The 142,909-nt window shown below is 50.4% G+C and overlaps 4 protein-coding genes across 4 annotated transcripts; all 4 read right to left on the minus strand.

Annotated features, from left to right (window-relative positions):
- Positions 1 to 24,789: 24,789 nt before the first annotated feature.
- On the minus strand, positions 24,790 to 31,523 carry KRT9 (keratin 9; the record flags this gene model as incomplete). Its single annotated transcript, XM_081271759.1, has 9 exons — positions 24,790 to 24,798; positions 26,298 to 26,656; positions 26,703 to 27,223; positions 27,808 to 28,031; positions 28,157 to 28,282; positions 29,026 to 29,187; positions 29,444 to 29,600; positions 29,723 to 29,805; positions 30,924 to 31,523. 9 exons carry the CDS (start codon positions 31,521 to 31,523, stop codon positions 24,790 to 24,792), a joined length of 2,241 nt encoding a protein of 746 aa, XP_081127885.1.
- Positions 31,524 to 39,890: 8,367 nt separating this feature from the next.
- Positions 39,891 to 64,334, minus strand: LOC308636345 (uncharacterized protein; the record flags this gene model as incomplete). Its single annotated transcript, XM_081271760.1, has 17 exons — positions 63,712 to 64,334; positions 63,182 to 63,264; positions 62,899 to 63,055; positions 62,625 to 62,786; positions 62,404 to 62,529; positions 61,887 to 62,107; positions 61,750 to 61,799; positions 61,540 to 61,626; positions 44,443 to 44,503; positions 43,500 to 44,088; positions 42,209 to 42,291; positions 41,524 to 41,680; positions 41,203 to 41,364; positions 40,994 to 41,119; positions 40,681 to 40,901; positions 40,543 to 40,589; positions 39,891 to 39,988 (listed from the first exon to the last, which is right to left on the minus strand). Exons 1-17 carry the CDS (start codon positions 64,207 to 64,209, stop codon positions 39,891 to 39,893), a joined length of 2,928 nt encoding a protein of 975 aa, XP_081127886.1. The 5' UTR covers positions 64,210 to 64,334.
- Positions 64,335 to 70,678: 6,344 nt separating this feature from the next.
- On the minus strand, positions 70,679 to 75,471 carry LOC308636561 (keratin, type I cytoskeletal 17; the record flags this gene model as incomplete). The annotated part of the gene is made up of 8 exons (XM_081272123.1): positions 70,679 to 70,773; positions 71,546 to 71,571; positions 71,668 to 71,888; positions 71,982 to 72,107; positions 72,664 to 72,825; positions 73,400 to 73,556; positions 73,955 to 74,037; positions 75,040 to 75,471. The coding sequence occupies 8 exons, from the start codon at positions 75,469 to 75,471 to the stop codon at positions 70,679 to 70,681; spliced, it is 1,302 nt and encodes a 433-aa protein (XP_081128249.1).
- Positions 75,472 to 77,569: 2,098 nt separating this feature from the next.
- Positions 77,570 to 84,188, minus strand: LOC308636569 (keratin, type I cytoskeletal 42; the record flags this gene model as incomplete). The annotated part of the gene is made up of 8 exons (XM_081272131.1): positions 83,721 to 84,188; positions 81,507 to 81,589; positions 81,221 to 81,377; positions 79,987 to 80,148; positions 79,290 to 79,415; positions 78,831 to 79,051; positions 77,837 to 77,886; positions 77,570 to 77,667 (listed from the first exon to the last, which is right to left on the minus strand). Exons 1-8 carry the CDS (start codon positions 84,183 to 84,185, stop codon positions 77,570 to 77,572), a joined length of 1,362 nt encoding a protein of 453 aa, XP_081128257.1. The 5' UTR covers positions 84,186 to 84,188.
- Between the last annotated feature and the right edge of the window lie 58,721 nt (positions 84,189 to 142,909).

Raw genomic sequence — 142,909 nt, forward strand, 5'->3', positions numbered from 1 at the left:
GTAGAGCACCCCTGGGTTCATTTCCCAGTACCCCCAAAATAAATAAATAAATAAATTCCTTGGGAGAGCTGATCGAAGGGCAGTAGTCCAGGGGAACCTCAGCTTGATCTGTATGGTATTACTTTTTGCAAGAATGTATTTATGCATTATTTGTTAATTAAAAGTAAATAACTTCTTATGAAACACTACATGATCAGCATTTAGAACTGGCCGAATCCAGGCACAGTGGTGCATGTCTATAATCCCAGCTGCTTGGGAGGCTGAGGCATCCCAAGAAGGATCATGTGTTTAAAGCCAGTCTCAGCAAAAAGTGAGGCGCTAAGCAACTCAGTGAGACCCTGTCTCTAATAAAATACAAAATAGGACTGGGAATGGAGCTCAGTGGCCCCTGAGTTCAATCCATGGCACCCCCCAAAAAAATAAATAATAAACTAGAACTGGCTGAATTCAATAGTAATACTCTCTACATGCACCCCTGACATCCCTGTCTCTGCTCATCCATGCCACGCTCCAACTCGACCTGGGAAAGGAGAAAGTCAGTTTTGGAAACAGGAGGAATAGCTGTAGGGAGAAGAGAGACCTTCCCAGCCCTGGGTTGTTGGGGCTGGTTTTAGCTGGGAAGAAAAAGTGGCAGAACTTTCCAAGAGCAATTTTAAGGAGAGCTCTCCAGGCCCAGGTGACTTAGATTCCCTCCTTCCCTGGCTTCTGGAGCATCTGCAGTGAGGCCCTCACCCCAGGTGTTCCCACCGTAGGCAGCACGGCCCTCCTGGGTGGTGCATCTGGACCTGTGGCCCAGAGCTGGTAGCAGGGAGAGCGAACCCATCTTGTTCACACCTGTGAACTGTTCCTTTGAGGACTTTCTGAAATAACTGGAGGATCCTCAGGGGTCTTCTGGAGCAGGTAGCCACTTCCTGGACCTTCAAGTAGAACCATTGAACTAGGAGCACTTTAGGCCCCAAACCACTAACATAATGGAGAGTGAGGATGTGGGGAATTCTGTTTGCTGATTCTTGCCTGAGCATGGGGAGCTGGTCTCAGGGAGGGTGCAGCCCTTGAGCAAGAAGGTAAAAGGCAGAGGGGCAAAGAGAACAGAGTTCTGGAGAACAGGACACCTAGGGGCCCACTTGGGGAAACAGGTGGACAACATGGGAGGGAGGCAGGGAGGTCAGTGGGCTCAGCCTAGAGTTGGACTTGGACCGGAAGACAATGGAAAGTCATTTTAATTAGGGAGGTGACATGGTTAAATCCACATTTTGGAAATTACCATGGATTTCCAACAGCTAGTGAATCGGTGAGACAAGGGAAACCAGCAGGACCAGGAACAAGGAGACCCGTTTAGTTGGTTTAGGTCCTTGGTGGCGCCAGGAGGGTCTGAAGGTAGCCACAGAGGAAGGGTGGAAAGTAAAGGGCAGTGACCAGAAATACCCCTTTGGCTTGAGGACAGATTGGAGTGATGAGAGGGACAAGGCAGAGCCCTGCTCCATGCCCCATCCTGAGGCCCCTCACATGAGCAAGATCTCTGTAACCCCACACTGACAGGGACCTTGGCCTCCCCTTAGGAGCCCCACTCACTCCCAAACTCAGAAAAATCCAATTTACTGGTTTGAAGAGACTGGAGGCTGGAGAGGGCCGCCTGGCCAGGGCAGAGCTGGCCAGGCTGTGAGCAGCTCAAGGCTGGACTCCTCAGTCCCTTCCCACAAGCCAAGCAGGAACCCTGGAGAGAGGGCAGGGCGGGCGGGCGGGCGGGCTGAGTCAGGATGGCCCCAGTGTTCCTCAGCACGTCCTCAGGGGAGGAAAAACCAGCCTGACCAGAATCAGGGTGAACTGTGGGGGAGGGGAGAGTGGACTCCTGTGGGGAACCGTCCCTGGGCAGGCCTGGGGGAGGAGCAGGAGCTGAGGCTCCCCTCCGGTGCCACATTCCACACCTTGGGAAGGCTCGGGCACCTCTCTGCCTGGCTGGCCCTAGCCAGGGTGTTCTCTACCTTTGCCCTCCCCTCGTCTATTTGGGGCCCATTTGGAGCCCCTGGCCTGCGGGAGGCCAAGCCCATGCTCCCTGGACTGGGATATAGAGAGTGCCAGACCTGGGACAGAGAGAAAGAGGAGTGTCCCCTGGCTGCCCTGATTGCCTGGAGCCCAGGAGAGGAACCTGAATGTTCCAGGATCCTGGGGTGACAGGTCTGCCACTGCCTCCCCAGGGGACTGTACCCTCAAGATCTTTGCATTTCAAAGCTTTATCTGATTCTATAAAACCTGAGCTGGAGATGAGGGCGTCAGTGTTCTTACTAACGTCACCTGGGAAGGTTCATCCTGTCCAGGAGATTCCATGGCCTTCCTCCAAAGCAGGGGTGGGTCTGACCACCTGGTACTTTAGCAGCACAATTTCTCAAAACACCTACTAGAGTTCGGAGGCAGCACCGCCGTCCTCAGGCAGGGCACGGCCTGCAGCACCCTCCTCACCCCCTGCCTCCTCCCTTACCTGGATGGCCATAGGAGCAGTTCCTTTCAACTCCCGGTTCCCCTCAGCTTGGGCATTCCCTTCCCTGTCCCTCTTAGCCTGGGACATACACACATATCACAGCTCGGTCCCCCAGATTGTCTCCCCAGATAGGCTCCTAACTTCGCTGCTCTATCCAGCCCCAGGGCTGACCCTGCTCTAGTGAAGGTCTATTTTCCTAAACAGAGGAAGAAAGGGGAGAAGCCCTTCTTAAAAATTAATATGAACAAATAATTACAGACCCATTTCTATGTGCCCAGGACCTTCTAGACCCATTTCCATGAAGCAGTGAGGGGACCAGGGATAATGCAAAGCAGGGAAGCCGGGAAGTGCCCAGTGGGGAGGCCTCTCTGAACAGGTGACCAGGGACAGAGACTGAATGAAGTAAGGGGCCTCTGGGTCCCTGGGGAGGAGTGTGGCAGGCTGAGGGTGCAGCAAAGGCAGAGTCCCTGAGGAGGAAGGAGCCTGAGTGTTGGAGGAACTCCTTGCCACAGGTCTCAGGATGGAGGGGTGACAGGCGCGGTACAGAGGGTGGGCCCAGAGAAGGGACACCAAAGTAGAAGCCCTACTAAGTCTCACTAAGGAGCTGGGGTTTATTCTGAGAGTAACGGAGCTTTGAGCAGAGAGCATGGGGACCCCCAGCTGCTCTCTGGGGAATGGACAAGGGTGGAAGCTGTCGAGGGAGACTGGAGTCTCATTCTGGCTTAGGGAGCAGCAGAGGCCGGGTCTCAGGGGCCTGCTGTGGATGACACGCTGGGGGCAGAGCCACTGGGTCCACAGCCAGATTCTTACAGGGTGCCAGGGAAGGAGGTTAATCTCTAGGGCCCCTACTTTGAGGCCTGGGTGGCATTCACACTGCAGGCGGGGGACTGGCCTGAGGTCCTGGCTTATCCAGTGACCTTCTAGGAGGACAGTGGTCACCACTGGGGTCCTCCAGGACCTGTTTTGAAAAGAGTCTTGGCAAAATTAAGTTCTGCTTTCCAAGTACCTTCTCTCTCCCAGCACCAATGCCCATGGAAAAAGAGAAAGGGCCGGGATAGTGGCTTTGTTCACCCAGGCCCTGAGGTCCTGGAGTCCACAGTCAGGGATAGGGAACAGGGAGGTGACTTCTGTCTAGAACTTGCATTTTCCAAATTTTCAACAAAGCAACAATGATTGGGTATCACCTCTGCAATCAGAGTGAGGGCAGTGTTTATATATTTTTTTTAATTCTGACTCACCCTGAGCTCCACTGGCTTTAAGATAACAAGCGGGGCCTTGTCCTGGGGGGGAGGGGTGGTCAACTTGGCTGATTTTCTATAGGAGTGGGGGGCAGGGGAGAAGGGCCATTACTAAAAGCAACTGGAGGGACCTTCAGAGCTTCTGAGGACAATGCCCAGCCCCAGAGCCTGCTGGCCTCTCCCGGCTGAAGCCGGCTGCAAGGTAAACACTCTCAGGTAGAAAAGTGGCCACCAGGAGCTGGGAACCTCAGGCATCCCCAGATCTGGGAGCTGAGGGAGGAGATACTTCTCCCAGACAAAAGGCAGCTGATGCCCAACGCTGTCTCAGGGGCCTAGCATCCAGGGGGGCACTTCCATCGGTGGACAGTCATCTGGAAGGAAAAACACCTGCACACAGAGCTTTAACAGAGGACAAAAGACGAAGTCTCACAGGCTCCCTGGGCACCCCACTTCCATTCCCGGCAGGACCTACCCGATGCCAACCCTAGCCCTCGTAGGGTGCCCAAGAAGCAGCCCAAGCTACCAGCCCCACCAGCACCAGCGATCAGCCAAGGTGTGTGGCAGGAAGCATCTTCTGCCTTCCCCTGTTCAGCCGACCCAGACCCTGACCCCGTTCAGTGGAATGCACTGGGGGTTGGGAGGGGGCCTCTGGGGCTTCCACTGGGATTAGGGGGCAGGAGAACAGGAGGGGGCAGGAGAACAGCCGCCAAAGATAAAGCACAGCTCAGCAACCCCCTTCCCCAAACACACACACACACACACACACACACACACACACACACACCAAACACACACCTTCCCACGGGGAGATCCACCCCTGGGGATTCAGAAGGCTGGGTTTGTGCTCAGAGAGAGGAAGCAGGGAGCTTCGGGTGAACACTGAACATTCCCCACCTGCCATGCTATTTTCCACGTCCTTATTTTGGACTTGGTGGTTGAGAAATGTATTAAGCATCTTTTATAAGCCCAGCAAGATGAGTTGGACGAGACCCCTACACTAGTAGGATGGGAGTGTAGGAACCTCCGTGTCCAGAGATGCCCAGCCTCACCCACACAGCCCTAAGCAGAGCAGTGGGCACTGAGCACCCCTATCTCGGGCCTGGCTCGCCAGAGCGCGCACACGCGCACATGCACACATACACACGTTCACACACATTGACACACATATGTTCACACACATATGTTCACACACATACCCACACATGCTCACATTTACACCCTGACACACAGTCCTTGTACACTCACACGTGACACATGTATACACACACGCTCACACACCTGCTAACATACACGCCCTCTCCCTCACTCACACATGTATACACACTCCTTCCCAGAAAGCAGCTCTCACTGGCTTTACATACCTAATTGTTTTGGGGGTTTTGTTGTTGTTGTTGTTGTTGTTGTTGTTTTGGTTTGGTTTTGTATTTTTATTTTTTTGTTTTTTGGTACCAGGGATTGAACTCAGGGGCACTCAACCACTGAGCCACATCCCCAGCCCTAGTTTGTATTTTATTTACAGACAGGGTCTCACTGAGTTGCTTAGCGCCTCGCTTGTTTTGCTGAGGCTGGCTTTGAACTTGCGTTTCTCCTGTCTCAACCTCCCAAGCCACTGGGATTACAGGCGCCCGGCTACATTCCCAGTTTTCTATACGGTTTTGCTTCACCCTAGTGTGTTAGCCCAATTCTGTTTACAGGCCAGAGACAGGAGACTCCGCCCCACAGGCCCCAGGCCAGCCGCTAGTTTCCTACTGAGCCCAGACCAGAGCAGGCTCTGGATCCAGGCTCCCTGCCCCCAGGGGATGATCGGAGATCAGGGAAGAGAAACAGACAAACACTCCAGGTTTCTGACCAGAGCAGGTGGCAGGCTAGGGTCAGAGAAGGAGCTGGAAAGAGGGCTGCCCCCTGAGCCTGGGTGAGCAGGGGGAACTGTTGAGAGCCACAGCCAAAGGGGCCCCAGCAAACTTCCAGCTGCCAGCAAACTTCCAGCTGCGGGCTGATGATTGGCTCACAGTGGCCCCAGCAACATCTAGCTGATTGGCTCCTCTGCGGTGATGTTCATTGGGCTGTTTCCCTGCCCTTCAGACTGCAAAGCTGATGATTGGCTCACAGCGGCCCCAGCAACATCTAGTTGATTGGCTCCTCTGCAGTGATGTTCATTGGGCTGTTTCCCTGCCCTTTCAGACCACGGAGCTGCTCATTGGGGGACGTCTTTGGCTCCGCCCACGCGACCCAGCCAATCGGCCTCAAGAGCAGGAGGATAGTGGGAGGTAGTGAGGTTTGTGTGGGTGAGAGGCTTGTGGGAAGCTGGTGGTGGCAGTTGGGCTCTGAAGGTTTTTTCCTGAGGAGCTGTTTTGTTTGGCGTTTGTAGTTCTAAAAATAAAGTTAGTTTCTTTTGACAAGTGGCTCCTGAATTGTGCCCAGCCAGACTGCGGCAGGGAACTTGCTGGAGAGGGGCCTCTGAGCAGTTCTGGTGAGCTTCAATAAGTGGTGTAGGGAGTGACAGCAGTGAGGTGACAGATGGTGGGACATTTCAGCAACCAAGAGGGATCCTGTAAACACAGGCCAGATGTGCTGCTCCCTCATTATCCTCCTGACTCCGCTCAAGGGTGTGGCCCACATGAGCTTGTTGAAACTGTCCAAGCTCCCCCATGCTGGGGACTGTCATCATTCCCATTTCACTGATGAAGAAACTAAGGGTGACTTGCTTAATTTAGTAAAGGGGCAGAACCGGAATTTGACCCCAGAAGGTCTGGCCCTGCACAGTGAGGCCCAACCACCATGCCAAAGGAGAACGGAGAGGGCAGGGGCTGCAGAGCTGGCTGGAATCAGACAGCAAAGGTCCACCCAGACCAGGACACCAGATTTGGAATTGTTTTTTTGTTTTTCTTGCAGAAGCCAAGGATTTTTTTAGCCAGGAGGTGACACATGCAAAGTGTCAGATGAGTTGATGGCCAGGTGTAGGGTGGCCTGAAGCTGGGAACACAAGGGCTGTGGCCCAGCTGTTGTCCCAGTGCCACTTTATTTCTTCTCTCTCTGCCAGCACCCCTCCACACACCCCACCCCTGAAATCCTAGTCTTATCACTTCAGGAACAAAGGACTATGGCCACTGGGCCTTCACAGCTGACTTGCTGCAGCACCAGGCTCATCAGCATTGTTCAAACCACTTCCTGCTCACAGACTCTCAGTAGCTAGCTGTTCCCTACAGCCTTGCTCCGTACACCCCCTGGCACAAATGCACCAAGGAGAGGAACTTGTTTTAAATGCTGATGCCTGGGTTCTACTCCAGAACTACAGAATCATAACTCTGTGGTGAGCTTATATATATATATATATATATATATATTTGTGTGTGTGTGTGTGTGTGTGTGGTGTTGGGGATTGAACCCAGGGCCTTGTGCATGCAAAGCAAGTACTCTATCAACAGAGCTATACCCCAGCCCCTGTTATATTTGTTTAAAGTACAAATATTTAATAAACTCCCAGGCAATTCTTGGCTCACTGTAGTTTGAGAACCACTGGCTTCCAAGGGCCTGAGGTCCACTGAATCCCTCTGTTCAAACCAGACAGGAGATATGAAAAAGACACAAGATCAAACAGCAGAGGAAGTCCCTGTTAGCATGGCCAAAACTTGGAGTGTGAAGCAAGAGACCCAGTTCCAGATCCAGTTTTGCTGCTTTCTATCTGGATGACCTTGGGCTCCATGGAAGCCATGTCATATTGTCAAGAACTGTAAGAATCTGAGATTTCACTCTTTTTGCATGCTAACAAATTGTTCTGGTTTGTTTTTTTGATGCTATAGATTGAACCCAGGTGACTGTGCATACTAGACAATGCTTTATCACTGAGCCATATTCCCAGCCCCCTGCCACAGTTGCTTGTGACAGAAGACACAAGACCCCTGGGTCAGAGACAAAGAACTCTATTACTCACTGCACAGAAGGCAGCTTAAGCTTCCTGATTGCATTGAGTCTTCTTGTCCTCCAAGTATCAAAACTTGGAGGACAAAACCAGGTAGAAGCTACATATACAATGAGTTTTACATCTCATCTGAGGATCCCTAAGCTTTGGAAAAATCCATCTTTTGTAATGGGCCTCAAATAAACCTTTCTGATCTTTGCTCCACAGAGAAATACCATCTTTATTATACAGTTCAGTTAAAGGAGGTGGGGGAGGGAACTGTCTCTTCTCCAGAAGGAAATACTATCTCTATCTTCCAAATCAGTTTGCTACTAAAACATCTTTGAAAAGATAGACCAGAACTGTCAGTGCCTCTGGTTGAAATATATGTGAACTGCAGGAGATCCATGGCAAATTGGCTCCCAACACAAATGGGGATGTCAATACTTATCTCACATGGAGATTGTAAGCTTTAGATCTGGAAATGTGAGTGAAAGTTCCTGGAAATATGAGGGATCATTAAAATGGAGATAAGACCAGGAGGCAAATAACTAGAGTCAAAGTTGGAAAGTGATAAACAGAGAGTCTCTTACAGCACAACTTGTGAGAACAACAAAGAGGAAAATACAACCCTTATCTTGACCAAAGGCTAAGATTCTTAAGACATATAAAGAGTTCCCACAAATAGTCCAGTTTAGTGGTGCACACCTGTAATCCCAGCAACTCAGGAGGCTGAGGGTGGCAAGTTCAAGGGCAGCCTGGGCAACTTAATGAGATCCCATCTCAAAAAAAAAAAAATAGAAAGGGTTAGGATTGTAGCTTGGTGGTAGAACACCTCTGTGTTCAATCCCCAGTACCAAAAGAAAAAAGAGTTCCTGTAAACAACCAAGAGACCAACAACCCTGGAGGAACAGGGCAAGAAATGCAAGCATATAGTTCCCCAGAACTTAAACATGAAATGTTTGATTTTACTCACAAGAAGAGAAATGCAAATTTAGATTACCATGAAACCTCGTTTTTCACACACCAGATTGGTAAAGATGAGAAGGATTGGTAATGGGTTGATTAATTGGTAATTTATTAATTTATATTTTTGCAAATGTGGAGACCTGTACATATGACCCATTGCCAGTCATGGTAAAATCAGCATGAATAGTAATTCCCACTAGGAATCAAGTTTTTGAATGTATTTCTTTGAACCGACAGCTTCTCTCGTGGGTGTTTATCTTTTAGACATACTTTTGCAGATGTGTAAAATGCGTGATGTACTAGGATGTTCACCATAGTGTTATTTATAACAGAAAAGACTGGAAATATCTAAATTCCTGTTATATGATACCCACATACAATAGGATACTTATTATGTGGTCATCAAAAAGAATGGGGCAGCTCTAAATGGCACTGATAGGAAAGATGGCAAAGTGTTTTATTAAGTAAAACAGCAGAGCAACTTATATAGCCAGCTACCATTTTTCTCTGTGCTCCAGGGAAGCACATACATGTCTGTAATTTTAAAGTGTCTTTAAGAGTCACCTAAAAGAAATAGCAAAGGATACTTCAGGGGGAGCGGGGAACCTAGATTCAAAGGACGTCCAAAGACTAATGATTTGCTTTGTACTCTGGACTTTTAAAATTCTGTTCTTCCTTATGCATGTAGTACCTCTAACATGTGTGTGTGCATTCGTGTGTGTGTGTGTGTGTTTGTGTGTGTGTTTGTGTGTCTGTGTGTGCGTATAAAATATAAAAATTTTGAATGTTCAGATCTGCCAAGAAGCTGGGGCAAGGCTGGGACCCCAGCCTGGGCTCAGAAGGACCTCACAGCCTCAGCCCCTCTGGATCTGGTGACGGCAGGTGGCTTCCCCAAGTAGTACCCTGAAGCCAGGTCAGGAACATCTTTAGTTCTCTCACTCACTCCCATGCCAGGCACGTACGCAGGGCCAGGCCCTGTGTGGGGTGCAGAACAGAGAAAAGAACTAGGCCCAGAGCCAGCCCCCAGCAAGCTTCCCACAAAGCAGGAGACAGGGGGTAGGGAGAAATCTGCACAAACAACTACAAAACTGAGGCTAAGCAGGGTAGCAAGCAGTTAAGATTAATAAGTGACCATGCGGCAAGGCAGTGACGAGCTTGGCCCTTGAAATGAGCCACACCTGCGCTTGAGAGCCACTCAGCCAGGCCCAATTATTTAACACCTCTGAGCCCCCATTCCCTCCCCTGTAGCAGGCGGGTGATAATCATACCAGGCATAGCATGGGCGCGGAGCATAGACTTTGGAACCAGGGTGTTCTGGGTGTGATTCACAGAGGCACCCTTGATTTTTAAAGCCCACGCAAGATCAGGACTTCAACTTGCAGAGCCTAGATTACCTTATCTCTGAAACAGGGCTAACAAAACCAACCTCAGAGAGTTTGTGGGAAATAAATGAAAAACCATGTATAAAGCACAATGCCCGGCACACTGTGAAGCTAGAGACCCATTTCCAGACCCAGTCTTGCTGCTTTCTATTCGGATGACCCTCAATAATTGATAGCTGTGGTTGACAACTTGAGGAGTGAATAGCATGTGCCCATCATCCCTACACAAGACGGCCAGTCAGCAGGCAGAGATTCTTATAAAAGCCCCGGCTGCTGCCCCCCCATGTGGCAGGGAGGAGAACAGGGGAAGTCATCCTTCCTAAGAGCTGGAAGCGGGAGGGGAGGGTATTCCTGGCATAAAGAAAGCAATCAGAAATGACCTAGCATCCAAAAAAAAAAAAAAAAAAATGGTGCTTGGCACGGTGGTGCACGCCTGTAATCCCAGCAGCTCTGGAGGCTGGAGCAGGAGGATCACGAGTTCAAGGCCAGCCTCAGCAATTTATCGAGGCCCTATACAACTTAACAAGACCCTATATCAAAATAAAATATTTTTAAAATGGGCCAGGGATGTGGTCCAGTGTTTAAGCACCCCTGGGTTCAATCCCTGCTACTCCCCCACAAAAAAAAAAAAAAAAAAAGAAAAGAAAGAAAGAAAACATGGGGAGTTTAGGAGCTCGGGGTGTCTGGGACGTAAAACTGAGGTGAGTCGGAGGCCTTGAGGTTGGGGAAGACCAAGGAGGAAAGTACTGCTGACTCTGAGACTGTCAGCACTGGGGCCCTAGGGTAGAGGGACATGGCAATTGAAGGACACATCCTGGGGGGACCTGACTAGTACCTGGGGAAGGAGGGATAGAGATAAGAGGAAGGAACACTGAATGGTGACACGAGCAGCCAGCAGGCCAGCCCCAGCCCCACCACCCTCAGGGCCTACATTGGCTGGCCAAGCTGGAAACCAGTTGTGCTAGAAACGGAGCAATCTCCTGGCTGTGGAGGTAGGCTTTCCAGCCCTGTTCCCCCAAACCACACCTTCCTTCAGCCACACTCAGGACCTGCCATGTCCCTATACCCCTTCCTCTACTTGGGCTGTCCCCTCCACCTGCCATGCGGCAAAGCTGCCTCATGTCCAGTACCACCTACACAATAAAGATCTGCCAGAGATAAGCAGGTCCTACTCCCTGAAATCTGTGAATATGTCATAAAGGGACTTTGCAGATGGGATTAAATTAAAGATCCCGAGACAGGAAGTCGATTATCCCAGGTTACCCAGTGGAGTCCAATGCAATCCCAGAGTCCTCACAAGAGGAAGGCAAGACGGTCAAGGTCAGAGGAAAGAGATGTGGCCATGGAAACGGAGGTTGGGTGTTGCACTTTGAAGCAGAAAGGGGGTCAAGGAATGCAAGAAGGTGGAAAAAGCAAGGAAGTAGATTCTCCCCTCAGAGTCTCCCAAAGGAACATATTTCTGTGGACCCCTTGATTTTAGCCCTAAGACCCATTTTGGATTTCTGGCCTCCTGCATTTTACAATAGTGTGTACTGTTTCAGGCCACTGAGTTTGTGGTGCCTTGTTACAGCAGCAACAGGAAACTAATACACAACCTCTTCCCTAAGGCCTCTTCATCCCTAGCCCCTTTCCCCATTCAATGGCCTTCCTCCTCTGAGCCCCTTTTGTGCATTACCTGAACCATTCCTGGGTGCTGTCCCCTCCCAGTGCCCACCCCTGTCCACACTTTCAGAAATAGTGCCTTCTCCATGGCCCAGATACCCCTGTGTGCCCTGACGGGCCAAGGGGTGGCTGAAAGTCTGTGTGGAAGAACAGCCGCAATGCGCCTGGTGCTCATGTGGACACTGCCTAGTCTGTGTGTGTTAGGAGGTGACCCCATGGGGGCTGGCTGGGAGCTTTCTCCTCCACCTCCAGCAGACAAGCAGAGAGAAAGGGCTTGGCACTTGGGTGGGGAGGAACAGGGGAGGAAAACAGCCAGACCTCGCCCCAGCTCCCCACATTGAGAGTTCCCAGCACACTTCTTCTATGTCCACCCCCCAACTCCTAGTTGCACAGAGCACGGCAGGGCCTAGCAGGTGGGTGGGGCTGGCAGGGTGCCACACCCTTTCACAACTGCCTCCCTGCCCTGTATGTACGCCTGTGCCTGGTGCTGCCAGGCCAGTGGCCTCCCCACTCCTTCCCATCCCACCAGGCTGAGCTGGTGAGTGAGTGATTCATCCCACATCCATCCTACCCTGCCCTGTCCCTGACCCCACCAGACCCTGGTCCCTCTCAACTCCATCTCAGCACAGCAGGGACTCCCTGTAGCCTGAGTAATGCCCACCCCCATACTTTGCATTCCAGGGTCTGATGTCCCAGCCACCTTCTCCAGGGAGCAGCTGTGCAGAGCACACATTGACAGCATGGCAACCTTAGATCAGACCTCCTGTGCACTCTTTACATCCATTAAATCCATCCTTACTGCAACCTTCCAAGGGAGATGATTGCCACCACCCATTTACCAAAGAGGAAACTGAGGCTCGGAGAGGTTAAGTAACATGCCTAAGGCCACGTGGACAAGTGAGTAACGGAGTTGACTCCAGAGCCTCCTGCCTTCCCCTACAGCACACCTGTGCCTCCTCCCTGAGCACTAAGGGAAGCTGCAAGTTATGCAGGGAAAGAGCTGGATAAAAAGTCCAGCTGACTGATCAGAAGCCCCACAGCTTCTCTGAAACAGAGAGGCCCAGCATCTGAGCCTGGGAGAGAAGCAGTGGTGTCCACTTTGGAGCTAGCCCTGTCTAGCCAGGGCAGGCTGCTGGCCACAAGCGGGATCTTTTTAAGCGCCCCAGGCCACTCATTGCCCTACCCAACCTGCAAGGCTTACACCAAACTAGGCTTTGTAAATGCTTCCTCTTTCCTCTGAGCCTCTGAAATTGGGTGAGGCGGGCAGGGCAGGATCATTGTCCCTGAGAAACAGCTGCAGAGAGGCTGAGAGTCTTGCCCAAGGCCAGCAGCTGATAATAAACAGGGCCCTTTGTCCCCTGCCTTGGCGCCCTCCCTAAGCCTGGGCAGGGCGAGACCGGGCCAAACAACTCAGCGCCACAGCGCCCCCTGGGGGCCACATGGCGACTCGCCACCCGGCCACTGGCGGACTCCTTCCTCCTAGCAGATTCCATTCTACACCCCGGGCCTAGCCCAATGCTGAAAGGAGAGGCACTGTCTGAGTGAGACTGTTTGGGCACAAAGCAGACCCTACACTCCAGACTGCTCCCTGGCCACCCGACAGCGGCAAAGGGGCATTGAGCTAAGAGTGGTACAAGAGGAAGAGCCCCGGGGAAGGCTAGTTGTCCTAAGATCTGGATTCTCCATGTGTAATCTGAGCATATATCTTCCCCTTTCCGGTCCACAAGGACGTAGAGGAAGTGATCAATTTGAGAGAAAAGAGCTCCCCTCCCAGCTGTGAAATTGTAGTTTATCTGACACTTAATTTTCTGACATGCAAAATGGCCACAAGGGGTCGCTGCAGCCACAGCTGTGCAGAAACCAGTGAGAACTGTAACTCCGCCACCGGGTCAGCCCAGCCTCCTGACTACGGGTGCCAGGCTGCTAGAATTACAAATGTTTAAACACCTCCCGAAATATACCTGTCCCATCACCTCGTGGTCCTACTGGGGGTGGAATTGAATGGGACCCTGGGGAGACAGCTATGGACACCCCGGCAAAATAGAAGCATATACCCAGTAAGATCTGGAAACATCCTTATATCCCCCACATGGGCTAGGATGGGGTGTCTGGAAGAAATCCCACCAGCCTTGAAATTCGGCACAAGGTGCTCAAATCCAGACTCTGTCCATCCTCCAACTGTCTGTACGCCCTTAGGTCCCAAACCTCTCTGAACCTGTCTTCTCCAGAACCAACTAATGGGAGACGGCATTCTGGAGTAAAGTTCTGGTCTGGGGGACCTCTTCCAAGCCCTCCCCTCTGCCAGCAACACCCTTCACACGTAGGAAATACGCACGTGGGCAGGAGGACCATAGCACCTCGGAGTAACCTCCAAGATCATTCCAGAAATTTGACATCAGAAGGCTCCACAGCCTGAACCCAGGAACCCTCATGGGTCCCACCTCCCCGACATGGCTTATAAGAGCTCTTATCTCCAGGCCTTTGCTTATACATCCCACCACCCATTCCCCCTGCACCAGCACTTTCCTTTTTCCCTACCCCTTGTGCTTGTGCTTCTTTTAAGCTTTTCTCTCTCTGGCCTTCCTGCAAGTCCAGACTGTGGCCCCTGCTTGAGCTCCCTAGCCTGTGGGAACCCCCGAGCTCACTGGAAGTGGTGTTTGTTCACCTGTGTGTCCCCAGGTAGGTGATTCAGCCCGTGGAGACAGGCACCATGAAATCAGTATTTGTCAACTGCATAAGTGACCTGGGAACAGGGTAAGGGCCCTGTGTGGGTCACACTGTGAGTCAGAGTATGGGTTCCATGGTGGGTGAGTGTGGGCTACTGGTGAGAGCAGCTTTGAAGACAGCCCCTCTCCTCTTCCTTCTCCCTAGCTCCACAAGACTGAATCCGTCTCATTTTATAGGCTCTGAATCTTCCCTGTTCCTTTCCCTAAAGACTTCCCGGGATTACCAAATTTTTCCTCTGAAAATCCACAGGTATCTCAAGTGCAAACCAAGAATAGAAAGGAAGAGAAGAGAGTCACAGGAAGAGCAAAGAGGAATTTGTTTTGTTTGCATGTGGACCTACGAGAAAACCAGAGTGGCTCTCCCCCGTGGCAGAGGGCAGCCATGACATCAGAGAGAGATTTGAGTGACCCACAAGGAGGAGAAAACTTGGAAAATAAAGTTTTGATGGTGTTGTTTAAGACTGATGAGTTTTAGAAATCAGGAGGGCCACAGGGTCCTCAGCCCTGTCCCTGTTCCTTTATCAGTCACACTTACACAGTGCATTCAACAGGCACTGACCTCTGCCTCTCCACAGAGAAGTGACTCATTGAGAAGTTCTTTCAGCTAGCTCCTGCTACCCACACCACTGTCACCTGAGAATAGAGGTTGGGTTAGTTCTTCTCAGTTAAGAGGACAAGGCTTTTCTAAACTTGGAGGTGCCTAGCCAGGTCAGGTATTGCAAAAAGCACGTGCTTTGAAGCTACACCAGTCTCAGTTATAAACTAAACCACTTATAAACTGTGTGACCTCAGACAAATTATTGAACCTAAGACTCGGGGTCCTGAGACAGTAAGATCTTCCTCCAATTGTTACTGCAAATGAAGTTATATATTCAATGTGCCTGGGATCTAGCAGAAGCTCAACCAATAGGAGTCATTATGTCCTGCATCTTGATGATTAGCAATACAGTCTTTGCTGCACACATTGGTAAGGAGAATGCACCCGCCTCAGAAGCACAATGTGCATGATTGTGAAGACATCAGAGAAAATGGGGTGATGAATGGACACAGGCATTTGTTGGGACAATGACAAGGCTCTGGCCTAATCAGTTACTGCGGGGAGAAGAGATGCTGGGATCTGGGAGGTGGGGATAGAGAGTGGAGCTCTCCCCACCATTCCCAGGCTCAGCTTCTGCAGTCACAACTAGGAGCACAACTGTGTCCCCTTGTCTTATTCTGCTCTCAGGAACTCTAAGAGCACATGTGTCCATCCTCAGTCGGGACCCTCACTGTCCTAGAAGTTCCCCGCCCAGCTGGAAGGTGGATCCGTGGAAGGGCAACCTGACCACCCTGGCAGCATCCATTAAAGATCTCCACATTTTCCACCCTGGATTCCACAGCACATCTCATGGTCAAATCAGTCTGGGAATTACTGGATACCATCAACTCCTCTTGGAAACTCATAATACACTTTAAGAAAACAAAGGCTTTTCAAAGTCCTGTAAATAAAAAAGCACGCTGGCTTGTTTACTTCCATAGTTTTCACTGGATTTGATGTCAAGAGTTTGTTTGTTTACTGTTATTTTCTATTTATTGACACCCCAGAGAACATGCACTGGAAAATCCAGAGGCCCCAAAAATTTCTGCAAGGGGTTTCAGCTAAGACTCTTAAGAAAGGGGCCCTTTGAGCTAATTCCCTCTCACCTGCTTTTTGTACCTTGAACATGAGTATTTGCTAAGGATTTTGAATTTTCTTTGTTTTCTTTGTATTTACCCAAGGTTTCCATTAGGAGTGACAAAAGTCCCTTTGGAAAATTCCTCTGTGTGTTAGTCATGCTGAGGGGAATGGAGAGAAGGAATTTGATTTTATTCATGTTTGGGCCTGAGAGAAGGGAGAACATCATGGCCCTGGGGCTAAGAGCGCTGGCAACAGCACAGATGATGGAGACCCCATAAACAGAAAATTCTGAGAGTCTATGCATCATGGATTTTCCATGACTGAGAGAGTCAGTGGAGACCACTCACCCAGTGCCCTCATTCCTTCATTACTCTGCCATTTTGTTCCACCCACACTGAGGATCTCCAATGAGAAAACTGAGGCCCAGAGACAAGAAATAACTGGGATGAGGACTCTCAGCTCATGTGTGACCACTTGCTTCTCAAGAGGAGAATTTCCAGAGCTTTCCTGCTCATGGGAGGCGTTCATCTCTGCACTCAGTGGGTGCTCTGTGATTTTTGGACAGCGTGCCATGGAGAGGGTGGGCTTGGGACACAGATCACACCAGACCCACCATTAGCTGTGTTGCATCAGGGCTCCAGGCCCAATTCCCATCTGCACAGTTGGTGACTGGGGGAAATAAAGTTGGTGATATCTGTATAGACTCACCACTGTCCTGGACAGAAGAGGCCTGGCTGCAGTGGTGAGGAGACTGGGGAGGGGGCAGAGGAAAGTGATGAAGACGAGAAGGGGAGGGAGGGGGAAGGAACTTGGTTGTCATCCAAAGAGAATGTTCTCTGGGAAGAATGGAGGCACTTTGGATTGGGCAAAGGGAAGGGTTACGAGGGGTGATGGGGGTAGGCAAGATGGTGGGATGAGATGGACATCATTACCCTAGGAACATGTATGACTGCACAAATGGTGCATCTCTACACCATGTACAACCAGAGAATTGAAATTTTGCACTCCATTTGTGTGCAATGAATTGAAATGCATTCTGCTGTCGTGTATGACTAAATAGAACAAATAAAAATAATAATCATTAAAAAGAGAGAGAGAGAGAGAGAGAGAGAGAGAGAAAGAGCAGGAAGGGGTCCCAGCTCAGGCATGGGGTACTCATGGCAATGGGGTGTGAAGGGTGTACCCGGAGCTGTTGAAGCAGTGGCATGACCCTGCCCTGGTGGTTCCTCAGAGAAAGTGGGGTGCTGGGAATTTAATACATGATGCCCCCAACTCCAGTGTGGCTTCTGTGTGTCAGGACAGAGACCCCTTGCCTCCTCTCTGGAGGCATCTTCCTCTAGGGGAGGATCCAGAGCCAAGATGGAGTTACACAAACTGTGGGAGCTCTTGCCCAGTAGGGCCCCGCTCCCCGACCCCAGGGCTAGACAGAGTGTAGGAAGGACTCGAGCTTGGCTGCAGCCCTCAGGTACCATTGAAGCTCCTCAGCATGGCTGCCTAACCAAGTCCTCCATGACTTTCCCTCCCCTGTCCCCCCACTTTGCCCTTGCCAGCCCCTCTTTCTCGGTATGATAGCCCCAGGTAACGAGTTCCAGTTCCCCTGTTGTGTTTCCTCATTGTCACCTCTAGGCCCCAGGGATGTGGTGCCTCCTGCCCAGATCGCTAACCTCACCCAACACTCACAAGCACACCAGCCCCACCAAATATCTCCTGGGTCAATCCACCCATCCTTCAGGTCTTGGTACTGCACTTCCTCGGTGGAATGTCACCTGCCCTCCAAGGCTGGGTTAGGCCTTCTTGCTCTGTGCTCCAAGACTCTGGACTTCCCCAGAAAGGAATTTCGCACACGGTACTGCAGTTGCTGTTACTCATTGGTGTCCCCCATAAGACTCTATGGGAGCAGAGCCTGAGTCTCTCTCTGCCAGGGTCATAGTCATGGCCTGGCACGGAGCAGGCCCTGCAGAAGCATATGTTCAGTGAAAGACCAACGACTTGATAAAAGTAGAAGGAGGCTCCACTTGAGGCTTCTGATGAGCAGGGAGGAGAAACCGACCTGCCTCCCACCCCCACCCCCCACCTTGGGACTTCAAATTTGACACTCTCTCATGGGTTTGGGGATTTCTTGCTTCACTTCCCTGAGGTCTCCCTGTCTTGACAAAAGCGCCTCTGACGACATCCACTGCGCCTCAGTCGCGCTGGGTGGAACAACAAAAGGGTTCGTATTTGGCTAGGTTTGGCCAGAGTTCAGGGGAGACTGGCATGTCCCTGAGACTGAGGTGCTACTGGGTTTATTTCCTTGAGCTCTCCTTGGGAAAAGAACGTCAGAGCCTGAGGCCAAGAGAGCAGCGCCTCAACAAGGGCGGAGACTCTGGAGATCAAAGCCCTCAAGATTTTCGAGTGACAGGATACTAGGATGTTGGAGCCAAGAGGATTTTCAGGGACCATCCAGCTGTCGCTCCCATTCCTCCGCTATTTGCCCATTCACCCACTCTTCCCCTCGGAAATGCAGATCCAGGGTCTTCTAGGGACGGGGGAAACGAAGGTCTCAGGAAATGATCCGTCTGTGCAAGGTCACCAGCCATATTCTCAGCACTCTGTACAGTCATTCCTTCCCACATAAGGTAATGTTGGCAAGCTTCTATTTCCAGGAGTTGCCTGTTTCCGTGTTCACTGGAGACTCAATAATTGCTTGAGACCACAAAGGGCAGGGAGAAGAGCATCAGCTCTGGAAATAGGCCAAATGCAACTGAGAATGGGCTTGATCACTTATAAGCTACATGACCTTGGACAAGTTACTTAACCTCTCAGAGCTACAGTTTCCTCATCTGTAAAATGAGCATAATAATCCCAGGTTTAGTGGGTCAGGCTTCCTAGATTCAAATCCTGGCTCCTTTGCTTAAGGGCTATGTGATTTTTTGGCAAGTCAAAAAGACACTGAACAAGTTTCCTCATGTACACAATGAAAATATGAACAGCACCATGAAGTTACTGTAAAGATTAAATAAAGGAATATATGTAGTTAGCACAGCACCTGGCACATAGTAAGTGCTCAATGAATGTAAAGATTTGTTAATTCTTGCCCCTTTCTCTTGTAGACTGTTGTTCTTAGTCACTCAGCTCCTCTGAAAAAAGAATCTCCATCTGGTATCTGTGCCTTCCTCATAAAGAAGCCATCAATGAACCTTCTAGAAGGAGCACAGGTGCATGGCAGGCTCCCCCAGCCAAACACAACACATAAGCCTGCAAGCTGGGAGCTAACGTTCTGAAGAAGTAGGCGCCCCATGCAAAACATTCCAGCAGGAATGACCATAGAGACATCCAGCTTCTAGAAGCAGCAATGCTGGAAGTGATAGCATCAAGTGGGACTTGTTCCTGCAGATGGCACCGAGGGTGGGCCTCCCGCCATGCTGTGCAGCCTTCAAGCCTTGTCCTCCGGGAGAGTGTCCCAAAGAACCTAAGATATGCCTAACAATTTGTAGTAAACCGGCTTCAGAGCCTGGATGCTAATCTTTCTTTGCAAGTAAAACTCCAAATGGTTAAAGGATTTGGCAGCAGGAGTGATTGTTGATGAGACCTTGAAGGCATCTCTGCTTGAGTGTCTAACAGAGGTAAGTTCATCACATCCAAAGCTGATGAATTATTAGACACACAACCACCTCCACTCCCAGCCTTCCAATATCAGTGATGACATCTCTTCTCCTCCAGTTGCTCAGACAAGACTCGGAGACCTCCTTGACCCTCTCTGTCTTCTACAATGTGCAGTCCTCCAAGAAGTCTTGATGGTACTTCCTTCAGATTATGTCCAGAATCAAACCACCTCTGATCCTCGCCACTCTGAACACCCAGGTCTCACCCTGGACTTTCTCCCTCTGATTACAATTGGGGCTTCTACATGTAGTCCCTGGCCTCTTCTCAAACAGTGTGTCACTCCTCTGCTCCAAACCCCATTTGTTGGTCATGATCATCAATGCCACATGCTGTAACAACCTCAAAATCTCAGAATGCCTTGTGTAATCTAGCCCACCCCTTCCTCCCTGACCTCATCTTCCAGACTGAGTTTTTCTCTCACTGTGCTCTGGCAACATTGGCCTCACTCTTTACTCTTCTTTGAACATGCCAAATGATTCTCACCTTACACACCTTCCTGAGTCTGGAGTGATCGACCACATACCTGCTTAACTGCCTCCCTCACTGGGTCAACTCAATGCTTATGTGACTTAGTGATCCTGACCTTGGCCAACCCATTGAGTCAAATTCAAATTTGACTCTCCTCTCTCATGGGTTTGGGGATTTCTTGCTTCACCCCCATCCCACCACAGCACTCATGTCCCCTTTCTACTCCTAACACATATCACATATCACCTTCAAAGACATTATTTATTTATTTACTACATTTATTGTTTTTTTTCCCTCCTCTTACCTACAGTGCAAGTTCTATACACGCAAGATCTTTTCCTCTTCTGTTCATTGATGTCTCCCAAACACCTAGAACAGTATCTGACATTAAAGGCACTTAATAAATAATTATCCAATAAAGTTTGTTGAATGACTTATATGAGAATCAGATTGGTTATCTGGCCTGATGGAAGGCAAAATATGGGATGGAGGTGCCTAACTAGAAGAATAAATAGACCCAATTCTTCATCAAGTCAGCTTAGGAATCAAAGTCCTCAAAATACGGGATAAGAATTCCAAAGGGCAAGAAGTAAACTCAATAATTAATAAATAGGATGTATTAAACTAAAAAGCTTCTTCATAGCAAAGGAAATAATCAAGAACGTGAAGAGAGAGTCTACAGAATGGGAGAAAATCTTTACCACCTGCATCTCAGAGCATTAATCTCCAGGATATATAAAGAACTCAAAAAAAAAAAAAAAAACTAACACAGAAAAACCAAGTAACTCAATTAATAAGTGGGAAAGGGAACTGAACAGACACTTCACAGAAGAAATACAAACGGTCAACAAATGTATAAAAACATGTTCAATATCTCTAGCAATTAGAGAAATGCAATTTAAAACTACACTGAGGGGCTGGGGCTGTAGCTCAGTGGTAAAGTGCTTGCCTCACATGTATGAGGCACTGGTTTAATCCTCAGCACCACATAAAAATAAATAAAGATACTGTGTGTTCATCTACAACTAAAAAAAATTTTTTAAAAAACTACACTGAGATTTCATCTCACGCCAGGCAGAATGGCAATCATCAAGAATACAAATAACAAAAAATGTGGGCAAGGATCTGGGGATAAAGGTACACTCATACGTTGCTGGTGGGACTGCAAATTGGTGTAACCACTCTGGAAAGCACTGTAGAGATTGCTCAGAAAACTTGGAATTGAGGAGTTATCTCACTCCTCGGCATATACCCAAAGGACTTAAAATGAGAACACTATAGTGATGCAGCCACATCAAATGTTTATAACAGCTCAATTCACAACAGCTAAGCTGTGGAACCAACCTAGATGCCCTTCAACAGATGAATGGACAAAGAAAAAGTGGTACATATACAGAATGGAATATTACTAAGCCATAAAAAGAATAAAATTATGGCATTTGCCAGTAAATGGATGGAACTGGAGACCATGCTAAGTGAAAGAAGCCAATCCCTAAAAAGGAAAGACTGAATGTTCTTTCTGATATGCAGATGCTAACACACAATAAGGGAGGGGGAGAATAGAAGTTCATTGGATTAGACAAAAGGGAAAGAGAGAAAGGGAGGAGGGATAGGAATAGGAAAGACAATAAAATGAACTGGACATAACTTTCCTAAGTTTATGTATGAACACATGACCAGTTTAACTCCACATCATGTACAACCACAAGAATGGAAAGTTATACTCCATGTATGTATAATATGTCAAAATACATTCTACTGTCATGTATAACTAAAAAGAACAAATAATTTTTTTAAATGGGAGGGGTTTTTTTTGGCAGGGAGAAGTATTAGGAATTGAACCCAGAGCCTCACACATGGTAGGCAAGCACTCTCCCAGTGATTCACATACCTAACCTTTTTGCTTTTTTTATTTTATTTTGAGGCAGTGTCTTGCTAAGTTACTCAGACTGGACTTGAACTTGTGATACTCCTCCCTCAGCCTCCCAAGTAGCTGGGATTATGAACATGTTCCACTACTGTCTAGATTGAATGCCTTATAATAAATGCACACACACACACACACACACACACACACACACACACACATATATATTAATAGGATTCTAGAAACCCATGATATACTAATAAAATAGGAGTTGGCTAGTTTCTTCTAACTATTGGAGACCTTGGAGAAAGACTAATATGCTTTGAAGTCTAATTTTTGACTCTGTGGGCAGTCAGAAGACCAGGGACTTTCAACAATTATGACAAGAAGATCTATTTCTTGCAGTTGCAAAGCTGAAGCAGCTTATACACTCAGAATTCAGTTCTCTGAGTTACATCATCAATTGAAACCCCAATCTTGCCAAGTGTCTCATATAAAATTTAGGCCATCAATCAGGAAAGAGGGGCCCCTACAGAATTGGAACAAGAATATATTAGAGAGTTTAATTCATAGTATCCACAGCTCCAAATTATCTCCATGTGCTCCTCTACCTCCCTTTATTGCCTCCAAAATGATAAATAAGCTAGATACTATATACCTGGGAGAGTGGTCAATTACAAAGTCAAAGCTTGGAGAAAAAGGCTTCCACACCAGAGAAAATTCAAGATGTTGCTAATCTATATCAGTGGAAATGTGAAGGTTGGGTTTGGGAATTAATGCGAATTTTTTTTTAACCCAGCTAAATTAACCAAGATGGAGGCCTTCAGCAGACACTGGAAGTTCAACTGCTGGCTTGTTATCTAGGAGTAGATCTCAATGTTGACTCCATTGGGTAACAGAAATTGAACTCAATGGTGTGCTATTCAAAATAAAGCTGTTTCCAGAAAATGCTTGTAATAAAGAGGAAGGAATCGGACCACTTAGGAGGACCAGCATGTTGGAGTGGAATTGTCACGTGGAATCCATTCTCTCATCCCCCAACCGTGAGTCCAAAGGACACAGTCTAGATTCTGTGTATTTAGAAATACACAAACAAGGAGAAATGGAACATCTTTCAGAAGCTGAGGTGGAGCACTAGAGAAAGGGTCACAAACTCACTGCTGAAGCATCTTGCTGGAGCTGCCTTAGGCCCAGAGACGCCATTCTCCTCCCACTTCCATAAACCTCAGGATCTTACATCTTCTGGGCTTCTGTGCCCTTAGTGCCTTAAGGGTTCCCTCCCAATACCCACCCCCAAAGATCTGAGCCACCCTGTGGCAAGTTGTGTTTCCCAAAGACGGCCACATCAGCGTGTTCCATTGCACATGCTGTTCTTCCATGTGACATTGACATGCCTTCATCTGTATATGTCTACGTATGTTTTCTCCTCAAGATAGTGTCTGTATGTGAGGGAAATGGGGTCTGTATTGGTTTTCTATTTTTGCCTAACAAATCACTGTGAACTCAGCAATTTTAAACAGTTCTTCTATTATTATCTGACATGTCAGGAGGTGTGACTGGGTTCTCTACACAGAGTATCAAAAAGCTTAAGTCAAGGTAAGGTCCCATCTGGAGACTCTGAGGGACAATCTGTTCCAAACGCTAGTTCTTGAACAACTTTGGTTCCTTGTAGCTGCAGAACTGTGGTGGCCTTTTTGTTGTGGTCAGCAAGAGACCATCCCCATTCCTTGCCACACGGCCCCCTGCCTCTTCGATCAGCATTGAAATTTCATGCTTCAAAATTCTCACTTCTTCTATGATCATCCTGAGAAAATTCCCTGCTGTTAAAGGGCCCATATGTTAAGTCAGGCCCACTGATAGTTTCTTTCTTAAGGTCAACACATTTGAGATCTTAATTACCAAAATACCTTCACAGTAGCAAATAGGTTAGTGTTTAATAACTGTATATACCTGAGCCAGGAGTTTGGGGGGATTATCTGAGAATTCACCTACCATAAGGTTTATGTTCCCTGGCCCTGAATCTAGTCAGGCCTGTGACTACACCAAAAGTAACATGGGTGGCTGCCAAGTCCAGGTGATAAAGCAAAACAGCTTCTTTTTCACTCTTTCTCATTTAGGACATATATCTTGGGACCATAGATCCATCATGGAAGGAGTTCAGCTACTGTGAAGCTGCCCTCCTGGAGGGATCGCATTGAGAGACTCTGCAGAGAGCGAGAATGAGGCCTGAGGAGCCTCACGGGGGACCTGAGAATAAGCAGGTGCACCAACTCTGCTCACAGACTCTTGACTCTGGTCCCAGCCTGTGAGCCACAGGGACACCAAGGGGAGCCGAGACCAGCTGTCTCTGCCAAGCCCTGTGAAGATTGCAGATACTTATGCAAAATTTTGTCCCTCTCTATGAAAAGGAGTTTTGACTATCAGGCCCAATCAGAATCCTTGGACAATCTTACAGGAGGTTTTTTAACTAGGAGCTTATATTTTTTCACCATCAGTGAAATCTTCCCAAGCATAAGCCAAATTTTTTTTGTCTTGTTTCCCTCCACAACCAACACATGACCTTCTAATGGACCATGGTAGATTGTTTGCCAAAAATGGCCTTAATCATTACCCTCCCTACATCCATGCCCTTCTCCGTGTGACCTTGTAGAGACCTCAAGAGAAGTCTATGGCCCCTGCTCTTCTTGAATCTGGACTAGGTGATAGCTTGCTTTGGTCAACATCATGCAACAGCAGTGACTACCGTACCCTAAGCCTCAAGAAGTCTTGCATGCTTCTTCTCATTGTCTAGTAACACTGGCTCAGGTTACCTGCATGGAGGATGACAGTCACATGGCTCATTCATCCCCATTGCCCCTATCAGCTTCCAGCAACCCTAGAGGTAGAGTCACTTAGCGGCCTGACCGTTGATCACAGATGCATAAAGGAAAATGGGACAGCCCAGTTGAAATCTCCAAAAGCAAAATCATGAGCCAAATAGATGGTTATTTTAAGCCACTAAAATGCATGTTGCCTGGTAGTAAACAAAAGTCAACCTACACTTTTTAAGAATGGATTGAAATGCACCTCCATTCCTATCTAATCCTCATGCACCAACGAGTCAAAGTCCAAGTTTGATTTGCAGTAGGAAAGCTTTATTTGGAAGTCAGGATCAGGAAGGGAGTGGGGTCACCCCCAGGCTACCACAGAGGAAGGGAGGTGTCCTCAACCCTGAGGTCATCAAAGCCCAGCAGGGGAGAGAGAGAATGGAGAGCCAGAGGCACAATGAACAGTCCCAAATGGACACTGGGGCTTGTTGCCAACGAGTCCTGAGGTCAAGATGTAGTGAGCAGGCTTCTTCCAGGGTCTGTCCCTCTGAAGGACCGTCTGCTGTGGCTAGGCAGAGGAAGTTGACTAGGGCTCTAGTATCGCATCTGGTGTTCTGTGGAGAGATGGAAACAAGAAGAGAGGACTTCGAACAGGGGCTTGGAGGAAGTTGAGGGAATTGCAAGCAAGGAGCCTGTAGCTCAAAAAGCTAGAGAACCCTGAGGTGGAAGGACCAAGGGGTCACCCAATATAATTCTGAATCTCTGCTGCAGCAACCCTGGCAGATGCTCTTCAGTTCTGAGGCTGGGCACCACCCCACACCTCTCTTAGCAAACTCTGGATATTGAAGCAAAAATCACTCTGGCCTCACTCCTAGATGTCCATCCATGGCCCTGCAGTGCCGCTGGACACACAAAAAACACCAGATACACTACAGGGGACAGTGGCCAGGTACTGTAAGGCTTCTCTGAGCTAAACATTCCAAGTCATGTTGGCCAGTCTTTTATGACAATTTCATATTAAATCTTTACTTGAAAAAAATTCAATGTGTACGTAGAGAAATTTTTCCCGACTTGACACCACCTCACCTGCATGACATTCTTAAATTTAGATTATCGCTGAGTCACTCACTTACCAATTATATGACCTTGAGTAAATTACTTGCTCTCTCTAAGCCTCATTTTCCTTACAATAAGGATAATAATAGGGAATACTGGAAAATATGTATGATAATGCACAACTTTCAACCCATCTCCTTACTCCCATCTCTATTACTGAGACTCTGGCCATAAGTAGATTTGATCCTAACCTAGTTCAATGATAAATTCAGAACCAAGGATAGGTACATGGCACCTCAATAAAGACCCCCCTAAAATCTAATTCTGTTCAGAACATGCACTCCCCAGAGAGGTTCAAAGGTACACAAAAAGGAGTGATTGCCTAGCACACACAAGGCCCCGAGTTCAATCCCCAGCACCGCCCACAACCTAGAATTATCACTTACCTTGTGTGTCATCACAGTCACCAGATTTTGAGGAGGAAGACTGGGACTGGGATGGTCTTCCACTTCCTCCCCTGGATCCACTTCCTCCTCCAGAACTACTTCCTCCTCCATAGCTACCTCCAATTCCTCCTCCAGAGCTACTTCCTCCTCCATAGCTGCCCCCACTTCCTCCCTTGGACCCACTTCCTCCACCATAACCACCCCCAATTCCTCCTCCAGAACTACTTCCTCCACCATGGCTGCCTCCACTTCCTCCTCCATGGCTGCCTCCACTGCCTCCTCCGTAGCTGCCTCCACTGCCTCCTCCATAGCTGCCTCCACTGCCTCCTCCATAGCTGCCTCCACTTCCTCCTCCAGAACTACTTCCTCCTCCATAGCTACCTCCAATTCCTCCTCCAAAGCTACTTCCTCCTCCATAGCTTCCCCCACTTCCTCCCTTGGACCCACTTCCTCCACCATAGCCACCCCCAATTCCTCCTCCAGAACTACTTCCTCCACCATGGCTGCCTCCACTTCCTCCACCATGGCTGCCTCCACTTCCTCCACCATGGCTGCCTCCACTTCCTCCTCCATGGCTGCCTCCACTTCCTCCTCCATAGCTGCCTCCACTGCCTCCTCCGTAGCTGCCTCCACTGCCTCCTCCGTAGCTGCCTCCACTGCCTCCTCCGTAGCTGCCTCCACTGCCTCCTCCGTAGCTGCCTCCACTTCCTCCACCATGGCTGCCTCCACTTCCTCCTCCATGGCTGCCTCCACTTCCTCCTCCATGGCTGCCTCCACTTCCTCCTCCATAGCTGCCTCCACTGCCTCCTCCGTAGCTGCCTCCACTGCCTCCTCCGTAGCTGCCTCCACTGCCTCCTCCGTAGCTGCCTCCACTTCCTCTACCTTTACCACTTCCAAAGCCAATTCGTCCAGCTCCAGATGATTCACTGAGAAAGAAAAGAGAGATCAAATGAGTGGGCCCCACATACTTATGGAAAGATAGACCTGGCCAGCAACTCAAGAGGCTGAAGCAAGAGGATTGCAAGTTCAAAGTTAGCCTCAACAATTTAGCGAGGCCCTAAGCAACTTAGTGAGACCCTCCCTCAAAATAAAAAAAAATTAAAAGGGCTAAGGATGTGTCTCAGTGTTTAAGTGTCTCTGAGTTCAATCCCCAGTACAAAAAAAAAAAAAAATACACCTGGACAGTCAACACCCAAATGTGAATCCTATTAATTTTTCCTTTCTGTGAGACAGAGATGGAGCTGGCACAACAGCTGGGAGGAAAGATCCTCCAAATAGGATAATAGTACTGTCCCCCTCCTCAGAGCATAAGGCAACCCCTTCTTTCATTGTCACCATCCTTGTTCCTAAAGCCCAAGTATCCTGAGGTTGCCCCCACAGGATGAAGAAACCCTCAACCCCTCAGATCTTTGCATACAAGAACTTCCCTAGCCGCCTCTATCCAGTGGAATGGAAGTAGTATCAGAGGCCCAGAGAGTCCTGGGGCTTCTACAGAATCCTGGGGACCTACAATTCTTCCTGGCCGCCTTCAAGGAGATTGCGGTAGGTTGAAATTTCCTGCTCCAGCCTCATCTTGACGCTGAGCAGAACGCTGTATTCCTGATTCTGACACTCAAGTTCTGCCCGGATCTCAGCAAGCTGGTTCTCCATGTTACTGATTTGCTCCTGGATCTGCTGCAGCTGGCCACAGTAGCGGTTCTTAGTGTTTTCCAAGGACTTCTCCAGGGCAGATTTCTAGGAAGCAAGAGGAGGCTCGAGGAGAGTGCACAAATCATATCTCCTCTCCATCCCACTCCTGGGGATCATGCAAAACTGTCCTGTGCCCCAGCCTGGCACAGAGTTTACAGCAGGACACCAACCATGCTAAGCTGAGCCTGCAGCTCGATCTCCAACTCCTGGACACTGTGCCGGAGCTGATTCACCTCCTTTGTGTTGGTCTCAATCTCTTGGCTACTATTTGTCACCTCCTGTTCAAGATGGCTCATCTGCAAACCCAAAGACTCAGTTAGGACCAGGCAGGGCTAAGAGCCTCAGTAGTCAAGATTCTGCCTCACCTCGTAGGATCTTCACATCCAAGACCAAGGCTGAGCCAAAGGGAAAGATAAGTTGTTCTGAGTTCTGGGTCCCTCTAGTCAGAGTTGTCCAGTTCCTTCTCAGCAAGGCTTCAACGTCCTTCATATTATGTCCCCAAGTCACCTTTCTAATCTTATTTCCTTCTACCTTTCGAACACACACACACACACACACACACACACACACACACACACACACCCCAGACCATGGCTACGTATGCTAATTCCTATGCTAAGCTTTGGAGACCCAGGGAGGAAGCGAGCCATCAGAGAACTCAGTGCCATATGGGAGACAAGCTGTATCCCTCTAATAGAATCTGTGTCCCGCAGCAATACTGTCCATTGTCTATGCTCTGCTTTCATTCATGCACACTAATAAACTCTGAGTTTCTCAGAAACAATCTTATTTGGTTCGTCTCTGAGACATCAGCACTTCCTGTAAAACTTGGCACCAAGAAGCTACTCTGCAATTGGGTCTGTGTGCAGTGATTGAAGATGATGAGTGACATCCACTGGAAGGTGGATGGATGACAGCAGCACCGAGAGTTGGAAAACTAGGAGGATGGGGGGATGGGAGAAGGGAGCCATGGGTCGGGGAGTGGAGGGGTCTATGGATGGTGGGGTAGAAGTTTGAACATCTAACCCACTCTGCTCACCTGGGTCTCATATTGTTGCTCAATTTCCTTACGGTTCTTTGAAATGAGCTGCTCATATTCCTGGCGCATGTTGTTGAGGGTTTGGGTGAGATCTATGCCAGGAGCAACATTTATTTCCACGTTGACGTCCCCACCATTCTGCCCGGTCAGCTGTGACATCTCCTGCCAGGGAAGAAGGAGATATGAGGTCAGCAGGTGGGATTCCTTCCACCACTTTTCAGCTCTCTCCTGCTGTTCTCCTTGGAGTCCCCAAAAGGGACATGATGGTGAAGTCAAAGCCCAGCCACTACCATGGGTAGTGCTAAGGAGGGAGTTGGGTGTGTCCTCATCAAGAGTGAGGGAGGCAATATCTCTCAGACAATCCTCCAAAGCACCCCCCCCGCGTTGTCCCAATTAAGCCATAGCATCAGGAACCTACATCCTGATGATTATTCTTGAGGGAGGACAGCTCCTCCTGCAGAGAGTCGAGCTGCATCTCCAGGTCAGACTTTTCCATGTTCAGACCTTCCAGCACCTTCTGCAGGCCATTGATGTCAGCATCCACCCCTTGCCGCACGGTCTGCTCCATCTCAAACCTGCAGACCAGTCAGGAGTATGGAGTGATCAAGAGGACACCAGGCCCGAGAGGGACCTCCAGAGTACCAGAGAGGGAGGAAGAATTGATGACAAGGAGAGGGGAAAAGAGGACAGGACTCACTTCATCCTGTAGTCATCCAGTGTCATGCGCGTGTTGTCAATGTCCAGGAGAGTTTTGTTGGTGCCCACTGTCAGGTGCACAATCTGAAAAAGAGAAGATGGCATGAAACCTTGCTGCCTTGCTCTGACTCACTAGTGGAAGAGAAAGCGGCCCGACAAAGCCACAGGCGGGGAGAATCCCATCCTAGAAGATGTTCAAGAGGCAAGGGAGTTTCCAACAGCTGGTACATAGCACAGACCCCTCACGCCCTTCGGCAAACGTGTTCAGCATGGCATTCATTCATTCATTCATTCAGCAAACATTGAAAGATCTACTGCACCGGCTGCAGGTTGGCTTTAGAAATCAATGACTCTCCCTAAGGAGCCCACCACCAACTACAAAGTCCAAAGTGTCCTAAAAGAGTTCAAGGAAAGGAAGCATGGCTGTGGCTAAGGGAACCCAAGAAAGACTTTAGAAGGCAACTGAGTTAGACCCTGAAGAATGGGTAAGACTGCACATGAATAAATAGATGGAAGAGGTTTGGGATAGAAAAAAAACAGCACGTGCAGATGCATGAAGGTATAAAAGTAAGCAGATAAAAGTAAGGTATAAAAGGTTAAAAGGAATGGGTAAGAACAGTGGAGAACCAAACTGTGATCTCCCAGGGGCAAAGGCTGTCTGATATGTTACTATATCAGCCCATTGCTACACTGAGAGTAGTTGCTCACTGAATTGAGAGGATGAATAAATATGGGCATAGTATATGGACATGTGGATGGGTGAATGGATGGATGGTTGGAGAGATGGGTTCCATCCCCAGAATTCAAGATCCTTTCTATCACTTGAACAACTAGCATGTGTAGCTGAGTTCCATAAAACCTGAGAACATCGAGAGAGACGGAAGGGAGGGATAGTAACGACTCAAGACTAGGCCAGAAGAAGACTCCACATCCAGTCTCAGCCTTGCCTGTGAATCCAGGCCTCCCTCTTGCTCTGCCCAAATTCTGAAACTTGAAGAAGTGGAGACAAGAATCCAGAGCACAGGCCAGCATCCCAGCCTGAGGGCCCTTCAGGAACCAAACACAAGTTTGTTTCTGATGTAAGTTTAATGTTTCCAAAAGATGGGTGCCTGGCTATGGGTCTAAGCTTCAAGTCTAGCATCTTAACCTTTTGAGAAGATCAAGTGAGGAAAGAGGGATCAGAGATTGTTTCCTGCTCCTACCTGGTTCTTGAGATCGTTGATGGTGTCATAGTAAGGGGAGTAGTCCTTCTGGAAGACCCTAGGCCCCTGATTCCTGTACCATTCCTGGATCTTCTTTTCCAGGGCAGCATTTTCATCCTCTAGTGACCGCACCTTATCCAAATAGGAGGCCAGCCGTGAATTGAGGTACTGCATGGTGGTCTTCTCATCCGTAGTCAGAATGCCACCATCGCCGCCTCCAGCACCGCCACCAAAGCTACCGCCAAAGCCCCCAGACCCACCATAGCCACCTCCAAAGCCCCCAGAGCCACCAAAGCCTCCTCCGGCACCGCCACCAAAACCTCTGGAACCTCCTCCAAAGCTACTGATAGAGCTCCCAGCGCTGAAGCCACCCCCGGATACTCCACCATAGCCGGAGCCAAACCCAACACCACCTCCTCTCCCACAGGCCCCCGAGATCCCCCCAGCATAGCTACTGGAAGAGCTGAATCGGCCCCCTCCTCCACCGCCCCCCGAGGAGCTGAAGCGACTGAAGGAGGACCGCATGCTGCCCCCGCTGCCCCCGCCGCCCCTGCAGCTGCCCCGGCTCCGGAAGGACGAAGAGAACTGTCTGCAACTCATGGCACTGCCTGGAGCTCGTGGGGCGGAAGCCGCCGTCGCAGGAGTGCGGCTGGTACAGAGCTGTCCCCAGGGCCGCTTACTTATACCACCAACCGAAGGTGGCACCCCTGGGTGTGCCCTTGGTCTGTGCCAGCCTCCCCCCCACAGACTCAGAGGAGGTCTGGGATTCGGGAGCAGCCCCGCTGCCCCAGGCTCAGCGTCCCTCGGTGACTGCCTGTCGGCGACCCAGCCTCTCTCCATTGTGTGGGGTAATTTGGTGATATTAGGCTGTCAAGGACACCATAAATCAGCTCTGCTGCCGAGGGGGTGACCTATTTCCTAGAGTCGTGTCTGGCTGACCCTGACAGCGGGTCTGAGACTTAGCCCCTCTGGGGTAGAAGCTCCTGGGTGTGGAGTCATCTCCCCCGTGGATGATTGCCGTGGTCTGCAGTCCTCCCCCACTTCCACCTAGTGCCTATGGGGACTGAGCTGGGAATGGGGTACAAGAAGTGATCATAGAGGCTGGGGGAGGCATGGCCCTGTCCACGGGGGAGTTGCCAATGTCAACCTTGAGGTTGACAGGAAAGACAGAGCTCTGACCTCAGGAGACTCCAGTTTGCTGAAGGGACGAGTGGCTAACAGATGGAGAGAAGCACTGAGCAATGTGTCTGCCGGGGCCCTCCCGAAGAAAGTGCAGCCTTCACATTGAGGCCTGGGAGAGGAGAGTGTTGCTCACGCTCGCTGACCTTTGAGCAGTAAAACCAGTGGCCCAACTGTCCGGGTCCTTTTGCAGGGCCCAGCCCTGGGGATGGAATTTGACCTTGGATTCTGAGCCCTGGGAAGAACAGAATACAAAGATGCGAGCTACCTTTGCTCCTGGAAGAGACTCAGACACTCATTCTGGTCACCAAAGCCAGAAGAGAGTAGTAAAGAAGGCTGCGGGCCACTGTGCCAGACCACCCGAGTTCCATCCTGACTCCCTCCTGGGTGACTTTGATTAGTTATTTAACCACGCCGTGCCTCAGTCCCCTCCTCTACAATAATAATTGTACTAATAATTTGCCCATTTCCCAGAAGGGCACATGAGAAACTCTCAAGAAATAGTAAACTGTCTCTGATTATCGGCAACTCTGCCCTCCCCTGATCCTTAGCCATTGGTTTTGTCTCCCTTGTCCCCTGCTCCTTCTGCACAGCCGCCAGGATGACCTTTCCAACCCATTTCTGACTCTGTCACTCTCCCGACTTCCCTTTGCCCCAAGACATGGCCCACGTTCCTGGCACTCAAGGCCCATCTCCAATCTTTCCATTCCTGCCCCATCTCTCCCCGCCCCCGACTCCCTACCAAACCACAGTGCTCCCCAAATGCCCTTCAGAACTCAGAGATGCACCACACTTACAGTTTCCTCCAAGTGAAATCTCCCTTACATCTCCTCTATGCAAAAAAAAAAAAAAAAAAACCTCCAACTCTGCTTTCCATAATGGTTGCACCAATTTGCAGCCCCACCAGTAATGTATGAGCGTACCTTTTCCCCGGATCCTCACCAACACTTATTGTTGCTTGTAAGCTTGATTGTTTGTTGCCATTCTGACTGGAATGAGATGAAATCTCAGAGTAGTTTTGATTTGCACTTCTCTAATTGCTAGAGATATTGAACATTTTTTCATATATTTGTTGATCAATTGTATTTGTTCTTCTGTGAAGCTCTGTTCAGTTCCTTAGCCCATTGAGTTAATTGATTTTTTTTTTTTTTTTGGTGTTAAGTTTTTGAGCTCTTCATATACCCTGGAAATGAATGCTCTCTCTGAGGTGCATGTCCCATTCTGTAGGCTCTCTCTTCACATTATTGATTGTTTCCTTTGCTGGGAAGATTTTTAGTTTGAATCCATCACATTTATTGATTCTTGATTTTGCTTCATACTCCATTTATGTATAATGTGCCAAAGTGCATTCTACTGTCATGTGTAACTAGTTAGAGCAAATTTTAAAAATGTAAAATGAAAGAAAAATGCAAACTACAACTCCAGTTCACCTTCAACCACCCCTTTGTGTGCCTCCTCCTCCATGAAGGCTTCCTGACCTCTCCCACTCTGGGTCACTTTGTCTTTCATACTATGTCCCCATGGCACCTCCCCCGGAAGGGCAGGGCTCCCTTCAGCCTGTGCCTGCTCATCTTGAACTTACCCCAGTGTCTAACACCATGTCTGGTCCAAGTAGGATCCCAACATATATGGGATGAAGGAAAGATAACTGATTGTTCCAGAGAGATGCTGAGAGCTGAAAGAGAGCTCAAAACTAGACAGACGAGGAGGGTTTCCTTTATAAATGTATTTGCTGAAATTAAAGTTGAACTAATTTACCAAAATGTGTTCAACAAGTATGTAAATGGGCGATACAAAATTCGTTAACTGAGAAATTAAAAAATAAGTAGGAAGAATAGAGAATATATAGGCATAATCCATACGTGAATTGGGGAACGCCTAATGTGTGGGAAACTCATAGACCAAGATTAGTGGGGAGCGCATAGATTCCCTTTCTACTGCCTTCCCGCCACCCTCAGTATTGGGGATTGAACCCAGGGTCACTCCACCACTGAGCTACATACTCATGAATCCTCAGTCTTTTTTTATTTTTTATTCTGAGACAGGGTCTCACAATGTTGCTGAGGCTGGCCTTGAACTTGGGATCCCCCTGTCTGAGCCTCTCAAGAAGCTAGGATTCCAGGTGTGCAGCATCACAGCAGGTCCCGACTACTTTCTACACCTTTCTCCAGGTTCCAGTCAGGCTCCACTGGGAAGCCCAAGATCTTCCTGCAATGTGGTCTGAGGCCTGGAAAGTCCCCACCCTGCTGGGACCTGGGCCTGGATCCCCTTCTGCTGCTTTCCTACCCCCTTCGCCCTCCCCGTGCTGATACCCTCACTAATTGGGATGTAAACCCCAGGCCCTGGGGACTGAGCAGAGGTTGGCAGCTGGAGGACAGCCCGCAGGGCCGTGCTTCAGCAACCCCACTCTGTTCTAGTGAAGTGCATTCTTTGGGGGCATCCTGCCTGACTGACCGGAAGCTCCAAGCTGGGACACTGCTGCCCAGATGGCTCTGGTGACAGATGGCCCATTTCCAGCCCTCATGCCAAACCAACCAATGTCTCAGTTGCCCCCTGTACTTCCCACCCTCCAACCCTACCCTCAAGCCTCACTCAGCCAAGGCAGCGGGCTCTGCCCTCAGAATCCCACCCCAGCTGCCCAAGAGGTTGAGCTGCTCATGGGGACCACAGCAGCTGGCCCTGTCCCACCCCCATCACCAGGGGCCAGTCAGGGAGGACTTGACCATCCATCCATCTACTCCAGCTCAGCCGTCCAATCTGGCCCTCCCTGAATGTTGAACCTATCTGGCCAATTCTCTGCCTGGATTGAGGGGTCCTTAGTCACTACCCTCCCTCCTGTGAGCACTAGAAGGCACAGGCCTTTCCTCCACATTGGGCTATCCCTGCATGTTGGCCCCAGGGCCTCCGCCCTCACTGCCTGGTCCTTCCCATGGGGAAGTGGAGAAAGCAGCATCTCCCCTGCCAGAGAGGTACCACCTGCCAGTGCCCACTCCCTACCCCCCATGGTCTTGGCCTCTGTTTCCTCATGGGGAAGGCCCTTTCTGGTGAGCTGCCAGTGGGCATAAATATACTGCAGGTGGGGTGGAGGGGTCTCTAGATAAAGCCCCACTACTACCCATGAGCCAGCAGCCTCACCACATCCTCCTCCTCCTCCTCCTCCTCCTCCTATCTGCCCTCTTCCCACATCCATGTTCCTCCCCATCCTGCCTCCCCTGAACCTCAGGCTCTGCTTCCAATACAAAGAGGAGCTGGCCATGCTGGATCTCATCTACAGTCCAGGTAGGAGCTCCTGCTGCTGTTGCAATTTGGTACCATCTTTTCCCTTCTCTGCTGGCATGGGGAACGGACTGGGCAATGTGGGGCCTGAGATGAGCAGGCCCACAGCCTTACCCCATGAGTGACCCTGTGACATGGCTCATGCTTCTATCCTCCCAGGGTTCAAGATCTGCCCTCCAAGCCCCACCTCCTGGGGGAACCCTTCAAAGAGTGAACAAGGGATGGAGCCCACATAACTCAGGGGACCCTGGCATCTGAGTCCCATTGAGAATGAGCACTGCTCTCTGCAGCTCAGGTGCAAGACTGCAGCTTGGGACCACAGTGTCAGCACCCCAAGTACAGCTGCAGCCCTCAGAAGGTGTGTGGAGCAGAGATGAGGGACCATGAGGACCCAGAGAGGCAGACAGAAGGCCAGAGAGGGAACCAAACATTGATGGCATCTGCAAGGATCCTCCTTTGAGGGTATGGGGACTTGGAGGAAGAACAAGAACAGGCTTGCTCCTGCCATGGAAGCCCAGCTCCTTGCCTGTATCCACCTGCCCCCCTCTCTGTACATGCACACACACTTGTTCCCCACCATCGTCTGTCACTGAGCTCCAGGTGGAGCCCAGGGAAGGCCCTGAGTCATCACGAGACGAGCATAGGCATGAGTCATGGCTCCTCTCCTGGTGCTTGGGCCCACTGGCGCCGGGCTGGAAGTGTCTGCACTTACCTGTCTGTCAATGCTGATTCTTTCTCATACAATAGTCACCTGCCACCACCCCACCTAGAGAGACCCTCACCAGACCAAAGTGGCTTGAGTCTAAAACCAGATTCTTCCACTGATTTGGAGAAAGTGGCTTCCCCTCTCTGAACCAGTTTTCTCACTGGATTCATCCTTTATCCAGCTTCAACTCTGTACCAGGCACTGTACTGAGAGCTGAGGAAAAAGTGATGAAGAATTCCCCCCACCTTCTTGGACAGTTACAGGACAACAGATCTCCCCCCAAAATAATTGTCCAATTCAAAACTGACGTGAGCACTATTAATGGAAAATTGGGGCACACATTATAAGGGATGTGGCATGGTTTGGGGGGATCAGAGACAGACTTCTTAAGGGACACTTGTGTAGGAGTGACCCAGAAGAAAGAAAAAGAGAGGAGGGGAGGGCAAAAGTATATGCAAATGTCCTGAGGTGGGAAGGAGCTATGAGACCGCAAGGGCAGAAGCCCAATGTGGCTAAAGGGCAATGGGTTAGATCAAGCCAAGGATTTTGGAACAAAAAAAAGAGTTCTGATCTCATGAGGTTGTCATGAGGCTTAGAATATCTACTATTGATAAACTACTGGCCTGGGTCCAGCACCCAGTGGGACATTTTCCTATCTACTCTGACTTCCCCTTGGACCATCTAGATGGACTTGGGTTCTCGCTGTCTTGCTTATTATTACTCCATTCCTCTGTTGGACCTCCAAGATCAAGAACCTATGCCAGATGAGGGCTGTGGAAGATACAGAAATATTGGAGGATCATGATGACTTGGTCACTTTCCATGTATGTGACTTGGAGCAGGGCAGTCTCCTGAAGATGAAGAGGTTGTGGGAATGATCTCAGTGGCTCTCTTAGCACTGCCCTATTCTGCCTTCTGCCAAGGTAGAGAGATAATTACTCCTCCCAGATTACATTAGAAGGATATGGAGCCAGAGGAGTCATCTGAACCACCCGGGACTCTGTAGCAAGCCCTCCTGCCTCCACTAGACGGTGCTATCGAGTCACTTTTCTTGTCTTATTTTGATGGCCAGACAGGGCCCAGATCCTGAGTTGGATGGGCAGCCTGCAGGCCCTATGGACAAGAGCGCTAATCACAAGCAGGACTCAAATGTTGGCTCTACCCTGTCCAACTGGATTATGGAGATGGGAACCCCAGAGGAGAGGGGAGTCCATGTGTGATACCAGGCAGCTGCCATGTCTGCCCTCTTCCTCTCGGGCCTGAGTGTACAGGAGGAGACCACCACCCTAAGCCCACTGTCTGACTTCCTCCCCTCCCAGTTCAGAGCCTGTTTCCAGCCAGGTGGCCTGTGGCGCCATCTTTGCCCTGAAGTCCACACTTCCTGTGTATCCCTTCAAACAGCAATGGCAACACTCAAGCACACTCAAGCCCACCCCACCACACTCGGTCTCAGAAATCTCACCTTCCCCTATTTCTCTAAAGCAGACCTCCTTGGAGAGTGAAGACTTTCATATGGCACCACCTATAAAGCATGGGATTCCTGTACCGCCCAGAGTGTTCTAGGCTTTGGTCCCCACTGGTGATTATTGCTATGTTTTTCTCTCTGTCCAGGCTCATGTGAGTTCTCAAATGTAGACCACTCCCCAGATTCCATGCCCCATTTGAGTAGGAGGCTCATTGCCCAGCATCCCTAGGGGTATCGTAAAGCCCCCCTCCATTAAGGTTGTATCACTCCAAGACCTGAAACCCCATCCATCCCAGTCTCTGAGGAAGCTCCCCACAGCCTTCCTCCTCCCTCAGTTATCCCCTGTTCCTCCTTCAGCCCCAGGACAGCCCGCCCCTCCCCGAAGGATCACCCCAGCTCAACCCCTCTTGATGCCAGAACTCAGGTAAAAAGACATCCCAGAGTTTCAGGAACACAAAGCAGTCCTCTCTTTCCTGACGCGTCGGTCGGGACAAGAGAAGCCAACATAACTTCATTCCTTTTGCTAATAACTCACCCTCTTAGGCTACCATGTATAGAGTGATGGGCATGTGCCAGACGCGATGCCAACCTTGCTGCCACCATGAGGTCATTTAATCCTCCATCAGCCTTCTGTAGCGAAGGTGTTTGTTCCCCACTTTGTGAAAAGGAACTTGGGTTCAGCGTCTTGCTCAGACTCTTTTAGCCTGAGCAGCATAGGAGCCCAGACTCCAATGCAAGATGTCTGATTCCAAAGCACAGGTTTTTTTTTTTTTTTTAGTCCCCTCTCCCAAACTTAGGCCTTTCTCCAGTCTCACCCAATTCTTGACTCCCCCTAAAAGTTTCCTTCACAAGGCCAAATGAATGAGCTGTTGAAATGACACAGCACCAGTCAGGGCTTTCCTAGCCTGGGGCAGTGAGCCCCGCCCACTTTAGGAATCTCCACCGCTCACTCAGGTCAGGCTGCTCCCCTTCCCAGTTTCCAACCCCCCTCCAAAAAGCCAAAGACGCTCCCCCGCCTACCACCCTAGCTCTCAACTGTGCATCTTTTCACTGGATTGTCTACCAGCCCCAAGAAGCCAGGTTCTCCCTCTCCATTGCATAAGTGAAGACACTGAGGCTCAGACTCTACTAGGTCACAGAGCTAATTCAGAACCCAGTCAGGGTTAGAAACCAGTCAGGCCATTCCTAAAGCCTCCAAAGATGTCCTCATCACAAATGGATAGTCACCACCTGGTATCACACAGCCAGGCTTCAACCTGTACTGTGCCAGGTGCTGTGCTAGAGGCGCATGCTCATAAACCAACCCTGAGTTACAACGAGCCCACAAGGTAGGCATTATATTTGTTGTCTGTTTGTGTTTGGGTATTAGGGATTGGACCCAGAGGTGCTTAAACACTGAGCCACAACCCTACCCTCTTTTATTTTTTATTTTAAGACAGGGTCTTGCTAAGTTGCTTAGGACCTTGCTAAATGTCTGAGGCTGGCTTTGAGCTTGTGATCCTCCGGCCTCAGCTTCCTGAGCCACTGGGATGACAGGCATGCGCCACCCATATGGGACTAGGTAAGTACTACCTTTATTTCCTTTTACAGATGTGGAAACTGAGGCTTCCAGGTGGTAATTAACTTGACCTAGGTCAACTAAGTATTGGCAGGATTAGACCTGGTCCTGGAGGATTCATTCCAGAGCAAGGAGATAAACCCCTCGGTAGAGCTTAAGTCCTTATCTGGGGTTCATGGGCCTCTATTGAGGAGCTTTGAGGAGCCCAGAACCCCATAAACTGTCGGCAAATGTTTGTGCTTCTCTGAAGTTGTGGTATAGGGAAAATATCTGTAGTCTCTAATATATTCTCAAAAGAACCTCCAGTCACAAAAAAAAAATGCTAGGAATCCTTGACCACGCACAGTGCCCAGCACCTAAAAGCACCAGATATCTAGTAGATAAATGAACAAATGAAAGACTGAATGTCCGCCTGTGCCCTGGGAGATTACCACATATGACCTGGTACACACATCTATCTCTATCTTCTGAGATGGTGAAAGCCTTTCTGGGACCTGAGCCCAGTCCACCCCCAGGCCCTTTCTCCCAGTCCCAGAGGCCACAGCCAGGTGCTAGGACAGGTTCCAAAGCAATGCTTCCCCCCGCCTTCTTCCCACCCCCACTCCCAACAATGACCAGGCAAAGGCAGGAATTATGCAACTCAGATAAAGAAGCTTTATTGATTGCCAGGAGGGATCAGGGGTAAAGTGTGGTGTGACATGTTTGGAGGACAGGAGAAGGCATCTTCAGGTGGATCTGTGTCCACACACGGGGCTTCCTAGGCCTGAGCCGTGCTGAGCAGCCTCAGTTCTTGGTGCGAAGGACCTGCTCGTGGGTGGACACCACCTTGCCATCGTGCACATCCATGACCTTGGTGCGGATCTGACGACTGGAGGAGGTCACTGAGGAAGAAGGAGATAGGGCATTAGCAGAGGTGAACAGGCAGTGGACAAATCAGGAGTGGAGAGGCCAAGAAGTTGGGACTTACATGAACTATCTCCCTACTGCCCTCTCCCCTGATCATTCATTCACTCACTGCTGTTGGCTAAGCACTGATACCATCCAATCGTTTCAGACTAGGGTTCCTTAAGGTCATTGACAGAGTCTGTGTCCTCAGACTGAAGCTTCCTAATAATTCAGACCCAGCTAGTTCAGTCCAAATAGACCCCACTGGACGGGTTTTGGATGGAAGGAGACTTGTTTGCTGTCCATGGTGCTGACCGCATAACCATGGGGTCTGCCTGGACATAGGGTGGGAGAATTATAAGATAGGAGTCAAGGCTGCTAGCCCTAAGAGGGTTAGAAAATGACTTCTTCTACCCAAATGGATTCTCAACAGATACTGGGTAAGAACACTATAGCTCCACCCTTTGAGAAGCTCTTAATCTATGCCCTAGACCTGCTCGGGGACCTGGGGTGGTCTTGAGCCCAGATTTGATGAAAAGGAAGGTCTTACCATCTCTGGATGACTGAGAGCCAGAAGAGAACTGGGAGGAAGAGAGGCTGTGAAGACAAAGGAGAAAGACCATTAGACACTGTAGGGGGTGGGGGTGAACTATAGGGGCGCGAACTAGGGGAAGGGCTGGGCACTCACTGGGCATCCTCGCCCTCCAGCAGGCGGCGGTAGGTGGCGATCTCCTGCTCCAGCCGCGTCTTCACGTCCAGCAGGATCTTGTACTCCTGGTTCTGCTGCTCCATCTCGCAGCGCAGCTGTGCCAGCTGCTCCTCCACGCTGCCAATCATCTCCTGGATCTGGGCCAGCTGCATGCAGTAGCGGCCTTTGGTCTCCTCCAGGCTGTTCTCCAGGGATGCTTTCTGTGAGGAAGGGAAAGAGGATCAGGGATCATTGAGGAAGGCCATTCCCTCTCTGACATCTTGTGCCCACCCCATGCCTGCAGCATTCCTACCATGCTGAGCTGGGACTGCAGTTCGATCTCCAGGTTCTGTACAGTGCGCCGGAGCTCGGAGATCTCGCTCTTGCCGCTCTGCACCAGCTCACTGTTGGTGGCCACTTCGCGGTTCAGCTCCTCTGTCTGCAGAAAAGAGAACAACATTCGCACCAGAAGGCCTCAGAAGGCTGGTGGTCTGGGTCCCTTCCTCTCCAAATGACACCCACCTTGGTGAAGAACCATTCCTCGGCATCCTTGCGGTTCTTCTCCGCCATCTTCTCGTACTGGTCGCGCATCTCGTTCAGGATACGGCTCAGGTCCACACCAGGGGCTGCGTCCATCTCCACATTGACATCTCCGCCCACCTGGCCTCTCATAGAATTCATCTCCTGAAAAAACAGAGAAGAGTTCACAGTCAGGAGCCTCATGACAGCTGCTGATTGGGGGTCTCTAGTGCCAGGTCACCTGAACCTTGCCCTCCCATCATCTCAATTCCATCTCTTCTCTCCAGCCATTCCTTAAAGCTGGATTTTCCATTCAGCTCCCACCTCTTCATGGTTCTTCTTCAGGTAGGCCAGCTCCTCCTTCAGGCTCTCGATCTGCATCTCCAGGTCAGCTCTGGCCAGGGTCAGCTCGTCCAGCACCCTGCGCAGGCCGTTGATGTCGGCCTCCACACTCATGCGCAGGTTCAACTCTGTCTCATACCTAGAATGACCCAAAAGAAAAGGAATGAGGTACCCATCCTGGTCACACTGAGAGCTTTGTTCTCTTTCCCTGCAGCTTCTTCCCAGAGCTGGCACCCGGTGGGTGGTGTGGGAAGCCAATCTTAGACACAGTGCCCATTGATTGCTCAGATCTGAAAATTCCTGGGATCCTGGGAATAAGACAGTTCATTATGCTGCAGAATTTAGGGAGGGAGGTGCTTCTAACTTCAGTCAACAAATAAGACTCAAAGCTTCCAAATATAATTATCTGCTGCACTTCAGGGGTAGGTGGGAAAGAAGGAGTTCCTTCCTCTCCCTGAAACCGTGCTTCCTGAACCTGGCTGTGGATCAGAATCACCCAGGCAACCTATTACAAATAACTGAACCAAAATTCCAAGGGTGGGGCCCAGGAGTCTCGTACTTTTACAAGTGCCCCACGGGCACTAGTCAACTGTGTTTAGGAAACACTGATCCAAAAATACCCCACCCTGGGAAGATTGGACATTCTGAGCCACCACTGCAAACTCACTTGGTGCGGAAGTCATCAGCGGCCAGGCGAGCATTGTCAATCTGCAGGAGGACATTGGCATTGTCCACAGTGGCTGTGAGGATCTGCAGAATAGGAAGGGAACAGGTCAGTTTTCAGATGGACATCCGTAGTCAGAGGTCACTGCAGCCTACATTGGCCTTTACTCTCCTACCCTTGCCTGGTCCCCTTCCTCCCCAAAAGTCTTTATCATAATGGTCTAAAGGGCAACCCCAAGTAATCAGGCTTTGGCCCAAAACTGGCTCATGACCATCAGAGGAGGTAGAAAGAGTCCTGGCCCTAGAATCAAAATCCCTGAGGTTCTGGTCCCAGTGCTGTCACTGACTTGTCGCAGAACCTAAGGCAGGTCTCAGGGCTTGAGTTCCCCCCTCCGCTCCCTAGACCCTCTTCATGCTCTGGATTCTCCTCTTGGCATAAGCCACCCTGCCAGCCCTCGGCAGCACACACATTCCGTTTCAAGTCCACAGGGCATGGGACCTCAAGTGGGATTTTACCAAGAGATGAGACCCAACTAGCATAGAGGATTAGAAAAACAGGAAGCAGGGGAATAAAAAGAAATTAGATGGAACCCCAAGCTGGAAGTTCCTTCCCTCAATTGTCCTTAATCTGTGCAAGGCACCAGAGCCAAGCAGGTTCAGCAAGAAGGGTTCAAGGGGGTGGGTAGAGGGGAACTGGAGGCAGATGGCACAAGCCCACCAGGCTTCCTCTTGGGCAGGGCACATATGTGGACCATGATTGGAGGCTGTGGGTTTTTTAATCCCCGCCTGACTATAGAGAGGTCACACGGTGCCAAGGCTCATGGGCGGCAGCAGCCACAGCTCAGACTAATGAGCTAATGAGCGGTTTGGGTGTCTAGCCTCGTCCCGTTACAGCCTCGCTCCTCCCCTGCTCTGGAGAACAGGTAGCTGTCTCCTGAGCTATACTAGAAGGTGGGGTGCGAGGGCTATCATCTGGGCTCTGCCATGACTTTGCTCTTCAGCAGTCACATGAACTCTCAAAGCTTCAACTTCTTCCTTTGCAAAATGTAAGGGTAGGAAACACGGGTCTCACACAGTCTGAAGACTGGAGCCCAGAAAGGTATGAGCAAGGTGGGGGAGGGGAGACCCTCTTCTCACTCATCAGCTCTGTTTGGGGTGTCCAGGACCTCCGATGAAGATATCTGGGGTGGAAGTTTGTCCTGTCTACAAATCTAATGGTGCTCATGGCCTAAGGCCTCTACTATGCTCAGAGGGAGGTAACTGGAATGGTTCCTCCTGCTGCCCAATACACCCACCTTGTTCCTCAGGTCCTCGATGGTCTTAAAATAGGGGCTGTAGTCTTTGGTCTCAGCAGGCCGCTGCCTCTGGTACCAGTCTCGGATCTTCACCTCCAGGTCGGTGTTGGCCTCCTCCAGGGCGCGCACTTTGTCCAGGTAAGAGGCCAGGCGGTCGTTGAGGTTCTGCATGGTCACCTTCTCACTGCCCACCAGGAGCCCATCACCACCGCCAAAGCCACCTAAGCCACCACCGAAGCCAGCACCAATGCCACCACCGAAGCCACCACCAAAGCCGCTACCTAGGGCCCCACCAAAGCTGCTGCTGCTGCTGAAGCCACCGCCATAGCCGCCCCCCATCCCGCAGGCTCCCCCAGAGGAGAAGCGGGAGGAGGTGACTGACAGGCCCCCATAGGTGCTGGGCGCCCGGCAGGATCCTCCGGCCAGGACAGAGGAGATGCGGCTGGAGCCACCACCAATGCCACAGGAGCCCTTCATGGAGCTGGAGGAGGTGAACTGGCGACTGCAGGTGGTCATGGTGCCAAGGAGGAGGTGAGTGAGCGAGCGAGCGAGCGAGTCGGCAGAGGGAAGAAAAAGGTGCTCAGGGCAGCTGAGAGGATGCCAGAGCTTTATACTCATGAGTAGGGGGCGGGCCTGGCATCCTCCATCCCCCTGGGCTTTCATCACGCACGAGCCAGGGCCAACTCCCAGTTAGATCCCTCCTCTCCTCCGCCTCGTCATGTCGGTCATATTTTACTGGAAACTCATTGTTTGGGGTGTTTTGGGCTTTCTTGTCCCGCCAGGTGTGATTCACAGGGGGAGGTGTGGGCCTGCAGGCTACACTTTCCCATCGAGCCCTGGGAGCTGCAGCCCTCAGGAACCCGCGTGCTGGGCTCAGCTAGGGTGACAGAGAGCAGAGTCGTTCTCCACCATAAACCTGGTGAACTGATACATTCCTTATTACCTGGTTGGGCCCTTCTCCTCCACAGACAGGAAGACCACCACTGCAGCTGACTGACACCTGGCTGGAGGAACACCAGCAAGGCAAAGTCGCCTGGGATCCAGACGTGCCACCCTCACCATTACCACCTATTAAAGAAAACAAGACATGTGCAGTGCTGGGCTGGCTGTGCTCAAAAACCTATCACATCCCTGAAACATCCCCAGCCAGTCAGGTGGTGCAGACTTGCCCCTCAACTCCCCCATGAAGGGAAACCCTGGCAGGTCTCCACATCCTTCCTGAGGGGAGGGGATCACATCTGCCACACATCAGCGGACAGGCCCCTGGCGTTGGCTGCTCAATCGGGTCAAAGGCAGGAAGCCTCATGGGCTCAGCCAGAGACATCAGGGGAAAAGCACGGAGACAGGTGAGTCTTGGCTCTGCCATTTCCACCTGTGTGAGCCAGGGCGGGACACTCCTCTGGGCCCCCAGCTGCTCTTCTGCCAAGTGGGAGCCAATATCATCCACTGTGCCTGCTGCCGTCAAGTCTGAGGATCCAATGGGACAACGTATGTAAACTGAGCGTGGCAAACTCTGGTAAGGGGGCGAGGCAGCACCCCTGGAACAGGCCTTGAGGAGCTCTCTCTGCTTCCAGCCCCGGGAGACTGCTCAGGACAGCCCGGATAGGGGCAGGGGTCTGCCTCAGGCACCCTCACTTGAGCTCCTCGCTCAAGTGACACAATAGGTGTGTTCGGGAGGAATGCAGGCACCTGGAGTAGAGCAGGACTGTGCCAAGGGTGTGGCCAGAGTGGACATGAGGGTCCCTGACTCCTGAGACCCTAATGGTCAGGGGACATTTCCAGGAGTTCATTTGATTCTGCCTTAGAGGTTTGTATACCTAGACCTCAGCGATCCCACTTCTCGCCACCAACTTCCCAAAGCAGCCCCTTCCAGCCCCACCTGTCTTCCTGCCAGCCCCTCAGCCCCACGGACCCCGGCAGGCATGTTGGGAGGAATGTGGTCGTGTCTGGGGCTGCCTGACGCATCCCATCTCCCCAGACAGGCCCCAACAGCCCCCGCTGGAGGCTCCGGGGCTCTTCCTACGATCAACTGCTCCCAGGAAGGAAGCACAGACTCCTGCCATCCCCACCCCACCTCCACTGCCACCAGAGCAGAATTCAAGGAGACCCACCCCCTATAAGGCTTAAGAGTTCAGAAGACGATGCCGAGACAGACTCTTGAGGCTGAGGGCTCCCCAAATCTGCAGTGCCAAGGACTCTCGAGGATGTGAGTAAGCCAGGGCCCCACCCTGCTCCACCCGCCCCTGACAGACGTTCCTAATCTCCTTCCAGAGAATGGTCCCCCCCACCTGGGCCCAGCCCTGCAATTTCCCCAGTGAGAGGCAGCAGGGGTTTTGGCTTGGGCACAGATGCCTTTGTTGGGAGGCATGTTGCTATTGGTTTAGGGTTGGGGTGGGGTGCCCTCACTGGAGAAAAATGCAGCATCCAGAGAGATCCAAGGAGCTGGAGAAGGGTGCAGAGCCCAGTAACAGCTTCCTCAGTGACCTACCACCCTAACACACTCTCTCTCTCTCTCTCTCTCTCTCTCTCTCTCTCTCTCTCTCTCTGCAAGAAGTCATGGAGACAAACACCCCCCACCCAGGTGAGGACACAGGAAAGCTCAGCTTCCCCCTTCATCCAATTCAATGGAAACTCCCTCCTCCTCCTCCTCCCCCTCCTCCCCCTCCTCCTCCTCCTCCTCCTCCTCCTCTTCCAGGGGGGATCTAAACAATAAAGATGAAGGGAAGCCATGACAGATGAATCCACATACACATTCTCAGAGAGGGCATCTGCCCACCCTCCTCACTCTGGACTGTGGATCCTCAGCATGGAATACACTGAGGCCAGCAGACAGCGTGGACTCATTGATCAAGGACCTGCCATGGGCCCAGCCAGGAAGGGATCAGAAGACACCATAATCCCATCCCTTCCCCTGGTGCTCCTGGCAGTTTTGAGAAGCAGTTTTCTGGAGCAGCAGGGGTTAAAGGCTTAGTGGATCTCAGAGAGCTCTGTCTGCTGGGGCCTAGAGGACTCCCCACTTCTAGGCAGGCTTTGTGTGGGTGCCATTACCTGCCCCTCCCCCAGCCTGCCCAGAAAGGAAGAAAGTGAAGGAAGAGCCTGGGGCGGTGCCTCTTGTGGTTAGTGAGTCTCCCAGCACCATACCACTGGGGGGAGACCCATGCCAATCCAAACAGGTGAAGTAGGCAGGGCCAGGCAGCCCCCAACACAGCCCGCATTGTGTGCCAGGGATCGGGCTGGGCACTAGGGGGTGGCATCCTAAGGAAAGAGAAACCCTGTCTGAGGGAGACAGCCTCAGCCCTCAGACATAACTATCGCCACAGTCTAAAAGTTGGTGGCGATGGTTATGATAAGATGTGGGTGGGGCCAATCTGGAAGATTTTTGGAAGCTACTTTGAGCTCAACTCAAAGTAGCTTTGAGACTGGGCAGCAGGGAGGGGCAGGATTCTCAGAACTGCATCTTTCCTTCCCACTAATTTCTCTGGCTACTTCACAAATAGATAACTGCTCATGGGGCGGGGGGGGGGGCAGGGGGTGCCTTTAATTTTGAATTTTGAAATAATTTTAAATTCTCAGAAAAAGTGTCAATGTATAAATGTCAATGTATAAAGAGTTTATCTGTACCCTTCATCCAGCTTCCCCTAATAACATATTCCATAAGCATTGTACAATATTCACAACCAGTAAATTAGCATTGGCACAATGTCATTAATTAACTACCGTCTTTCCTGAGATTTTGCCAGTTTTCCACTGATGTTCCCTTTCTGTTACAGGATCTGATTTGGGATCCTACATTGTTTTAGGCTGGCATATCGCCTTAGTCTCCTTCAAACTGTGACAGCTCCTCTGTCTTTCCTGGTCTTTCATGACCTTGATGCTTTTAAAGATCCTTTATCCTGTACAACATCCCTCAGTTTGAGTTTTCCTGTTGTTTGCTCATGCTCAGACTAAAGTTATTCATTCTAGCAAGAAACCCATAGAAATAGTGTTGGGTCCTTCTTATTCCTCCTATTCAGTCATATAGAAAAGATATGTTGATGTGTCTTATTGCGGTGACGTTGACCATGTTCACTGGGCTAAGGTGACATCTGCTAGGATTGTCCACTATGAAGTTTCTATTTTTCCCTAAGAAATACCTTGAGGAAGATACTTGAAAGCCAGTAACAAATTCCATTTCTCCTCCAACTTTCACCCACTAAATTATGTGTTTCCCAGTGGGCTCAAGAGCCTTATTGAGGGCTGGGGCTGAGGCTCAGTGGTCGAGTGCTCACCTAGCATGCATGAGGCACTGGGTTCAATGCTCAGCACCACATAACTGTAAGATATAGTGTTTGCCTAAAACTTAAGAATAAATATTTTTAAAAAAAAAAAGAACCTTATTGATTCTGGACTCTTTGAAGGACTGTGCCTCCAGGAGAGACTTGGAGTTACAGACCTAGAAAAAGAACTCTCTTGCTCCCTCCTCTAACCCCCAAGCCAGACTGGGTGTCCTCACACCCTCTCCTGGGCCTGCCTAGGACATGCCATACTGGCTTTCCTTGGAGAGACACCAAGTGTCTCTCTAATCACCACTGCCTGGAGTCTTTTTCTAGGCCTTGAGAGTCCTTTCAGGAAGAAGTGGGTAGTCAAGGTCCTCCCCATGCCCCAGGAGGGAAGTCTGAGGTCCAGAAAGGCTCAAACTTGAGTGACAAATTGTTGTCCCTAGACCCCCCGGGTCTTCCCAGAACTGGGCTTCTTTCCTTTTCTGCTGGCCCCCTTCACTCTGGCCACCCCTCTCTCCTCCAAGCCTCAGGCTTCTTGTATAGAGGGGGTAAAACCTCCTAGCACTCAGGACTGTCAGTTGCAGGGATAATGGTCTGGGGCCTAAGCAGCCTCAGTTCCCAGAGGGCAGGGCTAGGGTAGGGACAAGGAACAGGTGAGCAGGCAGGACTGCAGGCACGGGAGTTCACTGAAAGCCTAGAGCACCTTTCTGAGGCCCTGCAGTCCCCTTTTCCCTAGAGAGTTCTGCCACCCACTGCTTTCCCAGGCCAGCCTGCCCATCTGGGCCAAGCGTCCACGTCAGAGTCTGGTATGACAACAGGCAGGCCAAGCTAAGTGTTTCAATGTCCATGGCCTGGTCTGAGCCTCTTAGCTATGCTGTAAAAGCTAGTGGACCAAGAGCTAATCATCCCACCGTGTAGATGACAGAGGCCCAGGTGTCAAGGAGCTTCTCAGTGTCCACAACAAGATGATACTCAGGATTCAGCCCCACTTTGCCTGGATTCCACCTTCGCTTTCAAATGACAGTTCACCTCCTGCTAGAAAGTCCCCAAAATTCAGAGCCAAAAGGGCCTCAGCAATCATCTAGATCAATGTCATAAGTTTATAAGGGGAAAATATGAGAATCTGAAAAGGGAAGGGACATGTCCAAAGTCCCACAGCACAGTCTCCTTCAAAAGCGAAAAATATTTAACAGTATCACCAGGGCTCTGAGCTAGGCAGGGTGAGATTATGTGCTGTGTCTGCACCCCAGAGTGACATTCATGTTGTTAAGAACATGGAGAGCCAGGCACAATGGCACACGCCTGTAATCCCAGTGGTTTGGGAGACTGAGACAGGAGTGTTTCAAGTTCAAAGCCAGCCTCAGCAAAAGCAAGACGCTAAGCAATTTACTGAGATCCTGTCTCTAAATAAAATACAAAATAGTACTGGGGATGTGGCTCTGTGGTCAAGTGCCCTGAGTTCAATCCCCAGTACCAAAAAAAAAAAAAAACATAAATAGTCAGGTGGATAAAAACCAGCAACAGATTAGTTCACAACCCCTCCCTTGGTCCCCAGTAGAGGAAAAATACAGTTTAAATTCTCCAGCCCATTACCCTGTTGCACCCCTCCCCAGTAAATCAAGTCCCATCCTCAACAGGTCAGTCTCTTCACTGAACCCTACATCCCCATCCATCTCCTAGCCTCTAACTAAATGTCCACATCTGTCCTCTCTTCCTACCCAAATCCCTCACCTTCTTTAGGACAAAGTCTCTGCTCAACACATAGCTTAAGATGTGATTTCTGAAGACTATGTGGCATAAAGCAGGTGCTCATTGAAGGAAGGAAGGACAGGGTGGGAGAGGGTGAGGAGTCAAGGAGAAAGAGGAAAAATGGGGGTAAAGCAAGGGAATGTGGAAAAGTAGATGAATAGATGGATGGATGGGTAGATGGATGGATGATGGGTTACCAGATGGATGGATGCGTGGTAGATCGATGAATGGAGGGTAATTGGGCAGATGGTTGGGTAAATGGAAAGAAAGATGGTAGATGGACAAGGGAGCAGATGAATGAATGGCTGGAAGGAAGAAATGATAATGGATGGATGGATGGGTGGATGGACAGAGGGATAACTAAAAGGAAGGTGGATGATGGGTGGGCAGGTGTTGAGGGATGAATGGAGCTCAGAGAAAGGGCAGGCAGCCCAGCCCAAGCATCCAAGAGGAGCTCTTAACCAACTGAACCTTGAAGATGAATGGATACTAAGTAAGCCAAAAAAGAGGAAAAGATATCCCCTTTGCTCAGTGAAGCCCCTGAGCAGAGACGAACAGGTGTTAAACAGGTCTGATGGGAACTCCAAACAGTTAAATATGGCTGCCACTGCCCGGCCCCTGATAGGAAGGCACTGAGGATCTCAGACCTCATCCTGACAACATTGGGGCTACTGAAGGGCTCTAAGCTGGGCAGTGATGCTGTTGGGTATGTTTCCAAAGGTCACTGTGGTATCTCGTGGCACACACTTGAGGGGATGGGCAGAAGAAGGAAAACTGGTAGGGAGGACTCACCATTATCCAGGTAAAGGATGGTGTTGGCTCAGACCTCTCCTCTCCCAGGAAGTCCCACCCCAGCACTTCATGTCACTTTTCTCTCCTTCTGTCCTCCCACTGCCTCTGTGATCTGAGCCCCCATCATTATTCTACGCCATGCCTTAGGGAGTCACAGAATCTCTCACATAGTAGGTGCCTGGTGATGACTCGGGTCTGGTGAGGAAGGCACAGCCCTTGCCCTGTCCAGCCAGTCCAATGGTAGAGGGTAACCAAGCCCAGGGTTTTCTCTATCCCATAGGCTCAGGGGATCCCAGAGCTGAGGAGCAGCAGAGTAGGGTGGTAGCACTCAGAAGCTTCTTGGAAAGGGTGCTTTGACTCAGGTTTGAAAGCAGGAAGAGGCCTGAAGGGTGGAGTGGGGAGGGCATTCCCAGCTGGGGGCATGGCTGTGGGAACTCCAGGCCTCAGCAGATGAGTCACCCAAGAGTCAGCACTTAGGTCAGAAGAGCTGGGTCAGGAGTCTTTTTGAGGCCAGGATGGAGGGACAAGGACACAGAGAAAGTAGCCATGTCAAGTCTCGGGAGCCTCAAGGGTAGAAATGAAAGGAGTTGTTTCCACCAGTCAGAGGCTTCAGAGCTCCAGGATCTTGCAGCCCACCCCGCTTCCTGGACAGAGAGGTGTCACAACTGGGGAAGAAGCAGGACCTCCCCTGTCCAGAAGACTGTGGTTCAAGTCTAGACTCCACCCCCAAACAGACCTGAGACCTTGACAAGCCACCGCAGCCCCCATGCCTCAGTGTCCTGCCACATGGGCATGAAGACAGTTCCCACCTGGCAGGGGCATCAAGAGGAGTAGATAATTCAGAGTGAGTGGCTGCCAAGGAGCTTGGTGCAAAGTCAGTGTTTGATTTAAAAAAAAAAAAAATCCTTAAATCAAGCCCTATAGTTCAACCCATGGAGGTAGGGGTGAGCGCAAAAGAGAACAGGTATCAAAATTCAGACAAAGATCTTGAGGTAGAGAACAAAGAAGAGTCCTGAACAGGGCTGGCCTCTGGAGTGATGGAGGGAGAACAGGCAGAGAGGCCAGGGGGAGAGCTCGGAGGCCATCAGTGATGATCTAGGTCTGTAATAACCTGGCCAGGATGGAGTCTGTGGGACCCTGCTGAGGAAGAGTCAGCAGGACGTAAGAGGAAAAAGCACACGATCCTCTGAGGCTGGGGGCCCAGTGCTGGCTTCCCTTGACCTCGACTAGGGGCTGAGGAGGCAGGAGCTCAGTTCTCATGTAGTCCTGAGACCAAGAAGGGCCCCTAGATCACCCATCATCAGCCAGAGCTGGTTCTTCTCCTCCAGCCTTGACTCTGGGGGCAATGGAGGCAATATCTGCAATACTTTTATGTCCCCTGGTTCCAAAAGAGGGCTTGGCTTAGGAAAAAAGACATATTCTATCATAAAACTAAAGCTATCCATCAAGAGTAGAAGATAAATCAAGAGTTTGGTTAAAATTAAAGAAATGAAATTAGCTTAGAAAAAAGAAAGAAAGAAAGAAAAACTGGGGAAACAGAGTATATTGATGAACACGTGTTGGTTGCAAGCAACAGAAAACCAACATGAATTAACTTCTAAAAGAGGAGATTCATTGGCTCTCATCACCAAAACAGGGAAAAGGGGGCACAAGACTGCCACAGGGAGAGGCCCACTGCATCCACCCTCTACACACACACACACACACTTACACAGACACCTCTGCCTTGCTCTTTCTCTTAACTTTATTTGCACACATCCAGCTGCACCTACAAGGCAGTCCTAAGCTCATCCTTCAGCTTAAACCCAGAGAGGATTAACTTAAATTTGAAAAATCACAGGAAAGCCTTCTGCATGGCTCAGTATGGTCAGTGGCTGGATTCCTATGACTAACCCAGCAAGTATACATGTCCCCCCTGACTCATGACCAAGAAGTGCCTGGTATCAAAAGAAGGGGGCACAGAACTGACCCAACTCTTATGATCCAAGCAGTCATCCCAAGTTGTGGGATGGGGATAGTTACAGGGAAGAAGAAGGCTAACTATACCTGACACTCAGCTCTGGGCTTCCTAGCAGCCAAGATAAAAAGGGAAACATGGAATATAAAACTCTCACTAACTGGAGGCACATCTGATAGGACAGACACAAGCATCTCCTAAGGTCTCAGAAGACGGTCTTCATAGAATCAGAAGAGACGGAGAAGCTTCAGTATACGGAGCTCCTGCTGTGCCAGGAACTCAGTATCTCGTTGAATCCTAACAACCTTTCTGTGAGAAGGGCTATCTTCAGACTTCAAGAGGAGGCCTCCCTGGGCCTCGGGCACCAAGAGCCAGTGTCTCCTGCAGCTCCTGCCTCCTGGAATTCTCCTCCAGCCACTGCTAAATGTGTGGGTGTCCCAAAAGTGCCAAGCAGCCCTAAAAATCCAAATACCCTGAATCTGGCAGCATCAGAGCTTGCCTTCTGTGGGCACCAAGCTCCAAACACTTCTGGACACTTAGTGGCCAACTTTATCATGTTCTTAAGTCTAAACAATCAATAAATCAAGCTCTGATAATAGTGTTTATTATTTTCATGGTGTAAATAGTCCCACCATGGCCAACTTCAACCAATCGAGGTGAAGTCACTTAACACAGAGTTGGGGAGAGATGTACAGTAACACACCAGTATATAGAATATCCATCATCTGGAATAAAATAATTATAAGTAACCTGGAGAGCACAGGTGTAGTAAATGTAGTAAAATAAGCTGGAAGTAATGGGCTTTATGTATTACCTTTGTTCTCGGTGTAATTTAATTAACCTTAAGCTTATAGAATTTAATGGTTAAATGCTGGCTGTGTTTAACAGTCAGCTTGCAAAAATTCCTGAAATTTGAACCTTGGCTCTCAAGAGCCAATATAAGGCAGCTCCAGCATGTTGATGGGCCTTGCAGTTTAAACCATTAAACAATAGACTAGGAGAAGCAAGCAAAAAGCAAAGCAACCCTGCTTCCCAGTGAAAGAGGGAAACCAGATTGGAAGAAGGAGGAGAAGAGTTGGTGGCCCCAGTGATAAGAGGAGACCATCCAGGTGGACAGAAGTGGAGGCTGCATCCAGAAGCTACCCAGGCTTCACCAGCCTAACCAAGATCTGCCTGCCCCCAGGGAGCCCCATGGGAACCCTGATGGCAAGGTGCAAGACTGGGTGGCCACATTATCTGGTCTTTTTTCAAAGGATCCCAACAACAGGATTCTATTAATTGACTTCTCTGTCAGTATCCAGAGAGGATCCCTCTGCTGCCACACCCAGGGTGTGTCTGTCCCCGTGCTCTCCCTGCTTGAGTGGTGTCTTTTGTGTCCAAAGACTTGGTTTACTCCTCGTCCAACTTAACCCACATGGACAACAGCCCCTTCAAAGAGCAATGGGGGGGTGGGAGGTGAGGGTCCCAGACATGTGGGAGATAATGGAGGTGGTGGTGGTGATGATGGTGGAATGGTGGTAATAATGATATGGAGTGGGGTGGTAGGCGTGATGATATTGGGTATAGCAGTGGCGTTGTAGCAATGGGGATGGAGGTGATAATGGTATGGGATGTGGTGATTGTGGTAGAAACAGTGGTGATGGAAGAGGTGGTACAAAAGGGAAGTTTGTAACACTTTTGTTACAAAGTTTCTGACACCCCTGAGTTGAGTCTTGGTAGACAGAACAGAACCAGTTTAAGCAGCTCTTCCCTGGGGCTAGCTTAGAGGTGAAACTAACCTCTACCGTGGTCACCACCCCCACACACACACTAGAGCCACCTCCAGGAGAAAGAGGACAAAGAGCAGCTTCCCTACCTGCCTACTATAAGAAGTATTTCATTTAAGTTCAGGGTGGCTCCTGAGTTGTCCCTGTAGTACCGCCCTGCACCTACCCAGAGCCCAGCACAACACCTATATCCCCAGAGTAGTCTTAAGTGAACTTGGGCTGAATTCACTGAACTACCACTAGAACTTGATTTCTCTGCAAATCTGATCAAGTCAAATGAGGCCAGGGGTCTGCCCTCCTGGGAGCCATTCTGACACCCTACCTACCATCCATACATCCTAGGGTAAGTTGCTCAGCCTCCTTGAGCCTCACTTTCTTCCCTTTTAGTGGGATGAGTCAGGTGAATGGAGCTAACAGAGAGCACGCAGGGAAGAGGCGTTTGCTCCAGCACAGCCTTGAGAGTCAGTCCACCAGCCCTGCTGCAAGAGTTGACTGAGGCAATAAAGGGTTGGGCCCCTTTGAAAACTGTCACAAAGAAGAGGAAATGAGTGAATAAATATTTATTGGGTATCTACTGTGTGTTTTGTCTACCGTTTATCACTTTTAATCCTTACATGACCCCTTCAGGTAGACGCTAATACCCTGAAGTTACCGATGAGGAAACCAAGACTCATAAACGAGAGGATCTTCCCAACTTCACCCTCAAAATTCAAACCTAAATTGGCCTCGACCCTCCACTTTTTGCAAGAGACTACAATCTTACTTTAGTTATTTTTTTTTCTTTTGGTTATCACTTTTAATAGACTAATCATATCATTATCTGAGCACAAAGTAAATTAAAATATATGCTATGGTAATATAAAATTGACAGGTCAGATTAGCTAGGAAGTTGATGTGGTATTCAACAAATTAACTGAATCTTGATGTTTAATTTTTTTTTCTGGTGCTAGGGATTGAACTCAGTGTCTTGTGCATGCGAGGTAAGCACTCTACCAACTGAGCTATATCCCCAGCCCAATATTCAATTTTTGTTTAATTTCTTTATTCATACACATGCATGCACAATTTTATGCATAAGTATAAAAGTTTGTGTACCATTTTTTCTCTTCCTATTTTTCTTGGATCCCTGTAGCCCCCTACCTGTTGGATCCCTGTAGCCCTCTACCTGTTCCATCCATTCACATCCTTCCACCCCACCTCAAAGCAATCTATGTTAATAGTTTCATATGTATCTGTTCATACTTCTGGTGTTCATATGATCATACATACATACATACATACTATATGAATATATGTAAATGAGAAATGAGGAATATGTTATTGTTTATTTCACATAAGTAAAATCAATATACTACATATGCTCTTCTCTCTCCCCAATACCTGAAGGAATCCCTCCTTGCCATCTGACATGGGTCCAATTTATTGACCTTGATGACTACCTAATACTCCATGGTATAAATGGATCATTATTTATACAACCCATTTGTTACCAGTACAAAATTTACTTTTCATTTTCTCTCTCTACAAATAATGCAGCAATAAATATCCTCATATGTATATCCTTTTATCTCTATGAATTAAACATTAAATGAAACCCCCTAAATAACCAGCAAATCATCTTTGCTATTGATTCCCACATCATGAGGCTGGAAAATCGTCTTGGAGGATAAAAACTCTGGGACTAGACAATGGATGGATGTTTTCTTTTTCTACATATCATTTATGTTGTCATACTCTCCATGTAGTAGCTAAAAGCTTAAGGGGGAAAAAAGTATATCTGTTTGATAAGCAATAATTTTATAGTTGGAGGAGAAAGAGGGACCCCTGCAGCCCAGCAATGTGTTAGCAGGGAGTGAAGTCAAAAAATGGGGTCTCCTCCTGCCCAGCCACCATCTTTGCCTTGCCACACCTCCATCCTCACAAAGCCATCATGGGCCACTGAGTAATGGGAAAGGCAATGTGGAGCTACACCTGCCCAAGTTGGTGACCCACCTAGCACATTAGAGGAAGGACCAAGTCATTGGCTTGGTGCCTCAGCTCTGGTAGATAGGGCTTCTTCCCTCCAGGACTCAATGGGTATTCACTCTCTCATCTACCTGGTGCTGGCTTAGTGAGAGGCACATGGAATGCACAGAAGTACTTGCAGTACTTCACAGAAATCTGAAGGAGCAGAGACTTCTAAACCAAAGGTCCATGGTTTGACTCCACAAATCTTGACTGAGCACCCCTTGTGTGTAAGGTACTGTCTAAGGGTTGTTGTTGACTAGAAAACAAAAAGTTTCCTTTGTATTTGTCTTTCAGGGAGCTGTCAGAAGGTCTTAAACATGCTGCAGTGGTGGGAAAGCAATCATAGCCAGTTGCTTATCTCAGACACCAGGAGAGACACTGAGCTTTTTATAGCTCTTAGAAACAATGGCTCCAAAGAAAGCAAAACCTTACGAGTTGACCACTAATTCATTTACATCAGCAGATACACTTTATGGGCTATCATTAATTCTTACTCCAGTTATTGTCTTAGCACTTCATGCAATTATCTAAAATAGTATTTCACAAACTCTGACACTAAGTCAAGCCTAAGGAATCCGAGGATGTGTTCCAAATAGACAAGTTACGAGGCACAGAGGGAATGCTCAATCTCCTCACCTTGGGTCCAGGATTTTAGAAGTGGGAAAGGCCGTCAAAAGCCAGATGCAGTCTGATTTGGGACTTGAACCTGAGTTTGAGAAATCCAAGCAGTAAGCATTCCTAGATGGAAAAGTTAGTTCCTTTATTGAAATGGAAACTCACATTTCTGCTTTGATATTGTCCTTCTTTAAAGGAATCCAAATATTATATATAACTAAAAGAACAAATAAAAAAATTTAAAGGTAAATGTTCCATTAACACAAGACACAGCGACGAACAAGAAAAACATGGCTCTTGCTCTCAGGGGTTTTACTAACAAGCTTTCAGACCCTGGGAATGTTGTTGTGTTTGTTTGTTTTCCCTCAATTATTTTAGAGCTTGCTGTGATTTGAATAGGATCTCCCTGCCCCACAACTCATAATGAGTACGATCCCGAAAGTCATAAGAAAGTCATATGTTCATCGTAGCAAAAGGGGATAAACTTAATCAACTATGATATTGGGGGGTATGTAGCATCTTTGGAAAGTGGTTAGGTTTAGATAATATCATTAGGGTAGAGACGCTATGGTAAGAAGAGGGACAGACCAGGCACATCAACATAGGCGTATACACTCACCATCTCTTGCCAAGTGATGCCCTGTACCACCTTGGAACTCTGCCAGCAAGAAGGCCATCACCTGAGGCTGAACCAATGCCCACCCACCTCCTGCCCAATCTACTACTTTGAACCTTGACAGTCATGTGTCAAAATAAACCTCTTTATCAGAACCAGCCTCTGAAATTTCATTATAATAATGCAAGCCTGACAAACACAGATCTCAGTTTTCTCATCTGTCAAGCAGGGACCTCTCTTATGGAGCTTCCCAAGGGTCCATCTAAATATAGTATTTTTATATATATTATTTATATATATATATAGTATAAATATAGTATTTATATATCTAAAATAGTATTTCACAAACTCTAACAATAACTCAAGCCTAAGTAATCCAAGGGTGTGCACTCTGAAGACAGAGGCACAGGTAACTATATTATATGTTATTATAATACTAATAAAAGCACCCAAGTAGAGGTTGTTCTGACATCTCGTTACTGAACAACTCATGAACATCTGAACCAGCCCTGGAGTTGAGTAGTAAGCCTGTCTATGTCCCTGTGTAAGGGCCTTCCATAATGTCAGCTTTAAAAGTGACACATGAATCAACTTACACAAGAAGTATTTAAAAGACAATGCTCAGTCAGTGTAAATGTTTGGAAATTCCCATTGCCTGCTTGCAAATTATGCAGACTGGCACAACTTCATTTAAAATCAATTTCACAATACCAATCAAGAAGCTTAAAACATTTGTATCTTCTCACTTAGTAATTATGCTCCTGTAAATCTAGCCTAAGGAAATAATCTAAAATATTGGTATAAGGGTTGTGCAGAAATATGATCATTGCTGTGCTATTTTCAATGACAGCAGCAAACAGTGGAAACAACATTAGAAATGTATGCACTTTTAATAATACAGAAAAATGTTTCTATTATAGTAATAATAAAAATGGATGCCAAGGGTGCTACTCAGTGATAGAGCACTTGCCTAGCATGTACAAGGCCCTGGGTTCTATCCCCAGTAGAAAAAGAAAAACGAATGCAAAATGGTATGAACAGTCAGTGTAATTATAGATAGAATTGTAATGTGTAGATATAAGCATATTTCGTGTGTGTGTGTGTGTGTGTGTGTGTGTTATGTGTGTTTATGAGCAAGAAACTTGGTACCAGTGATTACCTTTGCATATTGGGATTTTGAGTTCTTCTGAGTCAAAGATTCACCCTATGATCTGGGGAGCAGATTTGGTGAACAGGGTGTGCTTCACTAAAATTAAGAGGGAGAGTAGAGAGGCTGGGGTTGTGGCTCAGTGGTAGAGTGCTTGCCTAGCACGTATGAGGCAATGGGTTCGATCCTCAGCACTATATAAAAATCAATAAATAAAATAAAAGTATTGTGTCCATCTACAACTAAAAATATTTTTTTAAAAAGAGGGGGAGGAGAGAAACAGGGAGACATGGAATTCAGAAAACAATGGATACAATACAGAAAAAATAAGAGATGCCCAGGATGAGAGTGAAGAGAAATTCTAGGATGACAGTTGGGCAGCAGGCCTGGGGAGCACTCAGAAAAGACTGGGGCAGGAGGACAGGGCTCCGGGAGAGACACCTTCAAGAAGCTGATACTAATGGAATACCATAAAGAAGAGACATACTTCCAGCCATGAGTTAGGGGACAAATGAATGATAGGTACATAGAAAACCTAAGCAAATTGAAAAATATGTATTTATTTCAAGGAAATTCAATATAGTAAAAAATATGATTTGACTATTGTTATTAGTTAAAGCTTCATCCCGGGGTTTCATAAACTGACTTCCAGACCACTCACGTATAATCGAATCAAGCCTTTATTGAAGCACACCGGTGGCGGCTGACCAGAACATAAAGCTGTTCCCTGATCAGCCCCGAACAATTGCAAGGGCGCTCCTTACAAGCCTGAAAACCGCAAAAGGGATGTTGCGGGGGGGGGGGGGTCCAGCCAATGCAAGTAAGCCAGGTTACAGAAGCGGGAGAGTGCAGTCCAGCGGAGGGAAGCCTAACCAATCACAGTTAGCCCAGTCACCCCAGTTACAGAAACAGAGCCCCGTTACCCTAGTTACAGAAACAATGCCCCATTAGGTAGCTCCGTGTTCTTAAAGGTTTCTGTAGCAAAAGGAAAAGAACATCTTGCCCCAGTCATGACCCTTCTACTTGGCATGGTTGTTCTACAGGATGAAGTCACAAAACAAAATGGAGTCACATTTGCTTCTACTACCACACTATGAATAATATATAAGTAGTCATACCAATGTAAACATTAAACATTTAACTAATGAAAAACATTAATATATTAAGAGGTGGGAAGAAGAGAAGTTAAGAAGAAGTAGGGGGGCGTTGGGGTTATAGTTCAGTGGCAGAGTGTTTGTCCCCCACGCATGAGCCACTGGGTTTGATCCTCAGCACCACATAAAAACAAATGAATAAAAATAAAGATATTTTAAAAAAACGAAGTGGGGGGAACAATGCAATATATGAGAACTGAGCCCTCATCCTTCATAGGAAACCAAGTGATTAAAAACTACATTTAAAAAATCAAGAAATGGTAGTATACTCCTATTACTTAGAAATAAGAGGTAAGGGGCCAGGGTTGTGGCTCAGTGGTAGAGTGATTGCCCAGCATGAGTGAGGCACTGGCTTCAATCCCCAGCATCACATAAAAATAAAAACAAATAAAATAAAGGTATTATGTCCATTGACAGAAAAAAATAAATAAGGAAGGAAGTAAATACCAAAATAAACAGCTTATGTTGAAAATGGGAAGTAGGAAATTAGAAATGAGGTCCACTTGGAAATGGCTCTTTTTCACACACACACACACACACACACACACACAAAAGTATTAAGATGTTATATATATGTAACTTTGTTTTTTTTATTTAAAAATTATAAAGTTTGGGGCTGGGGCTGGGGCTGGGGCTCAGTGGTAGAGCACTTGCTTAGTATCCATGAGGCACTGGGTTCAATCCTCAGCACCACATAAAAATAAACAAATAAAATGAAAGTATTCTGTCCATCTACAACTACAAAAAATAAATTTAAAGGCTGGGGGTGTGGCTCAGTGGTTAAGCACCCTGGGGTTCAATCCCCAAAACCACCCCCCAAAAAAAAACCCACTTAAAATTTATAAAGTATGGAAGACATCAGGAAGAAGGAACAGTGACTGAGAGGTGTGGGCCATGCAATTAGACAGGAAGGGGTGAATCATGGGCATGGGGCAGGGAGAGGCAGCAGGACAGACTCAAGAGCTGAGTAGCAAAGGAAAAGGGAACCATCACGGATTATTAAGGTGGGGAGTCCTGATGACATCCTTGATCCGGAGCTTGACCACTTCTTGTGAGAAAGGTCTCTGGGTAGAAATCAGGAATGGGAGAGATGGACAGCAAGAGGCCCCAGATAGTAGCCTGTGCCTGGTTCCAGGGAGAGAGGGAGAAGCTGTGAATGTGGTGGTAGCCATAGGAAGAGGAAGACATGGGTAGCAAATATTGCCTAGGGGACTCGTCAGCATTCAGTTGACAGCTCAGGACAATCAGGAAGAGGAAAGCCCTGATGGAGTGGGGAAGACAATCCTCCAGACAGAAGGTTCTCCCTTCCACCCTGCAACACCAGAGAGACAAAGGGTGGAGCTAAGAGCTCAAGCTTTACAGTCTTTGAGGTTAAATACCTAAAAAGGTAAAGTGATGGTCAGAGAAAGATATGGACTTTGTAGCCAAGTACACTTGAGTTTGAACTCCAAATGCCACTTCCTATCTGAACGGTTTTACCCAAGTTACTTAACCTCCCTGAATCCCAGGGATTATCAAGCCCAAAATGAGCCTGATCACAACAGCCCTCACAGGGTCGTTAGGGAGAATAATGAAAGAACTTCTGTGGAAGGCTTCAAAGGAGACCATCCACTCACGTCCAAAGCCTCCCCACTTCCTGTGTCTCCCACCCACCCCATCCCGCCATGGCATGGTGCTCTTCTAGGAAGACCCTTCCAGCTCCTCTGAGACATGTTGTTTCCTGCAACCCTCAGGGTATGGGGCCTCAGGAGGGTTCCTGGGAGAAACCTTCAACGTCCCTCCCATCAGCTCAAGCACAGAGATCACTCAGGTTTGCATCAACCAGAAAGTCAGCTTTATTAGCCCACCACCAGCACAGGGAAAGGGAGACAGCTGGGGCCGCGCTGGGAGAAAGGGTCCTGGCCCAGGCCTCCAGGAGGCGAGGCCTGCAGGTGGCAGGAGGTTCTGGGAGAGGCAGATCAGTTCCTGGAGCTCTGGCTCTGGCTCTGGCTCTGGCTCTGGCTGAAGCTGGAGGAGCTCTGTTCCTTGAGGATGGGCCAGATCTGGTGAGAGGATGAGGAGAAGACTGCCGGAGAGAGAGAGGAACGGAGGTGAGAAGGGCTCTGGGAGCTGAGCAGACTCCTGGGCAGACCCAGGGCTCTGCAGAGAGGGGCTCGGCCACAGTGCCCAGGATCCCCAGGAAACTTACCTTCCCGGGAAGAATAGGATTGGCCAGATGAGTGCTGGGAGGATGAGAGGCTGTGGGGGAAAGAACGGGAGCATTAGATGAGCTGGACACAGCAGGGGGCTGAGAGGCTGTGAGGCGACACTGGGGGTCCCACTCACTGAGAGTCCTCGCCCTCCAGCAGGCGGCGGTAGGTGGCGATCTCCTGCTCCAGCCGCGTCTTCACGTCCAGCAGGATCTTGTACTCCTGGCTCTGCTGCTCCATCTCACATCGCAGCTGTGCCAGCTGCTCCTCCACATTGCCAATCAGCCCCTGGATCTGGGACAGCTGCATGCAGTATCGGCCTTTGGTCTCCTCCAGGCTGTTCTCCAGGGATGCTTTCTGTAAATGGAGAAGGGAGAGGAAAGTCAACAGAGGTGTTCACACCTGTCCCTCCAGGTCTCTGGGCACGTTTCCTGAGAGATGCAAGGATTTTGACTCCAGCTAGGTCAGATAACATGGAGAAAATTATTTCACCATTCTAGACCTTAATTTCTCCATTTCTACAATGGATACTATGGTGGCTCCAGTTCCACCGGTGGGAAAAAAAAATATATAGGACTGGATTGTGACGGTGTTGCGGGGGGGTGGCCACTGCTGGTGACTTGGGGGCTGCAGTGGGGCTTCATCCTTCATACCATGCTAAGCTGAGACTGCAGCTCGATCTCCAGGCCCTGGAACACTCTACGGAGCTCAGTCACCTCACTGCGGCCACTCTGTATCAGTTCGCTGTTAGAGGCCACTTCTTTGTTCAGCTCCTCAGTCTGAGATAGAAGACAGGAGCAAAAGGTGTGAGGCTCTCCTAAGCCTCCCCAGCTAGGAAGTCCTCCTGTAGGAGAGCAGAGGACCCAAGCCTTACCTTGCTTATGAACCAGGCCTCAGCATCTCTGCGGTTCTTCTCGGCCATCTGCTCATACTGGTCGCGCATCTCATTCAGGATGCGGCTCAGGTCCACACCAGGGGCTGCATCCATCTCCACATTGACATCCCCACCAGTCTGACCCCTCAGGGCAAGCATCTCCTAGGAAGGGATAGAAGGGGATGTCATATCAGCTGACCCCTCTCCTGGGCCTAGGCAGATCCAGCAACTCAACCAACCAGCCTCCTAACCCCAAAGCCGGCTATGGCCTCACCTCCTCGTGATTCTTCTTCAGGTAGGCTAACTCCTCCTTGAGGCTTTCAATCTGCATCTCCAGATCGGCTCTGGCCAGGGTCAGCTCATCCAGCACCCTGCGCAGGCCGTTGACATCGGCCTCTACGGTCTGGCGAAGAGCCAGCTCATGCTCATACCTGGCAAGATAGAGTTCAGAGCCTCAGGTCCCCTCCTTAAGGTTCCCAATGATTGATGTCTGGATCGATAGCCCTACTCCTTTGTCCCCTGTCCTCTGCCCTCAGCCCATCATGCTGGATGCTCACTTGGTTCTGAAGTCGTCAGCTGCCAGCCTGGCATTGTCGATCTGCAGAATGGGCTGTGCATTCTCCATGGTGGCAGTAATGATCTGGAATGGGGTTGACAGGACAGGAGGTCAGTCAAGGACCCTGCTGCTCAAGGGTGAAGAGCAGAGAGGGACAAAAGGAGTCTCTCCAAACTTGAGGATCAGCTGTCTGGCAGGGCAAGCCCTATATTCCCCCAACCAGGCTAAGACACCTCTCCACTTGGCTCAGGGTGTACAAGGATGCACCCACATCTCCCACCACCCTTATCCTGGACCCAAAGCTGAGAAATTGAGCATGCAGTATAATGAACTCTTGCATGGAGATGCAGAATTCCAGACCCAGCTGAGACACAGAAATGCTGAAAAGGGACCCTCTGCCACCAGTTATCTGGCCACTCTCCAAAGGCACCTCTGTCTCCCTGTTTGTAAATGGAATTGCCAACAAGAGATTTACTCAAGGCCACTGCAGCCCTAGTCTCTCTCTCAATGCCCCAACCATCAGTCACCCACCTTGTTCCTCAGGTCCTCAATGGTCCTAAAATAGGGGCTGTAGTCTTTGGTCTCGGAGGGCCGCTGCCTCTGGTACCAGTCTCGGATCTTCACCTCCAGGTCGGTGTTGGCCTCCTCCAGGGCGCGCACCTTGTCCAGGTAGGAGGCCAGGCGGTCGTTGAGGTTCTGCATGGTCACCTTCTCATTGCCAGACAGGAGGCCGCCATCGCCAACACCAAAACCAGCACCAAAGCCACCACCAAAGCCACCACCAAAGCCGCTACCTAGGGCCCCACCAAAGCTGCTGCTGCTGCTGAAGCCACCGCCATAGCCGCCCCCCATCCCGCAGGCTCCCCCAGAGGAGAAGCGGGAGGAGGTGACTGACAGGCCCCCATAGGTGCTGGGAGCCCGGCAGGATCCTCCGGCCAGGACAGAGGAGATGCGGCTGGAGCCACCACCAATGCCACAGGAGCCCTTCATGGAGCTGGAGGAGGTGAACTGGCGGCTGCAGGTGGTCATGGTGCCAAGGAGGAGGTGAGTGAGCGAGCGAGCAAGTCGGCAGAGGGAAGAGAAAGGTGCTCAGGGCGGCTGAGAGGATGCTGTGGCGTCTCAATCCCCGGGATCCTTTATATGCACCTGGGGAAGGCGTGGCCCTCCAACTGCTGACTCCGGGTTCCCCTCTGATTTCATCACTCCGGTCCCATCTGACTTCCTACTCTGGATTATTCAGCCCAGGGTGGACTCACTTCTCTGTGTGCGGTGCCGTCTCAGAGTTCCCACCCAACTCTGGGGGTGTGGGGCCAAGTGAAAAACACGCACAACCCGGAGTTAGCAGTGACTCAGGCTGGGCGGCCGGGAGCCGGCTCCCATTCCTGGAGCCCCAGGGGACAGTGGGGCCTTGGTGCAGGCTGCTTTGTGGCAGTCGCGTCCCCAGGCAGTGAGTCAGCCCAACAGAAGGACTCCCTGCCCCACAGTGAATGCCTTCATTGAAAGAGCCCTCAGCGATGCCCTCCTGGGCTGTCTCGGGGTGCAGCTATGGGGGTTCAATATGCTGGGTTCATAAGAGAGAGCCGGGTTCATGGTGGCATTCTGTTTGTCTCACTGTGTGACCCAAGGGTTCTCACCTCCCTTCTCTAGGCCTGTTTTTCCAAGGCTGGGCTGGAGGGTTGGGGCATCTTTTCTAGATCTAAAAATCCCAGGACTCTCTTTCCCCATTGGCTCTAGCCTGGTTCTGAGGTTGCCATGGAAACAGCACCCACTACCAGCTTCATTCCTAGGCTGCCCTCCACAGCCTGCAGAGCCTAAACAGGTCCTCTGGTCCTTGGACACTAGCTTTCTCATCTGTACAAGGGGAGAACACACCACCAGCCACACAGGAACATGCAAGGAAGGCCCCCTTGTCCCTGCCCCATGACCAGCCCTGCCCCTTGGCCTCTCCTTAGCCTCCCATCCTTCCCTTGCAGCCCAGCTGCCCCTCACTCCACCTCTCCACTATAGCACCCCACCCAGGGCCCTGCACTCCCACACTCCTACCTGATGAGCACCCCAACTCAGCACACAGCTCCTCTACTCCACCTACTGCCCTCACCTAACCTGGGGTACCCACCTTAGACTGTGGTGGGAAGGACACCCTGTCCTGCCACTAGTTTTATATGTGACCCCTGGTCCTGCCATGACCTCAGAGTCCCCACATGGAAACAGTCCTGCCCAGGGACCAGTTCCCAACAGCTCTCTGTCATGTCCACAGATCCCAGGCTGGGCTTGGCAGCTTCATTCATTCAGTTGGGGAGGGGAGGAGGACACTAAGAATCTCTGGTCCCCTGGCCCCTCAGGCACCACACAGACTGCCTGACTCCAACATGCTATATCCGGTTCTGTGAGGTGGGCCTCAGGTGGGTCTCCCACACTAGTCCATAGTCAAGGAAGCTGGCTTCCCAAGACATCTTCAATCAACAGGGGCTAATATCTAAGTCCCAGCCTGTCAGCTGTCCCAACCTATGCCCTGTCCACCATCCGGAGCCACTGTCTTTAAACTTCTTAAATGTATACAATTTCCTGATCCTTGAATTAACCCTATAAAGTAAGGAGGACTGAGGGAGAATCAGAGAGAGGAGGGGATTCACCTAAAGTTCTCAGCCTTAAGCCTTGGAACAGAGGCTCTCCAAACTCCCACAATGCCCTGCAGGCAGGGGCCAAGGAACTTTAATTTCCACCCACCTCCCAGCAGTGCCTGGCATGAGCTCTGCCCACAGTGGTCATGACCTTGGACTGAGAGCCTGCCCCGGCACTGAAAGCTGGAGGGAGGATTGGGGATCTGGGCCAAAACACAGAGGCCTCCTTGGGTGCTGTGGGGTGGCCCGAGATGCTGGCCACTGTCCTTGTTCTGTGGTGTCTCTGTTGGGGTGAGAGAAGTCCAGAGAGGCCTGCCTGTGCCTGAATTGTGCTGGGACAGGAAATTCTGTCTCAGCATGACCAGAGCTGAGACACAGGGTTATTGCCACATCTCATTCAGGCTCATGGGCCATCAGCTCAGAGGTATGAGCAGAGCTGATGCAGGCACTTTTGGGGCTGGACCTGGGGAAAAGAACCTGATACTGCCTAACCCTAGCACAAAATATGAGTAAAGAGACTTCAGAATCAGGGACCCAAACCCCAGTGTCCAGGCCGGGAGTTCAACCACAGACTTCACCCTCGGGGCTAGAAATGGCCTTCAAAGGCCACCAAGCCCCAACCAGAGAGAGAGTGAAAGACTGGCCCGGGGTTGAACACCACGAAAGTGGAGAAGCAGAGCCTGGGATCCAGCTCCTACTGCCCAGCCAAGGTCCACACCGGCTCTCAGCCTGGGGTCTCAGGGATCTCTTCATTCTCTGCCCCCAGTGTGTGTGTTTGTACCCCACCACTGAAGGTTTTGGGGTGTGCTCACTGACCCATCAAACCACTCATCTAATACCACAGATCACATGCCCACTGTGTACCCAGCACTCAGAGACTGGGGTGGGGGAGATGATGGCATAGACTCCAACCTTAGAAGAATTTGTCACATGACCCTGGAGAGAAAACTTCAGCCAGAAATACAGCACTCCCTGCAGGGAACCCTGGAGTGCTCAGTCCTCGGTCATACCCCATTGCAGGAAGCAGCTTAGGAGAGTCACCCCAAGCCTCGGTTGTTAAGGAGGGAGCTGCCCTCCTCTTCTGAACCCTCTGAAGGGTCCTCTCCTGGAGAGGCTGCAGCTGGGCTCGGGAGGAGCCAGGTTGGCAGAGAAGGAGTTAGGACAATTCAAGGTTGCACATCTGCCCCAAGCTCATCAAGACCAGGACCTCTCAGCCTGGGTGGCACAGAGTACACACTCCTACCAAATCTAGGCACCATCCCCACCCTGCTTTTCCCTCCATCCTTAGCCCCACCCCTCTCAGGATGAGGTCATGTCACTCTTGGAGTTATCCGGGAAACATCATTGGCCAATGCCCCGCCTCATCTTGCCGTGATCGTCAGAATCCCCACGCAGACTCCAGCCCCTGCTCCAAACCCTCTATTAGCATTGCCCAGGACAAGCCTGGTCCTGGGACTGTTTTACAAGCTCCCCAGGAGATTCCCATGCTGGGGAGGCAGAAGGTAGCCCAGGGTGCTGGGAGGTGGAGAGAAGGGGGGGGACTGCACACTCCCAGCCCCTGGGGGCAGGCCAGAACCGTGGGCTTCAGAGCCCCACTGGACCAGGACAGACCAGCCTGGAGTTGAAGCCAGCAGGGCGGAGATTGGCAAGCCCTTTCGCCTCTCTGAGCCTCGGTTTCCTTCTCTGGGAAATGGGAATAACAGCGGGACCGTACAGGCACGTGAGAGGAGAAGGAAGGACATAAACAAAGCCCCTGGAGGACTGTGGCCACCACCATATTTATTCAAAAGGTGTCTATAAGTACCCACCATGTGCCAGGCCCTCAGATTCAAAGAGCAAGACAGAGCAGCCCTCAGAATACACAATCTAGTGGGTGAGAGAAGGTAGTAAAGACAGTACCGGTACTCTGTGGTCGGGTCATGATGGGTACAAGGGAAAGAGCAGGCAGGGTCCCTAATGGCGAACAAATGTCTGGGTCCAGACCCTGGCTCCATGCCTGGTTCCCAAGTCAGGAGGACTTCTGTGGTCCTTTCTCCTCCTGCACCTTTGATGCCCACCATCTGGGGGACAGCAGTCACATCCCCTCACGCTGGTCATAAACAAGGGGCCTTCAAGGGAGCCCCATACTCTATCAAGCTCAGATGCAGCCTCCTTTGTGCCTGGGGCAGGACAGCCCTGACTCTGGCTTCTCTGCTCCCCTCAGCTCCCCAAGAGACCCACAGGCCAGTCACTGTGCCCTGCTTGCCACCCCTAAGCTAGGGCCACTCAGAGCAGACACTGTCCCTCTGAGCCAAGGCCTGTGTCCTCTCCCTCCCACTCAGTGTGGAGCCAGGCGCAGAGCCAGGCAATGTTGTGGGCAAAGCTGCCCACCACCACATCCTTCTTCCCCAGGCCCTATGTCAGGTCAGCCCCTGCCAGGGCAGCAGCATGGTGGAGGAAGAGTCCCAGGGCTGGCTTCAGCGGGCCTGGGCGTGGCCTGGGAATCAGGTGTGTGTCGTCATAGGAGAGTGGGTGCGGCTACTCCAGGGGCAATCACAGACCACAGCTGTGGGCAGGGTGATGGGGGTGGGGTTGCAACCTGGTGTGGGTGAAGGATGAGCCCTCTCCATGTCGTCCCAACACTAGGTCCCCCATCCAGGGTCAGTTGCATGAACCCAGAAGCCTGAGCTTGTTTGGGGTGCCCAGATAAAACACCAAATCTCCCCACACCATCCCTTGGGAACCCCCCTCAACATGACAGCCACCGTCTCTGCTGGCTTGGCACTCGCTCTCTGCCACCCGCCCCCTCAATCTGTGGGGAGGGACTTAGACCCCCCAGACAGGTACAACCAGAGCCGTCACCAGTCCTCCCTACACTCTGGCCCCTCCTCACCCACCCCCTCAGGAAGAGTGGATCTCCAGAGTCTCCAGAAGAGGGACAGCCCTGTTTGAGAGCCAGTGGGGCTGGGCACCTCTTCCCAGCACAGACTGGGATCACTCCCCTCTCCCGCCCTGCTCCACCCTTGACATGCCAGGCTCCAGAAGAAAGGCTGAGTCACTGCTCCTGGGAGCCTCAGTGTCCCCATCCATACAATGGGGTGCCTTTCCCAAGACTCTCCCCAATTCCTGGACTCTGGTTCAGATAAATGAGCTCACCCTCCAAGATGAGCCATGCATAGTCCCAGGCTGGTTCTTCTGGTTGTGGGCAGATATGCCGTGGGGGGTGGGGGAATGGGCCTCCCGCCTGCCCCCATCAGATCCCGATTGTCATATTTGCTGCTTGGCAGCAGAGAGGCACCAGCTTTGATGGAAAAGGGTCTGCCTGGCTTTGAGTCCTGCAGGTGACCCCATGGGCTCAATTCTGGGCTCTATCCAGTCCTAGGGTACCAGACTGGAAGGCCATTAGCGACTCCTCTCACCCTCGTTTTACACCGCAGCTTCTAAGGTCCAGAAATGACCTGCCACCACCCACTGTCCCCATACCCCAGTGACCATTGTTCTTACCATTGCCCCCACCTGCTTGTCCTATCTCTGCTTGTCCCAAGCCCCCACCATGCCAGGCCTCAGGGGGCCCTGGCAGCTCCTGTCCCCTTCCCCCGAGTTCTCACCCCCACCTCCAGGCACTGGAAGATGTTGCAGGACCCTGATTTGATTCTGCAAAAGCTGAACCCCTCCCCAAGGCCCTGCAGTGAACTGGGGTGGGGACACCCTCCTCTCATTAACCCCTTCCACCTGCCTCCACTCCTCAAAGAAAACCGGAAAGGCAGGGCCCGACCCAGTGGCTTCCGGATTTACTCGAAGGAAGACACAGGTGTTTCCTCAGACTTCCAGGTGTTTCCTCATTATTTCCCACACCTGCCCCTCACCTGCCCCAGAATGAAACAGGGCTGGTGCTCAGGGTGTCCGAGGAGTGGCGGGGGCAGGCTGCCCCTCCTCCCCTTCCCTGCCATGCAGTTTCCCACCCTCCCTCACAACACCCCTGCCCCAGGTGGGAAGCCAAGAGGGGCCAATGGCCAGGGAGAAGGGCCCTGACTGGGGGCACAGCCACCCTGCGGAGTCCCCCACCTTGCCCCACCTGGTGCTAGCTGACCTTCTGAGACATCCCCAGAGAGGCCCCACCCTTTCCCCTACACGGCCTGGGGCCACAGCCTTCCCAGGTACACAGGCTTCCCAGCCCCTGTTCCTGGGGAGGGGCCTCGGGAGCCCCTGTTGGGGGTTTCCTGAAACTCCCACGGGAACCTGGGCCCTCACCCCAGCCTGCCTCCTCCACCTACCCAACCTCTGGGCCTCTCCCAATTCTCGCCCACCTCCTGCCCCCTCTCGGGGGGAGGAGCAAGAACTGGATGAGTCATCCTTGGAATTCAGTCCTGCACCTGAGATCTTCTGTCCATTTATGGATGAGAAATGAGGCCGAGTGAGAGGAAGACACTTTCCCACTGCCCGAGGTCTCAGAGTTATACAGGAGGCTACGGGAGGCTATTGAGGCCCAACCTGATACGCTGACCCCACTCCATGTCTGGCTGGACCCAGACAACCCTCCAGATGACCAGGGGAAGATGGCTCAGGAAGCAGAAAAGCAACCCAAGCTCTCCCCAGACTTACTCTTTACCTGTTCCAAGCTGACTCCTGACCTGCATGTCAACAGGGTGGGTGTCTGAGGACTGCTTCCCCTCCCCCCTGTCCCCTCCCAGTCCATCCTTTGTCACTTATGCCCACTTCAATAGCCAAGGCAAGCACACAGTTCACATCTGGGTCAACAAGCTTTATTGGTATCAGACGGGACAATGTGGGAAAGGGACTGAAGCAAGGTACTGAGGCTGGAGAGGCCAGAGGCTGGGGGGCAGAGGGGACAGCCACCTCCCTTCCATGTGGGGGGCTTTCCAGGAGGAGCTGAGTCCTCAGCGGGTGGTCTGGTGGACCTGCTCGCGGGAGGAGATGACCTTGCCATCCTGGACCTCTTCCACAATGGTGCGCACCTGTCGGGTGGTCACGGCTGCAGGAGGAACAGACACTTAGAGCTATGCCCCTGAGTGGCAGCCAGCCAGCCCCCTCCCCTGGTCCTCTCCCAGCTGCTGTGAATGTTTGTGCTGTCCCCTCAACATCACATGTCCCTCCTGTCCTTGCCAACACCTCCATTCCATCCCACCCTTCCCGGTGACTTCATGTTCCCTAAGTGGGTTATTTGATTCTGACACGCTGCACCTTTTGCAAGAGAAGGGTATGTAGACCAGATGCCCCATGAAAGGGGTTCTATCTCCAATTCTGTGCAGTCTCTGATACAAGGATTATGCCCCCAGCTTCCCCATCAGACTGGAGTCTCCAAGACAAAATCCAGGTTCCCATTACCCCCATTAAACTAGGATCCGTCTTTGCATTAGACTGGGATCTGGAGGACAAGGACAACGTCTCTATCTCCCACTGGCTAGAGACCCCAGGAGACAGGACTGCTTTTGCTCACCTATCAGGCCTCAGGAGCAAACATTTGAGACCATGTCTCTTTACTCCCATCAGGTGAGAGTCTCCAGAGCTGGGACCATGTCTCCAGGCCAACAGGGTAAGGACCAGTTCCCTGCCCCGCCCCCTCCTCAGAACACCTAGGGCCTCTTATTTGATCCTTTCCCTGAACATCAACTCTGAGTCCTAACAGGTCCACTCAGCCACCCCCAGTCATCAATGAGGAGCTCCTTGGGGACTCTGTCCCAGCAACGTGCAGGTGGGTTTCCTGCCCCTTGCCCTGGCCCATCCCCAGCCATCAAGGTCCTTACGTTCTTTTGGCTTGTACTGAGTCAGGCTGCAAAGAAACACAGACAGGGAGGAGATTAGATGGAGGTCTGAGAGTCGGTGCCTCACCCCGAGGCCCCCAGCCCTGGCCTTAGGCCCCGCTCACTGGGCATCCTCGCCCTCCAGCAGGCGGCGGTAGGTGGCGATCTCCTGCTCCAGCCGCGTCTTCACGTCCAGCAGGATCTTGTACTCCTGGTTCTGCTGCTCCATCTCGCAGCGCAGCTGTGCCAGCTGCTCCTCCACGCTGCCAATCAGCCCCTGGATCTGGGACAGCTGCACGCAGTAGCGGTTCTCCGTCTCTGCCAGGCTGCCTTCCAAGGATGCTTTCTATAGGAAAGGGGGGGAAGCAGGGGTCAGTGAGGGTGGCAGTGCCCCCTCCCCAGCATTGGGTCCACCCACGACACACAGCAGCATTCCTACCATGCTGAGCTGGGACTGCAGTTCGATCTCCAAGGCCTGCATGGTGCGCCGGAGCTCGGAGATCTCGCTCTTGCCGCTCTGCACCAGCTCGCTGTTGGTGGCCACTTCGCGGTTCAGCTCCTCTGTCTGCAGACAGGACATGGGACAGAGCAGCATGAGCCTGGGTCCCTTCTCCAAATCAGATGGCCCCTGGCTGCCACAGACTCAGACAAGCACCTTGACTCTTCTCACTCCCCAGCACATCCCCCTCCCCAGGGCCATGGCCACCTTCCTGACCTACCCTGAACCTCTCTCCTCCTTCTCACCCACTTCTCACTTCCTGAAGCCCAGGAAGGAACTCTGAAGTGTTCAATCTTTATGGTTAACCCCACAAGTGGGAGGCAGAGAACAGGAAACTTGAGGGCCAGCCAGGACATGTAGCCTGGCACCTGTGCTAGTTCCTGACTTCTTAGAGAGCAATGGAAACTCCCTCTGCCTTTTTTCCTTGGGGGCTCCCCTCCTCCCCACCCATCCCCCAAGCCCCAGCTTTTGCTAAGTTCCAGGTCTGTTGATGTATTTGGTGACCCTGATCTCTTGAGTCCAGGCCCCTCACTGAGGATGGAGCAGCCCCAAGATGCCAGGCAGTGGGCTACTGTTGGGGTTCCTGCTCCTGCACCCCATCTGGCCTGCAGCAGCCCCCCACCTTGCTAAAGAACCAATCCTCAGCATCCTTGCGGTTCTTCTCCGCCATCTTCTCATACTGGTCGCGCATCTCGGACAGGATCCGGCTCAGGTCCACACCAGGGGCGGCGTCCATCTCCACATTGATCTCACCGCCCACCTGGCCTCGCAGGGAGTTCATTTCCTGTGGACAAGGGGGATGTGGGCATGAGCATCTGAGCCTGTCTTGGCCCCCCCACTCCCAAGTTCCCCACACCCTTCATCTGGGTCTCTCCACACCCTACTCCTACGGACCCCTCTTCTGCCCAGCTGCTTTCCTTAGACCCTCCGAAGGATTTCTGATCCTCTGCTCACCATGGGTCCTGCCTCCCTCATTAGACTGAGAGCTCTCCAAAGAGCTAATTCTTAGGCCTGTGATCCTAAAAATGTCCTCTTCCAACTTCCAAATGGATTTGCAGGGTACAGATTTGTGAGTTTGAAAACTGAGGCAGGATTCCACTTCCCCACTCATCTGCTGTCATTGTGAGGGAGGCCCTGGTGGCTCCTGGGAGGTTTTGGATGCAGAGAAGCAGTGTGGTACATGGAGGAGTCTGCCTTCTGGACCATTGGGCTCAGGGCTCTGTAAATGGGGCAGCCCTGTGCGGTGACTAACCCAGGGAGCCTGCTCTGCTCTCTCCCATTGCCTCAACTGCAGCCCAGCCCCAGGGCCCTGCCACCCACTCCTCAGCCTCTTTGACCTGCTGCCCCTGCCACCTCACCTCCTCGTGGTTCTTCCTGAGGTAGGCCAGCTCCTCCTTGAGATTCTCAATCTGCATCTCCAGGTCAGCCCTGGCCAGGGTCAGCTCGTCCAGCACCCTGCGCAGGCCGTTGATGTCGGCCTCCACGCTCTGGCGCAGGGCCTGCTCTGTCTCAAACCTGCAATGGCAACCAGGGACTTTAGTGGACTTGGACTTGCAGGACAAGGCCCTGGCCCCTGCCTGCCTTCATTCTGCCAGGGTTCTAAGGACTTATAAAGTGGAAACAAATTCCAGCCTGGAGCCCTAGAACCATCACAGAACAGGACCCCACTCCGCCCCTCTCCCTTGCTTCTCCCCCTCTCTGCCTCCTTCCTCCTCTCCCTCTCCTACCACCTGCCTAAGCCCAATGACCCTCAGCCCTGGCCACATTTCTCATTCTGAACTAAGGGGTGGGGCTCTTGGCCCCTAGGACTGCCCCACCCCAGTTTCGACCTAGCCACAAGCAACAGGGGAGTCCTGGAGTGAGGAGGGGGTGCCCCCTGCTCTCCCCCGGCCAGTTACCTGAAAGAGACTTACTTGGTACGGAAGTCATCAGCAGCCAGACGGGCATTGTCAATCTGCAGCAGGATGTTGGCGTTGTCCACAGTGGCTGTGAGGATCTGGGGAGTTGGGAAGGCAACCAGGTCAGCTTAGCTCCAGATTCCGAGAAGGCCTCCCCGCCTGGGGGCCAGGACCAGCTGCCTTTTCAGGAACCCCATCTTCCCACCAGCCTCTCCCATACACTGCGCCATCATTGTTGGCAGAGGCGGGCAAGAGGGACTCTCATGAGCCAAAACTTGCCTCCCCTTCCCCTATCTATCCCTAACCCTGCTACAGGGCTCACCCTCAAAGCAGAGGAGGTAGCCAGCTGGGAAGGTGGCAGCTCCAGAGGAGAATGGGAGAATGTCTTCAGCTCAGACATTCAGCTCTTCCAGAATTCCAGAAAGTGAAGAGGGAGTGTGACCAATCCCCTGTTGACAGCTGGCCAGATGGTGCCCCTGAGGATCTCTCCCTAAAGGCTGCTAGAGAACCCTCTCCAACAGTGATTTCAAATCAGAAATCACAACCCCTGGGAAGTGCTAACCTGGGGCTCCATCATTCAGTCCCACTCCCTGGGGTTTGCAGAGCCCCAATCTTGAGGGACAGAGAAATCCCTAAACTAGGCCCATGAGGGACCACCCCCATGCTGAGCTCTACCCCTGCCCTCCTGCCTCTCCTCCCAGCAGGTACCATCAGGAGCTGGCTCAGACCCCCATCCCACTACTCCAGGTGCTGCCGGCCTCTGCTCTAAAGGAGAGATGCCCATGTGTGCAGATGCCCTGCCTGGGACCAGGCCTCCACATGCATCCTCGAGAACTATCCCGCAACCACACGAGGAGACAAGACACTGCCTGAGGGGAAGATCAATGCTCCAAGGAGCCTCACAAGGCCTGCTTCTCTGTGGCCCAGGATGCTGCCCCAGGAAAAGGCAATGTGGGCCACTTAGGGTCTTCACGACAGGCTCTGGACACCAAGCCCTGGACTCCCTGCAACCCTGTGGCAGCAGACTAGACTCCAGGCCTTCTCTACAGGACATGGGAGAAGTCATGCTCCCAGGGGTCCCTCCTTCCAGCAGGCCCTACCTTGTTCTTCAGGTCTTCGATGATGTGGTAGTAGTGGCTGTAGTCGGGGGCAGGCCCAGGGGCCTGCTTCTTGTACCAGTCTCGGATCTTCACCTCCAGCTCGGTGTTGGCCTCCTCCAGGGCCCGCACCTTGTCCAGGTAGGAGGCCAGGCGGTCGTTGAGGTTCTGCATGGTGGCCTTCTCACCTCCGGCCAACAGCCCATCAACGCCCCCAAAGCTGCCTCCATAGCTGCTGCCAGAGCCGAAGCTGTAGCAGCTAGAGTAGTTGGCACCCCCCAGGGCACTGCCCAGGCCACTAGCTGACCCCAGCCTGCAGGAGCCACCACCCAGGCTGCCAGACAGTCGGCAGGAGGCGCGGGATGAGCCGCCTCCCAGGCCAGAGGAGCCCTTGATGGAGCTGGAGGAGGTGAACTGGCGGATGGTGGTCGTCATGGTGGCAGTGGGTGGCGGGCACAGAACGAGAGGGCTCAGGAGGTAGCGAGGCGCCAAGGTGCGTGTTACTGCTGGGGCTCACCGCTTCCTTTATAGGCCGGCAAGTGGGCGTAGCGATTACAACAGGCTCGCTGCTCTGTTTCCATTCCCCTGGGCTTTCATCACCCTTGGCTACCTGCCAGCTCCCAGGTGGCTGTGGGCCCCCCTCCCCTCCCAACATCAGGGCTTTGCCTCATTTCTCCAAACCCCCGCGCTGGGCGTCTGCTTGTGCATGTGTGTGTCTCTGGTCTCAGGTCTGTCACCTGTGAATCAGGCTGGCCCTCCAGCTATGCTTTCCCATGACCTAATACGGAGAAGAGGAGAAGGCAGGACGTCACCGTCACAGGCCCTCCCAAGCAGCTGCCACCTCAGCAAAGGCTTCCTGGACGCTGGGTCCAATGGAGAAATGGGATGGCCCCTGCCCCCACCAGGTAGCTTTCCTTTGCCACACATCACCACATACACGTGGCAGTCCCGAGACTGGGTGCTGGGGGGACAGAAAGGATGGAGCACCCATCCTGCCTTGGAATCTGACCTGAACCCCCCAGCCCCCAACAACATAGGAACTCCCTGAGCCTCAGGTTACTAGTCCAGGTCCCACCTGAGGAAACTAGGGCTTAGCAAGGGAGCCAGCCTCACACCAGCCTGGGCTGGCGGAGCTACCTCTTAACCCTTCACCAAGCCACTATGCCCATTCTCCCAAGGACTCCCCTTCTGTGACACCCTGGCACCTAGGGATGCACTTCTGGGGCAAAGGCTCCTTCTGGTCAGTTTTCTGGCTCTGGCCCCATCCTTGGGTCCCCCTGGAACCCAGCCTTCTCTTCGAATTTCTTCCCTTTCCTTCCCCCTACAGGTGACGTCCAGGGCTGAGGTTTGCAAAGCAAAGCTTAGCTACAGGATGAGGAATTGGGGGCTGTGGGAGGAGTGGGGTGGTAAGAGGGTATCTGTGAGGGGTGTGTTCATTTCCACCCTCCTGACCCCTTCTGTGCCCCAAGAGACCTAAGGGAAAGGTGAGGGGCCCTTATCCCATAGCCAAACAGAAACCTAACGGACATCGCTCCAAAAAAGACACCCCCCCCCAGAGCCCTTCCTCTCCAGACTCCCCAAGATGTGACTTCCCAGGGTGGCCATGTGCCCTGCCCCACGGCTCCACCCTGCCCTGCCCATCATCCCAAGCCCAGCCCTGGGTCCCAGGGTCCCGACAGGCCCGCTGGGCGGAATGTGGTCGTGTTTCAGGCTGCCAATGTGTTCCACCTCCCAGACAGGCCCAGGCAGCCCCCAGACAGCAGCTGAGAGCGTTTCCCCAATAGCCCAGCCGCTGCCAAGCCACCAAAGCAAACAGGACGCCCCCCACGCTCACATGCACAGTGGCCACCCCGCCCCCCACACACCCCCAGCTGAGCCAGGCAGAGCCGGTCTGGTCTCCTGGGCAGGCTGGGCAGCTGCCACCCCCTCTCATCCATCAGTAGTGCTCTGGACCACTCCTCTGGAAAGCCCCCTGTCCAGCCCCTGTCCTTCTGCCCTTGAACGCCCCCCACCCCCGGGCCTGATGAGCATTCTTTAATTGCAGTGTTCCCCAGAAAGTCTGTGGGGCCCTGCCAGAGACCAGCCACAGAACACGGGGAGCCAGAGGCTGATTCTTGGAAACTTCCCGGGCCTGGCGGGCTATCCCAGGCCTCCACCCTCAACACTTCCGCCTCCTCCCCTCTCATCTTCCCAGGAGCCCCAGGCCTGAATGGAGTGGGCAGGACAGGTGGGCAGGTGACAAGCGATACCAGACGCTCAGTGAACTCTCCTCCCCCAAAATCCTTCAGCCCACGCTGCCCAAGCCAATGACCAGACCAGATCACAAGTTGAAGGACTGAACTTCAGCAAAGCTTTAATTGCAGTCACGAGGCCAACTCAGGAGGCCCCTGATTGGGGGACTGCAGGAAGCAGATACAGAAAGGCTGAGCAGCTCATGGGGTGGGGCCCAGGCAGGCGCTTGGGGCCTGGCAGCAGCGTGCTGGGAGCTGGAGGTGATGGCTGCCCCTTGGCCTTCAATATGCTGAAAGGGGCTTCAGTGAGTAGAGCGGTGGACCTGCTCGCGGGAGGAGACCACCTTGCCATCCTGGACTTCCTCCACGATGGTGCGAACCTGGCGGCTTGTCACCGTGGCTGCAGGTGGTGGAGGACGGGGCACAGGAGCCTCAGGCAGGAGACCCTACCCACACCAGCCACCCCACCTGTGGCTCCCCCAGTCTCCCACACAGAAAGATCCTCAGCCTCTCCCCTCCCGCTGGGTCTGCGCTGCCCCTCCCTTGGGCAGGATGGGGCAAGCTCTTACCTTCGCGGGAGGGCTGCGAGGCCAGGGACGAGGAATACTGAGAGGCCAGGCTGCAAGAAGAAGGGGACGGGTCAGCCCAAGGGTGCTGGCTGGCCAGCGGGCCCCTGGGAGCATGCTGGGGAGGATCCACAGCGAGGGAGGCCCAGGAGGAGGGAGAGAGTTCCCTACAAACTGGGAACTCACAGCTGGGAGCACAGAGTGCTCAGGCACAGTAGGTGCTCAGCACAGTAGGAGGAAGAAAAAGGGACAGCCTGGAGGCACTTTGTGGCTACTTTGTGACCACTAACCCAGAATTTACAAGGAGGAGCTGAGCAAGTGGTTTTTCCATATCCTGAAGGGCCCAGCAAATAGACTCAGGAGAGACTGTGGTTAGACTACAGATGGACTCCACCACTGTCAGGAAGCAAAGGGCTAGAACATGTGACTCAGCGTGGAGACTCACCATGCGGCCAGCCCTTCACAGCAGGGTCTCCATCAACATTCCCAACTCCAAACCAGAGGCTCACCTGCCCTGCTCCTAGGCTTGTCCTGGCTGATAGCGTCACCAGCCACACAGTCGACCAGACCAGAAACTCAGGGCCATCACTACCCACTTCCTCACGTGCTCACATGACGTTCACTGAGCACTGACTGAGGCACGTGGGCCCCATGCTCGGGTGTCCAGCCCTGCCTCCCTCCTGCCCCTTCTCCCACACACAGCAGGACTCCTCTGGCCTGACTCTGCTCCTGACTGATCCCTCCAGCCCACCCTAACCCCTCTGATCCATTTCTCCCTCTTCAGCCCAAGTGAATGTTCTAAAAGATCTAGAAAGTCGTGCCCTCCTCCGCTCCAAATCCCTCCATGGCTCCCAACTGCCTACACAATCCACTCCAGATGCTGTCCTCTGGCGTCGGAACCTCTTCATGGTCAGGCCCCAGTGGGGAGCTCCATCTCACTCCCTGGGCAGAGTTGCCTCCAGCCCACCCCAGCAGGTGTCGGGGCGCCCCCACTCACTGGGAGTCCTCGCCCTCCAGCAGGCGACGGTAGGTGGCGATCTCCTGCTCCAGCCGCGTCTTCACGTCCAGCAGCACCTGGTACTCGTGGTTCTGGCGCTCCATGTCGCAGCGCAGCTCGCAAAGCTGCTGCTCGATGCTGCTGATGAGCCCCTGCAGCTGGGCCAGCTGGGCCCCGTAGCGCGCCTCAGTCTCCGCCAGGCTGTTCTCCAGGGATGCTTTCTGTGGCCCGGAGAGGCAGGGGTCATGGTGACTGTGAGCTGGGACCCTTTCCTGAGGCGGGGCACCCCACAGGGGTCCCCCCCCCCGTGGGGCTGTGGGTGCAACCAGCACAGTGGGGCTGTAGCTGGGCGGAGACCCATGCCATGAAGTGCCAGGGAAGGCTGGGCAGGGAGCCCTGGCCCTCTGAGCAGGAGTCAACACGGTGGGGCCACCCTGGGCGGGAAGGGCGCAGGCCTACCATGCTGATCTGCGACTGCAGCTCGATCTCCAGGTTCTGCACCGAGCGGCGGAGCTCTGTGATCTCCGTCCTGCTGCTCTGCAGGGCCTCCGTGTTGGTGGCCACCTCGCGGTTCAGCTCCTCCGTCTGGAAGGCAGGGTGGGCCACAGGGGCTTGAGCAGACGTTAGAGGGGGATGGGGAAGCCCTTGCCCTCTCTCCTGGAACGCCCCCCAGCATCTTCCTGGCCTCTCTGGGGACCCAAAGGCATCCGTCCCCAGAGACCCTCTTTGCCTACATGGAACTCAGCAGACATTCGCACCGTTATCCCCGACTGACCAGGAGGACCTCAAAAACAGGGATCAGGCTTTATTTTTTGTATGTCTGTTAATGTCCCTGGCACCCTATAGATGCTCAGTGTGTGTTTACCCCGGGTGTGAGTTATGGATCCCAAAACACATCCTGCAACACCTGTGGTGGGAGGAGCCCTGGCCAGGGCTGTGAAGACCTGGACCTATTCCCCAGGCCACCACGGAGGGCTGCGGGAGCTGAAGCCTCTCCCGTTTCATGGTTCACATTTAAGCATGAGGGCTGGTCCAATTGGTTTCCAAAGGTCCTTCCAACTGGGACAGCCTGCGGATCTGAGAGGGCTCCAGCACGCAACAGCGCTGGCACATGTGCCCACACGTGAAGCACACCTGCTCCCACATGGCCACCCACCTTGGTGAAGAACCAATCCTCAGCATCCTTGCGGTTCTTCTCGGCCATCTTCTCATACTGGTCACGCATCTCATTCAGGATGCGGCTCAGGTCCACGCCCGGGGCTGCGTCCATCTCCACGCTGACGTCCCCGCCCACCTGGCCACGAAGGGCATTCATTTCCTGGGCAGAGAAAACAGCAGAAGCTCACCCAGGGCCATCCTAAGGAGAGGCCCCAGGACCTCAGAGAGGCATGTGCTGATGACAGACAGACCAACGGCTCCTCATCCTGAAGGCCCAAGGTGGATGTCAAGTCTCAAATGCGCAGAGCTAGGGATAGCGACAATGTCCCCAACACACACTGAGACACTGAGGGGAGATTCCACCCATCTCCAGTGTGTGGGGGGGCAGGAGAGAGACAGCAACTCTCAGCATGCAGGGGATGAGCCAAGGCAATCTCACTGGCCACACTGATGCCTGCCCCGTCCCTGCTACCACCCGGGAGCTCGGGAACAGGACCAGCCCTATGCTGGTGTCAGCAGGAGCCAGGCCTCACTGAAGCAACTGCACGAGAGAAACACTTTCTGTATGTCCTACTGTGTGAGAATCAGGCACCCCCTACAGCCACAAGAAGGGGATCGAAGACCACTTGTGTCCCTGAGAGAACCCTGGATCTCCATTCTTGGACTAAGCCTTTGGGTACCTAAAAACCTAGAGTACTCTGGAAAAAGGAGGCAGGAGAGATGGCAGAGAGGTGAAGTCAGACCTGAGTGTAGATCTGGTCAGACAGACCTGGGGTGAGGTCCCTGTGCAGCCTTGGCTAAATTCCTTAACCTCTCTGAGCCTCAGTTTCTTTACTGGCAGAAAGAAGGAAAGAGTATCTTTCTCCCAGCAATGTTGTCAAGATCAGCTGCAGTAATTGCTGCGAATCACATGTAATGTGCTGGGCAAAGGCTTCTTGTTGTTAGGACTATCACTACTATAATTAATTATAATAATTAGCATTGTGTGTTAGACTGTTTTACTCATTAGTGAGTTAACTGCCTCGAAGCAGTGAGCCAAGCCTCAAGGGGCAAGGGAAGAGTCTTTGGAGGATGGGCCCCTCCAGGCCTCCCCCAGGGCCCTCTAGGCTGGGGTCAGTGTCAGGGCTAGGAACTGGACTGAGTTCACGGCCCCACCTGGGGAGATTCTGCAGCCCAGGCCTGCTTGCTCCCTCCCAGGAGGGCCTTTCCTGCCTTCCGTGACCAGGCCTCACCTCCTCGTGGTTCTTCTTGAGGTAGGCCAGCTCCTCCTTCAGGCTCTCGATCTGCATCTCCAGGTCAGCCCTGGCCAGGGTCAGCTCGTCCAGCACCCTGCGCAGGCCGTTGATGTCGGCCTCCACACTCATGCGCAGGTTCAACTCTGTCTCGTACCTGGAAGGGTTGGAGGTCTGAGCCACAGCGTGCTACCAGGACTCCCCGGTCAACACACAGGGCACTCGTGATGTGCAGAGCTGGGAACCCACCACCAGCCCCCGGGGCAGCCTGGGAGCCCAGACTCACTTAGTGCGGAAGTCATCAGCGGCCAGACGGGCATTGTCAATCTGGAGCACCAAGCTGGCATTGTCGATGGTAGCTGCCAGGATCTGGAAGAGGTGGTGGGTTCCGTGAGATACTCCCTAGGCAGCCCCGAGGCCTGGCCACAGCCCTCTTGCAGCCTTTAGGGAATGCGCTAGAGTGAGGATGATGAGGGTCCCTGTGGTGTCCTCCTCTGAGCACCCTGATGTGAATTCCAAGAGCCTCGGAGCAATGGGGACACCATGCCCAGGCACAGGTAGCAGGGACACCAGGACAAAGATGCTTATGCACCCCTCCCCCATCACTGTCACCCTCTCCAGGAAGCCCTCCCACATGCCCCATCTGGACCCCCGCCCCAGGCCCCCTCCCTCCCACTCTCCAGGTGGCAGTCTGGTTTCCAAGACTTTTTGGATTATTTCCTCCTCCCCTAGAATCTGAGTTGCAGGGGAGCCAGACAAGGCCATATCCACCTCATTCCTTTTGGAATCCTAAGGACTGGGCACAGCGCCTGGCCCAGAGTCAGCCCCCAGGGTACGTTTGTCTAATTAAATGATGGATTCATTCACTGATTGAGGAGGTTATGACAGCTCCCACCTCTAACCCAGAGCAAAGCTGTTTGGTTTGGTTGGGTTGGGTTTTGCAAGGCCTGCTGGGCAGCTGAATGAGCATGAGGAGGAGCAGAGGGCTGGATACCATCACTGCTGCTGTCACTGGGATCCTTGGACACATGCAAGAAGAGCCCCGATCGAGAACCCCGGGGTGCAGAGGGAAGAGCTTGCAGGTGGCACTTAAGCTGGGTAGATCTTGGACTGGGACAAAAAGACCCAAAGGCTGAGGGTGTGGGAGGGACAATCCCCAGCCAGGCCATCCCTGGCATCCAGGGTCACACCAGCTCCCCTCCCAGGGCCTGTGTTCTGAGAGGTGACCCTGGAGCCGCTGAGCCTGAAGACCAATTTGTTCCCCTCTCCGGGCCTCAGTGGGCCTCTCTATAGCCGACATCTATCAGAGCTCAGTTCCTACCCATCTCAGTGCCCAGGAGGGTCCACCGTGAACACTTCAGAGGGCCAGAGTCTGGTGCCGGGTGCTCCGGGGGCTGGCGGTGAGGTGCTGGCTAACCCCGTAGCTCAGAGCACTGACTCACCAGGGCTCCCCCGGGTTCCCCGACTCCCCAACCAAACTGGTATCTGATCTGGCACTGCCAGTGCCTCCGCTTCCAAGGCGAAATGGCAGGAATTCCCTACCTGGTGGAGGTCCCGGGCAGGAGCAGACAGAGCCCCTCACAGGGCAGCCTCAGGCCTGGCTCTCCACCCAGCAGCCTGGGCAGGCCTCAACGCCCAGGCCCAGCCAGGCCCAGCATACCCTGCTGCCCCCTCAACCCCCACTAGGACCACAGCTTGGCGGACACTCCCAGAATAAGTCAGTACCAAAGACCAGAATGATCACGTTTACAGACCACTATGGCCATGTCCTTAGAGGGCATGAAAGCATGTATGAGTGCAGGGGAAGGCGGCGGGGGTTGGGGGGGGCGGGGTGTCCCCTCCATTAGACTAGCTTCAGACTGAGTGGGAAAATGCAGCTTCTGACCCCAGGGGCCCCTCAGTCTGCCAGGAGATACATGGTCCCTGCCCTCGGAGAACTCAAGAGACCATCACAGAGAGTAGGGAAGACCCACAACTAAAGCACACAGACTGAACCTCAGAATGTTGAAGAGACCCCAAGACCTGGGGACAGAAGGCAAGTGACATCCATCCAGGAGGGCTGCCTGGAGGAGGCAAGGCAGGCAGGAGGGCAGCCTCAGAGGGGCAGCAAAGACACTCCAGCCTCCTGTTCCAACAGCCACACAAATCCTTCCTAGTCCTCTGCCTTTGCCAAGCTCTTCTCTACACCAGGAACGCCGTCTCTGCCTTCAAGGTTCTGAAGACTTCCCCATCTCTCCTCCATCACCCACCCCGAATGTGCTCTCTCTAGGGAGGGAGGTGTTCTACTCTGTCCCCCTGGAGAGCGCCCAGTGACCTCACAGCACAGGATGTCCTCCAGGTGCAGGACTCAGACTGGCCAGGGCTGGGTTCAGAGAAAGGGAGGGAGGGAGAGGGAGGGATGGGAGTCTAGATCCTTGTTTGCAAGGATTTGCAGTTGGATGGGGTGAGTCCAAAGCAGGAATGCAGGGCAGAGGACAGAGGGCAGAGAGCAGGCTCCCACCTTGCTGCGCAGGTCCTCGATGGTCTTGAAGTAGTGGCTGTAGTCGCGGGCAGGCCCGGGGCCCTGCTTCTTGTACCATTCACGGATCTTCATCTCCAGGTCGGCGTTGGCCTCCTCCAGGGTGTGCACCTTGTCCAGGTAGGAGGCCAGGCGGTCGTTGAGGTTCTGCATGGTCTCCTTCTCACCGCCCCCCAGCAGGGCATCCGACACCCCAAAGCTGGAGCCAAAGCCCCCACCCAGGTTGCAGGTGTAGCCACCACCGTAGCCACCCCCGAAACCCGACGAGAAGCGTGAGGAGGTGACGGACATGTTGCCGCAGCTGCCGCCTCCCAGGAGGCTGGGGGCCCGACAGGCGCCCCCGAGGCGGACGGAGGACGTCCGGGAGAAACCCCCGCCGGGCACGCACAGGCCCTTGACAGAGCCAGAGGATGAGAACTGGCGGATGCTGGTGGTGGTGGCAGCCATGGTATCCACAGGTCAGGCACAGGGTCTGGTCTGGACAGAGACCCTGGGCCACTCTTTATAGCCAAACTGAAGGGAGGCTGGGCCCCTGGTCCTTGAAGTCCAAGCCAAAATCCCAGCCATATAATTTTCCTCTGTCCCAGCCGCCCAGGGCCTGGGGCTCAGGCTGGACATGCCAAATGCTTCCCCTAGGCCCCTTCCTGTGCCCAGGCCCAGCCTGGGCAAGATGGCCCCTGAGCAGTTCATTGTTCAGAAACAAAGGTGGTGTTGGAGCCTCAGCCCCGGGGTAGGGTGATCCTCCATCTTCAGCCGCAATTAGGAGGCTGAGCTCATTCTTGGGGGGGGGGGGGGAGTCCAGAGAACCCAGCCCTGGGAGCCAGAAGGGCCTGGAACAAGGCTGCACAGGCCTGGGAGCCAGAGGGCTGGTCTGACCCCCCACGGAACATGCCAGGGCCTCAGGGGAAGGTGGAGAGACTTGGGGCCCAACCTCCTCCCCCAGGTGTGGCGTGGCCGACAGTCCCTGCGTCTGAGTGGGGAGGATGACTTGAGGGAACCCCCAGCTCCCTTGGGGAGTCTGCAAGAGGAGACGTCGCCCCGGCCTGGGGGATTCCCGAGTCAGGGAAACAGACATGGTCACCGACCCCAGGGAGCTCGGGATCCAACTCTATCAGGAAGCCAGGCTGGGAGCCGAGTTTCCTCACTTGTAAAAGGAGATGATTCTGTCTCCCGAGAATCTGGAGGGACAGTGACATCAGTCAAGCTCTGTCGACACTGTAGGCAGGGGTGGGGGCCAAGGGGACGGGGCCTGAGGTCAGAGGGTGAAGGTGACCTCCCAGCTCACCCTCCACAGCTCTCAGCCCTGCGCCTGAGCCCATCCAGAGGGAATCCCGGAGGAGGCGCCCGGGGAGTGGGAGGAAGCAGGCTTATGGCCAGGGTGGCCCTCAGTGGGCATCCTGCCCCAGTGAAGAACCATGTCCCTGTCCCAGCAGCCAGCAGGATCCTGGCATCCGGCACCCACTCCACCCAACAGAGATTAGCAGCCTAATCACAGCGGCACTAATGATTTAGGCGCTGCCCAGACACTGGCGTCTGCGCTGGACCTGTTTGAATATGGAGCCTCAGGGGGCAGCCAGGGCCTGAGGGACAAGGTGCATGGGTGGCCTGGGCTGTCTGCCCACAACTGGAGTCAGGGAGGGAGGGAGTTATCTCTGTGTCCCAGGGTTCCTGTGATGAGGTTAGACCGCTAGAAGGACTTCCTGCTTAGAAGTGAGCTCTCAAATGGGGGTGGGGGGAATATGAAAAATGTTAAGATGAAGAAAAAGAGGGTTCTCTCTCACAGGGTGGTTCCCCTCATTGGCCCAGTGCCAGGGTGGGATTGGCAAGGCCATCTGGGAGAGGGGCAGAGCCCTGACTTCATCCTGTTCCCACCGTTCCTGTGAAGGGAATGGCGGGAGGAAGCTCAAAGCCAAGGCTAGAGAGCAACTTCAGACCACCCCAAGGTTAGACCTCGGGAAGAACTTCCTGGCAACCTAGATTGTCTTGGGGGATAGAAGAGACCCTGAAGAACTTGGGTTCACCTGAGGGGGCCAGAGGCAGGTCCTGCACCAGCCGACCACCTCCCAGGGGAGGACACAAGTGAAGGCCCCTCTTCTTCCTCTGCCAGAGCCACACTCCCAAGAGCCCTCTCCCCCAGGAGCTGACTGGCCTCCCCCAGGTGGGCCTCACTCTAGGCTGGGGGAAGGACTGCCTTGCCTTTCAGCACTAACCTTGGAGCAAGCCAGGGCCTGGGGAGGCAGCCAGCCTGCTGTGACCCTGCCCTCTCACCTCTCCCTACAGCCCAAGCCCCCAGCCTCCCCTCCCGATGCCTCCTCCGGGTGTCCCTCTGGACTGACTCTCCTCAGGAGCAGGTCAATGAGCCACAGGTGTGGCCCCAGGCCCCCGCCCCCTGCACCCCCGCCTCAGTTTTGCCCATTTGACTGATGAACTTTCCAGCTCCCCCTCTTCTACTTTCAGGGACTGCAGACCTTGACCTTGAGGCCCAGTTTCAAGGAGATTCTGTTAATTCTCCAAAATCACAGAGTCCTCTTACCCCACTACCACTATTTAGCCCCCACAAGGCCCCTCGCCTCTGACATCAGGCCTCTCCCTCTCTGGGCCTCAGTTTCCCCATTTCTCAGTCTCTCCCCCCCGGGGGCAGTGACTCCCAGGCCCCTTTGGAGACTGCACCACCCGAGAAGCCCCTCTGACACCCACCCCAGAGAGGCCTCACGGGCTGAAGGACAGGCCCTCTCAGCCTCCCGCCCCAGTGAGAAGCCGGAGTTAAGACCACAGCATGGAGATGCCAGGGGGACCCCAGGAAGCCTCCCTGGCCCTCTGCGGGCATCCCTGGGCAGGGCTAAGAAGACCTGGACATTTCTCCTCGGGCCTCACAACCATGCAGTGAGGAAAGCGAGGGGCAGAGTGCTTGAGCAGTGGCCGTCCAGGTGGCCAGGGTTAGCGTCAGGGCCAGGCCTGGAACCAGGGCCTCCAGCAGCCTCCACTCTCCCTGCCCAGCGAGGAAGGCCTGGCAGGATCTGGCCGAGGACCCCGCAGTGCACCTCTGGGCTGTGAGCCTTCCTGCCTGGGCCTGCCCTCCGCCCCCAGGAGGGAGAGGCCCCTGGCCACCCCCGCAGCTGTCAGCAGCTTGGCTCATGTGGAAGACCAAGAGGAAGAGGAAGAAGCCGTCCAAAGGGCTCCTCCACGCCAGCCCCAGAGGTGCCTGGAGTCAAGCACAGGTGGGAAACAGGAGCGAGAGGAGGGCCCAGGACAATGGGAGAGCCCTGCCAGTCAAGCCCAGGCTCTGCCCCCACCTAGACCCTCCGCCTCCTCTCCAGAGACTGCTGGAAAGCCACCAGGCTCCAGATGAGGCAGGGGACAGATCCAACCCTGGGATCTGAGCAGGACCAAGGAGCTGGAGAGGCAGCACATGGATGCTCACCCCTTACACTGGTGGAAGAAGAAGGGTAAAGAATGATGTGGAGGCCCTGTATACAGTGGGTGTTCAATAGATGCTAACATCTGCCACATCTGCCCAGCTGACCTTGGCTCCTGTAGTCCCCCAAACATTAAAAGTCATTCCCTAGCCTGGTGCGGTGGCACACGCCCGTAATCCCAGCCACTCGGGAAGCTGAGGCAGGAGCATCACCAGTTCAAGGCCAGCCTCAGCAATTTAGTGAGGCCCATCTGAAAATTTAAAAAGGGCCGAGATGTGGCTCAGTGGTTCAGTCAGTGGTTAAGTGCCCCTGGGTTCAATCCCCGGTACCAAAAAAAAAACAGTCGACTCCTGCAATGGTGCCCACCCTACAGCCAAAGCAGGGCTTTTATTCAGCAGGTGCTTTATAAGTGCTTATTGAATTGTTAGGGTCATGGAGCCCAAGTGCTGACCGTGGGACAACCACGATGCCCAGGAAGGGAACATAGATACCTTCCTTCCCCCCAAGGAAAAGTGTGTATCAGGTAGTTGGGGAAGTAAACCCCAAAGCCCGAGGTGGGCTCCCAACTGGACCTCAGCGTGGCTGATAAGGACAGGACTCCATAGGCCCTCACTCTGCCCCCAGGCCCTGCAACGAGGGCTGAAAGCTCCGTTCACTCCACAGCCAGCCGAGTCCCTCTCACTGCAGGCACCCTGACGGGGGCAGGTTGGGCAGGGCCTGCCAGGAACCCACAGGTCCCTACCCTCACCTCACCCCCCACACACAAGCAGTCCCTACCCCTGGACAGGCATCCCCTGGCCAGAGCGCAGCCTCCCCAGCCACTCCTGCCCACCCCGCCCTCAAGAGGAATCCTCCTCTTCCTCTACGCAGTTTCCTGGCCTCTGTCCCGAGGCCCCAGCATCCCGCCCAGATCCACCCACTAATGATCTGTGTCTGGCTCCAAGGGGGCCGCGCCCTGCACCTCCCCGTGCCCTCCAGATGCGCCCGTCAGTGCAGCTCCACAGCCTCCCGCACACACCAGGGGCTCCCCCGCCAGGAGCAGACTCAGCCCCTCTTCCCTGCTGTCCCACCCAGCCACCTCCCTCTGACAGGTTTCCAGGAACCCTGACTGGGGTGGCCCCAAGACAGCACAGACAGCCTGTGACACCTGCCCTTCCAGGCAGAGCCATCTCAGCTGCCCAAGAAAATGACCCAAAGGTCAGGAGGCCCCAGAGGAGGTCCAGGGCAGGAGCGAGGGCTGGGAACCAGGGGGAGGAAGACCCAGGCCTCAGGGAGTCGTGTGGGGAAATCCGCCTCTGCCCACAGGCTGAAGGACCCCAGTGTGCCAGGCCACCTCTGCCCCGCCAGCCCTCATCCCCTCTGTCCCTCGGTGTTCCCCTCTGCCTCCCCGTCCCTCCCCCTTCCTACCTCCCCTCTCCCCCTTCCTTCCTGAGGAGTTTTTTGTTAAGGTGAAAGGGCAGCAGCCCCGGCAGGTTCCCCTCTCAGGTCTGGGGCTCACACCCCCATCCACCTGGCCCTGCAGACTGGCGGAGGGGCCCTGGGACACTGAGGGCCCAGGCTCCACCCTTGCAGCCCACCTGCCCCCTCTGCTCTTCTCCGGGAGCCCTGCGCAGGCTGGCTGTTCCCTCCAGATTCACACTGATTTACACCTGTGACTTCATGGTGCTCTCCTGTGTGGCCTCCTCCAGGGCAGGTGTGACCAGCCTCCTGGAAAGGAGGCCATCTCTCCCCTCAGCTCAGATACCTCCTCCGGGTAGCAATCGAGGGTTTCCCCTGAGTGGGGAACAGTCTTGGAGTGGGAGTTGATCCCCCCGGGTGAGCTTCTGAGCAAACCTCTCTCCTTCCTTCACCTCACACAACCTGCAGGAAGCAGGGTCTCTGGGCTCCTTGTCCTGGTGCTGATCACCCAGCCCACCACACTGGGACCCGCTGGCCCAACAGACAGGGGGGAAGCAGAGCAGGGAGGACCCAGAGGACCCGCGAGGAGGACAGTAGGAAGACTGGGGAGTGGGGACCAGGGGAGAATGACCAGGGGAAGGGGATCAAAGGAGGACCCAGGGAGGAAGAAGCAGAAGAATTCCAGGGGAGGGAGGGGCAGGGACATGAGAGGAAGAGGATCAGGGAGAAGGATCGGGAGAAGTTGTCCCTTCTTTTTTTTTTTTTTTTTTTTTTTTTTTGGTACCAGTATGGAACCCAGGGGCACTTAACCTCTGAGCCACATCTGCAGTCCATTTTTTTTTTTTTTTTAGGGGAACAGGGTCCCACTAAGTTGCTGAGGCTGGCTTTGAACTTGCCACCCTCCTGCCTCAGCCTCCCGAGCCGCTAGGATTACAGACGTGCAGCGCCGCCCAGCTCATCTGTTCTTTTAAAGGGCAGAACAGGAGACCTGGCCAGGGAGTCCTTCTCAGGTGCCTGGATGCTCCCTGCTCCCCCAACGCCTCCTCCTCAAGGCCTGCCCCATCCTGGTGCCAGGTTGCCCTTGCCAGGCAGCCAGGAGCAAGCTCCCCTTAGGTGAACTTTGCAGCCCTGTGACCCTGCTGCCTCTGCCTTGGAACACCAGGCCCTGGGTGCCTCGTCATTTAGCATTTCAGGGTGATACGTTTTTGAGCAAGGCTTGATGGTGACGTGACCCCACTTCCAGGGTTCACAATCCCTGAGGTCAGGCACCACCTTCTCTGTGATCATGACTCTAGGACGTCATGAAGAGAGCTCTGAACTCCAAGTCCAAGAACCTGGGGTCCAAACTGAACTCTGTGTAGCCTTGGACCTCAGCCCCGTCCTCTATGAGAGGACACTTCGGTGACTATTCCACAGTCTTCCATGAGACGTCCACGCCAACTCTCAGGGTAGAGTTAGCGTGGAACTGTAGCTAGGAGCAGGACCCTTGTGGGGTTACTATGGACTGGACATAAAGTGGTTCCCAAGCTGGCTGCAGAGGGCTCCCTGAGGAAGAGGTAACCCTTCCCCGCCTCTGAATCCCATCTGGGTCCCTGTCCGAATCCTCAGAACCTGGGAATATGCTCCTTACAAGGCAAAAGGACTATGCAGATGGGATCCCAGTGTAATCACAAGGGAGCTTGATAGGAGGGAGGCAGGAGGGTCTGAATCAGAGAAGATTTGCCCACAAAAGCAGAGGTCAGAGTGATGTAGGCCTTGAACCAATGTGGAAGCTGAAAAGGGCAGGGGACAGATTCCCCTAGAGCCAGGATCACAGCCCTGCTGACATGATTTAGCCCCGTAAGACCTACTTTGGCCTTCTGACTTTCAGAACTCTAAGAGAATAAATATGTATTGTTTTAAGCCCCTAAATATGTGGTGATTTGTTACAGCAGCAATAGGAGACTAATACTAGCCCATTCTGTCCCATGAGTGCTAGCCACCCTCACGTGTGTTAGAATTATTGAGCAGAGAATCTCCTCCTCATCTGGAATGATGATCCTTTACCACCAAAAGGTGGATTTCTGTCTATTTCTGGTCCCACTACAAGGTCTAACTCATGGCTTTGCACACTTTAAGTGCCCTATCCATGTTGGCTGAGTGGGCGCAGGCAGGAAGAACTTGGACTTCATTCAGCACCCATTCATTCCATTCACTGAGTGGCATTCACTGGGCCAGGTACTCAGAATGCAGAACTGAGTCAGCTGAGCCCTGCCCTGGATGAGAGCAGGCAGTGAGCGAGAGAAAAACAGGCGCCCAGTCCGTCCCAGCACAATGGCATTGTGCTGTGATAAAGCTATGTGTGTACAGGCACCTTGGGAGGACTGGGCAAGGAGCGACTCATACACACAGGCTGCTGAGGACAGTTTCAGAGGGAGGGACAACAAAGCCGGGTTTCGAAGCCAGGGTGGGGCTTTGCCAGACTGAGAAGAAATGGTTCAGGCAGAGACGGGAACATGCCTGGTGTGTTTGGGAAGCACCGGAGACTCACAGCTGGGTCAGCATTTCCAGGTGGATGCCAGAGGAGTGCCTCGGGAAATGGACCTCATAAGGAAACACATTTCTTTGGTTGCTGTTAGTTGAGCACCTACTCTGTGCTGGGTGCTATAGTGAGCTCTGGAAATACAATGATGGACACAAGATATCTTTGCCCTTCCGGAGCCAATTATCTAGTGAGAAATTTGGATACCCAACAAACCAGAGAATGATGCCGTCCCCAGGGAAATACAAAGGGGATATGACAGCGTTGGGGGCCATGGAAGTCCTCTCCTAGTGACAGCTAAGGGGAAAACTGAGTTTAAGAAAAATCCAGCCATGGACAGGGAAGGACCTTCCAGGTCAAGGTAATAGCTAGTGCAAAGGTCCCGCGTTGGATCAAGGCAGATCCTCTTCAGGGGTCAGAAAGCAGGGCCAGTGTGGCTGGGGTAGAGTGAGCAGGGGAGAGACTGGGACTTCAAGGCCAGGAAGGGGCACAGCTGCCCCCAGAGAGCAGGGCTTCTCACGCCCCATGCAGCCGAGCTCGCCTGGTGCTGCTCTTGAGAGCCAACCTGAGAACCAAGACCCGTGGCCTGGTAGGCTGGGCAGGGGACATTCTGGTCAGTCTCTGCTTGTTTCACTACAGACTCCACAGAGCCTCCACTGGCTCAGGCCCATGGGCTTCTCTACTTTGCCACGTGCTTCCCAAGCTTACCTGGACCCGGGGCGGCTTCCAGGAGGAGCTGGGCTCCTTGGAACCCATTTTGGGGACTCTCTGGGTCAATCTACAGGGCATCTCAGGGGAAGCGCCTGGAACAAGGGCTGGAAAGGAGACCGCCATGAAAGGACTCTGAAGAGTTTGGACTCCATCTCGGCCGTCCTGTGCTCTGCTGGGTTTTGTTCTCTGCAGTACTGGGGGTTGAACCCAGCGCCTCTCCATGCTAAGGTGGAGCTCAGCCACGGAGCTGTATCCCCAGTCCTGCCTTGGTTTTAACAGTCTACTTGCATAGACTTCAATTCTACAAAAGGAATAGTACTAAGCCCAGTGTGGTAGTTCACGTCTGTAAACCTAGGAGGCTGAGGCGGGAGGGTTACAAGTGCAAGGCCAGACTGAAAACTAGTGAGACCCTGTCTCAAAATTTAAAAAAAAAAAAAAAAAAATTAGCCAGGCGTGGTGGTGCACACCTGTAATCCCTGTGGCTCCCGAGGCTGATATGTGGATGCTGATTCACAAAGCCAGCCTCAGCACCTTAGCGAGGCCCTAAGCAACTTAGTGAGGCCGTATCTCTAAATAAAATATTAAAAGGGGCTGGAGATGTGCCTCAGTGGTTGAGCACCCCTGGGTTCAATGCCCAGTACTAATCAATCAACCAATAAATAGGAATACCACCCAACTCTTTAAGGCCTCAATTTCTCAATGAACAGTCTCTCTTGAGGAGCCACCTCACTCCTTTTAATGCATCATGACCGTGAATGGTAACTCATTTACTCCCTCCCCACCAACCACCTCTCTGGCCTCCGAGTTGCTTGGCCTTTATAAACAAGGGCATCATAAATTTCCCTAAACACATAGCAAGATGAACTTCTACAGACATATTCTTAGGGCAGATTTTAGCAGTGGGATTACCGGGTTAAAAGGTAAATTCTTTGGGGCTGGGGTTGTGTCTCAGAGGTAGAGAGCTTGCCTAGCATGTGTGAGGCACCGGGTTCAATTCTCAGCGCATATATATATATATATATATATATATATATATATATATATGTTTTTTTTAATGGTAATTTTTTTTTTGAGACAGGATCTCATTCTCTTCCCCAGGCTGGCCTCAAACCCCTGGGCTCAAGCATTCCTCCTGCCTCAGCCTCCCAATCAGCTGGGACAACGGGCCGAACCATCACACCCAACTGGTACATCCATTTTTTACTTTGGTAGCTATTGCCAAATATTCTTCCAGAGTTCAATGAAAGGACATTTCATTTGCTTTAAAATAGTCTGACCTCCACCATAAAAGCTGGTGAGGGGAGAGCAGAAACGGGAACGGTACCTTGCTTCCACGACCAACACTGCGCGGCCAGTGCGCGGGAGTTTGCTTTGCTCTTCTCTCTACTTTTGTGTCTACTTGAAATTCTCGACAGTAAAAATGTCTGCTTAAAAAGTCCTGGCCAGATCTGTCGGTAAATGGATGGAACTGGAGAATATTATGCTAAGCGAAATAAGCCAATCCCAGAGAACCAAAGGGCGAATGTTTTCTCTGATGTACTGATGCTGATTCACAATAAGGGGGTGGGGATAGATGTATTTTGCACTAGGACAGAGGGGAGTGCAGGAGGAGCGGGGGCATAGGGTAGGAATGATAGTAGAATGAATTGGACATTGTTACCCTATGTGCCTATAGGATTCCGTGACTCTACATCATGTACAACTAGACAAATGAGAAGTTATACTCCATTTATGTATGATGCGTCAAAATGCATTCTACTGTCATGTATAACTAATTAGAACAAATATATATATGCATGCCTGTAATCCCAGCAGCTTGGGAGGCTGAGGCAGGAGGATCACAAGTTCAAAGCCAGCCTCAGCAACTTAATGAAGCCCTAAACAATTCAGCAAGACCCTGTCTCTAAATAAAATGTAAAAAAAGGACCAGGGATGTGGGTCAGTGGTTAAGCACCCCTGTGTTAAATCCCCTGCACCAAAATCAATCAATTAATTAAGTAAAAATTTAAAAATAATAATAAAAAGGTCTGGGAATGCAGCTCATTGGTAGAGTGTCCTTGGGTAAAATTCCAAGTACACACACACACACACACACACACACACACACACACACACTCCTACAAATGTCCACTCCCACGAACCAAGAGTAAGAGTAATGTTTCCCTCAAACTTCTACCAGCATAGGTCCCACCAAGATCCATTTATTGCTGCTACTGTTTTCCATTGTTTTTGGTTTTGTTTTTTGTTTTTTTAATTTGGTATTAGCAAGTGAACCTAGGGGCACTTTACCACTAAGCACATCCCCAGCCCTTTTTAATTTATGAGACAGGTTTTCCCTAAATTGCTGAGGCTGAGCCTTGAACTTGCGGTCCTCCTGCCTCAGTCTCCAGAGTCGCTGGGATTAGAGGCATGCGCCACTGCACCTGGCCGATTGTCACTCCAGTTACCGGTGAAATGGAGCACCTTCCCTTGATTGGCTTCTGGGTTTCCTTCCTGTTCATTTCAACCCTTTCCCACGTTCCATGGGTCTTCTCACTGACTGGTGAACTTTTCATAAACAGGGACCCAGGCTCAGCACATGTGCCCTGAATACATCCTTCCCAGTCGCTCTCTGGCTTCTCGGCTTGGTTTGTGGGTCTTTTTGCCAGACAGCGCCCTCAGGTCACATTTGCCAATTCTTTCTTTTCTGTCCAGTATTTTGAAGAAGGGGCTCCCTTTGGTGGGAACATAAGAGCTGGACGGGACCAGAATCAGCCCTAGAGAGATGTGCCGGCCTGGGGGAGAGACTGGGGGGGGGGGGGGTGAGGACCAGACCTGGAGGAAAACAGGGATGGTACTCGGGGCAGGCAGCAGGATAACAGGATGACACTGCACTTTCTGGGATAAGCAGGTGGGCGGTGATAATGGCCCTGGGTGGGAGGGAGAAGCCAGAGGAAGAGGTTCAGAGCAGACGCTACCCCACTCTCCAAGCATCACCCTGAGTCCTCATGGCTTGTTTCCCCATCTCTTCCCTCCCTGCCTCCTCCTCTCTGTCCTAGCCAACAGAGCCCCATGACTGCAGAATAAACCAACCAGTGAATCAGCAGACGCCTTGAGCTCGAGGTGCCTCTGCCCAGGAGACCTCAGGAGAGGGAAGGAGGACTCACCAGGGAGGCCTTCCTCTACCCCCTGCAGCCATTGGTGGGCAATGGCCTCCTCTCGAGCTGTGTTCAACAACCGCTCGAAGCCTCTAACCCTTTTGGCCGAAGATCAAGGGCCTGAGGACTCTGGAACCCACAGGCAGGCTGAGGAAGGAGCATAATGGCACATCCTCCTCCTAGAGGCCAGGCAGGGAAGCAGGGAAGCTCAGGCAGAGCCCTGGGCTAGAACACCAGGGAACTTTCTAGAAAGTCCAACTGGCCCTGACAGACCCTGTGGCCCAGAAGGAGCGCTCCAGGGCAGGCAAAGGGGGTCAGTCCTTTCTCGGGGGTGGTTCCAAGGTCACCACCTGGACATAAGAGGAGGGAAACCTTGGCCAGACATTTGCCTGACCAGGGAGCAACAGAGCATTGTGGGTCCCGCCTCACCTCATGAGTTTGTCTCTTCTCACCCCTTTCCTTGGTGGCTCCCAAGGGGGACGCCATCATGCTTCAGGTTGGGCTCCAGGCCCAGTTACTTTCCAAGAATGAAACTACTGCCTCATGCAGCCTGAGCCCCAACTCTGTGGCAGGAGCGCCCTCTGCTGGCCTCTGGGCACAGTCTCAGGAGGAACTGCCTAAGGCCTGGGGAGGGATTCCAGGGCTGGACCCATCCTCCACCTGTGCTCTTCAAACCCACCCCTTCTCCAGGGACCTAGCCCGGCTCATTTTCCCCAACTCCTCCCTCCCTAGTCCCATGATCCCTACAGCACCAGGCCCAGCTGGGCCATTGTGTCCATTCCCCTGCCTCCAGGCCCATGGTCCTGAAATTTTTTTCTGCAACTGGCCTATGCATTAAGGCATACCTCCCCCACCTCTACCTCTGATTCTACAGCTCAGAAAAGTCCCTCCCTGCCTCAGGAGCATTTCCCTCCTCCTCACCCACCCTCTTAGTCCCTCTATTAAACTGCTCACCCAAAATCCATCTTCATCCCAGCTCTGAGTCTGAGGGCCCTGAACAGGACCTCCTTCCCCACAGGGACCACCCACTTCCTGCTGCAAACTTCTTAGGAACAGCAGCTACATTGGCGCATCCCTTACAGGTTGTGGTACCGCTGGGGACTTGATACAAACCAATGACAGAAGCGTCTGTGTGCACACTCGTGTGCGTGCCTGTGTGCCAACCTGTGTCCAAGCGCATCCCGCGCCTGCATGTGCACAGAGATCGCATGCACCTGTCTGCCTGTCTGCAGGGGTCTCTCCCCGTGAGCTGAGTGGCCTTCTTCTCACCCAGGTTGGAGACTGAGCAGGAGGAAGATAAGTACCTGCCCCCAGAGGGCAGCACTGAGACACTCTGGGCACCAGATCAGGGGGAAGTTCAAGTGTTTCCTGCCGGTCCTGCAGAGGATGGCTTCAACTCCATGAAGAAAAGCCAGGGAAGAGCAGCCCAGATGCAGGCTAGTGGTGACCCAGGGGCAAGCAGAGCGTGGGAAGGGCACATGTCAAAGGTAGGGTGTCTGAAATTGGGTGGCAGACTTGAGGTGTTCGTTGTATCTTCATTCTTAAATACGTGTCAGTGTTATTTTGACTCTATTCCATATTAAATTAAGAATGGCCTCTGAGGGCCTGGGGTTACGGCTCAGCGGTAGAGCGCTCGCCTCACATGTGCAAGGCCCTGGGTTCGATCCTCAGCACCACATAAAAATAAATAAATAAAATAAAACTATTGTGTACAACTACAAAAAAATTAATATTAAAAAAAAGAGTGGCCTCTGAGCTCTTCCTAGAATGTGGAACTCCCATCTCCCATTCTACTCACCCCTCAGAGTAGACTCCTGGGCAAAGCTGAGCCTCAGAGCTCCCAGATCTCCCCAGACTCACAGAGGGCTCTGAGCTTCCCTGCCGTTGACCCTGGCCTTGGGAAAGGAAAGGACCTAGACCCAAGCTGCCCCTACTGCTCTCAGTCCCAGGCCAGCACTCCTGCAGGACAAGCCAAACACTCACACAACTCACACACACATTTGCACAAGTGCCCAGCTCCAACACACACTCATCTACACAGCTCCCACATCCTTACACACTGCTCAATGCACATTTGCACACATGCACAGTTCACACATGCTCACATACAACTTGCATGCACATTTGCACGTGCACGTGGCTTGCACACATTTGCACATGCACATTGACTCTCAGGCTCACACATAGTCACAGTCTCACAGACTGGAACATATTCATAAACCCATATGCACACCTTCACACACACTTAACCACAGCTCTCTCTCTCTCACACACACACACACACACACACTCATTTTCAGATTCAACACACTCAATTTACACATTCACATATGCTCACAGAGTCACATTCACTCGCAGACCTTCATGCAGACTTGACTGGCCTCACACTAACACATTTCACACTCACACTTTCACACTCACTAACACGCTGTGTACACTTCATTTTACAGGCCTCCTGTGCATTCACACTTTGCACACTCGTTTGCACGCTCACACAAAGCTGCCATTGTTGCTCTAGCCTATTAACCTTACACCCTCACATGGGCAAAGAAGGAACCTGAACTTTCCCTGACCCCAGGAGAGATTTCTAGAATCTTCCCAAGAGATCCTAATCGCAAAATAGAAGGATGTGTCTCCTCAACCTGGAGCAAGCAGACTCAGGGCCAGGATTGTGTGACAGCCCCATGCAAGTCTGCAGGCCTCAGAAGAATCCCCCGAACTCCCTGCACCTCTTACAGGATTACCTCTTACTAATGTTCACCCCTGATCTATAAGAGGGGGGTTTGGCCTGGGGACAGGACAGGGACACAACTGACACAGCCCTCTGGTCTTGGGGGCTCTAACTCCAGGGGGGACACCTGGACTTCATCAGCACATCAGAGGCCTGAGCAGGCTGAGCTGCGGGAGCCCCTGAAAGGACCCTGAAATGGCCCCAGAGGCAGGAAAGCCAGGAGGGTGTTTGGGGGTCAGACGGAGTCAGAGGCAGACGCTGGACATCCAGGCAGAGTGAAGGCCAGGGGCACGTAGGAGCCTGGCACCCTCAGGAAAGAGTGAGAATCCCAGATGAGGGAGGCAGAGCTGGGAGCTGAGCCTAGAGAGGTGGGCAGGGGCCCGCCTGTGAGAGGCCTGCCACACTAAAGAGGGTGGCCTGGGTCTTGAGGCCACCAGTGCAGGAGAGGACAAAGTTTCTCTGCAGAGGCAAGCAACTTGGGCCCAGAATCTCTGGCACTGGCAGGTTCCTTCAGCCCCTCCCAGAGAGCAGAGCTGGCCTAGAGACCCACCCGCTGGTTCAGGGAAGCCCCCACAGTGCAGCCACGGCGCTCCCTAGCTCATCAGACGGGGTCCCTCTGAAGGTGGGTCTGGGCAAAGGGCCAGAAACACAGCACCAGGAATCTAAGAGGCTTCAGGGAGATGCCAGCATCCCTCAAACAGCTCACCCTAGAGGAGCCAGCTGTTCTAGCCCAGCAGAGAGCGAGGAGGTGTATGGGGGAGCCCCCCAGGAGGTACCCAGAGCTGAGGAGACCTGGCAGTGCAGAGCTAGGGACAGCTGGGGAAGGGTTGGGTCCCAGCTCCCCGGGGAGGGCCCGTTCCTGGAGGAGGGAGGTGGGGACCCTGCAGGCCCTCACATTCTAGCCGCAGCCGCACCCTTTCAGCCTGTTCTCACCTGTTCCCAGGACTTCCCAGACTGCCCTGGGCCCATCTCTCAGGAACAGTTCCCAGAATCCTTCAGGGTGTAGAATCCAACTCCAAGGACCCCAGTCTGAATGCCCAGGAGCCCACCTACCCTGGGACAATTGCCTCCTCCATCAATACACATCCACACACACACATCCACACCCACACACACACTGAAGCACCCTTAACCTCAGCACACGGGACACAGAGCAGGGCCATCAAGAGCTGAGGTATTTCTTTTCATGGCCAGGACAAAGTGCTGCCCCTTTTCCCCAAGGCCCTGGACAGGGGAGAGGGAAGGCAACTAGAGTCCCCAGAGATTCCCTGCCTCCCGGGTGTCCTAGACCTCAGCCAAAAAAAGTTGAAGAGAAGATTCTGCCACCAGAAAAAGGAGCTGAGGGGTCCCTGCCCCAGCCTGGGGTGTCCCAGGTCAGTCCTGCCCACCACTGCTCAACTCTGCCCCCCATCCCCCTCTCCAGGGCCAGCCGGGCAGCCCACAGCCCTCAGAGCAGGCTGTGCGGGACATCCAGGGCCCAACATCCCAGCTTGTCCCTTGGCCTCTCTTCCCACGGCCCTGCTGTCACCCTTTCCGACTTGCGTAGGACAGAATCCCCACACCCACCCTGGGCTCAGAGCCAGGCCTCCTTGGTTCCCACCGAGGCCTAGGAAGGGATTTCTGCATCCCAGGCTGTCCTGGGCCCGCCCTAGGGTTCCCAGGAAACAGCCTAGGTCCAGGACAGAGGATCCAGCCCAGGCCCAGGACAGAGGATCCAGCCCAGGCCCAGGACAGAGGATCCAGCCCAGGCCCAGGGGCTGTCTCAAAACTGCTGAGGCCTCAGAATGGGGTGTCAGGTCAGGGAGTCAAGGGGGCACCCCACAGCTGGTCTCAGGTGGGACTGAAATGTGGGCTCCGGCAGAGGCCCTGAGGGAAGAGCTTGAACATTAGGCAGAGTTCCCAAATCCAGGCTTGAGGCTCCCCGCTGCAACTCCAGCCAGGATCCTGGCCTGACACCAAAGGATGATGGGAAGTTGCAGATCTGGGTTGGGCAGGGGTGAGGGGTCCCACTGCAGGGAAGGAAGGGGTCCCTGCACTGCCCCTCCTGTCCCAAACACTTCCTCAAAATCATATTCCAAGCCCGGTGCAGTGGTACACACCTATAATCCCATCCACTCAAGAGGCTGAGGCAGGAAGATCGCAAATTTGAGGCCAGCCTCAGAGAATTAGCAAGACTGTCTCAAAATAAAATTAAAAAGGGCTAGGAATGGTTGATACTGGGGGAAAAAATCACATTTCACCCATCAAGACCCTAATGATGTTGGCAGAGCAAGGGAGGTCTTGTCCCCATAGAAGAGACCAAGGCCCAGAGTAGCCTGCAGGAAAAATTTCACCACAAGTGAGTGGTGAGGACCAACCTTGACCAACCACCAGGGAGGTACCTCCTGGCCCCAGATGCCCATGCAGATAGCCCAGCTGGGGCAAGAGGGAGCAGGGCCCAAGTGGTAGATGTTGGCAGCAGCCCCCAGAGCTGGAGCCCCCACAGACACAAGGCTGTAACTTAGAGTCTCTACCTGAGAACACCATCTGCACCCAGAGCTGCAAGCTGGTCAGCCTAGACAAGGGGCAGCAAACAGAACATGCCCTCCTGCTTCCCAGCTCCGCAGGTCCCTCCAGCCCAGCTCCTAGAACACCTTCCTTCTGCCACCCGCATTTACTGAGCCCTGAACAAGGACAAGGCTCCAAATCAGACTCTCTTGGGTCTCAGCCTCCAGCTCTCCAATTGCAGAGGCCAAGAAAGGGTGACGAGTGGGCATCCCAACTGCCCTGGCCATCGTGGGCACTGGGGCTCCAGTAGATTGTCCTCCCCCCAAGTGTGCACCCCACCCAGCAAAGACATGCAAGGCAAGCAGTTCCCACAGCCCGTCCCAGCAGCTGCCAGCCACCTCCCTGCAGGGCCTGGGCGCTGGGCTGGCTCAGGTACAGGCGGGCGGGGGCCGGGCGAGGCTTAGCACACCTGGCTCAGCAAGCCCAGACGCACCACCACTTGGGAGGAATGTGGACGCCACCGCTGCCCGCCCAGACTGGCCCTGGGAAAGCTGCCACCCTCTTGGCTCCCGCCAGCGCTGACTCAGCCTGGGTGGGCCGGGAATCTGCAGCCTCAGCAGGGACAGTCTCTCCCACCCCACCCTGCTCACAGGCTCACCCCAAGACGGAACCAGGGACAGGGTCGGAGAGGGGCTGCGAGCCGAGTCCCAGTACCCACCAGCTCCAGGACCAGGGGAGCAGCAGGGACTCCATCAGACATGCCCCTCCCCTGCACTTTCCCAGGGAGTACCCAAGCACGTCCTCCCAAATGTCAGGAGAGTGGGGACTCTTGACATGATGGTCTGCCCCTGAGGACCAGAGCCACCAAACAGGGGGTTTGGCCCTTCCTTGACACCTCTCTCAGCCTCAGTTTCCTCATCTGTTAACAGGTACTATGAAGGGCCCTGTCCTCAGCAGGGGACTGAGGGGAGCTGGGGCTTAACCCAGAAGCATTAACAGGCCACAGCAAACTACTAATGTTGACCAGGCCTGGTAACCTGGGGGTGGCGGGGCACAAGCCTAGGGAAGGTGCTGCTCAGAAAGGAGAAGCAGAAAGACCCTGATTCACCACTCCCCATCCAATGGAAGGGTTCACAAGACCTGCAGGCCTTCTTAGCCAGTGCCCCAGACACAGCCACCTAAGTCCTCTCCTCCTGTCTCCCAGTGTGGATGGGGCTGTGCCTTCCCCTCAGGCCAGGGCCCTGTTGCTCCTTCAGACAGGGCGCCCCCCAGGGTCAGAGGCCATGTTGGCCTTTCACTATCTCCCTATAATCCCCAGCACCAGCGAAAGCCACAAATGCTGTCCCCCTCCCAGTACGGCCCTTGCCTCCCCGGGCCCTGACATCACATTCCCTTGAACACTCAGTCAGCCCCCAACAGGACGCTGGAGCAGCCACACCCCAGTCCTGGGGACCCTCTGATCTTGTTGGGGCTGGTGAACTTCCGGTCCTCCCCTGTGTAGGAGAGGGCCCACAGGCCTCCCTCCCCGGACCCCCCTTGACCAACTGGAAGGAAGGACCTTCCCTCTCCTCTCTGCTATGGTTCAAGCACCAAGCTTCTCACCCTGGCCCTTCTCCTCCTAGGTCCTTACAAGGCTTTAGGCGCTCAGAACAGCAGCTGGGCTGGGGCCCCACAGCCAAAGGTCCTGGGAACACAGCGTGGCATTCCTGAGCCAGGACATCTTAGGGGCCTGGACTGGGAGGGGAAGGGTCTCCAATTCGTGGGCCCTGTGCCCTCTGCCCACCTGCCCTGCTCCCTGCTGAGGCAGAGGCGTGCAGGCCCAGGTTGGGGTGTGGCGTTGGCAGGACAAACAGTCTCCAGTGTTGGGTGTTGTGCCTCGGTAACCAAGGACAGAGGACGAGGTGCTGGCTCCCTGCCATGTTTGGGCCCCAGGCTGAATGCGTGGGTGGGAAGGGAGGCAGGAGGATTTGGGGTGTGGATCTCACTTCCCGCTCCCAGGGCTGGAGGGCAGGGAGGGCCGGCTGGGACTGGCTGCTCCCTGGGCCGATTCAGACTTGCCCCAGCCCTGCCTTTCTGTGGCTATGGGAAAGTTGGCGAGGCCAGATGGAGCACGCTGGGGGCAGGGCAGGCGCCCCTACCATTCACAGTGGGGGTGAGGAGGGCAGGGAGTCCCCAAAAGTCAGGCACACTATGCATGTCCCAGGCCTCAGGACTGACTACACCACAGCCTGGTTCAGACCACCCAGGACAGGTCCCAGGACACCAGGTCTAGGCCCATGACTTTGGGTAGATCAGGGCCTCTCTGGGCCTCAATTTGAGTACCCAGTGTCAGGAGCTGGCCTGGGTAGTCGCCCAGGGGTCTCCCTTGCTCTATTGACTTTGATGACCTGGGTGGACTTGAGCTGAGCAGTGGCAAGATCAGATTTGGGGACAGGGAATTGTGACCAGCCTTGGGGCTCCTGGCCATAAGGGTTTTTTATCTCTGTATCCCACTGCCCAGCCTGGGCTGGCACCCAGTGGATGCCATGATGGCTGGGTCAGGATGGGTAAGCCCAATGAGGGAGGGGCTGGGCCCTCCCACCTGACTGGCTGAAGGGCAGGGGCACCCTTTCTCCCTCTCCCAGCAACACCTCCACGAAGCCCCTGGTGCCTTGTGCTCACCAGATGCCCGTCAGGCTCAGCCCTTCCTTACAGACAGAAGCCATTGGACCATCTTCCCAGCCAGCTGTGAGGGTCTGAGCTGGAGGTCAAGGGCAGGGGTGTCAGGACAGAGGCCCCCAGAGTTGGGGAGCACATGGCACGGGGCAGTGCAGAGCAGGTGGGCCCATGCTTGGGGCTGCAGAGGAGAAGAAGTTGCAGCTTGAATGAGGGCCGTCAGGGAAGAAATCGGGAGGACTGACCAGGCAGTGCAGAAAAAGGCCATGAGTGTGGGCAGCCCCAAGACCCTGGGAATGGATCATCCAGGGGGAAGGGAAGGGCTTGGGCCCCAGGTGGGAGGGACCCCTCCGCTACACATGCCTGTGCCTGGGCCCTGACCAAGGCCCCCTCTGCTCCCCAGGAAATGCCAAGGCCTAATTCTCTGCTTGGTAAACACGTGAGCTCACACCAGTCCCATCCAGACCTGCCCTCCGAAGCCTCAGGTTGGCAAAACAAAAGAGAAAGAAGCCTGCCCGTGCCTGTGCTCCAGCTGTGGCCAGGAGGGCTGTGCGCGGGGCCTGACCCCGGGCCTGGGCAAGGGCAGCCACAAGCAGAGGGTCCCGGGTAGGCACAGCCCCCAAGATGAAGGGGGACCAGAGGGCACATGCTCAAGTTGCTGCATGGCTGGGCCTCTGGGTGTGGAAGGTGGGAGGGGCGGGCTCCCGGGGCCTGGCTGGTGAGATGTGAGTCCCTTCCCCGAGATGAACATGGACTCCACAGTAGTGACACCTTCCTGTTTTGCCTTCTGGAAGCTGGAACTTGATTGGTAAGGGAAACTCCCAGTGTTTAAGATTTAGATACTGTTAGGTCCGTGGCAGCGACTTGGTGGTGACTTAGTGGCAACTTAGAACAAAGCAGCCCGCGCTGCTTTGAACATCAATCAGATGCCGGCGGAAACGCCTGTCAATCAGCCAGATCTCCTGACTAACACCTGTCAATCAGCAGGACCCCCTGGCCAATCCTGGAGTTCAGCCAACTCCCCTGACCAACTCCAAGGGGGCAAGGGACCCTAGAGACACCGTTTCCTGTCCCAAGCCCTTCCCTTCCTGCTGTAAGCCCCATAAAAGTCCAGTCCGGTCGAGCTTCCACTCGGTTTCTCCTCAGACCCTTCCCCTGTCCCCTCTGTGGGTCTGATCGAGTTCCGCCCGGGAGTGATATCTCAATAAAGCCTGTTCAGCGGCCATTTTAAATCTGCCAACTTTGGTTGCTGCCTGCCCAGCCTAAGTCGCCACCAAGTCGCTGCCACCGACCTAACAGATACTAATCCCAAAGTAATACCCTGTGCAGGCCAAACACAACATCAAGTGGAAAGAACCTCAAAGCTTGAGGGGCCCCAAGAGACAATCTAACTAAATGATCCCCTTTCCAAAAGGGTAAACTGAGGCCCAAGGCAGATGCAGCCAGTTCAGATCAGGGTGGTCAAACCCAGGCCCCTAACTCTCCCATGCTCTCCTAGCACCCCCAGCCTGGAACAGATTAGCAGGAGCTGTTCCCACCCCTCATCGGCCACCACAGGGCAGACCCCAGCTGGCCCCTCACTAGCCACTCCTCCCAGCAACCTCTGCTCCACACACCTCCAACTCAGTTGACCTCACAGCCGCCTGCACTGTTCTCCCACTTGCCACAGAAGGAAACTGGGCCAGAAAGAACAGGCCACTAATTAAAGTCCTTCAATGACAAGTTCCAGACAGTGGGGAGGGGGCTGGGAGCCTGCTTGTGGGGTGGCCCTCGGGCGACAAGGTGGCCCTAGCTTACAGAGTGGGCAGAGGAGGGATGGGGCAAGTCCAGAGCAGCCCAGTCTCTGTTTCCTTTCCCCAAGTCTAGGAGGAGGTTCTGCAGAAACCTGGGCAGCCTCAAGGTCAGGGGGACCCACAGGCAAGAGAAGGTGACACTCAGGATAGAAGAGTGGCAAGAGGCCAGCGTTCCAGCACAGGAGTGGGCAGGGGGCTGACACCCAGATGTTGGGTCCCCATCCCGGGACCCGAGCTCCACCTCTCTCTCCGGCACCTTCTACTGTCCCATTCCTACTTCTGACCTTGGGTCCTTGGCAGGGGTGTTTTAACTGCCCTGGGGGAGGGCAGGGCACCCCCCTCTAAGAGTTGGGGAGCCCCAGAGATGTTGAGGAATCACCCATGTACTTAGCGCCTGCTCTGATCCTGGTCCCACGCCAAGGGACACAGGAATGGACAAGACAGATCCTGCCCTCGGGTAGCTCACAGTCCAGTGGAAAAGAAGAGCAAGTAACAAATAAAATTTGCACAGTCAGAACGCAGCCAGAGCCCGAACTACAAAGGGTGCTGGGAGGGACAGGCATTCCGGAACGGTCTCCCAGCCCCTTGAAAACTGGAGCCGCACTTCTTTCAACTTTTTATCTTTATATAAGAAGATGCTTGCGTGTGTGCTGGGTACAAGCTCCGCAAGACAGCACCGAGCTAGCACACATGAAGGCCTGGGTTCCACCCCCAGGATTATTAAAAAAAAAATTAATGCATGCATACTTACTGCCCAACTCAGTGAACTTGCAGAGTGAGCCAGGCACAGACCACAAAAGAGCAGGAGCCACCTCCCAGAGCCCACTTTTATCGGCTTCTGAGACAATCAGGGACCATCACAGGCACCATAGGCAGTGGCACTCCCAGGGCCCTCTGCCTATGAGCATGTTAATCATTCAAGGGATGAGAGTCTAAAAGCTGGTAATACAAGGCCTATTATCCCTAAATTCACCTAACCTGTCTCATCCCCCTTTAAGACTGAGGACACCAAGAGAAGAGTAACTAAGGTATTTTCAGAATTGGCAGGAACATTCTAGAAGTCTTCAGTCAGTACCCTACACCCTCCAGAAATAGCAGAATCTTGCAGGCACATCACCCCTTGGTGAGACCCCAAGCAGAAACAATCATCTCGTGGGAACTGGATGGTCCCAAGAAGCGGTGACTTGGAAAATCCAGAAGTGAGAAAAAGCCAGAGCCTAGCCCACCCAGCAACCTGATAAAAGGCTTGTCCTTCCCATTTCCGGGAGCAGCCTGATCTCTCCCTCAGTGCTGACTCCCCGCTCCTTGAGGTTAAACACCCCCAATTAAAGCCTTGTTTGTGTCTCTGTTCCTTGGCCTGGTTTTATTCCTATTGTCACTGGGTCAGAGCTCTGGTCTCCAGTACTGCTTCCAGGTGCTGACCCCCCCAGGGTCCCTCCAGCAGGATTCCTGCTTTTGTGTTGTGTGTAAGCAGACTCATAAGGAGGGCTCCTTTAGGTCTTCTAGCTCAACATTTCACCTCACTGCTGCAGCGAATCCCACAGCCTGAGGATAGTATGCAGAATGGTGACAGGGACACAGGGGAAAGGACCTTCCAAGCCAGAGAGGCAGGACCAGCCCAGCAGCCAGCCTTGCTCCCCCAGGTGGTGCCAGCCTGGAAGGCTCTAGCGAGCCCCTCCCCTCGCCCAGAGGCAGAGAGCCCTTCCCACTCCAGACCCGCTCCCAGGATGGGCCTCCCCAACGCCCCATCCTCTGTCCTGTTCACTCTCCCCCCAAATCCGCCTGCTCCTCTGGGCAAAAGGGTGTCCAATAGCAAAGCAATGTGCATGCAAATGATATGCAAATGAACCCACACTGCCTGAGTCCACTGGGCAAAGGCCAGAACAAGTGGGGAACCAGACCTCCAAACTCTCAGTGTTTAGGCCACCCCTGCCCGCTGGCCAACACTCCTCCCACCAGCCCCATGCCCCCAACCCCTCTCCCAAGGCTCCAACCTCCCATTCTTCCTGCATCTAGGAATCCAGCCTTGACTCACAGGGGGCTGGAGGACAGAGGTCCTGAAGTGGGCACCTGAGGCTCAGCCCCTGCCCTCCAGGAGCTCATGGTTTATCAAGGACAAGGACACAGGCACAGCCACCACTTGAGGAGTGGAGACAGCCCAGGACAGAGCTTCTCAGCTCTGATGCCACGGTGCAGACCCGGCACTGTGGGCCAAGACTGGGCATTTTGGATGGGTGCCCAGGGAATATCAAGGCTGCAGGTCCCAGGCCACATTTGGAATAGCCAAGAGTCAAGGAAATGTACTCAAAATGGCCCTAGGGACACAGAGGGGGCTGGGACAGGCAGGGCAAGACAGTAGTGAAGGAAAGCACTTGGGCACCAGGGGCCAGAATTCCCCAACTCTGCTCTTACAGCGGGCTTGTCACTTCCCATCCCACAGCCTGGGGCCTCAGGTGAGTGCCCACCTCTGCCACCTGCTCCTACCTCACCAGGCTCCCTTGGCTTCAGTGAGAACTCGTCAAGGGCCTCCCTGGGGCCCAGCACATTGCAAGTGCTTGATCATTGGGAGATTCAGTTGTTGTTGTTATTGTTTGATGTTAAGTCAAAGTCGGCAAGGAAGAGGCACAGGAAAGTTTTCAGGATGAAGGAATGTTCACTGTCTTCCCAGTGGTGGTGGTTCCTTGGGTGTATTTGTCAAAATTCATGAACTCAGGCTGGAGATGTAACTCAATGGTTAGAGCATTTGCCTAGCATGGAGGAACCCTGGGTTCCAGCACCAAAGCCAACAAGCTAAATAAATTAAAAAAAAAAAAAAAAAAAAAAAAAAAACCTCGTGAACTCTATGCTTCAAGTAGATGCATTTAATCTTATGTAATTAATCCTCAAAAAACTTGAATTTTTAAAAGAGACCACAAGATTGAGCCTCCAAAGATGAAAAGGACAAGGGTTTTCCTTAGAGAAGGGATGGACAAGGCAGAGTCTGCTGGTGTGGAAATGCAGCCAGGTGTGCTAGCAGGGAGCAGAGAGGGCAGCTGGCCATCACGGGGGCCCTCCTATAAAGAGTGGCCCTGGTTTCAGACTCTACCAAGTTAGGGTCACCCTGCCTGTTTTTATACAGTCCAAGAGCTAATAATGATTTTTACTTTTTTAGGTAGTTCTATTAAACATCAAAAGAACAACATTTGGTAACATATAAAAACTATGGTAGGTTCAAATCTTGGTGTTCTAAAGATTTTTTGGAACACAGCCACACCCATTTATTCACAACTAAATAGTTGAAATAGAGACCTTATGGCTGGCAAAACCTAAAATATTTGCCACATGACCTTTTACAATTTGCCTATAATGTTGGTAAAGTAGGGGTTAGCTACTCACTCTACAAATGAAGGCAGTAAACACAGCCCTCCTCTTGGGCTGAGGTTAGGACCCTCTCTCCCCAGCCCCCAGCACCCTAACGGGGCGGGCTCAACCTCTGTTAGCCCCAGAGGTACACCTTCTCTGCCTCAGGACCTCGCCTGCCCACCTGCAGAGCAGCAGCGCCCCCTGCCGGTGATCAGAGCTGGCCAGCGTGTGCTGAGCCCTGACTCTTGGCGTCTGCTGCCACCTGATGGCCATTTCTGAAAGCGCACCTAGGAACCCAGATGGGGCAAAAGTTGAACTGGGATGGGGAAAGACTGGGCAGGTGCAGCCAGGTATGGCAATAACCGAGACCAAAGCGCCAACTATTCTAGGCAAGGTTGTAGCCGCCAAGCCAGTGTCCACTAAAAAAAATTGCACTTCGTCCCTGCTTGTTATTTGACTAGTGAGAAAGCATTGATAGTGCCAGCAGGAAACCAGACAAACATTTGCTCCTTGTGGCTCTGATTCTAACTCCTGGGGAGCTAAGCAAACACCAACTGCTGCCAGAGAGTGACTGTAGGGGACTTGAAGGTCAGCTGACCCAACCTCTACCCAACCCATGCATTGGGCCTTAAGTCCTCCTGTGTTCTTTTTTATCTTCATTTGTTATTTTCTTTATTTCAAGAGGCTCTTGTGGCCCTGGGGGCATACACAGGTAGAGTCCCATCCTGTACTCTCACCACCACCACAGTCCCTCACCCTGTGACAGCCTCATGGTGACAGCAGAAGAAGTATCACAGGGCAGAGGGAGGGCACTCTGGAACCAGGCTTTGCATGTGAATTCCCAGTTATCCCCTCACTGGCTGTGGGGCCCTGGATCTGTTACTTAACCTCTCTGAACTGCTATCTCTGCTCTGTAAGAGGAATAGTAGCCCTGCTGACCTCAGGGTTGTCCATGTGAAAGAGGTAGTGTTGGGAAGTGCTCAGCACCCATAGGTACTCAGCGCTGATGATGGTGATGTTGACATTGACATGGTTTCATCCCAATTGATCCTTTCCCAACAAGCTATTAGTCAGGGTCCTGCATCTTAAAAATGTACTACCAAGGGGCTGGGTTGTGACTCAGTGGTAGAGAGCTCGGCTAGCACAGGCCAGGCCCTGGGTTCAATCCTCAGCACCACATAAAAATAAATTAATTAATTAAAGATATTTTGTCCAACTACAACTAAAAAATAAATATTAAAAAAAAAAGTCCTACAAAGAACCAAGAACACAGTCTGGGGTAGTAGGTTTCCCTTTCTGTCTCGGTGCCTCAGTTTCCTCATCTGAGGAAAGCATCAGATAAGTGTCCTGAAAGGTCCCCCCCCCAGCTCTAATTCCCCCAGAACTTGCCCTTTGACCTGCTCAGGGACCATTATCACCTCCCTGATCAGGCACTCTACTTACTCCTCAGTATGGAATCAAGATAGTCCTCACTTTGTTCTTCTTGCCCACTTCTCCTGTGTATCACCTGACTTAACTGAGGCTCAGAGGCTCCAAGAAGCCCTGGTCACCTTATCTGCACTGTCCACCCCGCCTCTCTCTCTTCCACCTGCCCCTTCCTTCTGTCTGGCAGATGCCCGTGGTTCCAACTCCACCTCTCTGTCTGATCCCCACCAAATCAGGGAAGTCCACTGCCCACCCTCCACAAAGCCCACTCACCTTCAAGAAGTAGGCAAAGACACCCCACTGGCCTACCAGCCCTGAGGTCCTAGCACTCCGCTTGTGCCAGTCTGGAACTTGCCTACCCCACCCCACATGCACTTCCGCATTTGCAACCTCCTCAGCTGTAGTTTAGCCCTGGATTCACAGTGGCTTCAACATGGTCTGCCCTGAGCCAATGTTTCAGAGAACTGACCCCAAGCTGCCCGGGGGTCCCCATGCCTTCCCTCCTCTGTGTGCTCACCAGTTTTCTCTGGCAGGAGATCCCCCTCCCCTGTGCTCCCCCAGAACCCTGGCTGACCTCTGTCACCTGTTGGCAGGACCTGTTCACCTCTTCACTCGGACTGCAGGGCCTGATGCTAGGTGGGTGCTCCGCTGCTCACTGAACGAATGAATGACTTCCAGGGCATCTTTGTCCTTCTCACTCCTCTCACCTGCTCCCTGGAAAACACATTTTAGGCATCCCGCCCTCCCCTGCCCTCTCAAGTTGTAAGGAGAAGTCAGAACCGTCAGATGTTGGGGCTGGGAGGAACTTGAATAAAATAACAACGACGGTGTTGGCAGATGCCACCGACTAGGCATTATAATTCCCCAGGCCCATTTTGTCACTTTACCCATCCCAGCCAGGAAGAGCGTCCCTCCTGTGACAGATGTGAAGGAGCTTACCCAAGATCACGCGGCAAGAAGTTTTAAGAACCCCAGTGTTTTCCAGGTCCCCGAGGAGACCAAACCTGTCTCTAAGTGAGGCACAAACCGGCCTCACTATGGAAACAGGACACTACAGGGCCCAGGAAGCTCCCTGGTCCCATGCTCAGCCACAGAATCCTAGAAAAGGAAAGAATGCCATGGATGTCGCATCTATAATCCGACCCGGAGGGCCCAAGGACAAGGAGATGAATATTCACAGGTTTTGCTACAACTCTGTGACAGGCTCACTCCTGGTACACAGGCGACACTTTGCCCAAGGCTGAAGCACAGAACCAGCATCCAACCGGCCCCTGGTGTCTCTGTCCCAGCCCTAAAGCCCTTTAGAGAGGGCCCAGCAGCCCAGTCCCTGAGGGTCACCTGTTACACGCAGCGGGGCAGGGGAAGAGCTCCTCGGCCCGAAGCCCGGTCTGTGCTGCCACCCTGCGGCCACAGCGGGAAGTGCGCCCGTTCTGCCCTTTGCCAAAGAAGCGCGATGAAGGACCTGACAGCCCGGATGGCGCGGGGACATCGTGAACCCGGCGTTAGATTCCAGTGGGGCAGCCTCATCAGCTAATGGCCCTAATGAATCAGGAAGCTACGAGCGTGATAGAAGGTGTTATGGAGAAAAGGGACAGAAACACAGGGCAAGGGACCGTGGGGAAACTAAAGGGGACGCAATTTAAAATAGGGTCGTCAGGAAAGGCCCTGGTACAAAGGTGACATCTAAGCAAAACCTGGAGACTTTGAGAAAGAAGCCACGTAACAGTCCTGGGAGAAGCTTCCAGACCACAAAGCGGGAGCATTTCTGGCATGTGTAGCCCCAGCGTGGGGCTGGAGTCAGGGCAGGGGAGCTGAAATGAGCTGAGAAAGGTCAGCAAATGGATGCCAGGAGGCCTCAGAGACCATGCTGGAGGCTTTGGCAGCTTCGTGGAAAGCAGACAGCAGGGAGGGCCTACGGGAGATGAGAAGCCACTGCATAACCCCGGGAGGGATGCCAGGGCGGGGGCAAAGGCAGAAGCAGGAAATGGTCAGACTCTGGAGCACTGAGCAAGAGCCCAGGACTTTCTGATCATTTGCATGTGGAATGGGAGAAGAGTCAAGGATGCTGTCTCCAAGGCGACAGAGTTGTCTCCATTGTCTGGTTCACATCAAATTTGAGATGTTTGCTAAACATCAACAGGGAGTGTTGTGGGTTAACTTCATTCAGCCCACTTGGTAACCGTGTGGTTGGGGGGAGATGGGTGTATACACACACATATGTTTGTGCGCACGTTCATGTGCATATGCATGTGTGCACTGAGCTACATGTGATTCTGACACCTCCTCTGGAGAGAGACCTGGAAGTAGAATCCATGAAAACTGAATTTAATAGAGACCCAAATTTAGGATTCATCTTCATAGAGCTGGTGGAAAACAAGTTGGCTTCAAAATGAAGGAACAAGAAATCCACCAAAGCAGGAAGCAAAAGTTTAGAGTCATGCAAGGGTCCAGAGAAAGAAGGAGAGCCGGCAGAGAAGCCCAAGGAAAAGAGATGCCCATTGAAAGAGCCAGTGGCTGCCAGGCCACCCCCTGGGATTGGCAGCTCTGCCTGTCAATCACAGCTTGCTGGGACCGGTGTGTCCTCAAAATGGCCACTTACTCTTTCTGAACCTTGGTCTCCTTATCTGTAGATCGCAATAGTGAAAGTACCTGCCTCTTTGAGTGGATATAATAACTAAATATGATGAACTAAGATTTGCAAAGCCCTTAGCAAAGATCTGAAAGAGGTTCATAGAAACCAAGGAAATGACCAGTTTGAGAAGTCTCCATAAGAAAGGGGTAAGGACCTCTCATAGGCTGCTGGAGGGAACAGGAGCCAATTTGTCTGTGCAGGTCAGTGTGGCAAACGTCTTTAAAAAAAATGCTTGCTTTTTGGGAAGTTGAGGCAGAGGGTATCACAAGTTCAAGACCAGCCTTGGCAACTTAGCAAGACCCTGTCCCAAAATAAAAAATGAAAAGTTCTGGGGATTTAGTTCAGTGGTAGCATTGGGTTCGATCCTCAGTACAGAGAAGAAAACAAAAAAACCCAGTATGCTAATCTGTTCATCTGAAAGACCTACTTAGAAAACTTTACGAATTCTGAAGGGTCTATGTGTTGAATTATCCACAAGTTCATTATTCTCAGTGCTATATGGGAGGTACATGCGGGTACTGAGGGTTGAACCCAGAGGCACTCTACCACTAACTATATTCATATCCACAATTCTTTTTATTTTATTTTGAGACAGGGTCTCACTAAGTTGCTGATTCTGGCCTCAAACTTACAATCCTTCTGCCTCAGCCTCCCAAATCGCTGTGATTACAGGCATGAGCCACTCTGTCCCAACAATCCCAGGGCTTTTGATGAGAACCAAAGATTGGAAACAATTTAGATGCCCAACGAAAAGACATGATTACAATATTTTTGCCAAATCCAGACAAAAAAAAAATATGCAGACATTAAAAAAATCGTAAAATTATTTTATCAGCCCAATAAGAGAGTCAAGACATATATATGTCAACCTTTTATTATGGAAATTTAAAACACACACCAAAATACAAAATAATAGATGTCCATGTACCCATCATCCAAAGTCAACAATTATCAAGTCATGGTCAGTCTTGAACCCCAACCAACTCCCCCCTTCTCCCATATTTTATCTTCAAACAAATCCCAAGCATCCTATTATTTCATCCATAAATATTTCAGTATGTAGCTAGCAGATAAAACTCTTTTTCTTCAATATAGCCACATGCAACTATAATGCTTAACATAATCAAATATCTGGTCAATTTTTTTTAAGTTGTTGATAGACCTTTATTTATTTATTTATATGTGGTACTGAGAATCAAACCCAGTGCCTCACACATGCCAGGCAAGTGCACTACTGCTGAGACACAGCCTCAGGTCAATTTTTGTAGTTTGGATATATGGTATCCCTCAGATCATGTGTGAGTTGGGCGCAGTGCCACATGCCTGTGATCCTAGAGGCTCAGGAAGCTGAGGCAGTAATATTGCAAATCCAAGGCCAGCCTCAGCAACTTAGTGGGATCCTATGCAACTCTGCAAGACCCTGTCTCTAAGTAGAACATTAAAAAAGAGCTGGGGATATGGCTCAGTGGTTAAGCAACCCTGGGTTCAATCCCTGGTACAAAAAAAAAAAAAAGTTTAAAACATGATTAAATAAGATGATAAGTCACTGTAAAAACCAAAGTGACAAAAGGATTAAATGCAAATACAGAAAGTTACATAATTGTAAAAAAGAAGTTTGCTTTGTTTTTATGGTGCTGGAATTGAACCCAGGGCTTCACATATGCAAGGTAGTAAGTACTCTACCCCTGAGCCACACCTGAATTCTTCTGCTCTTTTAATACTGAAAAGACTCACTTTTCTTAAGTAATCAACAACCCAATAAAAAACAACATGAAATATGAGAAATTATTCTGATAAAAAATAAAATCTTTGCTGGGCACACTGGCACATGCCTGTAATCCCAGCCACTTGAGAGACTGAGGCAGGAGGATCTCGAGTTCAAGGTCAGCCTCTGCAACTTAATGAGACTCTTTATCTAAATAAAACATAAAAAGGGTTGGAGATGGGCTGGGGGTATAGCTCAGTGGTAGAGCACTTGCCTAAAATGTGTGAGGCATTAGGTTTGCTCCTCAGCACCACAAAAAAATAAAATAAAATAAATAAAATTTTAAAAGTTACTAAAAAAAATTTTTAAAGGGTTGAAGATGTAGCTTAGTGGTTAAGTACCCTGAATTCAGTCCCTGGTACCAAAAAAAAAAAATCCTGTTTTCTAGGAAAAATACTTCCTTAAAAAGTAAAGAAAAAAAATTGCACAATCAAGAGCAGTCCAGTACTCCAAGAAAACTTTATCCTTTTAACAGAGAAAAAGATGAATTTTAGCTTTACATCAGTACATTAATGAGCTAATTTTTCTCTGAGGGTGGGGGAACCTTATAAAGTTTTTTTTGTCTAATCTTAGTAGTAGGACTACACAAAAAAAATCCTTTTCACAGGCCTCTTACAGTTCAATTTTTATCTTATTTCTTTTTTTTTTAACTCTGAAATGAGAAATTATATATATATATTTTTCTTCAGGTACTGGGAATGAAACCCAGGGGCACTTTACCTCTGAGTCATATTCCCAATCCTTTTACTTTTTTGAGACAGGTCTCACTAAATTGCTGAAGCTGGCCTCAAACTTGTGATCCTCCTGCCTCAGCCTCCCAAGCCACTGGATTACAGGTGTGTTCCCTTGTGCTTGACTCAGTCATCTTGCTTTAAGATAAAATTGCTGTCTTTTTCCTTAATGAAAACATAGAGCTTGGATGCTTTTCCTTATTAAAACCATACCCTACTTGCATTGTACATTTTTCATGTATACTTGTTTCCTTTCATATCTACAATTCCAGTACTTTCAGTTGAGTGTTAATTAGAATTCTCAATCCTTAGTAAGTTTAACATCTAGTGAAAATTAGGAAGTACAAAATTGCATAGTTTTTAAATAGCATACACTTCCTCATAACACAGGACATGCTTATCAGCAGACCCAAGTATCTCCAGTTCCTCTTTAATTAGAAGCCAAAAATATATAAGCTTAAATTTGCTTTCAGCAATTAATGTTTTAGCAGTTTATCTTATGTGGAAAAGATCTAAGATACTGAATGGATATCATTTAATTTAACAGTAAAAATTTAAAATTTCAAGTATCAAAAATATTTTAGAACTGGACATGACGGTGCATGCCTCTTAACCCAATAACTCAGGAGGCTGAGGCAGGAGGACCACAAGCTTGAGGCTAGCCTCTGTAATCAAGCAAGATCCTGTCTCAAAAATTAATAAAAGAGCTGGGGATATATCTCAGTGATAAAGCTCTCATGGGTTCAATCCCCAGTTCTGAAAATAATAATAATACTTTAGGAACTTTTAAATACAGATATATTATAATATTAAACAAAACTAGCTGCAAAAAGTTATTTTTCCTTTTGGAAAATTTTGTAAGAGAATCACATGCAGGGGTAGTTCAATAGTAGAGCTCTTGCCTACCATGCACAAGGCTCTGGATTCAATCCCAAGCACTTCAGGGGGAAAAAAAAAATAAGAAAGAAAGCAAAGAAAAAGAGCATAAGTAAAACTAGGTAGAATATCCATTTTTACTATATCACCAATATTTTTATTTATTAAAGATTATTCAAGTCGTGAACCTGAAGACCATTTGAGTTTTATTTTCTTAAAAAAAAATTATGTAACCATTTATTTTTCTCTAACCTAATTAAATAGATATTTTACAAATTATTTCTAGTGAGACCATCCAAAGGTAAAATAATAGTCCATTTAAACACCATACATATATGCAGAGACATACATTACATACAGATAGATGCAAATGGAGTTTATGGCTTCTAATCTGAAATGCTGTCTATTTGTCATGTGTAATAATCTAAATCTCACTAAATGGGTGCAAATTGTTTCTCTGGCAGTTAAAGTTACCTGTTCAGGTGACTAAAGCTTTTCATTGACATTTGTGCAAAGGAATTTTAAGATTTTCTATTTGCTGTATATGGGGTAAAAATGGGAGTTCATAACCCACTTGAATCAAACTGTGAAATATGATATATTAAGAACTATGTAATGTTTTGAACGACCAACAATAAAAAAAAAAGATTTTCTATTTGCCAGTTTATTTCTAAAATTTTCCTTTTTGTCCTTTTTATGAGTCATTTTCCTAAAGACTGCACTTTAAAAATTTAGACAACTCAAAAACACAGAGAAGCAAGGTTTTATTTTCTTCAAGAAGGAATTTGCTGCAGGGCATGGTGACTCATGCCTTTAATCCCAGCAGCTCCAGAGGCTGAGGCAGGAGGATTGCTAAATTCAAAGCCATCCTTAGCAATTTAGTGAGGCCCTAAGCAACTTAGCAAGACCTGGTTTCAAAATAAAAAAGGATTGGATATGTGGCTCAGAGGTTAAGCGCCCCTGGGTTCAATTCCCAGTATGATAAAGAAGAAGAAGGAGGTGGAGGAGGAGGGATTTGAAGGCATATTCCACTATTATCAAGAGTCAACCTTTTTTTTAATTTTTCTTTTTTCTTTCTTTTTTTTCTTGATACTGGAGATTGAACTCAGGGGCACTTAACCACTGAGCCATATCCCTAGCCCTTTTCCATATTATATCTAGAGATAGGACCTCCCTGAGTTGCTTTAGGGCCTTGCTAGTTTGCTGAGGCTGTCTTTGAACTCATGATCCTCCTGCCTCAGCCTCCCAAGCCACTGGGATTACAGGCATGTACCACCGCATCCTGCCTCAAAAGTCAGTCTTATGGCCAGACATGGTGATGCACGCACACCTGTAAACCCAGCGACTCAGGAGGCTGAAACCAGAGGATCACAAGTTCAAAGTGAAGGGAAAGTGAGGAATGAAAGATGGAGACCAGGCAGAGATACACACAAGAGTTTATTTGTCAGAGCTGACAAATAAAGGCCATCTCTCTATAGGAGAGAGAGACAACACAGGCTTGAGTTCTGGAACTTTTATGGGCGAGGCTCAGAAATCAGCGCTGGGCAGGTCCTAATGAGGGTGGTTAAGGGAGTGGGTTGGTATGAGGGAGTAGTGAGCCTTTCTCAGAAATGCCCTTGGGCAGGAAAGCAAAACTTTTTCCTTAAAATGGCGGCTGTCACTTAAGATGGCTGTCCATATGCTAAGCAAGGACCTTATAGTAATGGTTTAGATATGAGGAGTCTCCAAAAAACTCATGTGTTCACCAATGCAAAAATTTTCAGAGGTGAAATGATCAGCTTTTGAAAGGTATAATGTAAAGCTGATTACTTTGGGCTCAGAAGAATGGAGACAGCTATCTATGGAATAATACCTTTGAAACCATGAGCCAAAATAAACTGTTTTTCCTCAAAAATTGTCAGGTATTTTGGTCACAGCAACAACAACAACAAAAAAAAAAAAAAACTGACTAAAACAGGAGATATCCTTTCTCTTCCTGGTTAGTCTTTCTTTTCTGAGGTACTGGGGATCGAATCCAGGGCCTTATGCATGCTAGGCAAATGTTCTACCACTGAGCTACATCCCAGATATTTTCATTTTTTATTTTGAGACAGGGTGTCTGTTAGAGTCTGTAAACAAGTCAGGATGGTGCCTGGCAAATGTTAGAGTCTGTAAACAAGTCTGGATGACGCCTGGCATTTTGCAGAGGGAGTGGTTTGTGAAGTAATGCCAGCGAGCCATTAAGTGTGGAGATTCCTTATTGGTTGACTGCTGTATCTAGTTTATGTTAATTAAGATAAGCTGTGTGGAATGTATAAATACCTCTGTTGTCCTACAATAAACGGCTCCCTCTCCTGCTGTATCAATCTACACAAGTTGTTCGTCACCCCCCAGTTATTTTGCTGCAGCCGGCCTGTGGCAGGTGTCACCAAGGCTGACCTCAAACTTACAATCCTCCTGTCTCAACCTCCCAAGTAGTTGGGATTAGGGTCATGTGTCTCTGTGTCCAGATAGGTGTTTGTTTTTATAATAGTTCAGAGTTATGTACAAGATCAAGGTTAAAACTGTAGATACTCAGATACTCCTGGTGTATTTGAAGATCTAACTTTTAGAAGCTGATATGGAAAAGATTCTGATAGAAAAGGCCAAAAAAAATCAAACAGGGGAGTAGGTTCAGAAAAATTTGTATTAGCATAGTGTAGAGATTTCTTTAAAGAGGCCACTTTTGGGGCTGGGGATGTGGCTCAAGCGGTAGAGCGCTCGCCTGGCATGCGTGCGGCCCGGGTTCGATCCTCAGCACCACATACCAACAAAGATGTTGTGTCCGCCGAGAACTAAAAAAATAAATATTAAAAAAAAATTATCTCTCTCTCTCTCCTCTCTCACTCTCTCTTTAAAAAAAAATAAAAATAAATAAAGAGGCCACTTTTTAGTTACCATGTTGTTTGGATGCCTCTGCATAACAATCAAAAAATGTTTTATTGCTCCTGAGGCATAAACAATTCTGTTTATCCTAGATGAGTATTTCATCTAGAGTAAAACTCCCACATTGTGTCAGGCACTATGATAAAATACCTGAGGAAAACAACTCAAAAGAGAAAGATTCATGCTGGCTCAGTTTCAGAGATTTTAGTCTATGGTCAGCCAGCTTGATAGCTTTGGGCCTGTAGGAGGCAGAGCATACTGGCAGGGCGAGGTGGAACAGAGCTGCTCACCTCATGGTGGTCAGGAAACAAAGAAAGAGCAAGGAAGAGGCCAGGGTCATGAAATATCCTTCCAAGGCACATACCCAGTGACCTATCTCCTCTAAGCAGGCCCACTTCCTATAGTTTCCACCACTGATAAACCCAGCCTATTTCCCTCTTAAGATCAGGAGCCATCTTGTCAAAAGTTATAAAAGATTCATTTCTGCTTTCTGTAAAATATTAGGATTTCTATTCGGCCTGGCCATATTTTGATGTTTTAAACTTTCCAGAAATGCCTGCCCGTGCCTTGAACTCACCCATGCCTGGTTTTCCCTGACCAGTTAACAACCCTCTCTGAAATCTAATGGCACCTCATAAATTCTGATGTTGGGATCTAATTTTACTCCCTGAGTGCTGAACCATTTAGACCATTAACCTACTACCTGCCTTTGTATTATGCTTGTCAAAATTCTGTTATCTGTAAGTTCTCAAGACACCCCCCGCCCCCCGCTGCCGCTTTTTGCAACTTTCTGTGCTATAAAGCTGCACTCCTAGAGAGCTGTGGTACTGTCTTCTATTCCCACAGGTTTCGGGAGGGACAGTCCCGGCAGGCTGGAATTACAAGCCTGTTTTTATTTGATTTAAAATTGGAGTCAGTGGTCTTTTCTTTGTGTCGTGGTTTAACATCACCTCCCAATAATATCATCAGTATTAGTAGTAGCCCTCATGATCTGATCACTTCCCAAGAGCCCCACCTCTGAACTGCGTTGGGGACCATGCTTTCAACACATGAGACTTTGGGGGACATTCCAGTTCTAACTCATTGAGATCCTAAGTTAACTCCCGAGGTGCACTATATCTCCAGAAAAAGACAGGTCCTGGTGTTCCCAGGATAAGGTCCATGTGACTTATCTTGAAGGCCAATAACTAGTAAACAAGAGTTAATGGGAAAGAATCAGGTTTATTCAGCCCTAAAGAAGATGGAGCTATTGTCCTCAAAACTCCACCTTTGGGGGCTCAGGGACACAAAGGACACAAGGCAAAACGGCCATGTGCTGAGTGGGGTCTTCACTATCTAGAGTATGTGTCTCACATTTTCTTCTCCCCTGGAACATCACCATGTACCTAACTGCAGGAAGTCACCTGTGAAATACATGAGGACCTTCTCTCTGCCTGCAAGCCAGGGAGAGAGAAAGAGGCCTGGCACTCGGAACTTTCTGTGGCTCTCCCATGGCAATAGCAATAGATTGCCCAGTGCCCGTGACCTTCTCCTTGGCTCTACTAGGAAGGTTCCTCATAGTAGCTCCAGAGATGGGCGTAAACCATTAGGAACCGAGCAGCCCACCTTTAACCTTTTTTTGAAAAGAACATTCTATAGAATCTCTTTGATGTTTCCTGATATAAATAAAGCAGGCATCTGGCCCATTTTGTCTAGATGCTTAATCCATCTGATCAGCTTGCCCGTCCTGCCCCTGCTTGGAAACTACTTTCTGTGTTCTGTGGATTTTTTTGCCTTCTATTTTTCTAGCTTTCCTTTCTCAGACATCCCATTCCACCAAGGGGAACCCCATTCCCACCGCTCACACAGGATGTGGATGGGACTAACCCTCCTGGTGCTAACTTTTGTACTTTTCTTCCTCCCCAACAAACCTCTCCTGGGGATTGAACCCAGAGCATGCACTGTATCACTGAGCTACATCCCCAGTCCTTCCTGTAGTTCTTTTTAGACAGACATATTACTCCTCTGCGAGTTAAACCTCATGGCAATTCGCATGCTTTGTGACTAAAGAAAGATGTTACAAAGGTCACCAGATGTTCTGGGTTTTGTAGATCTAAAGAAAGATTATTCAACAGTTAACATGTTTGCCATTGAGGTGAGTCTTCTCTTTAGAATTCAGAATTCTAGAAAAACAAGAGGTAACAGCAACCTCACCAAGGTGCAAAGTGGGGGAAGTTAGAGTAACTGCTCAAGACAGCTCAAAGGAGCAGCCCTGTTCCTCTGGGTCCATAGTTTCTGAACATAAAATTAGCTGGAGCTCCAGACAGAGTAGTCCCAGACCCCTTGGGCGGCGGGCGGGGGCTACTGAAAGACCTAAGCAACCTCATTCTACTTGGGACCTCATTTTGGTCTGAAACTTAACCCCTGACCTATTGCAGTCCTAAAGTCAGGAAAATACCACAGAAAGCTCTGTGCAAACAGTTCTGATGGTGATTGCCTAAGATAGGCCAAGATACCGAAACATCTAAAATTCCAGATGGCCCCCATCTAGATGTAGTGACCAGTATCTAAACTAGAAGCCCTGCAGCTTGGCACATACCCCCCTTGCAACACCCTCGCGGTTTAAACCAATCATTTTTAAGTGCGTCAACTCCTTGAACTAACCAATAATCCTTTCCAGATTCTTTCCCACCACTTGATACGCTAATCATGTTTTAGAGTTGTTTTATGATTTTCCCATGGTGTGTGATGATTTGCTAAGAGATGCTATGATGTATGTGAAGTCCCTGCCTTCCCCCAAAGAGTGTATAAAACTGCTGCAAACCCTGGGCTCAGGGCCTCTCAGTGTCACCAGTTGTGTGCGCACAGAGGACTGAGCTAGCTCGCAATAATCACCTCTTTGAGCTTACATCGATCTTGGTCTCTGGTGGCCTTTTGGGGGTCCCAAATTCGAGCATAACATTTGTGGGCTTGTCTAGGATCCCCCTTATGAGCCTACGGAGACACCTCGATCTAGAGGTGATGAAAACCCGGCCGGTAAGTAAAGGCATTGCCGATCTGTAATTTTCTGTACTCTGGTTGCCTGCAGGTTCTGGTTCTGTATATTGTGGTCAGCAAAAGGTCCAGGTGGACGCACCAAAGGGCAGCCAACGGGGGTTTGTGGGAGACATCCCCAGCCCCTTCTGGGTTCTGAGTGGATTGCCTTTAGTAAAGTATTTTGTAGCTGATGAATCCTCCATCCACCTCTGCTTTTAGTTTCTGGGTAGCAATCTACGCCGCGCTGTGAATTCTGTGGCCGTGCTATGAATTTTGTGTTATCTGTGTTTGTATTGTCCTGTCTGCCTCCACCCCAACACCCTGGCAAGGGAACTAATCCCCTCAGAATTCTTGCAGGTCGTAAGCCACCAGGGGAGTCCGGCAGCAGAAGATCTACTCTGCCTTCTGAAATCCTCTTTGAAACGGCCTTAGGGTGCTCACAGTTTACAGGAGGCATTTGCTGTCTGTCTGTGCTACAGTCTTGATTTTGTGAATACTTGTAGCTGTTTTCTCTTTTCACCTAGACATGGGACAAACTCAGACTACTCCTTTGACTGTACTAACTGACCATTTTACAGACGTTAGGGGAAAAGAACGTAATTTGGGAATAGAGATAAAGAAAAGAAAGCTAGTTACTCTCTGTTCCGCCGAGTGGCCTACCTTTGGTGTAGGGTGGCCACCAGAGGGGACCTTTGACAAAAGTGCAGTCCTCCGAGTAAAGAATGTGATTTTTCGCCCGAAAAGAGAGGGACATCCAGATCAGATTCCTTATATCTTAGTGTGGATGGACTTACTCGAGGACCCCCCTAATTGTCTAACTCACTTTTCACATGTGGCACATGAGGCCGACATTTTTGTGGCAAAAGAGGTCAATTCTGGGCCATGAAACCCAGGACCTACCTGACCATCAGCCCCCCTATATCCAGTCCTCCAAGGGGGCGACGACCCGCTTCTCTCGGAATACTCGGAATCCGCGCCCCCTCCCTATGTGCACCTCATTAACCAGCCGGAGAGTGGGGTGCAGGGGGAGGAGCAGGAAGAGCAGACGGGGCACTGGAAGGACCAGCAGGGGGAACCTGAGGGCGAGCCCAACGCGCCCTGTCCCCTGCTCAATCTCCTGACACCACCGTGGTCTTGCCCCTCCAGGAGATAGGGCCCCCTGATGAGACCGGGAACCCTAGACTTCAGTACTGGCCCCTCTCCACTAGGGATTTCTACAATTGGAAGAATCAAACCCCCCTTACTCTGACACCCAAAGAGTTTAATGTCTCTCCTGGATAGTGTGAGGTTTACTCACCAGCCTACCTGGAGTGATTGCCAACAACTGCTCCACAACCTCTTCACCAGGGAAGAAAGGGAAAGAATCCAGACGGAGACCAGGAAACTGGTCCCTGGAGATGACAGACAACCTACCGCCAACTCTGACCTGATTCATGCTGCTTTTCCCTTGAGTAGGCCGCCTGCCGCCGAGTGGGACCACAACACGGCAGAAGGTAGGGGGAGGCTCCCGGTCTATAGCCAGACTCTAATGGCGGGTTTCCGGGCTGCGGCCCAAAAACCAACTAATTTGGCTAAAGTTTATACAGTTATACGAGGAAAACAGGAGTTGCCTGCTAGCTACCTAGAAAGGTTAATGGAAGCCTTTAGACAATTTACCCCAATGAATCCGGAGTCTCTGGAGAATCAGGCAGCGGTAGTAATGGCTTTTGTTAATCAGGCAGTTCCAGATATTAAAAGGAAACTACAGAAGCTAGAGAATTTAGAGGGTAAGAGTGTTCAGGATCTCTTGGCCACAGCACAGAGAGTCTATAGAAATAGGGATGCTCCTGAGGGACAGGCAAATAAAAGCCTCCAGGGAAATGACAAGGTTGTTGGTAGCACCAGTTCAAGGAAGGGAAAGGAGGCAGAGTTTGGGGAACTGGGGCAGAGTCCAAGAGCAGGAGCAGCACCAACCTATCGGCACGTGACTGCGTAGAAACCAGTGTGCTTGCTGCAAGGAGACAGGTCACTGGGCAAGGGAATGCCCTAAGAAAAAGGAAATGGGGTTGGGGCCCCATCCCCCTAGACGCACCCCAGCACTGGTGACTAATACAGAGGAAGATTTGGGGCGTCAGGGTTCGGCTCCCCTCCCCGAGCCCAGGGTAACTCTTAAGGTGGAGGGGACTCCAATTGAGTTCCTAGTGGACACTGGAGCTCAACACTCCATATTGATGGAGCCGCAAGGAAAGTTATCTAAAAGGACTTCTTGGGTACAGGGGGCTACAGGGATTAACAAATGTTTATGGACTACCTGAAGAACAGTGGACCTAGGCGTGGGCCGGGTGTCCCACTCGTTCTTAGTTATCCCTGACTACCCCTACCCCCTGTTGGGAAGAGACTTACAAAAATTGGAGCTCAAATTCACTTTCAACCCGGAAGCACTACAATCTCTGATGGTCAGGGGCAATCTATTCAGGTACTGACGTGACCTTAGAGGATGAATATAGACTGTACCAACAACCCGTCCCCCGGCAATCAGGATATAGACTATTGGCTAAAGGAGTACCCGGAGGCTTGGTTGGAGACAGGAGGTATGGGTCTGGCCAAACACTGGCCGGCAGTGTTTGTGGAACTAAAGCCTGGAGCGGACCCGGCTAGGGTTTGTTAATACCCTATGTCGGTAGAAGCTCGAGCAGGAATAACCCCCCATATTCGGCAACTGTTAGATTCGGGAGTCCTGAAGTCTTGCCAGTCAGCCTGGAACACCCCACTTCTGCCTGTTTGAAAGCCTCAGTCCAACGACTACCGGCAGGTCCAAGACCTGAGAGAGGTGAACAAAAGGGTGGTGGACATTCAACCCCTGTCCCTAACCCATATACCCTCCTAAGCTCCCTGCCACCTGAAAGGCAATGGTATACAATTCTAGATCTAAAAGATGCCTTCTTTAGTCTGCCCCTGGCCCCCAAGAGTCAACAACTATTTGCCTTCAAGTGGTCAGACAAGGAAAAAGCAATCAATAGACAGCTAACGTGGACCAGACTCCCACAAGGCTTCAAGAATTCTCCTACTATCTTCGATGAAGCACTCCATGAGGACCTAAGTGAGTTCTGGGAGAAGCACCCTGAGCTAACTCTCTTACAGGATGTAGATGATTTGTTGGTTGCAGCCCAGACCAGAGAAGAGTGCCTAAAAGGGACCAGAGACCTGTTGCAGACCCTGGGGGACCTAGGTTACCAAGCCTCAGCCAAGAAAGTTCAAATCTGCAAACTTGAGGTGACATACCTAGGGTATCTGTTAAAAGACAGGCAACGCTGGCTAACACAGGCCAGGAAAGAGACCATTTTAAAAATCCCTGTACCCGGGACCCCAAGGCAAATGAGGGAGTTTCTGGGATCTGCTGGCTTTTGCAGGCTGTGGATACCTGGGTTTGCTGAATTAGCCAGGCCTCTGTACGAAGGCACGAAAGAAACTCAGCCCTTCCAGTGGACCACGGAGATGGGCAGGGCCTTCGATCAAATTAAGACTGCATTGCTGTCCGCACCTGCTCTAGGGCTACCTGATGTCACGAAACCATTCTATCTGTACATTGATGAATGCAAGGGGGTTGCTAAAGGGGTCCTGACAAACTAACCTTAGGACAAGGGCTATATATCCCCACCCCCCATGCCATCGAGGGAATCCTGAAGCAGCCCCCGGACCCATGGCTAAGCAATGCCCGGCTCAACCATTATCAAGGGCTGTTACTTAACCCTCTCAGAATCCCTTCCAGGCACCCTCAGCTCTCAATCCCGCGACCCTGCTACCTAACCCCAACTTGGAGGCTCCCTTGCATGACTGTGAACAGATCCTAGTGCAGGTCCACGACATCAGAGAAGAACTCAAGGACCAGCCATTGCTGGATTGGGAGCTTGTCTGGTTCACGGATAGGAGCAGCTTCATTCAACAAGGTCAGAGGTTATTCGGGCGGGCGCGGGGCAGTGGTAACAGAGACGGATGTGGTATGGGCTGAGCCCCTCCCGACGGGAACATCAGCCCAGAGAGCTGAACTGATAGCCTTGACTCAAGCACTAATGCTGGGAAAAGACAAAAAGCTGACTGTGTACACCGATAGCCGGTGTGCTTTTGCCACGGCCCACATACATGGCGCCATCTATAAGGAAAGAGGGCTACTGACAGCCGAGGGAAAGACTATAAAAAATAAAGAAGAGATATTGGCCCTCATTACCGCCCTATGGTTGCCTAAGAAATTGGCCATTGTCCACTGTCCAGGACATCAGAAACCTAAGGACATGATATCCAGAGGGAACAATCTGGCGGATAGAACCACTCGGGGAATAGCCATGCAAAGAGAGACTGTGATGATAGCCAACCTGCCTGACCCAGGGCCCCGAAGCTACCAGAAATGCCACAATATTCCAAGGAGGACTTAGAGTGGATTAAAGAACTGCCTATGACTCAGTGCCTTAATGGATGGTGGCGAGACTCCCAATGTCATGTGATAATACCTGAAAAATTAGGCAACAGAATTTTACAAAAAGTGCATCGCTCCACCCACATGGGTGAGAGATAGATGCAGGACCTACTAAGGCATGCTAAGATAAAGATTAAAAATGCAAGTTCCAAGATCCAGCAGATTATTGCTACCTGGAAGGCCTACCAGCTGACGAATGCAGGCCACAGCACGACCAACCCTGGGAATCGACCAACCCTGGGAATCGGGTAAGAGGAGATAGACCAGGAGCCTATTGGGAAGTAGATTTCACTGAGGTAAAACTTGGCAAATATGGATATAAGTACCTTCTAGTTTTTATAGATACCTTTTCAGGATAGGTAGAAGCATTTCCAACCAAGCGTGAGACAGCTCAAGTAGTAGTTAAAAAGTTGCTGGAAGACACCTTACCCAGGTACACCTTCCCAGTCTTGGTAAGGTCGGATAATGGACCAGCCTTTGTGTCTAAGGTAAGTCAGGGACTCATGTCTATTCTTGGGGCAGATTGGAAATTGCATCCTGCTTACAGACCCCAAAGTTCAGGACGAATAGAGAGAATGAATAGAACCCTAAAAGAGACCCTAATCAAATTGACCATGGAGACTGGCGGAGACTGGGTAGCCCGACTTCCCTACACCCTGTATAGGGTACAAAATTTCCCTTATAAATTAGGAGCCACTCCCTTTGAAATTATGTTTGGCATACCCCCTCCCATAATCCCCTGCTTGTCTGAGCACCTGCTTGTAGAATTTGATGACTCTGACCTCTTACATTCCCTAAAAGCCCTGCAACAAGCCCACCAGGAAGTGTGGCCCCACCTCAGAGCTCTGTATGAGACAGGACCCCCTCCTCAGCCACACAGCTTCTGTCCCAGAGACTGGGTCTACATAAAGAGACATCCACAGGACTCACTGCAACCTCGCTGGAAGGGACCATAGGTGGTGATCCTGACGACGCCCACCACTCTCAAGGTTGACGGAATCGCCACCTGGATCCACTACTCTCACGCAAAGCCAGCGGGCCCATTCACTGTGAGGAGCAACTTCATTCTGGATTCGATCTCCAATTGGCAAGTTACTCGCCATAAGGACAATTTTCTCAAACTTAAGATAATCCTAGTTAGGATGCTATTATTAGGCTGGCTGCTTATTCTTGCTTACATTAGTACTATTCTTTGTAATAACCCCCATTTTCCATATAAGTGGACCTGGGTAATCCAGAATCCAGCAAGTGGACATAAAATAGTCTTGGCAACTCAGGAAGGACCCCAGATATGGTTCCCGGACTTAGAGTTTGATCTTTGCCAGTTGGCTGAGGGGTCGTGGAAACAAACAAAACAAAAAGGCTCTGACACACCCATCCATTATATGAGAAAGAGGTACCTGAGCTCTGATGGCTCAAAGGGTCCTCCCTGTAAAACGGATACCTGGTACATATGCCCTGAAGAGTCCCGCCCCCCAGAATGCGGGAGTTCCGCAGAATATTATTGCAAGCAATGGGGATGTGAGACTAGTGTGGGAGGGTCTAGAGCCTGGAAGGTCGCCAAAGGTGACTTAGTAAAATACTCCAAACCACATAATCAGAACTCCTGGATACAAGCCAGATTCACCCCAAAGGGAAAAGAGGCAAAAGGATGGGAACAAGGAAAATCTTGGGGAATAAGACTTTACGGGATAGGAAGCAGTGGTGAAGGACTCATTTTCACCCTCAAGGTTTTAAAGACCCAAATTGTACCCGCTGTGGTGGGACTTAACAAAGCCCTGGCCCCACCACCACCAGCTAACACCCCCATTATGCCTGAAAGTACCCAAATACCCAAGACTACCCAGAGGATCCCTGAGGAAAGGGACCTAAACTCTCCACCTGAACTGCCCAACCTAGTTGTGCCCGGCATTTCAGAGGAGAACGCCTTGGGAGCTCCCTTGTGGAAACTACTGCTAAAAACTTATGATGTTGTCAACAAAACCCAGCCCCAGGTGACAGAGTCCTGTTGGATGTGTTATGATATGCAACTCCCCTTTTATGAGGGGATAGCTCTCCCAGGAAGTTATACACTGACTAGCAAAGTACAGGACTGTCGTTGGGAACCAGTGGAATCTGGACTTACCTTAGAGAAGGTTATTGGAAAAGGCAGCTGTGTGGGAAACCCACCACCCTCTCTGAAGCATTTATGCAATCAGATTTCCCCTATACCCACCCAAATGACTTATCTATTACCATCAGAAAACAGTTGGTGGGCATGTGACACAGGCCTTACCCCCTGTGCTCACACGGCTGTGCTCAACCGTACCCACGGATTTTGTGTTATGGTTCAACTTGTACCCAGATTAATTTACCACTCTGAAGAAGAAGTGATACTCAGATTAGAAAGTAAGGAATTACAAAGGAAGGTAAAGAGAGAAGTAGCTACAGCCATATTAACCGTAGGAACCCTGTTAGGAGCAGTAGGAGTGGGGACTGGAATAACGGCCCTGATTCAACAGCGCTCTTATTTTTCCAGTCTGAGGGAAGCCATAGATGAGGACATCCAAGAGCTACAGAGACAGGTGAAACATTTGGAGGAATCACATGCATCCCTTGCAGAAGTCGTGCTTCAAAATCGAAGGGGCTTAGATTTAGTTTTTTTACAACAAGGAGGACTTTGTGCAGCGCTGGGGGAAGAATGTTGTTTTTACATTAACCATTCCGGGGTAATCAGACAATCAATAGCCAAAGTACAGGAAGGATTGGAGAAGCGGAGGAAAGAGAGAGAACGACAGAAAGGATGGTTCGAATCATGGTTTGATTATTCCCCCTGGTTCACAACTTTAATTTCAGCTTTGGTTGGACCCTTATTTGTAATTATGCTTGCCCTAATAGTAGTACCCTGTATTATAAGTAAGTTTGCAGCCTTTGTAAAGGAACGAATCAAATCAGTCCAGTTAATGATGTCACGGGCCCAGTATCAGCCCGTAGACAGAGATAATAAAACTGAATCCTATGAGCTCACTCAGAGGAACCCATGATTGGCTTCCAAGTTACCCAAAAAGAAATGGGGGAATGAAAGACCTAAGCAACCTCATTCTACTTGGGACCTCATTTTGCTCTGAAACTTAACCCCTGACCTACTGCAGTCCTAAAGTCAGGAAAATACCATAGAAAGCTCTGTGCAAACAGTTCTGATGGTGATTGCCTAAGATAGGCCAAGATATCAAAATATCTGAAATTCCAGATGGCCCCCATCTAGGTGTAGTGACCAATATCTAAACTAGAAGCCCTGCAGCTTGGCATATACCTCCCTTATGACATCCTCACGGTTTAAACCAATCATTTTTAAGTGTGTCAACCCCTTGAACTAACCAATAATCCTTTCCAGATTCTTTCCCGCCACTTGATATGCTAATCATGTTTTAGAGTTGTTTTATGATTTTCCCGCGGTGTGTGATGATTTGCTAAGAGATGCTATGATGTATGTGAAGTCCCTGCCTTCCCCAAAGTGTGTATAAAACTGCTGCAAACCCTGGGCTCGGGCCTCTCAGTGTCACAAGTTGTTGTGTGTGCACGGAGGACCGAGCTAGCTTGCAATAAACGCCTCTTTGCTGCTTACATCGATCTTGGTCTCTGGTGGTCTTTTGGGGGTCCTGAATTCGAGCATAACAGTACCAGGGATGGAATTCATGGCACTCAGCCACTGAGCCACATCCCCAGCCCTATTTTATATTTTTATTTTAGAAACAAGGTCTCAATGAGTTGCTTAGCACTTCGCCCCTTAGATTTTGACAAATTCATTATAGTTTATTTTTCTAAAATTTTACTTACCTGAAGCTTCCAACTGGACCCTGTCTGATTCCTTAATATCAAACACCCAATTTAATCTCAACATCCTAATCCAGATTACAGACCTACCCTAGAAACAAGTGCACTTATACCAGGCCTAGTCCAGTCTCCATCAACCCTGTCTGACCTCTGGAATAAAAATAACTCAAGGGCTGGGGATATAGCTCAGTTGGTAGAGTGCTTTCCTAGTATGCACAAGGCCCTGGGTTCAATCCCCAGCACCACAATAAATAAATAAATAAATAAAAATTAGAGAGGGCAGAATGCAAGTTGCAGAACTTGGTATCTGCAACTACCAAATGCAGCATGAAAGCAAAGAGCATGGTAGTTCCAGAGGTTACCTATATCTGATTACTCACTGATCCTGGAGTTCACTGAGAGTCACCTTCTGATCCCACTTTTTTTTTAATATTTATTTTTTTTAGTTTTAGTGGGTACAATATTTTATTTTTATGTGAGGCTGAGGATTGAACCCAGTGGCTCATGCATGCTACGTGATCATTCTACCACTGAGCCACAAACTCAGTCCCTGATCCCACTTCTGACACCAAACTATTTTAAAAGGTGAACTGAGACAAAATAAAATTTTAAAGAGTTTACTTGAGCAAGCAGTGATGCATGAATCAGCCAGCTCCAAACCAGAAGTGGGCAGGAATTCCACCAAGGAGACACAAGGGGGTGCTTTTATGTGGTGGACAAGGAATAAAGAAAGAAAACATTGATTGGAGGGCTGGGGCTGGGGCTCAGTGGAAGAGCACTTGCTTAGCACATATGAGGTCCTGGGTTCGATCCTCAGCACCACATAAAAATAAAGGCATGATGTCCATCTACAACTACAAAAAAAATTGAAAAAAAAGAAAATATTGATTGGTTATTCAGTTATCTTATTTAACTAGTCCCATTGGAAAATTTCTAAATTACAAAATTTGTTGGCTACTTCTGATTGATTGAGTTTTGGGAGTTTTGTTTTGTTTTGTTGTGTTTTTGTTTTTGTGGTACTGAGAATTGGACCCAGAGGTGCTCTACCACTGATCTACATCACCAACACTTTTTTTTAATTTTGAGATAAGGGTCTCACTAAGTTGCCATGAATGTCCTTGAACATGGAATCCTTCTGCCTCAGTCTCCAGAGTGGCTGGCATTATACGCATGTGCCACCACATCCAGCTTCTTCTCATTTTAAGGGACATATTAACAAAACAAAAACAAACAAGCAAACAGAAGCATGCGTAGCTCATCTATACATGGGAGGTATATAGAGTCCTGAGTAAATCTTCAAGTGGCTTCGACAGTAGGCTTAAATACCACTGTCTCCTGAAACAAGAAATAAAGGTATGAGGAAGGTTGGTTATTGGGGGATGGCCAGGAAAAGTGTGGTTAGCAAGAATTTACTTTTTCTTGTACAAAGAGAGATTGAGAGACCCTTTATAGATGTTATCCTTTGCAAAAGGGGAACTTTCACTCTGTTCTCAGGGGATCTCTATGGCTTCAGCCTCTCAAAATAATAAGCTGGCTATGTTGCTGAAAGCCCGGTCCTTGTCCCAAATGCCAGTCCAATAATGAGGATATGGTTTTGAGAAAAAAGAAAAATAAGGTTGATTTCTTTGATAGCAAAAGAAAAACACAGGGACTCCTGTCCCAAAGGCTATGAATCTGCCCATCAGCAAGAACAGGGGGATTTTAAAGAGGTGATTCAAAGCTACATTTCACATGCTGTATATTAGAGTTGTAATTCACTTGTTAATTTGGGAGATAGTCATTTCTGAGATCTTCTGAAACCATCCCCAAAGTCTGGATTACTTCCTTCCTATGGTGGGCATGTTCTCAAGGACAGATAAATCTGCCTACAATAAGGAATAAAGGTAATCCTGTTTCCCCTGAGATTAGGGAGGGGGAGAGATTAGAAGGAACAGGGAGCAAAAAAAAGAAACATGTCCAGCAGCAAGGGCTATAGTCAAAGCATAAAGAGGACCACTGTTACATTTCCCCACTCTCAGTTTCTGCATTCTATGGAAAAATGGGCAATTACATCTCCAAGCTTCTTCCTGCTGAAAGGGGATGAAGTTGGGGGAATGCCGCAGTCTGGCTGGGCACAATTCAGGAGCCACTTGTCAAAAGAAACGAACTTTATTTTTAGAACCACACATGCCAAACAAAACAGCTCCTCAGGAAAAACCTTCAGAGCCCAACTGCCACCACTGGCTTCCCACAAGCCTCTCCACCTCCCCCACTCCTCCTGCTCTTGAGGCTGATTGGCTGGGTCGCATGGGTAGAGCCAAAAAAAGTCCCCCAATGAGCAGCTCTGTGGTCTGAAAGGGCGGGGAAACAGCCCAATGAGCATCACCACAGAGGAGCCAATCAGTTGGCAGCTATAAGTTTGCTGGGGCCGCTGTGAGCCAATCATCAACTGGCAGCTGGAAGTTTGCTGGGGCCCCTTCGGCTGTGGCTCTCAACAGGGGAAGTAACCCAAAGTCCTTGTTCTCATCAGGTGGAGCTCTCGGAACAGCCCCATAGAGCAGTTCAAAGGTCCACAGTGGCTGATGGACAAGGCATACATAGGTCAAGGAACATGCTAATATAACAATAAAGACAGCAAAAGCAGGGGCTGAGATTATGGCTCAGTGGTAGAGCGCTCACCTCACATGTGCAAAGCCCTGGGTTCGATCCTCAGCACCACATAAAAATAAATAAAATAAAAAGTGTTAGAGTCTGTAAACAAGTCAAGATGGCGCCTGGCATTTTGCAGAGGGAGTGGTTTGTGAAGTAATGTCAGGGAGCCATTAAGTGTGGAATTCCTTATTGGTTGACTGCTGTATCTAGTTTATGTTAATTAGGATAAGCTGTGTGGAATGTATATATACCCCTACTGTCCTACAATAAACGGCTCCCACTCCTGCTGTATCAATGTACACAAGTTGTTCATCACCCCCCGGTTATTTTGCTGCAGCCGGACTGCAGCAGATGGTGGCCCGTATGGGGAGCCCCGGGTCACTCGGGAGTAAGTTGACGAAAAAAAGCTGCCCATCCATAGATAGGACAGGAGCAAATCTGCTTGTCCCTAGGCAGATAGGGCAAGAGGAAAAATGGCCATTTTGAGAAAATGGAAAAGATTGATACAGTATGTTTGTGTCTTGTTTTGTCTAAGTGTATTGTATTGTCTTTGTGATGAAAATATGGAAGGGGTATTAAGTAAATTACTAAGGGAAGAAAACACCCCAGTGGAACCAAGAGCAGTTAGGGCATGTGTTGATGGAAGCCCAGGAACTCTAGTCAGAAAGAAGAAAGTTCAGAGGAGGAAGGATTATCAGGAAAAAAGTTGCAGCAAAAAGCTATTACTGAATACTTTTCGTTACTGGAGGGTGCGTGAATCGGTGCAGCGGCTGCCACGTGGGTGAGCTGGTCATGGCGCAACAAGGACTTTCCAAGCGGCAGCAGCCAGCTCTTCCCCGCCCCCGCCCGGGGAGCAGGACGCCACTGCAAGAGCCCAAATCCACACCTGACCCGGAGGCACAGTCTCGAAGGCTCTTTCTTGCTCCCTGTGCTCGGAAGCAGTTTGAGTCTGGGACACTCCCCAGGGCCATCTGGGGCTGCCCAGGACGCTACAGCTGGCAGAAGATGCTACCGGCATCCCTGATGTTTGGTCATTTTCAATGCCAACAACTAAGCTACAATGGTTCTCCCACACCTGGAAGCTAATGAGTAATGAGCACTATTAAGGCTTATTTCAAATGTAAAAAACCTTGAGATAATGTACTAAATTGTTCAGAAGGTTGTTTTCTTAGCACCTGCTGGAATACTACAGGATTTTCTTTAGCCATCCGGAGTTCCTGCCTTCATGCCAGTGCCAGTGAGGACAAGGGTGGAAGAATTTCCAGTGTTGCTGAGAACCTGACGAGACTTCAGATCAAGATAGCTGCCTGCAGAACTTATCTGGACTGTGATTTAAGCTAGCTGCCTGCAGAACTTACCTGGACTGTGATTTACCTGGACTATGAGTTAATCTATTGAGACACTACTTTACCTGGACTGAGACACAAACTGTAATCTACAACAAATTGTAACTCAGTACCTTTGCAAACGGTGTCATTGCTGGTATAATTTTTCCAAGGGCTTCTTGCATGGAGCCATCAATTGGCTTGGTATTGTGGTATTTTGTATCCTCCCCTTCTGCTTGTAGCAGATTATTTATGGTATTTGTGTAAAAATCACTATGGTCATTATTTAAATTAAACAAAAGGGGGAAATGTTAGAGTTTGTAAACAAGTCAAGATGGCGCCTGGCATTTTGCCAGAGGGAGTGGTTTGTGAAGTAATGTCAGGGAACCATTAAGTGTGGAGATTCCTTATTGGTTGACTGCTGTATCTAGTTTATGTCAATTAGGATAAGCTGTGTGGAATGTATATATACCCCTCCTGTCCTACAATAAACAGCTCCCACTCCTGCTATATCAATCTACACAAGTTGTTCGTCACCCCCAGGTTATTTTGCTGCAGCCGGACTGCGGCAAAAAAGTTATTAAAAATTATTTTAAAAAGAAAGACAGAAAAACACTACTTTTTTTAAAACAATAAGCACAAAAGCAATTAGTAGTTTAGCCAGTCTCTGAAAACCATGAAGACAATGACTCATAATCATGTCAGTGCATATATCCATAGTTCCTCAATAGAGGAGGATAGGAAGATTTGTAGGTCTATGAGATCAGATTCAAATTAACTCAGATATCATGAAAATGATACAATTTGTGTAGAAATGCTATTCATTGTATCATTATATTATTTTGAGAAGATACATAAATTTGATATTTTTGCTTCAAACATTTTGTCAAAAATAAATACAACTTGGTCATAAAGCTTTTTATTACATATTATATCATCCATTTATGGTGACATATTATTCTCTTTCAAGCACAACTATATATAAAAAAGTAGTGATTCCTTTATTTGGTGTCTTGTTATCTTCCAAAATTCTTGTCCTTTATGAAAAACATTTGATAATTTTATAGTGCAGAATTACATCCTTTTAAAGCCTATTTTATTTTTTCTAATGTCAATCATGGGTCTAAATTCATATTACAATTTATTGAATATTTTTTAAAAATTAACTCAGGACAAATTTTCAACTCTAGAATCCTTTGTGAGCATTATTATTGGGCACTCCCACACTAGAACCCTTCATTTATAGCCTCTAGCTTTACTTACTTTGGGTAGGGCTGACACAAGTGTACATCTTAAGTTATATTTTTTAAAAAACATTGTTTTTCCTTTTCAATGTCCATGTAGGACTGTTCTTTGGCTGCACTCTCCTGCCAGGAGTTTAAGACCATGTTGATCAAAAATGAACTTGTTCTATTTACTCTTAAAAGAGCCAGCTGAAATTTCCCAGAGATCACTCTTGGGGACCTCTGTGAAGCCTCTTGGCTCCTTTAGCTTTCTTCTAACAGTGGTGTCATCTGCCATGATGGGTCAGAGTCCTACTGACCATATGTGGTTTCTCTTAGAAGCATCAGGGACATTTTCATCTCAAATTACCCTCCTCTTTGCAGAATGTGCACTTGTTGGTTTCCTGTTCTCTAGGGTCTTCTCAATCTCCCTGATCAGCAGAACTGGTGACTCACAGGAGTTGCAGGGCCCAGAGAGGGGTCTCATTATTCTCTGGGTCCTGGTTGACCTTAGAGGGCAAGGGCCAAAATGTTGGCTACTTTCTTCTTGGTTCTTTTACTTCCTTGACTATGGTCTCCAAGTTTTGGTTTTAAACACCCAGCAAGTCAGTTTCACTAGTCTTGAAGAAGGAGTAACAGATTATAACTTCAATATCTATAATTTTACAGTTACCCCTTTCATTTAATTAAGGTTAGTATTAGTACTGAAAGTCAGCATTATATACTCTCTGTCCTATAAGTGATGGACTATTATCTCAAATTAACTCAAGTTGTTTTATTAGAAGCAGTTGTTCTGCAAAATACTAACAGACTCAGGCTGGAGTTGTGGCTCAGTGTAGAGTGCTTGCCTGGCATGTGTGAGGCCCTGAATTCAATCCTCAGCACTGCATATAAATAAATAAATTAAATTAAATAAAGGATCCACTGACAATTAAAAAAAAATACTAACAGACAACAGTTACAAAGTTTACAAGGAAAATACAAAATGAAATTAACAGAGCAAACATATTCAGTTTGTGTAATGGTTATGAACCAAGTAAAAGGATTTTTATAATCTTAAGCTTAGTTATGTATTATACCCCCTGTTTATTTTGAGATCATAGTAATCTTTACAACCAAATTCAATATTTTGAACACAACTCTAAATGAGCTCAAGTTTAGCCTATTTGGAAATCACTGTAACATGTAATAAAGGTGCGAGGCAGAGCCTTATCTCGGATAAGGTGGAGCTCTTGACAAATAACACAATACAATTGCATCTAAAACATGATTCAAACAAAGACTAAGACAGCTTAACTTTCTTTTTGTGAAAAAAGTTGCAAAATGCTTCTATGTTTTACAATATCATATTTAAACAGATCAGGGTCTCCTTATTATCTTCCAAAAATGCATTTAAGTTCCAACTCCAGTGTGAAGAGTAGCACAAAATTGTATATATAACTTATTGACAACAGGTTTCTTTATCTAGCTATAAAACATCAAATGAAATGATTAAATACCAAATTTGTTATATTTATACAAATCTGAGACTTTTGCTACACATAATGTTAGTTTGGAAAACAAAGTTCTCTCCTAAGCTTTACATTTAACTAAGTTTATCATTTAAAGTACAATTTAGAATTTAGAGTGTATGGTAACAGTAATCACAGGTCTTCAAAAGTTCATAAAAATCAAAGGATAGCCTTAAATCTCTTATACAATAAGGAAACAATGTTAATAATCAGAAATTGACTTAGTCAAAGCAAATAGATATGACAGGTCTTCAAATAACAATGTGGCCCTTCTACATCAGAAACAATGTATAAAAGAGAGCACTTAATGGTTATCTCACCAGTAAACTTACATAAACTTTCATTTTATAAACTTACATAACACTTAGACAAAACTTAGACAGATATAGTTCATAGATGCATATGTATACTTAGTCACATACATTTAGGATGTCAACTATATTGTCATAACATAAATAACAGTTACAAAGTAACTACTTCTAAAAAACAAATGTTTTTAAAAAGTTAAAGTTCTGGAATTGGAAGGAGCTGAAAGAGGAAAGTCAAAATTGGTGATGATTATAACCTTGAAAATTATAATTCTTTATAATTTTAAGGCTTAGGTGTGTGAAAGACTGTTTTAATGGCAGTTTCCCATCCCCCCCCCCAATATTTAAGAACCTCAAATTTGTGTCTGAGAATATATACTGCATAGGGGACTATTTTATCAATAAAAATGAGTGCTTAAAATTGGGAAAAAATTATAATTATAATTCTTACCTGAGCATAGTGGTGCATGCCTATAATCCCAGCATTCAGAAGGCTAAGGCACGAGGATCCCAAATTCAAAGCCAGCCTTAGCCATTTAGCAAGGCCCTAAGAAATTTAGCAAGACCCTGCCTCAAAACAAAAAAATAAAAATAAAAAGGGCTGGGGATGTGGCTCAGTGGTTAAACACTCCTGGCTTCAATGCCCTGTACCAAAATTATAACTCCTGCAAGACCAGCATTTTGTTTGTTCTTAATCAAAGAACAAGTCAAGTGAAACAGTTTCTGAATTATTTTATAAGGCATATAAAAACTGAACGAGGGCTGGGGATATAGCTCAGTTGGTAGAGTGTTTGCCTTGCATGTACAAGGCCCTGGGTTCAATCCAATTCCGAACACCACAAGAACAAGAAAAAGAAAAAAAATGAGCAAAAAATAAGCAAAAAGAATATAAAAATATAAACAGAAATGAGTAAAAGGTCATTTACTGAGCACAAAATGTAAGCAATGAACCAAATATCATGTGTAAACAGAAGTCGTCCAAATGGTCCAGGAGACCCACCCCATCAGTGGGTTCAGAATGCTGTAAGTTGAATTAAACAAAGGAATTTTCACTTGGGCAGAGTGTCTGGTGGCAGTTGCCATCTCAGAGTGAGTACTCACAGAATGCAGTCACAGTGAGATGAGTTTCAGGTGACAGTCTAAAGTCCCAGGTGTATTATCTCTGTATCCAGAAGTCACCCTTAGACACACAATGGTCAATGCGACTATCAGTCAGTCACTTGGCTCAGTTACAACTTGTGTTACAAGAGAAAGCTCAAAATGGAGTTTGTGCCGTCAAAGCATAGTCACATTAATCATAATTAAAATATCATTTTACTTAGGTTCACAAGAATCTTGTTACCAGACCCAAGCTCATCTTCTCTCCCCTCAAAAGCCAATACTTGGACGATGAGAATTGGTGGGAAGGACAGCAGAGTTATTAAAGGGCTGACCTTGAGAAGATTAAAGGGGCTATCATACTCACAGCACCAACTTGGGGACTCAGGTATGTGAAATGGCTTTTATAGAGGTCAAAAAGCAGTGCAGCAGGTCAACAGATGGGTCTTGATCATTCAAGGTATATATCCTCCTCCCCCATCCAAAACATAACATCAACCCTGATCTCCTGGGACTGCTTCCTAGGATTCTTTAGATGACTATATTACTTTTCTGCAAGTACACAGGAGTGTACAATAAGGAGGGGAAGGAATCAGAATGTATGACACCCAAAAAGACACATGGAGGTTCTGAGAGCATGATGTACCCAAGATGTCACCAGATATTCTGAGTACTATAAAGTTAAGGAAAGATTATTTAGCAGTTAACATCTTAATCATTTAGGTGCAGCTTTTCTTGAGAATTTAAAATTCTAGGCAAAGGGAAGGGAAGTGAAAGTAACTACCAAGAACGACTCCCAAAGGAAAGGCCACTGCAAAATAACACAGCAAAACGTGTATCACAAGAGGTATGTTGATGGGGGGGGGGGGGGGGGGCGCTGTAAATGTCCTCCTTACCTCCTTCAGAGATCACTGAGTAAAGCTGACATGTTCACTCACCATGTATGTTGGGTGAGTGAATGCTGGGCTCTTTACCACTGAGCTCCACTCTCAATCCTTTTTGTTTTTTATTTTGAGACAAAGACTTGCTAAGCTGCCAAAACTGGCCTTGAACTTGTGAGTCTCCAGCTTCAGACTTCCTTAGTAACTAGGATTATGGGTGAGCACCATAGCACCTGGCTCCCACTTACCTTTTAATGAAACTGAATTCTCTGGGGAGAATTGAAGAGATGCCTCGTGGCACATACTGGTTGGCCCAGCACAAAGCAGAGGGAGAGCCAAAGAAGTTGACATCTTCATAAAACATCCACATAAACACACAGAAGCATATCAAAATGGTCCTGGTCCCCAGACACGGTGACACATACCTATAATTCCAGGTGCTTGGGAGGCAGAGACAGGAGGATCCCAAGTTCAATGCCAGCCTCAGCAAAAAAAAAAAAAAAAAAAAAGGTGCTAAGCAACTTGTGAGACCTGTCTCTAAACAAAATACAAAATAGGGCTGGGGATGTGGCTCAGTGGTTGAGTGCCCCTGAGTTCAATCCCTGGTACCAAAAAAAAGAATAGGTCCTGGTCACCTCTGGATGGTGACAGATTTAACAAGTGACACATTTGTTGTTGTTCTTACATTTGTACTTTTTAAATGTTTAAGCAATAATCATTGGGATACTGCAATATAATTAAGAAAATGTATTTTATCTTCAACTCCAGTTCCTGGCATAGATCTCCTAATGTAATACAATATACATTTGGTTTTGCCAGTTCCCAAAATAGCTTTGGAGCAATGAAGATAAAAGGAACATCTTTTGTTATTCCTAACAAGCCCTTTTGTTTGTTTGTTCGTTTGTTTTGGTGCTGGGGATCAAACCCAGGGCCTTGTACATGGAAGGCAAGCACTCTTCCAACTGAGCTATATCCCCAGCCCCCTCTTAACAAGCCCTTTGCAGCCACATCTGAATCTGTGTCAGTGAGGTGACTTTTAGAAAGTCCCAGAAGACTGGGAGAGGAGCCTGATTTCTAGGAAAGCCAATCACGTGATTTGAGGGTTGGAACCTTCTGATCTCTGGGACGCACAGAGGTAGAGATTGAGTTCAATTACCAATAACTAATGATTTCATTAAATATGTCTACAAAATATCACCCTCATAAACATCGAAAAGGACACAATGGAGTCCTGAAAGAGTGGTGTATCCAGAGGGGACACAGAAGATCCTCAGAACCTGTCCAGCATTGCCCATGTACCTCTTCCATCTGGCTCTACTTGAGTTATATTGTTTTATAATAAACCAGTAATCTGCTAAGTAAATTGTATTTCCTGAGTTCTGTGAGCTATTCTAGCAAATTACCAAACCCAAGTAGAGGTCTGTAGAAACCCCTAATTTACAATTTGTTGGTCAGAGTGTGTGAGGCCTGTACTTGCAATTGGCATCTAAAGTAGGGATGATTTCATAGGACTGTGGAGTCTGGTGCTGACTCCAGAAAGACTGTCAGAATTGAATTGAATTATAGTATACCCATTTGGCATCCAGATTGTTGGAGAACTGAAATTTAGGGCATGGGGGAAAAACACATACACACATTTGATGTCATAAGAATGTACTGAGACTTTGGTTTGTGCAGAGAGGAGTGAGGGGAGGGGTGGGGCTGTGGGGATGGGAAGGATGGTAGAATGAGACAGACATTATTACCCTATATACATGTATGATTACACTACTGGAGTGATTCTGCACCATGTACAGCCAGAGGAATGAGAAGTTGTGCTCCATCTGTGTACAATATATCAAAATGTATTCTACTGTAAAATAAGTAAATAAATAATGAAGTGCACCCAAAAAATAAATATTTTTTAAAAGAATAATAAAAAAGAGAATGTACTGAGAGAGTAGATTATATTGAATAATAGTTTGGTTTTTCTAAACCACATATTATTTTTATCTTTATAACAGGGTACCTATAATTATAATGGGGGTAAGCAGATAATAAATAATAACTCTAAATAAAACAATGATGCTGAAAGAAATGAGTTCACTTAAGGACCATGAGGCCACTGTGTCATCCTTGAAGAAAAGGAAAAGAGTAAAACACCATGTCCCTTAAATGGCCCTCTCTGTTCCCAAGAACCTAGCCACATTAAGAGAACAATGAGAGCAAGTCTGAACCAGAATGTCCATATAAATATTATCTTGGAGGACACTGGCTTTCTCTCACGTATGTTGAGAATTAGGGCGAGTTAGTGCTATCTGTGGAAAGCTGCTCCTTGCATACCTGCCTTGGGATGCTGGTCCTACAAAGGGAAGAAGCAAGCTAAGCTGAGATGTCACTGCTCCTGTAACCTGGTAACTAACTGTAAAACCTCCCTCCCTGTGGTAACTGGTGCAGATCAGAACACCATGGAGAGGAAGTGCTCCTCCCGCTGCCACCACTGATCAAAGTGTGATGGGGGTGGGGACGCTATTTCCTGGTGAAGCACCAGAGGCACCGTGAGAAACAGAGGTACACCTATCCGGTCCATCACTACCCTCTACCCTATCTTCCCTGTTAGCATTTTGCAATAAACATTATGTCTCACATCCCATTTCCAGGTGTCTTCTTTGGTCTCTCAGCAACCTATCCCACTCTCTGCCCTAGCACAGCTGGGCTCTGCATGACAGACAGACAAAGACAAAGACGCTGACCTTGGACTGGAGTTGTGGTTCTTGCCTAGCACACATGAGGCTCTGGGTTCAATCCCCAATACCATAAAAAAGAAAAAGGAAAAAAAAAAAAAACTCTCTCCATCATCCAATTCTAGTCAGGCTCCTCTACCTCCCCTTTCTGACTATGCCCCGATCTTGGGCTCTGTCTCAGCTCACTTGCTCCAGTTTTAGCAAGAATTCTGCTGAGTTGCCAGATAGGGGTGCATGCCTGGGGTCCCAGCTACTCAGGAGGCCAAGGTGGATGAACCACTTGAGCTCAACATAGAGAGATCCCATCTCGAGAAATAAATAAATAAAAAGAAAAAAGGAAGGAAAAAAGAAATCTGTTGATTCAGTCAAACAAAACCCCCATCTTATCACCCTGGTCTTTCTTTAGCAAGAATCCTGTTTGCAAAGAATCACCTTACTTCTTAGTAATTTTCCATCCACCAGTCCTTCGCCCTGTTCCCTAGATATAAAGTTCTCCTTTTCCTTATCGTAGCCAGAGTCAAGCCTAAATCTCTCCCCTACTACAAAATCCCATTGCAGTTGCTCCCCATGGAAAAGTCTTCCTTGCCATCTTTTTTTTTTTTGAGGCAGTGTGTGTGTGTGGGGGGGGGTGCTGGGGAATGAACCCAGGGCCTTGTGCATGTGAGGCAAGCACTTTACCAACTGAGCTATATCCCCAGCCCCTTTCCACCTTGAACAAGAGTCATGAACACACTCATGCAGAGCTTAACACCGAGGACATATTCAGAGAAAGACATCTTTAGGCAAGACTGTCATTATGCACACACTATAAAGGACACTTACACAAATAAAGACACTTCCAGTGTCACTAGGTGAGATAATCTTATAGGACCACAGTCATTATGTGGTCCATCATTACGTAGCACACTAATTTTTTTCTTTAACACTACATTGCCCTGGGCAGGGAATCTAGTGCCTTCTTGGAGCTCTAGGCAGTGAAACCATCTATGACTGCTGGGGTGAGTGCGTGGGGCGCTGGGCCAGGGAAAGAGCCCTTTTGAAATTAAGGGCACAGGCTCTGGGTTAGAATTCCAGCCCTGCAACTTCCTTGCTGGGTTCTTGTGAAAATAATCCCATCTCTGTGATATGGTGTCCTCATCTGTAAAATAACAATTCTTACCTCAAGAGGTGTCAGGAGGAGTCAACAAGATTGATAAATACAATGCATGCAATAGTGCCTGGCACTTGGGAAGCACATAATAAAGAATAACTCTACAATGAGCCACAAACATCCTATAATCGAACCGAGGTATCACCAGGCCCCCTGGAGTAGCCTCTGTTTCTACTCCAGGCCAATCTTGAAGCAGAACTCAAAACTTCACCCTGTACCCAAAAGAAAATTCTCCCTCCCACAAAACCACTGAGAAATCAATATTTTATTAATGATTGCACAGAAGCATTCAGATGGGGCAGAGATAATACTGTGGATAAGACTTTCTTCCCTGAAGCCGTGGAGAGCCGTTGCTTCTCCCAGCCTCTCTCCATCTGTCCAGAGACTAGGGTTCACCTTCACTTCTCCATGTCTTCCCTGAGGCCTCCATCCTCTGCTAAGCATCCTAGCTCCATCCAGGCTCCTCTCTTGGCCAGCTAAGACCACTCCAGGCACCTTGAGCCACTCTCCTTATAAATA

Source organism: Spermophilus citellus (assembly GCF_964194105.1).
Source record: "Spermophilus citellus genome assembly, chromosome: 17".
Classification (NCBI taxonomy): Eukaryota; Metazoa; Chordata; class Mammalia; order Rodentia; family Sciuridae; genus Spermophilus; species Spermophilus citellus.